The 131509-nt window shown below is 35.6% G+C and overlaps 14 protein-coding genes, 1 long non-coding RNA gene and 1 pseudogene across 19 annotated transcripts; 11 read left to right on the plus strand and 5 right to left on the minus strand.

The window, feature by feature from the left end:
* Positions 1-10049: 10049 nt before the first annotated feature.
* LOC125190840 (piezo-type mechanosensitive ion channel homolog) lies at positions 10050-20542 on the minus strand. 2 transcript variants are annotated; one of them, XM_048088247.1, is made up of 21 exons: positions 20459-20542; positions 20052-20132; positions 19672-19831; positions 19296-19474; positions 18943-19099; positions 18647-18833; positions 18275-18390; positions 18049-18133; positions 17724-17939; positions 17462-17570; positions 17238-17366; positions 16935-17108; positions 16596-16829; positions 14864-16402; positions 12327-14785; positions 11848-12243; positions 11607-11765; positions 10969-11475; positions 10762-10903; positions 10528-10672; positions 10050-10443 (listed from the first exon to the last, which is right to left on the minus strand). In XM_048088247.1, the coding sequence occupies exons 1-21, from the start codon at positions 20505-20507 to the stop codon at positions 10308-10310; spliced, it is 7359 nt and encodes a 2452-aa protein (XP_047944204.1). In that variant the 5' UTR covers positions 20508-20542; the 3' UTR covers positions 10050-10307. The 2 variants fall into 2 exon arrangements, with proteins under 2 accessions (XP_047944204.1, XP_047944203.1); XM_048088246.1 differs by having other exon boundaries at positions 17462-17639.
* A 1606-nt stretch (positions 20543-22148) lies between these two features.
* Positions 22149-23960, plus strand: LOC125187418 (protein RESISTANCE TO PHYTOPHTHORA 1, chloroplastic). The gene is made up of 4 exons (XM_048084007.1): positions 22149-22480; positions 23078-23288; positions 23381-23550; positions 23642-23960. The coding sequence occupies exons 1-4, from the start codon at positions 22160-22162 to the stop codon at positions 23666-23668; spliced, it is 729 nt and encodes a 242-aa protein (XP_047939964.1). The 5' UTR covers positions 22149-22159; the 3' UTR covers positions 23669-23960.
* Positions 23961-24969: 1009 nt separating this feature from the next.
* On the plus strand, positions 24970-26174 carry LOC125187497 (auxin-binding protein T85-like). The gene is made up of 5 exons (XM_048084095.1): positions 24970-25159; positions 25239-25345; positions 25451-25654; positions 25736-25803; positions 25888-26174. Exons 1-5 carry the CDS (start codon positions 25078-25080, stop codon positions 25994-25996), a joined length of 570 nt encoding a protein of 189 aa, XP_047940052.1. The 5' UTR covers positions 24970-25077; the 3' UTR covers positions 25997-26174.
* A 745-nt stretch (positions 26175-26919) lies between these two features.
* Positions 26920-28401, plus strand: LOC125187496 (BSD domain-containing protein 1-like). The gene has a single exon (XM_048084094.1). It carries the CDS (start codon positions 27052-27054, stop codon positions 28153-28155), a length of 1104 nt encoding a protein of 367 aa, XP_047940051.1. The 5' UTR covers positions 26920-27051; the 3' UTR covers positions 28156-28401.
* A 332-nt stretch (positions 28402-28733) lies between these two features.
* LOC125187495 (RNA demethylase ALKBH10B-like) lies at positions 28734-33196 on the minus strand. The gene is made up of 7 exons (XM_048084093.1): positions 32459-33196; positions 30643-30773; positions 30422-30539; positions 29972-30076; positions 29753-29868; positions 29527-29681; positions 28734-29447 (listed from the first exon to the last, which is right to left on the minus strand). Exons 1-7 carry the CDS (start codon positions 32991-32993, stop codon positions 29015-29017), a joined length of 1593 nt encoding a protein of 530 aa, XP_047940050.1. The 5' UTR covers positions 32994-33196; the 3' UTR covers positions 28734-29014.
* Positions 33197-50997: 17801 nt separating this feature from the next.
* LOC125186179 (serine carboxypeptidase-like) lies at positions 50998-53744 on the plus strand. The gene is made up of 8 exons (XM_048082521.1): positions 50998-51358; positions 51760-51928; positions 52025-52144; positions 52232-52375; positions 52470-52620; positions 52700-52788; positions 52875-53133; positions 53216-53744. The coding sequence occupies exons 1-8, from the start codon at positions 51027-51029 to the stop codon at positions 53464-53466; spliced, it is 1515 nt and encodes a 504-aa protein (XP_047938478.1). The 5' UTR covers positions 50998-51026; the 3' UTR covers positions 53467-53744.
* Positions 53745-54375: 631 nt separating this feature from the next.
* Positions 54376-57177, plus strand: LOC125186180 (protein N-lysine methyltransferase METTL21A). Of its 3 annotated transcripts, none has more exons than XM_048082522.1 (10): positions 54376-54510; positions 54880-54946; positions 55203-55269; positions 55550-55615; positions 55840-55933; positions 56013-56129; positions 56261-56361; positions 56448-56522; positions 56606-56698; positions 56787-57177. In XM_048082522.1, the coding sequence occupies exons 2-10, from the start codon at positions 54933-54935 to the stop codon at positions 57042-57044; spliced, it is 885 nt and encodes a 294-aa protein (XP_047938479.1). In that variant the 5' UTR covers positions 54376-54510; positions 54880-54932; the 3' UTR covers positions 57045-57177. The 3 variants fall into 3 exon arrangements, with proteins under 3 accessions (XP_047938479.1, XP_047938481.1, XP_047938480.1); XM_048082524.1 differs by having other exon boundaries at positions 54431-54510; positions 54885-54946; XM_048082523.1 differs by lacking the exon at positions 54376-54510 and adding an exon at positions 54643-54702.
* A 2170-nt stretch (positions 57178-59347) lies between these two features.
* On the plus strand, positions 59348-60481 carry LOC125186181 (transcription factor RAX3-like). Its single transcript, XM_048082525.1, has 3 exons — positions 59348-59558; positions 59648-59777; positions 59848-60481. The coding sequence occupies exons 1-3, from the start codon at positions 59423-59425 to the stop codon at positions 60380-60382; spliced, it is 801 nt and encodes a 266-aa protein (XP_047938482.1). The 5' UTR covers positions 59348-59422; the 3' UTR covers positions 60383-60481.
* A 2303-nt stretch (positions 60482-62784) lies between these two features.
* Positions 62785-66427, minus strand: LOC125186182 (lactoylglutathione lyase). Of its 2 annotated transcripts, none has more exons than XM_048082527.1 (9): positions 66279-66427; positions 65896-66018; positions 65608-65669; positions 64608-64668; positions 64423-64502; positions 64261-64331; positions 63800-63889; positions 63254-63375; positions 62785-63005 (listed from the first exon to the last, which is right to left on the minus strand). In XM_048082527.1, the coding sequence occupies exons 2-8, from the start codon at positions 65980-65982 to the stop codon at positions 63272-63274; spliced, it is 555 nt and encodes a 184-aa protein (XP_047938484.1). In that variant the 5' UTR covers positions 65983-66018; positions 66279-66427; the 3' UTR covers positions 62785-63005; positions 63254-63271. The 2 variants fall into 2 exon arrangements, with proteins under 2 accessions (XP_047938484.1, XP_047938483.1); XM_048082526.1 differs by lacking the exon at positions 66279-66427 and adding an exon at positions 66135-66272.
* Positions 66428-72785: 6358 nt separating this feature from the next.
* On the plus strand, positions 72786-75563 carry LOC125190709 (probable CoA ligase CCL7). The gene is made up of 6 exons (XM_048088079.1): positions 72786-73980; positions 74221-74410; positions 74604-74749; positions 74862-74929; positions 75034-75136; positions 75237-75563. The coding sequence occupies exons 1-6, from the start codon at positions 72964-72966 to the stop codon at positions 75372-75374; spliced, it is 1662 nt and encodes a 553-aa protein (XP_047944036.1). The 5' UTR covers positions 72786-72963; the 3' UTR covers positions 75375-75563.
* Positions 75564-77087: 1524 nt separating this feature from the next.
* On the plus strand, positions 77088-80738 carry LOC125187771 (ABC transporter F family member 1-like). Its single transcript, XM_048084403.1, has 6 exons — positions 77088-77239; positions 77345-77563; positions 78458-78531; positions 78617-78827; positions 78917-79151; positions 79398-80738. The coding sequence occupies exons 2-6, from the start codon at positions 77345-77347 to the stop codon at positions 80453-80455; spliced, it is 1797 nt and encodes a 598-aa protein (XP_047940360.1). The 5' UTR covers positions 77088-77239; the 3' UTR covers positions 80456-80738.
* Positions 80739-82856: 2118 nt separating this feature from the next.
* LOC125186636 (ABC transporter G family member 3) lies at positions 82857-87681 on the minus strand. Its single transcript, XM_048083042.1, has 12 exons — positions 87510-87681; positions 86435-87110; positions 86262-86341; positions 85690-85976; positions 85347-85518; positions 84998-85111; positions 84652-84780; positions 84112-84303; positions 83907-83993; positions 83521-83793; positions 83323-83430; positions 82857-83188 (listed from the first exon to the last, which is right to left on the minus strand). The coding sequence occupies exons 2-12, from the start codon at positions 86907-86909 to the stop codon at positions 82931-82933; spliced, it is 2175 nt and encodes a 724-aa protein (XP_047938999.1). The 5' UTR covers positions 86910-87110; positions 87510-87681; the 3' UTR covers positions 82857-82930.
* Positions 87682-94858: 7177 nt separating this feature from the next.
* LOC125188498 (cell division cycle protein 48 homolog) lies at positions 94859-99348 on the plus strand. The gene is made up of 9 exons (XM_048085358.1): positions 94859-95002; positions 95088-95253; positions 95715-95943; positions 96061-96827; positions 96921-97142; positions 97233-97304; positions 97396-97677; positions 97837-98196; positions 98668-99348. The coding sequence occupies exons 1-9, from the start codon at positions 94977-94979 to the stop codon at positions 98959-98961; spliced, it is 2418 nt and encodes an 805-aa protein (XP_047941315.1). The 5' UTR covers positions 94859-94976; the 3' UTR covers positions 98962-99348.
* A 13204-nt stretch (positions 99349-112552) lies between these two features.
* On the plus strand, positions 112553-113972 carry LOC125189673 (annotated as a pseudogene).
* Positions 113973-117391: 3419 nt separating this feature from the next.
* LOC125186793 lies at positions 117392-119238 on the plus strand. Its single transcript, XR_007170503.1, has 3 exons — positions 117392-117626; positions 118006-118061; positions 118958-119238. It is a non-coding gene; the product is annotated as an uncharacterized LOC125186793 (long non-coding RNA).
* A 4450-nt stretch (positions 119239-123688) lies between these two features.
* On the minus strand, positions 123689-125592 carry LOC125187128 (high affinity nitrate transporter 2.6-like). Its single transcript, XM_048083660.1, has 3 exons — positions 124782-125592; positions 124605-124720; positions 123689-124530 (listed from the first exon to the last, which is right to left on the minus strand). The coding sequence occupies exons 1-3, from the start codon at positions 125532-125534 to the stop codon at positions 123861-123863; spliced, it is 1539 nt and encodes a 512-aa protein (XP_047939617.1). The 5' UTR covers positions 125535-125592; the 3' UTR covers positions 123689-123860.
* Positions 125593-131509: the final 5917 nt, after the last annotated feature.

Here is a 131509-nt window from a genome sequence, read left to right on the forward strand (position 1 = left end):
TGCAATGCAATGCATGCAACGCCACGTCACCAAAAACACGGCGACTTAAACTCCCATGCATTCTCTTTCTATATCCTCTCTTTATCTTTTTAATCCATTTAAATCATAGTACTATATTAGTACCTAGTATTAATTATTTTATACTCCATTCAGTGTAATTGCAGTTAAATACATAAACTTACATATTAAACGTGAATTAAATACTAATAAAGTAGTATATATTTCAAATATGGAGTATATATTATTAGTAATTGCTCGAATTTCATATCTGAAATTTCTATATGACTTAAATAAACCACATAATTTGGATAATTGGATGTCTAGATACTACATTAATTAATCATGATTATATTAATTTGCATCTTAAACTAACCATGGTAACATTACTTTGAAAGCACAACTACACTTAATATTTAATATAGACTCTCTAGATCGTAAAAAAACAAGTAGAGAGAGAAGAAGATCCTCTTATATTTTGTAATTGTTTAAATGATGCTAATTATAGTATATTAGCACTCCATTCATTATTATATGCACTACATACTAACTTCTCTTTAATAAGCTCACTCATTGACTAAGCCTATAATGCATATAGTATACTTCATTGAGAACGCTATCTTTTTATTAAGACAAGTTGCCTTTAAAATATGTACTAGTATAAATGTATAATGGATTGATGCTGGCTAGATGTTCTTTTTAATTTTATTTTTATTTTTCATTTTTAAATTGATGGTATTTTTTTTTTCAAATATTGATCATGAAAAGGTCTAGATGGAGATATGATATCCATTTGCATGTGGAAAGTCTTTTTGTCGTATGAAATTTACAACAATACCTTTTATATATGAATTATTGAATGGAAATATAAATGAAGTACTACGATTAATAATTTGTGGAGCACAAACCTTCCTGTACCATACAAAATTGTAAGCTAACCCCACTCTTCTAATTCATTGCACCACTACTAAAAGTAAAAGGGCCCCACCTTTATTCGAAATTATATTATATATTTCAGGCTCGTTCCAATAATTTTATGAATAGCATGAAATTTAGATTTTGTTCTTGATCAGGTTCATGTATTCATTTAATTACATTTGTGAATAGACATAAATCTTGAAATTAATATCTAATTTGTCGTGGCATATATATTCCACATTTTCCACCTACTAATTAATTGGGAGCGACGTACGTTTTAATTTGGCGTTTTACTTTTGTCATTGTATCGGTATATATCTGTTTCAGTTCCACTTGCTAGCTACTTGGAAATCGACAATCTTCAAAGAAATATACTACTACAATTTTGTACACATATTGTTAAAAAAAATACAGAAAAATTATTAGATTCTTGCTTGGTTGGCCCTCCTTATTAAATCTAGTAAGATATGCCAGTTGGAAAAATGCTACTAGAGGGAATTAAATAGACACCAACACAAAAAATATAATATTAATTATATATTGACATAAATATATTTTGGAACTTTCATTTTTCAGAGGCTGTATTCGCAAACGGCAAACCCCAAAACTTGCATTAATAATACATGAGTAATAGTAAAAGTTAGTACTCTCTCCATTCCATGGTAATAGAAACATTTCATTTTGCGTATTCATTTTGAAAAAAATAATTATAAATAGTTAAAGTGAAGAAAAAGTAATTTAAGAGAGATAATATTATAGATAAAACTCTTCTCTACATTATTTTTTCTCTTACTTTATTTTTTCTCCACTTTAATTATTTATAATTTTTTTTTAGAAACAAGTGTGTAAAATGAAATGTCTCTGTTACTGTGGAACGGAGATGTTACTTTACTAGGTTTTTCGAATTTCACTTAACATTGATTTCCATCCCCATATTGTAGAACACACTATTTAGGTAGCAAAATTTATCACGAAAAAGAAATAGGGCCCACCTTTTATGGAAAAGGGATTTTAGTTTATATCATTGACACAATTACAAATAGGCAATAGCTCAACTCTTTACATATGAAATAAGTCACTGGCAAATTTAAATCAATAGAATTTTAGAAATTGAATAAAGTATGTGTGTGTCCTTGTCAATTTGATAAATTGGTGATGAGACTATGGAGAAAACTGGGTATTTCTGCCACTTTACAGATGTTGGTTACATAAATTACAAATATAAACATCACTAATCCAAGATTCATAGAAGCTTAATGTTTATTTTGACGAGATTGCTAATAACTCCTCCATTTGTGCGATGCACAAGAATTAAATGATAATTACTTCATTACGTTAGTAATAATCATTAATTTTATTTTATAGTATTAAAAGTTAACTTTTAATTTTCAATTATAACCACCATATTTTTTTTAAAAGTAGGAGTATGCGTAATTACAACAAAAAATTGGATAATGACAATATTTTTTAATGCTATTAAGGACGTTAATTTGTGTGTCTAATTATACCACCAACGGTGCATAAAGTGCTCTTATTGTTAGTGTCCCAAATAAAATTATGGGACACAATGAAAGCGTCCTAAAAAGCAAAAAATTAAGATAATTTGCCTTCATTTTAGACGCTTTCTTTAGCGTCCTAAATTATAATTATTTTTTAAATATTCAAACGCTAGTAATTGCGTCTCAATTTTTTATGTCTCAGTAGACAATAAGTTTTTTTTATTGCGTGGTGCATATAGATACAGCGTAACACTTATAAATATGATTAGGTAGGTTATAGTGAAAAAACACGTCATGCATTGATTAATATATGAACCCTTGACCTTGATTAGTTACTCCACGGTTTGAAAATTATATACGGCTTGAGAAGTATCGAATATGAAATTATTTACTGCATGCATGGATAGTAAATTAAGCTAGGTTTATAATTGGGTTTAATGCTTGAATTTAAGTGCTAGTATTTGTTGGATAACATATAAGTCTTCTAAATGCTTATGTATTATGCAGAAGCAAATTATTTTATCGTTAAGGACAATCTTTGCTAATTATGTGCTCGTACATAATTAAAGATTTAATACTTAAAATTCTTATTAAAAAATACCGATTTTTTATTTTTTTGGTTTTATTGGGTCTTGTGTATAGTATTATTTCTTTGGATTAATTTAAAATCATATAACTGAAAAGACTGTTCTGAAAATGAATTACTACTAATATACTAGGTGTTTCATTTGCAATTATAACGTACATATCTAATCGAATATTCATCATAATTCATAACTAAAATACGGAGTATAAAACATGCCTTGGCAGTTGGCACCCAAAATTAATTACAATATTTTATGTGATTGTGAGATTTATTTGTTGACCATTATGTGGGTGGAAGGATTAGGCGGTCTATCCCAGAAGGCCAGAAAGATGCCAAATGGATGTGTTTTAAGCCCTACTTAACATTTTTTTATTGTTCTCTTAAATATATAATTAATATAATCAATTACTTAAACTTCACCTTACAAACAATTTTATGGATTTCCTCCCGGTTCCCATCCGCATACTCGTTATATTAAATAAATTCGAGCATAAAGAAACCTAATCGTTGTAAATTGTAATTCCATATACATTCAATTCTAAAATTAAATCAACCATTTATACTACTCCTAATATGTACTCCCTCCGTCCACCAAAATTTATCCCATTTTTTCATTTCCATCCGTCCTCCAAAATTTGTCCCATTTCACTTTTATCATTTTTGGTAGTGGACCTCATATTCCACTAACTCATTCCTACTCACATTTTATTATAAAACTAATATATAAATAGGACCCACAATCTACTAACTTTTTCAACTCACTTTTCATTACATTTCTTAAAACCTGTGCCCGGTCCAACCGGGACGAATTTTCGTGGACGGAGGGAGTAATACGTAGTTGGGTTAATTATATCATTAATTAAAAGCTCAATAAAGTTCGAATTTCGAAATAAATCAGATATAAATTTTCCCTACACCAATAACTAGAATGTGTACCGGACTAATCTGATGAGATTAAGTAATCCATATTAAGAAAGAAATTAACTAGTACTAATTAAATTAGATGGAGCGGACATGGTTGATTTTGGAATAAAAAATTCAAAAGTAATTTGTAATGCATAAGGTATAACTTGTTTATGAGTACATTATATTCGTATAAGTTGAGTAATTATAAATAAGATGTTTATCAATTAGCTGAAATTTCCAATGAAAAAATTAACATTTAGTTATAAATTATAGCCATTAATTATCCTAAATGAATCAATAATGATTACTAAATGATACTGATAACTTAGGTCTTAGTTATCTCGATCGAGTGTATAGGGTCTGACCTCTTGAATCTTGATTAAGTATGAGGAAATATATTCATAATTAATAGTAATATTAATCAAATTGTTTATATTGTAGTATGAGTTAATCTAACGCGTATAACAGGTTGGAATAATAGCAATTAGGTGGACCCAAAATGGTCACTTCAGTGACACATAGCCGATTACTCCCTCCGTCCCATTGAAGATGACCCACTTTTCTTTTTGGTTTGTCCCAATCAAGATGACTCATTACTTAAAATGAAAACCCTTTTATCTCTACTTTATTCCATCTCTCTTACTTTACTCTCTCCACTTAACACACAAAATAAAGTTGCATAAAATCCCGTGTCGTCCAAGAAAGGGGTCATCTTCCTTGGGACGGAGGGAGTACTATATTAAATTCAATGAAATTAGTGGTACGAGAGTCTGGAAAATCTTTCATGATTTAGGAAAAAAACACATATGTAATTAGCTGGAGGATAGTCTGGACAAAAGAAGGCAACAAATTTATTGGACTCTTTTTCCACCTATTCAATAAATTCACATGTAGAAACTTGGATACATAATAGCGCGACTTTTAGTGCCCGTTCGGTTCCTATGATAATTTTTATCTTCTCCATTCACATTTTCAACCAAATATTAGCTAACAATTGTAGATTTGGGTCTGTTTCGGCCCATTTGAATGGACTCCTTTTCACCTAATCTCATGACTAACCATCTCACCTCACCCCCTCCTACTAATTTGTCCATCTCCCTCTCCTCATTATTCTCCTCCCCACCCTACTCAACAACCATGCATAAGACTAATTTAATCCTAACCAAGATCTATTTTAATGTATCTTACACTGCATCTCATGACAATTTTGTTTCATGAACCGAACAGCCACTTAGTTGATACGGCGATTCTCCTTCATCCAATAGTACGGACTTCAAGTCATCATAGAAGTAAACGAGAAATCATTATTATTAACCTTCTTAGCAATATACTATTTGAGATTACTACTAAAAATGTCTATGTATACAACAATACAACAATTATGTTTAATTTTTGAGATAATATATATATGGCGTAAAATTAGTATCATCCTTGCAAAGTTTGTGGCTGCCAGCTGCCAACTGGTTCTCATACTAGATTGTATGCCGAATGCGTTAGTTTCTTTTATAAGAGCATCTCCAATACCGGCTAGCCAATCGGCTAGTCGATTCGCGTCGCTAGCCGGTCGGCTAGTCGAACAATTGCGGCAGGCCAGTCCGAAATCAGCGAAAAAAGCAGCGTGGGTTAGCCAATCGCTTGGCGCTGGCCGCCATTGTGGCGTGCCGATCGGCCAGCGCCCTTTTTCGTTTTTTTTTTTAAAACCTATATAAACGCAATTTTAGTTTCATTTTCATTTGCACCACTTGTTTTAACGAGTTTTCTCTCTCTAAATTTCTGTAAAAGAGCATCATCAAGCGATGAGTAACGCGAGTGGTAGCAGTGGTGGTAGTGGTGGGGATGCTGAGGAGTACGAACGGAGGATGAACGAGGCTATGGAGGCCTACATGAACCACGAGATGGAGCGATACATGCGTAGGGTGGAACAGCAGGCGATACCTCGCCCTCCACGGGTTGTCCACCGCCGAGCAGTGATTGATCGGGATCACGTAGCTACACATCAGCGGCTATATGACGACTACTTTTCAGAGAACCCGCGGTTTCCCGCAAACATGTTCGGGCGGCGTTTTAGAATGCGCAGGGAGTTGTTTATGCGTATCGTTGACGCTTTGGAGCGTCGATATTCGTATTTCTGCTTCAGGCACGATGCGGTTGGCAAACCCGGCCACACCCCTATTCAAAAGTGCACGGCGGCAATCAAGCGGTTGGCCTACGGAGGCGCGGCAGACATGTGGGATGAGTACCTCCACATCGGTGAGACGATCATTTCTGCTGGAATGTCTGAAGTTTTTCTGTCGAGCGTGATAAACATTTTCGGTGAGGAGTACCTTCGAAGCCCTACTCCCCAAGATTGTCGAATTTGATGCGGATGCACGGGGAGCGGCAGATGGGTTCCCCGGGATGTTAGGCAACATAGATTGTATGCATTGGGAGTGGAAGAACTGTCCAACCGCCTGGAAGGGGGCCTACACGACCGGCTACAATGGAAAGAATCCCACGATGATCCTCGAAGCCGTAGCTGATTACCAACTGTGGATCTGGCATGCGTATTTTGGGGTAGCCGGGTCGAACAACGACATCAACGTCCTGAACTCGTCGCCCCTCTTCAACGAGAAGTGTCAGGGCATCGGTCCAGCCAGTGTTTTAAAAACCGGTTTGGACCGGCCGGTCGGACCGGTTCGGCCGCGAACCGGTGACCTCTCCGGTCCGATTCACCATATAAAACCAGTGGAGCATTGAACCGTTTTGGACCGGGTGAACCGGCCGGTTGCACCGGAATCCGGGAACTGGTCGAACCGGTTACCAAATTTTTTTATTTTTAAAAATGAATTAAAAATCAATTGAAAAAATTTTTACACTAAACTTTCATTTCATATTAACCGATACTTGTATTGGGCCTATGAATTTATAAAAACTAGCTTAAAAAATCATTTGTGTCTTTCTTTTATAGAAGTATTCCACAAGATTGTTCTTTCATTTTTCAATGTGGGATGAAAAGTTTGTTTTATAGTCATCTTTTACAATCTTTTGCCTTTACTTTTTCAATGTGGGATGTAGTTTGTTTTGTTAATATGTACTAGTACTTCATATTATATCAACTATCACTTATATACTAATTGTATATTTATAATTAAAAGCTATATACATATTTTATATCATAACTAAAATTAATAAATCTTAATTAACTTTCAAATAAAGTTTTAATTACTAATGCTTAGATTGAAAATAAAATAACAAGAATATATAATGGGAGAAGTGTTCATAACATGAAAATTAATACATAGTATAATAAACATATGAATATGTATTTTTACATTACTAATATTACTCATTAAGAATTGGTATATATATGCTTTATCTATACTTATATATCTCTATATTATTTAAAATTAAATTATATATTGCATTAATGCTTGTTTATTTACATGTTTTGAAACCAAGTGTTTTATAATAAATATGTATTTAATTATATACTCATATATATATAAATGCTACAGTAAAACGGTTCGACCGATGGTTCGACCGGTTAGACCAGTTGAACCGTGAACCAGTAGCCTTGCCGGTTCGCTCGCCGGTCCGGTTTTTAAAACATTGGGTCCAGCCGTCTCATTTGTGGCCAACGGCAACCGGCATGATATGGGCTACTACTTGGCGAGATGGGATATACCTTAGGTGGCCTGTCTTTGTGAAGACGATCAGACACGCAAGTGATGAAATGAAGGCCTACTTTGCGGACACGGCAGGAGTCGGCGCGCAAGGACGTGGAGCGCGCATTTGGTGTGCTCCAGTCTCGATGGGCGGCAATTAAGGGTCCAACGCGTTTGTGGGATGTCGAATGCGTTTCCCAAATAATGTACGCTTGCATTATCATGCACAACATGATCGTCGAAGACGAAGGCGTACAACTGACTAGTTGGGCCAATGACGATGAAGCCGGTCCAAGCTACGAAACGGCCACCCCTAGCGTACGACGTGGGGTACCTCTCGATGAAGTCGGCCGCCTCAAGGAATATGCCGACATGCGCCAAGTGGATGCTCATATTCAACTCCAAAAGGATATAATTGAAGAGTTGTGGGCACGGAGGACTGCACGCCGATTGTTTTTTTTTCTTTATTATGTAAATTTTTTTTATCTATGTACCTTTTTTTTTAATGCAATTAATGAATTTTCCCGTATATGTCTCGTAAATTTAATTTCGTAATTTAATCGTAATTTTAATTCCGTAAATGTAGTATTTTTTGAATTATTTTTATTGCGGCTGGTCTATGGCTGGCCTAAATCTGATGTGGCAGGTGGATTTTTAGTGCTGCTGACGTGGCAGGGAGAGAGAGTGGCTGGCCTATTTGCATCGGTAAGGGGGTGACATTTTGATTTTTTGTTAGTGTATTTTGAGTGACACAATTCGTAACAATTTACATTTATTTGGAAAATCTATTATGAATCTAAAGGCGGTGTGTATCATGAAATGGAGCATTTCAATACTAGTACTTAATACAGAAAATGAATTACTTTCATTGTGTAAGTCTTAGAATTCAACCTCCTATCGCTAAGATTCACTTTAATTCATAAAACTGAGGTATGAAAATATTTCAAGGGTCTTTGGTTCATTCCCACCAAAACGTGGATAGTTTTGTAATTATTTGAATAAAAGTATAATTACAATTAATTTGATAAGTGTGTTGATATGTGTTCATTTCACTTTTCATAACTTGATATCTCAGGTTAACTAATGTGATTGTGTTGCTTCGAGTTTTAATAAATGTTCGGTAAATGTGAGTTAAGTACTTAAGTGGATAAATGAGCTCACATTTAGTGTAGTGGTATTACTTCTTAGGACTATTGGTCATTAAAATAATAAAAAAAATTAATCCAAATTTGGTATTTTCTACTATAAATTTAAAATTTTGAATACCTGGAAAATTTACTAACAAGACTTACTCGTTCATGATTTTTGTGGCTAAATTTTAAGTTTGTGAACTTCGATCAAAATTTGTGATTAGTTTGGGGTTATAGTTATAGACTTATAGGATAGTGATAAAATGCAAACTTATATATTGTACAAACTTCAAATTTTTCAACACATTGTCAACACAACATCAACACAGTGTAAAATATCAAGATTTTGATGTCAACACAAATATCAACACAATGTCAACATAGTGTCAATAATTGATACTACTGTATTGATATTTTTTGTTGCTGTTACTTTGTAATCTGTTGATATTTTTTAACGGTCCAGATTATAGTTTGGAGTTTTTATAAATTTAGAGTTTTCATTTGATTACATTTCTATAGTTATATGTGTATAAGTTGATAAAGTAGAGTAAAAAAATATAAGTTGATAAAGTGGAATGAAAAAATATAATAGTTGGCTAGTTACTGAAAATGATAGGAGTAAATACTGAATAATAGTAGTATCTTGTATCTCAAAAAATATGCAATAGGAAATCGTGGGCAACTCATGCGGTCCATCAATTCTTGATTTTGTCCATCAACAAATTAAATGCTCATCTTAAATTCCTTATATTTGGGACTAAGAAATAATTAATGTGGTGGATGGGCACAATATTCCCACATTTTTCGATGTCCACAATTTCAACATATTCACAATGCCCACAATTTCAATATATTCACAATTACTTAATCGAATAGCCACTGCATAATTTATTCAGAGTGATGTAGACTAAGCCTATTATTATCACAATTGGACCACGATATTATTTTTGCATATTGCTACGTTTAGGCCACATTATTCTAGTTATTTAGAGGATTTATTAGATCAAAAGTACGAAATTAAATACGATAGTAGTATTTGTATATGCGACCTCACAACTCAAATTTAATGTTCTTTCACCACAAGGAATGTCCAAGTTAGAAACAATTACTCTTCTTTTTCTTTTAGATTCTATTTCTATACATTGGGAGACTTTTACATCTAAAAAATCAAATAATATCGTGTTTAAAATTTAAATTTCCATGCCCAACCAAGAAGTGGCATTTGCAATTGGAAGTTTAATTTATTAGATCGACCAGCCCATATAATAATGTTCAATAAAAAGAGCCCAAATACATGGGCATCAGGGCATCTACTCAATTTCTCAAGTCCTTTAATTTTCATCAAACACATTTTTCAACAAAGAAAATATACATTTATGATCTCATTTTATTTTATGGGCATCTCATTATAACATATCTGTCACAGATCTTCCACAATTTACACGAAAGAGATTAGTAATCAAGGCTGCTTGCAAATGACTCATTTTGGCATTACAAAAATAAGCAACAAGCCTTTGCAAACCTAAACCGGCACGAGAACTGGACTTCAGCTCAGCTCTGATGCATCTTCAGCTGTAAGTTAGTCGATCCTATCGTCACATTCTGTCAGCATGTACAAGGGCCGTTGCTAGTCGGGCTTCGTGTACTCAAGCAACATATGAGGTGACCTGTAAATCTTCACGAGCGTCCAATACAGAACCTCCTCGACTCCAAGCTCCCCCTCTGCTCTTGCAGCGTAAATATCCTCACATATCGCTATTAGCCTGCAAGCGCGAAGGAAGCAAAATGGTCATATATGATAAAAGTTTCCTCTTTTCGTACACAGAAATTTTATTTGTCTTGTTTACCTGTCGCAGGAAGGAAGGTTCTCGAAGGGTATTCTCATTCGTAGGTCGGAGCATTGTAACCGGATGAAGCGGCCAACTGCTAGCACAAATGTGATGTAGAGACCCCAAATGCTGAATTTGCTCAAGGTCTCACCGAGAATTCCCTCTGCAATCATATGATTTTTATAGCACAAGCATAAAGAAAAGGTGTTTGTTTGGACAGTGCTTTTACATTGTAGGAAGTTGACTACTTACGTGGGGTTTCCTCCGAAACAACGACAGCCATTGGCCCTGACAAGCTACCACAACCATACGCATCCAAAGAGTTGACATCGTGGAAGGACCACCACTGGGAACTGCCATGATGCAAGACGAGGTCTGCTGTAACATCGCTCACCTGTTGATATACATCATCAGTTAGCTACTACTCCCCAGTCATATAACCAAATATTGGAAGCATACCTCCTGCTCGAAAGGCCTGACTTCTCCAGAGCCCGTGACCCTGAAAAATCTCGGATAAATGTTGGAAATCCTAAAGCTGTTCAAGGAGCCATTGAAGACCCCCTCGACATCTGATGGCTTTGGAAGGTCAGATGAGTCGATACTTCTTTCGTATTTCACTCTTTCCTTTCCCTTTGGCCGGTCCCTTGAAAGAACCCAAGAAAACTTCATGTCCATGTCGCTACTATTGAGAGACCGGACAAACTGCTTCTGGACAACTTCAGGGACGAGCCACAGTGTGCTCGCATCACCTTTGCAACAAATGAATTGAATGTCATTTTGATTGTAAGAGTCCAAGTAATGCTGGGGATCGAAATTCGCATTTTTGTTGAGTTCATCCCATCCTAGTCTCTCACAAAGAGTTGTCTGATACAAGGTCAGTCTTCCAGCAGCTGTCTTGATGTCGAACTGGAAACTGGCGTCATTGATTGGATTTGCTATATTTGTTGGATTGCCACTGCTGTACATCTATAAGACAACGACAAATCTCCATAAGAAATTTTTTATTAAAATAATGATAAGATGTCCCTTTCTTAATGTCTTATTCATAAAAATTGGCACTTTTAAGCCAAAGCAGCATACTGAGGAGATTTACTTACCAGCATTGGAGCCCAAATGACACATATCAATATGAAGAACAAACAGATGCCATTGCAAAACTTAGTCATCTGTGGTTGTTTATCTCCTTGTTTATGAATAGCTCTGTTTAGAACATTGTCGCACTTGACAAGGTATAAACTTGCATTGATGTCCTCCAACTGAAAACGATCACAAAATATCAACTTTTCCCTTTACAGAGACACACACAAACATATACTAATGAATGCTAGAAGAACTCACCTTCAACCAGTCATACATTGTCAATGACGTAGTCGTGCACGACCAATCTAGGACACATCTCAGTTCATACAGAAAAGGCAAGGCGCGATACAGCCTGTATCCTAGAAAATTGACATGAGAAACTTCACTCGTGAGGAACTGGCGATACAACGTGCTTTTGTAAGGAACACCATCTCGAATTTGCATTGCTTGTAATGCCAGAGATATTGCTTTCATAAGGTAGATTGCCCGAAGAGCGAAACCAGCAGCATTATGCTGGGTCGTATCTATATTCCAAGCATAATCAGAGACTGAACGCGTAGAAAGAATGAAGTTGAACAGGTAGAAGATGACTTTCCCCGTTGCAAACGAACATAGGTATATGATGCGATCAACAACAATCAAGAAAAAAATTACCTGCACAAGAGATATCAAACCATTTAAGGAACCAAACAACGATAGTGGTGCATTATGAAGAGAAAGAAGAAGACATTGCTTACCATTAGAATAAATACAAATTCTTTTGGGAACTGATCCTCGAGTTGATAATACTCTAGAATTTCACTTTTATTTTTTATAACGGACTGATAGAACATAGCAACCAGGAAGAAGACGATCAAATCAGCCCCGAAGATATATGCATAAAGATCAACTTCTCTCTTTCCACCTCCAATTACTGAAATCATAGGATACGGGAATCCAACTTTTTCAGCAAGTCCCATGCGTTTAGCTTTGAGGATCTGCTTTGCTACATCGGCTGCTGGAGTGAGAGAATTGAACTGCTCTGCTGGTTTACATTCGGTAAGTGGAGAGGCATAGACCACCTCAAAAACAGCTAATGTCACGTTCGCATCCTCAGTACTTTTCTCAATGCTTTGGATCTGAACCTTGCTGGCACAGATGCAGTTACCAGGCTTCTCACTTTTACAGTATTCCTCATGTACGAGCTGCAGCAGCCTATTTATTCCGGATTCAATCCTTTCTGGTTGAATTCCATCCTTCGGCCATGATTTGACATCCATAGAGAGCTGAACGAAGTATGGAGGAGATTCTGCTTCTTGTGTCAAAGATTTCCAGTATTTGGAACATCCACCAATGACCATTTCAACCGCTCGTTTTATTGATTCAAAAACCTTCTCCAATTTATCACTCCAGTCGGAACTGAAATCAATGTCATTTTGGTTGCGTAATCCCCATCGGGAATTCTTATGTCCTACCGAAAACCACTCACCATCTTTTGCTGTTATAGAGCACTGTATCAGAGTAAACAGATACACCAAAAACAGAGGCAGTAAACTGATAACGAACGATGATTTTATCTTTTTTGTTGGAAAGCCCCATTCATGCAGGTGTTCTGACTGGATGGTGAAACCACAATGCTGGATCATTATCTGATACAGGTACTGAATCAGAATGTAGAACTCAGTATAGATTAGCATGATAATCCAGAACACGTAGTTTGGCCCTGTGTTCACGCAGAGCGCATATAGGAACAATCCAGCCAAGTATACCATGGAAAGCAGACTGAAATTCCAAAGGAAAACCAGAATGAAACAACAGTAACAAACGACGTCGTTATTAGATTGCATGCGCGACCAAATGTGAGAGATGATCAGTCCAATCTGCAGACTTGCAGACTCTGAAGTTCTACTCTTCTCAGACTGCAATGATGAAGAGCAGCTTGAGTTTCTGTGTTTTGCATCTTGTGTCTGCCTCTCTTCCATGTCCGAGGTTTCACATAGATCTTCCGATGAAATGTTCAAAAAAGTTATGAGATTGCTGACTGCTTGGTTTCCAATTGACTGCACTTGGCAAACACTGTCACCTAATAACTGCACAGCAGAAGCCAGAGGGTTCTCCACCGATTGGTTTTTACCTCTTCTCGAGTTGTCTAAACTATAAAGAATATTTTCATCTGTGAACTCATCCTGATCAGTATCCTCACTAAGAGAAGCATCGAGTAAGCTCTTTGAAACGTCTAAAGATAATGGGTTTTCCACTCGAACGGTCCTGGTAGATTCATGCACGTTTAGTGGGAAGCCTGGATCAGGAACAACATTGCTGTTCTGTTTCTCAAGATTAACAAAGTCCTGCACATTGAGGGAAGCAGTTTTCCTCCTTCTCACTCCTTCACTACCAGGTGAGACACTGCCACGAGCAATGATGGATTTTGTACCATGGAGCTGAATCTGCAGGTTCAGCATCTCGGATTTCATCTTCTCCACTTGCAAGTTCCGCTGGCGTTTGTTCTCCTCAGCTTTGCGTATATGCTGCAGCTGCTCGTTCTTCCAAGCAGCCTTCTTCTCTTGCTCCCTCACAATCGCGCCAATTTGCTCCGCCTCAAGATATCGGAACACATAATCAAACTCCGAGGAAGAAAACATGTATGATTGGCATGAGACCAGGATGAAAATGATGATCTCAACCAAAACAGACCTAGAGGTAATCCGAAAACCATAATCATACTTGTAAAATCCTATCACCTCATATATATAATCAACAGTTTGACACTTCCCCGATCTGAAACCACCGATAAATGGAGACTGATAAGCCAGAGAGAGGAAAATCACTGTGAAATTGTAGACACGCAGGAAATTGAAGATATTGTTTTTCTTTTTCAGTATAGTGAGCCTCATGCGGAAGAAAATGAGAGCGAATCCGAGATATCCGAGGTGCAGAATGTCGTACTCCAAGGTTCCCGTTATCAACATCAACGCGAGCACTAGATCTAAGAGATGACAGTAGCAGTAAACCCTCAGATAATCGAAGAACGTCCACATGCTCTTGGTCTCAAATGAGAGGTCTCGCCAAACAAAAGCATTCTTACGCTGTGCAACCATCTGCTCGTATGTGAATGACCAGGAGAAGTTAAATGAATGATCCGAACGGAGTTTGAAACATGCGAGCATGAAGACCACAAAATAACATATCAGCATCCGAGGATCATCAACAATTAACCCTGCCAAAGATCAATGCACTTATTTTACATGATCAGCAAGACTTAGCAAAACAATACAAAGAATGTACATGTACGTACCCAGCCAGCATTTTTCACAGTACTGGAAGTATACACGTGAGTTCTTCCAACATTCGTGGCAACGTGCATTGGTCTCGGTCAAGACACGTTGGCTAAGGGGCATCATATTCTTCCACATGGCCAAGTATTCTGCTAAAAGAATAGTGGCAGAGAGAAGGACGAATATAGGCCACAGCTTGCTAATGGTGGGACGTGGCAACAAAATGCAGATCGCTATACAGGCAATGTATAGCATAGATATGGAGTTTAACAGAGCAAAACTGGCGAGTAGCAGTGTAATCATATTGATCTCAAGACCAAACAGGTTGAACATATTCTCAATCCAAAACTTCAAATAAACTTTCAGTGTTGTCTTCTGCATTTCAAATCTCTCTTGCCTCAAGGCAACAATCCTTTTCTTTTTCCAAATATGGTTCTCTGTAAGGGTATCCCAGATATTATCAAGTGAGTATTTTCTGTAGCTTCCACTTAGAGTGCTTCTGAGGGTAGCAAAATTCGGAGAATAATTATCGGCAAAACGCCTAGGAGACGACCAAAAGCCCTCTCCAGTCCTTTGTTCGGGCAGCTCATTTTCAGGTATGGGCTGGCTCTCCCCATTCAAAGATGAAATGGCAGTGAAATCGTCTCTTGCTGAAACAAACAAAGGGCAAGGCTCCTCTGATTGACCTACATACAAATGCAAACTAGGCATGCTTTCAAGCCAATGGAAAACATTATATTGAAGCGTGCATGCAGCAATCACGAGCACTTTTGCCCTCAAACCTTCTTGTAGGCCCTGGAAATTCGGTTTATAAACCATTAAGCCGAAGAAAATGGACAAATCATGGTGTTTCTGCCCAGGAAACATATTAACTCTTTTACCCCATATCTGAAATATATATTCAACAGTCACCAAGAACCCTGTGTAAGCTAGGAATGATTTAGATGGGATTCTCGACTCTTTAGGCATTGCTGAGCAGAGAACTAGACCGAGAAGGTAAAGAAAGCCGGATGCGCTTATTGGAGATATTGATGCATAGAAGAGAGTAACAAACAATATCTTCTGACTGTGCCATATCAGAAACCGTTTGACCAACCCCAATATTCCGGGCTGCAAAGGAGCTATATCTTCCGATTTCATGTGTTTGCTTTTTCTTCTTTCATAGCTGTAAAGCTGCATGACGATCATAATTGCTAGAGACTCTTGAAGATTGTCTAAAAGAGAAGCTTCAATAGTGTAACCGAAACAAACAGAGAGATCAATCTTTGTCGACATCCATGATTCAAAAGTGGGGAAGATGCCTAGCAAGTAGATGAAGATAAAAACTCCAATAGCGTATATTTTGAGGGGAAACCAGAGGCGTCGTTTTGTCTTCTCCACCAGCTGTCTGCCTGTGATCCAGATAAGGAGAAGGAAGATATAACCAAATGATATGTAATTTGGCCTCACTAGGTGCACGGCTATAAGGATGGTGAGAAACGCAATGTATGTTCCAAATGATCTGTATACAGACAAGAACTTCCTTCCGATAGCACTGAGATACAATGCCACCTTTCTCTCTGAAGACAAAAATGAGCAAACGGATAAGATTATTCACAATAGACTTGGAAAGCTGCCATAACTATGTTGTAAGGTCTCTAAGGTCTTATCTTTAAGCAAATTTTCTGTAAATGCTAAATCTAGGTATAGTGTCACCAACACGAAAACTAAATGGGAAATGTCAACAATTAACCTTGGATAAGGGTATAGTACCGTGGTCATGACTCCCGTAACAATCTCTGATATCCGAGTTGGTATACACTGTTAAAAGAACTGATTTGTTTAAACCGGCTTTCAGGATGCTGAATCCGACAGGAAGACAAGGCGTGTGCTGAACAATAGCAGAAAACGAGAACAACATATCAAATCCATGGTTATGAATGGCACAAAAGCATGCAAGCAGAGCTATCTCCAGACGGTTCCAGGGGCTGTTGGTTTCAACAAGACCTAGAAGTGCAGCATAAACAAGTAAGAAAGTAAGATGATGCTTGAAAGAAAAGATTAAAAATACGGGAAAAAACTATTGAACGAAGAGATAAAGAAATCTCAAACCTAGCTGTGATAGCACTTCCAAACTTATGGAGCTTTCCTGGTACAGTTTTGTGGAAACCAGATTTAGCTGAAGAATGTATAAAATCGCAAAATGAGCCTCACACAAAAGAATAAGCGATTGACGCATCCTTTTATCAATCTTATGGCTCAAAAGATAGCCAACAAAGAACATCACTGAAAAAAAGAAAGATAAGAAAACTAATCAGAATATTAAGCATTACAATACAGCGTACATATTCCAGTTTCACTACTTCATTATGTTAAAAACTAAATCAGAAATTCATATGTCAGAACTGAACATACTATAAACCGCATGGATGAAACCAGGTTTGGTGGCGATTAGGAAAATAAGCAGTAGCATTATTGGCCTAGAAGCTTTGCGCGTCACCCAAGCAATTGTAGCCACCACTAAGACTTTTGCACCTTCTTTCACTGAAATTACAAAAAAAAAGAGATTATCCATTTGATGTTTACGATGAAAATTAATTTAGAGTTAATGAAGATGATGGCAGAATAAGCACATCTACCTTCCTCGGTCTCACTCTCAGCAGAGAATCGCCCTTCCTCATTTGATAGGCACAGAAATACTGAATTACTTACAAGATTACCAAGAGCTACAAGAACCCCAAGACAAAACTGTGCTAAAAGGAAGAAGCCCGGTATCGGATAGTGCCACAGCCCAACCATCTCCCAGATCTCCATATCCTGAATAGATACAAGAACTTTCATCAATGCCTTAAAACCATAGCTATAAAACTAAAATTGAAGATCTAAAATACAAGAAAATACCTTGCCAAGTTTCCAGTTCACATATGCAAATGCCACATTGAAAATATATGTGCTCACAGCCCACAAGAGAATGAAGACGAGAAGCAGCCCATTCAAATGGTGAAGATGGAACACGGAAGGAAAAGCATACATAACGTACCCAACATATGCAAGTAATCCAAATGCACAGATACTTGCAAAGTGGAAGCTCCAATATGAAAGAGCGAACAAGGATATCTGCCATATTCACTCTGAAATTTCATTACTTAAGCAAGGAAAATACACATCACTACTAACATTTAGTATATTTGGTTCTATCCATTTATCATATTTTACAACTACGTACAGGGTAGCCATAAGTAAACCAGTTGATGCTAAAAATCCTGAAAATGGGTCCCCGTAATAGTATATTGGTATGCCTTACACCAGACCTGCGTCAATAGAAAAACTAATTAATTAGTGAATGTGATGTGCCATAAGATTTGCTAAAAACCAGAATGTAGCAGATAGACAACATTGTGGAATAGGACAGCTATATGTAGATAAGAAAAAAAGTTTTATTATTAACGCACCTCAACTGGCGAACAAAAAAAGAATTTCTCGAGGGAAGAAGTTGTTCTGTCAAGCTCCCTTCTTCCATGGACATTATGAATTCCGTGTCTTCCAAATCATGCTTCACACAAGAGAGCTACATACATATTTGAAGTCAGTTACTCCTTCTGCAAAGTAGAAGGATCATTGCCTTCTTCATGATATGCAACAGAAACTGAAAGTAATTGCATAAATTTGAGATATGATATCATGTTAGCTAGGGATTATAAGTTTTTTCAGTAAATGTTTTGAAATGACATGCAATGCATAATGAAAGGCCAGACCCTGATATGTTGATCATAAGCAAAATGGCAAAGTTGGTCGAGTTGGTAACTAAGTTGACAAAAGCATACCATATAATAGAAGACCATCAGGGAAGTACCAGAACATATTTGCTGCCAGTCAGAATCCAGAGAAATTTTGTACAGACCAATAGAATCACAAATCACTTGAAACATATTTGGAAACCGGACAGGGAGCTGATATACATAAAGCAGGCTAATGACGAAACCAGCATATGACCAGAGCAGTTTCCACCACCTACAAGTCAAGTTTAAGAACATAAGCTCTGATGCAATTGAGTCCTTTCATTTATCCAATTATGTTTATAAACAGAGACTGCATCTGTAACTATGAAAGGATGAAATACCTGAACAGACCTAAAAAGTTGCTTGTTAAAGACCAATCAACAAGACCAACACAGCTGCAAATGAAAAACGGTAAAGATAGCCAAGAAGGATAGCTGATCCCGGAGACCAATTGAACAGCAGGCAGCGAGAAGCAAGAAGCTAACCTAACATGATAACCTTCATTTGTGGAAAAAGAATAGACAAAGAAACTATATGAGATGACTGTGTAAGTTTGAAATAGAATATTACTAGGAGTATTTCACTAATGAAATTGAAGATGCACAAAATGTACTATATAAATTGCATGGCTAGAATTTGTTTCTGTCAGACAAATACTGAACAGAAGGAAGAAAGCCCAGTCAACTTGACGAACCTATTTGATTAATAACTGAAGATATATAACCCCAGAAAGAATCCTGTAAGCCACAGAAAGAACCTCCATATTCTATAAAGCCGAATTTGTTTCTATTGATCTCAGTTAGAGCAACGAATCCAACTAATGATTCTACAACCAGGAAATAAACGACCTTTGGACATCTCCATGATTGAAACCTGAAAATGCATGACACATTAAAACGTTATCAACAATTTGCGTTGATATACTAGGGTATAATGAAGCAGTAAGGATATCGTCCTATATTTTGCTTGAAACCTTGTGATTGTACAATTTTACACCTTAGTTAATTGTTCGACATAACTACTTGCATTCACAAATTGTAGCAAAATTTTGAAATTTTAAGAAATCTTACTTCATTAAACCTAGTAGCTTTATCCACCAGGCATCTGCCATGCTCCATTCCGGATCCCGAGTAGCACATAGAGCAAGAAAAACCACTTGCAAAAATATAACAAATACCGCGAATATGAAAACAAACCATAAGGATAGAACCCTTCCTTTGAATCGAAACCCTGCACCAAAGAGAAAATGAATAGGAAGAACAGAGACATGATTGGTTGGTAATGCAATAAGACTATCATACAACAATGCAGAGTCATGCAATCACAGTAAATATGAGAGATGCAATCATTTTTGAGAGAAATGAAAAAGTACACATAAAATGTATTATGCCAACAAGTAAATTTATGACAAAGTGGGAGTAGTATTCAAGTCCAAAAGCCAAAGCTCTACCTCTTTTTGGGGCGGTAAATCGCAAAACAAGAGAAGTCGTCAAATTAATGAACGAAATCAAGCTCCAATTCAGTAACCCGGCTGCAAAAACCAGAAAGATGGTAATAAGAATAGGATCAAAACTAGAAAACTTTATAAATGCATATAAACATGAAATCATGCACACCAACTTACGTATATCCTAAGAGGCTAATCCCAATTTATATTAAATCCCAAATTTATCATAAAACGTTGAAAAAATCATAGGAAAATACGATGAGTTGAAACTATGATTATAATCCTTAAGCAATCTTGCAGCACAACAAACGAGCTACCAAAATATTGAATTTCGACATATATAATTCCTGGAATCATCACAATAATACATTTGGTATTGTGATGAACAAGAGAGAAAATTGATTGAGTACCTGTCAAAAGAAGAAATGGCAACACAAACCCACCCAAAATGCTTGCCATAATTGCGCCTTTTCACCATGCAATCTCATATTTTCTCCATATTCCGGAAAAAGCTACGATTTTTGCATTGCCATCATCATCATTATTATCATAAGAACTAGAAGGGGAAAATAAACCAAACCTATCTGATCAAGAAATAGGTATTTGAGCAAACAACAAGAGTTTTCGACCTAGGATTAAATATCGTTGCCGTTCATTCAATCAAAATGACAAGGGCACTAAATTCAGTTTATCGAAAATATTTACATAAAAATATGATGTAAATTGATAATTTTCCACTTATATATAGTGTCGTCATGATCATGAAAAGCCAAAAATAACATTGGACTCAAAGTTGCTACACTAAATAATTGCACCAAAAATTATGTGTGTAATACTACCATTAAATCGGTACAATGTTTGTTTGAGAAAATTAGATAAGTTAAGCAATTAATTTATGAATATTTCAATTTACATCATATTCCACCAAAATCTATGGAATATGATTGTTGCCTTGTTGGGAATACTAATGCTATCCTTGCCGCTTGAAGCTCGCAATTATTCAATTATTCAATCACCCACTAATGTCATATTTAAGTTATTTTGATGCTTTTAACTCAAAGTTTGACTATTTTAGACTTGAGTAATTATTATACATGTGTAACCTGTTTCATGCGAATATTAACAAGTGGAGTATTTTTCCCAGTTGATATAATTACAAATTAATACTCATTGTTTAAATACTTTATGAATCAACTTGGCCCTTGAATTTACTTGCACACTTTTATCTTATGAACTACTCCCTTGTCCCCGACTAAGAGTCACACTTTTTCATTTTGGTCCGTCCTCAATTAAGAGTCACACTTTATTTTTACCATAAATAGTAAGTAGATCTCACATTCCACTAACTCAATCCACTCACATTTTATTATAAAACTAATATAAAAAAATGGGTCTCACATTCCACTAATTTTTTCAACTAACTTTTCTTTACATTTCTTAAACTTTATCACAGTCGGACACGAATTTTAAGAAATACTCTCTCCGTCCTACATTTAGAGTCACTTATTGTTATGACTCGGATTTTAAGAAAGAGTTGAAGTGTGTAATAAATGAAGTGAGATGGTGGAGTGTGTAATAAATGAAGTGACATGGTAGAGTGCGAAATAAATGAAGTGAGATGGTGGAGTTGGTTGAAGGTGGGTCATTTTGACTTTTGTTTTGATTTATTTTAATGTAGATAATGACATTTTCATGTAATTTTGATGAAGAATGGGGTAAAATTGTATGACCAAATATGGAAAATTATAAAAGTGACTCTTAAACTGGGACGAATTTTTATGGCAAAAAGTGATTCTTAATCTGGGACGGAGGGAGTATAATGGAAATTGAGTTAGAAAAGATTGGTAGGGTATGGGTCCTATTTTTAAAATATTAGTTTTATAATAAAATGTGAGCAAGAATAAGTTAATGGAATGTGAGGTCTACTATTAAAAATGATAAAAATTGAAATGTGACAAATTTTATGGAAGGGGACGAAAATAGAAAAAATGTAACAAAAATAAGCCCTGGTGCCAACCGCCAAGAAAGAATAACAATAAGAATTACAACTAGAATTAATGAATAATTGTGCACCTAATACAAAGCAGCAAACGACGTCGTAGGAATGAAGAATGTTCGTTCGTTTCCAAGTAGAATCCTTGTCTCACCTCACAGGGATTATCATCAACATGAGCGCTCTAACCTCATCCTCTCTCTTCAACTCTCATATTTCAAGATTACCTTCATCATTTTCAAACCCAACAAGTTATTCCATCAGGATTGGGTTTCCCATCAAGATTCCCAGAATCCGAGCGAGTTCAAACGAGCTAGACATCAAAACAGACCAAAAATCTGAAGAAGATGTTCAAGAACCTGATAATGATCAAGGAATTGAAAATGGAAGCAACAATTCAAGTGGGACAACATCAGCATTAGATAAAGATCTCAAAAAGGCCAGTCATTTCTCTGTTTAATGATGCCTCTGCTGTTTTTTTATCTTAAAAATTGAGCTGAAGTAGTAACCTCATTCTTGTGTTTTTTGATGATTTCTGTGTTTACTTATCTCTAGAAGATGACTTATTTATGCACTAGAAAATACAAGGATGTTTGCTTTCTCGTGGTTTGGGCAAATGAATTCAATTTTGAGGGGGAGAAAGAATAAGAAAAAAACAATTGAAGCATAATTTGATTATTTATTATACTCCTATATTGTTACAGGATACAGGTTTCTTGTAGAAATTATATCACTGTAGTTTTGCTAAAGAAAATTCACACACAATCACAAAGATATGAGATATGGTAGATGATATTATTTCACAAGGCTGTTGCTTGGATAGAATAATCACATCTTTTGTCCTCTATGAGGGAAGAATTAGATGTATCCATTATGTTGCTATATATGATCATAAATTTGGGTATGGATTGCCACAACAAAATTGAACCAACATACAATCATAAGTGAACGATGTTTTATCTTGTCAGATCGAACGCTAGAGAGCTGCTGCATGCGTCTGTTTCTCATTTCGTTTGTGCATTACTACTATCTTCAGGTAGTCCAAAAAACTGCAGCGACTTTTGCACCGAGGGCTTCCACTGCATCCAAAAACCCTGCTGTGCCAGGCACGGTTTTATACACCGTGTTTGAGGTTCAAGGATACGCATCTCTGTTGCTAGGAGGAGCTCTCTCCTTCAACCTCATATTCCCATCAAACGAGCCAGATCTATGGCGCCTGATGGGCATGTGGTCCATATGGATGTTCAGTAAGTACTGCTGCTTCACATCTGATGAAAAATCTTCGTATATTCAGTCAGTTTCCGAGTTGATAAAGGTTGTTTTGTGTTGCTGTTTTTAGCTATTCCTTCCCTTCGTGCACGGGACTGTTCCAAGAACGAGAAAGAAGCTCTCAACTATCTTTTCCTCCTCGTTCCATTGCTCAATGTCACGATCCCATTTTTCTTGAAATCATTTGCAGTCGTCTGGTCTGCAGACGTTGTAGCCTTCTTTGGGATGTATGCTTGGAAGGTAGTATGTCATTATATTGCCAACATTTGCATCCCTGCCTTTCTAAGTCGTCCTTGTTAACGTATGTAAGTTTGGATATTTTGTTGTGCAGCTCGGATGGTTTTCGCAGAGAGAGTAGAGTAGGGCACCAATGTGGGATAAATACATTCTACAGCTTCTTGATTTGTTAAGCAACTTGGCTTTGGAGCACTCTGGGAATGCTTTGTACAGAGATTGAAGTATGGTGAGATGATTGATAATGATCGTTGTAAACTGGAGTACTCCTAAGATGTAAGAATATGGAGATTATATGTAGGCACTCGTGGTAGATATTCAACAAATTGAGGTGTTCAATTCTTGTTGCAAGAACATCTTTTTGTTCTTGGAGCAATCAAATTTTAATTACAAGTAAGCATCTGTTTTATGATTAATTACATCAAACCCTGCAATGCCATTCACCACATTTAACTGTCGTTGAATAATTTTGTTGTCAACGATGGCATAAATAGAAATTCGTTCTTTTTTAGTCTGTTTCCTAAAAATAGAAACTCTCTATTTTAAGAAATGGATCTCACAATTCACTAACACTAGTTCTACTACTTTTTTTTTTCTCTCCCTCTTAGTTTACATATTTTTTTCTTTCTAATTTATTTTATCATTTTTTATTAAAATATGTGTCATTCCCAAAGTTCCTATTTTTAGGAAATGGAGTGAGCTATAACTTTACAGATTTATGGGGCTGAATAATTTTTTGTTTTTGAATTACAAACATCATAATTTTGTTATCTTAAATTAACAATATTTAAATAAATTTACTAATTATGAAAAGATAACAAGAATTACACAAAACTATTAGTGTGAGCAAAATACAAATAATTAAAGCACAAATGAATAATTACTAGCTAATAATTTTAGCCATGACAAATCCACAAAATAATTGGAGAAAATCATTGAAAAAAATACAAATGAATTAATAGCCATGAGGAAGCACAAGTGAAATAACTAATTACTACTCCTACTAGCTAATAATTTAGCTATGACAAAATCCACAAAATAGTAGTAGTGACCCTGAGTAAAACACAAATGAATTTGAAGCTATGAAGAAAATCCATCAACAAAAGCAAAAAACATGTTTCTTGACCAATCGTACAAATTGATTATTAATTAGGAATATATGCATATACTAGTACTCCTACTATATAGTGGCATTTGAAATGGGTGGAATCCATGGAGAACTTGAGAAGGAAATGGCTTCATCGCATAATTTGTGGTCTATTTATGAAAGTTGTTGAATAGTGTGGAAAATAATTTTAATATGAGGGCCACATCCCAATACAATATCCATGGGCTTTTAATACACACCAACCACTATATTAGATATTTTTCTTAATGTAGGCCGCAAATGCAATAGAGGTTAGCCCACATTTCATTGACCAAGTATTGTTATCAATATTCTCAAAGTAAAAAAAGTACTAGTTCCTCTGCTTTTTACAGTGAGCTTGAAAAAAGAGGCAATTTCAGAGACACAGATCAACACTCTCAAAAATAATGGCCCGCCGCCGATGGTACATTTTATTCACTTCCCTTTTGTTCTCCGCCGCCGCCGAGGCTTCACGTGGTGCAACCGACGGCAAGTTTCTTTAATTAATCTATTTATTAGTTTTGACATTTATATTTCTTGGTGTTTGATTGTTGTTGGTGGAAATTAGGGTTACCTATTGTGAGAAATATGAGTGAGATGGCTGAGGATAGCTACGGTCTTCCTGGTTTATCTCACATCACCATTGCTGGTTCAATCATGCACGGTTTTAAGGAGGTGTCACATCATTATTTTCATAACTTTACTACATTTTTGGATAAGATAATACTACACTGCATAGCATTTAGAAGAAAAAGAAATGGTTTGTGATGTGTTGTATAGGTTGAAGTGTGGCATCAAACACTTGGTCCAGGAGCAGGAACACCAATTCACAGGCATTCATGTGAGGAAATCTTTGTGGTTTTAGAGGGCAGTGGCACTCTTTATCTTGCCTCTAATTCACATCTTAAACATCCTGGCACCCCTCAACACTTTCCCTTTTCCTCTAACTCTACGTTTCACATTCCCGTAGACAACGCTCATCAGGTACACCTACAAATCCATGTGTATTCATGAAATAATAAAATACGAGGTGAATGAAACCATCTTTTGTATTTTCCACCACAGGTTGTGAACACCAACCAAGATCAACATTTGAAGTTTCTAGTTGTCATAAGTAAGCCGCCCATGAAACTGTAAGCTACTCTCTCCCCTTTTCTCACTCTGTCTCCTGTTACAAGTTAAACAACAGTCTATAATTACTCGATTTTTGAGTTCAGGTTCGTATATGATGACTGGTTCATGCCGCACATTGCTGCCAAATTGCTATTCCCTATTTTTTGGGACAAAGAGAGTTATCAATCGCCTCAAGTGAACGATGAGCTCTAAAGCTCAAAGCTTCGGAATTTGATCCACTCTTGTTTCTGCAAATGTGTTTCAGTTGAGAAACTTTACATTTCCCTTATTTGGCACAAGTTCATCTGTAATAACCAGTTGAAAGTAGGTATTCCTGTCAACTCATATAAATTTGGGCTGTGTTTTACAAAAGTAATGTTTCCTTCTACCATTATCTTGTCTTCTATACTAAACACTATTCCTATTCATCAAGTGAAATTTACAGACTCTTCTACCTATATGCCTGATCTCCTTTTGGTTGACAAGCTTCGACGATCTGCTTGTTTCTCAGCAACGATGACATAGAATTCTGCACCAAGCATCTTCATGCACATCAAGATTCATAGATCTACTCAAATCAACAATTTTTGTATAATTTCTATCGTAATCATGAAGACAATCATTATTTATAAACGATGAGCTGAAGTCTTGATGCGATGCAGAATGATTTACTAATACTATTCTTTACATACTTCTGGCTTCTTGCTTGTAATTGCAAGCAACAATCATGTTGGAAGCCACGAACTTCAGCCAGAACCAAAGCATCTCTTGTTAGGAGAAATAGAAAGAGCAAAGTGTCAAACATAGCTCTCTTCTCAGCTTGGCAAGCATAGATACGATCTTACATAGATGACATCAATCTCTTAGAATATGCCCTGCATGTTAAGTTCATCGACTCTGGAAACAAAGAGCTGATATGCATTCTCAATTATTGACTTAATAGGCATTGATATTCTTAATCTTTAGATGCAAAGACATGTTTCAAAAAACTAGTAGAAAATCACTTTGTGAACATGTTTCATCCAAATGCATTGGAGCATTCACAGGCATAACTATAAACATCAGTAAATCAGTAAATAAATAAATTAGTGATTGCGCTTAGTTATTGTATATAACATTTTGATAACGTTGATTGATAATTTTCACCCACCTTTTTAAATTTTAAGAAATTTTATAGTAGGTTGATTTCAATTCAATTCGTCCTCTTCTATTTTAAATCATTTGTAATTATAACAGAATCATCAAATTCAATTGCTGGGTCTGACGCCATGAATTTCGTCAAATCCATAATCTCAGACGGTCAGGAAGCTCCCACTTCCGAATCCGACCCGGATTCTTCCGGCGGGACGAGCAACCCCAACGACGCCGCCGATGCCTGGAGTTTTGGGGGTTTTATCAGATCTGTCTCCATGCAATCCGAATCCGTGATCGAGTCGTACCGCAAAGATCTCCAGGAATTCGGGTCGGGCCTGAAGAAAGAGACGGAAATTCTCCGGGATACGGCCAGCCGCGCCGTCAAGGACCTGCCGTCTTCGCTCGACGTGGTGCTGAAATCCACGGTCAGTATAATCAACAAAGAAGCCCTAAGGCTGTCTTCCGACGGCGAGCCCGAGGCGCTGGGCGCCAACCGAGCCCTCAATTCGGGCCGGTACAGTCGTTTCGAGGCGCAGCTGAGTGCGATGCAGAGTGATTTGAATACTTTCTGCGTGGAGCCGGAGGATGCGGCGGATTACGGGAAGTGGAAGCTAGGGTTTGAATTGGGCGATTATGAGGATCCGATCGAGGGCTTGATTGGGGAAGATGGGATTCTGGAGGGTGCTTATTCGAAGGCCGTTCCTAATGTTGTTGATCGGGAAACGTTTTGGTGTAGGTACTTTTACAGAGTGGAGAAGCTCAAGCAGCAAGAGAAAATGAGGGCGAGTATCGTGAAGATGGCGGTTTCCAATGATGAGGAGGAGGATTTGTCCTGGGATGTCGATGGTGATGATAATGATGCCGATGATGGTGGTGGTGGTGTAGCTAGTGATGAGAAGTGCAAAGGCAAAACAGAGGCTGCTGTTGTTGATGGGGAAAAGGGCAATGTGATTGAGTTGAGTAAGAAGAGTGGTGTGGATGAGGGAGAAGGGGAGAGTGGAATAGTTGATGGAGATGAGAAAGTTGGGGTGGAGGAGGTGGTGGTATCGAATCATGATGATATGGGGTGGGATGAGCTCGGGGACGTTGGTAGTGGCGATGAGGGGAAAACCTCAGCCGCTGGTGGTGGTGGGAGCCCGAAGAAAGAGGACATCCGGAAGCGGTTGGTTGTGGAAGATGATGATGATGATGATTTGAATTGGGGTATTGAGGATGATGATGAGCCCTTGAAAGCTTGATCTTGATGCCAGATAACTGTTTAGCAATGTAATTATGAATTTGCAGATGGCTAGTGGAATTCAGTAAAGGCTTCTGCTTCAAGTATATATCATTAAACTGATTATTGATATCATCATTTCTCATTGTTTGCATTTCTTTGTGAATGAATGTAATGAACCTATTGGTTTCCATTTGTGGTGAAGTTTCACTCTTTTCAGTTCATGATCTATTAATGGATTACGCTCTGGTATCAGTGTTTCCATGGATGTTGAGAGCACTTGTGATTTTGTAACTTTTCTTGCAGGGTTGACCTTTCATTAGTGCTTACACAGTGGTTCCTATATACACTACGGTCGACACCCAACATGAATGAATGTAAACCAGACAATGAAATGTCCCACTTTTGGTGGATCTGAGATACATAAAAAAGACAGTGTAAAGTGGAAGTAAGGATTAAAGTTACATGAATCCTGACATTTTTCGAAAAGTAGTGCTACTTTTTAACACTAAATCTGGTACCCATGATTAATCTGGACAACATATTGTGTCTGATTTCAGATTGTATATTGAAGTTGAATAAAATGTGGATAATCTAAAAGACAAAAAAAGAAATACCTGCTTCCTCAATATATCATAATCCCCCAAAAGAAAGAAATTCGATACAATATATAACCCTATCAACAACATCCTCTTGGCTTCAGGTTCAACTCTTTCTGGAGCCTGTAGCCTTGACCATGGATATATATGATACCAACATTAACACCCTAGAGCTGTCTACAAGAAAGAAAGAAATAAAAAGAGAAAGCAGCCTCGTTTCTCACCAAATTACTCTAGAAAATGCAATACATAACTTACAACAAACATCTTTTAAGACTTGTCTCACTTCTCATTTTTTTTAGCATCGGTTGGGGGAGGTAGAGCCAGAAACCGGCCTCTCTGGGCACGCGGTGGGAGATGTTTTGCATGCTTCCGCGAACCAACATTCCATGGCAAGAATACCCCAGTACCGCCACGTTGGATCTTTCTGGGATTCACAATCACTGGGCGCATGGGGGCGGCTGCTAACATTACAACGGGAGAACGGACAAGACCCCATCTGGGCATCATATTCACCGGCCCATAGTTATTCGCCATAGGGACACCAGGTTGCCATACAGTCAGTGCTTTGGATGAAGTGGTCATCTCCGATGATGCATGGCTTTCTATCTCCGCTCGGACTCTGAAGAAAGTGATGCTCACCCTCTTGTTTGGAGAGGAGCACATGACGTGTCTTGCTGTATCCGAGCTATTTCCCCTCATCACTAAAAGAGACCTGAGGAACTTCTCAAGTAAAAATTCTGCTTCTTATTGTTTTAGATGGATGTTTTGAAATTTACAAAGCTCATACATACCCTTCTTTTGGAGAGAGCATTAGAGGCCCTCTGTAATTCCCTTCACCGTCGTTCACAAGCATGCGGCCAAAGGCCATTGTTGATTCAGAGAGGAGGAGGGTAGAAAGAGGCTGCTCCAGGTGGGGTGGTTTTAGAAAAGGCTGAGAAAATTCCCCCTACGAAAAAAATCAAATGAGATATTGATGACAATTTAATTCAAGAGCCAAAGACTAGGACACCTAAATACCTCATCAAAGAAGTTGATGATGCAACTGTTTGGTTTCCTATTATTTGGGAGCAAACGCCACTGAATCAAGTGATCAATTACACCTTCAAGAAGAGCTGGTATCGGCTCAATATAGTCTGCAGATAGATTTACCGGACAATCAAAACAAAAACATTAGTACTGGACCAGAAAGCAGCAAACAGCAGAGTTTTATAAATCTGAAAAGAATGCTAAGCATACTTCTTTGAAATGTATCTTTAACGTGCCCGAAAATGGGAACACCAAGCTGAATTAACTCTCTCTTGTTCCCTTTCGTCTGCTGATTATATAAGATGAAGGTTTCTCCTGAAACCAGTATGAAATATTAAATTAGACCGGGTTGAGAATAAAAGAATAAAAGAATAACTTCATTCTGACGAAATATGTGACTGTGCATAGCAAGCTGTGAGTAGGAAAGTTTATAGGGTTGTGCATATTCAGTATCTTCATTTATTGGCAAAAAAAAATTTGATTCAAAGGCAAACATACTATGCTATTCATATAAAAATAAATTTCATTCTGAAAGTAAAAACAGATTCCCAAACCTTTTCAAGCAAACCTATAGAAGATGCCCTTTACAATCTCATAACTTCCGGCCCAAAAGGAAACAACTAGTTTAACTATAAAAGCATCACGAATCACATGATCCACCTGAGAGTTCACCATTCTGACCAGCAACTCGGAGTTCATTAACAAAGTCATTCAATTTAGATAGTTCGGTATCAGTGAATATGTCTTCATATAACTTAAGACCTCTAACAACATTCACCTGCAATTTGTAAGAATCCATTAGTTATCCTGCTTGCCACCGAAGCATCTAGAACTTCCCAATGCAAGAAAAGAGATGGAAAAGCAATCAAGAAAAGACTTACCATGTGCCCTTTCACTGGTTCCTTTGCTACAAAACCTTTTGTCATCTTTATCTCAGCACGACGTGCCTCACACTGTTCATGGTTAGAACAGATATCAACAGACTCTGAGAAGGGTTGCACTTCTTGGGACCCTGGTTCATTTAAAACGTCATAAAAACTTATTTATCGTGCAATCCTCGTTAATGGTAGCTACTTTACTAGTAAAGTACAGTGCACAATAAGCATTAAATGGGGCCTGATAAATTAGTTAACCAGAGCCGCGTAAATGAAATGGGAAACCATTTATGCTTATTTCATCCATATTGCCATCTAATGTTGTTCCTACCTATTAAAATTATCTCGTATTCCAAAATTAACTAAAACTGACAGAATGGCACTTAAACTGGGCTGGCCCTTTGTTGAGAAAATTAAGCAAGGCACTGCAATGTGTGGAGCCAACAATATCCATCACTGGTGCCGTTCAATGTTCATAAAGAAGCATTCATTTCTCTTGGACTAACAAATAACAGAATAGTGCACTTCTAAATTCTACAGTTGTACTGCCACAGAGAAAAAAAATGTTTAATTTTTTATATGTCCTTTACCTCCTCAGGTATTCCCCTAGTCCTGGACTCTCTTCCCAATTCCCATGTATATTACTTGAAAAATAAGTAAATAAAGGGTGGAACAAAAATATAACATCATTTCCCTTTCACTACCATTTGCAACATTCTGATCTTTTTGGTAAGAACAAAAAGATACGATGGCGCATATTTGCTGTACTAAGAGGTCCACTATAACATGCCCAGACAAATTTTATAAAAGGAAAAAGTAAGGAGTGCCCTGCACCTTTTGAAGAGCACTGAATAGTGAATGGGCATAATTTTTTAGGACTTGAAATAAAAATTTTAATATTGGCACATGTTCCATCTTCCATGCCACAATTGGAATATATTTGACGCACCAAATAATATTCCAAGTTCGCTATCGCATTAAAAACCCCTATTTACAGGTGGCGAGTTGAGTGAGACGAGTTAACACAGCGAGTTCCCTAGAATCAAGGAAGAGTCAACATTGGGATCCGAATATCCCATGAGAGGGTGGGAGCGGACGAAGGAGCAGTGGGCCAAATAGAGGGCGACAAAACCAACTAGAGGCAGCCACGCCTTGCGTCAAAGATCGACGGCTGAAACCACGCCTCTCATCAAATAAGTCAAAAGAGTAGGCACCCCACGCATCTCCAGGTGGACCTTAATTAATTAATCTATTTCGGCTCCTCGAACCAGATTGCCATCCTTACTCTTCAACTAACTCTACATTTCCTCGATTTTCTAAACAATCACTCTAGAAAATAACAACAAATTTAAACCCGTTGAAAACGAGCGATATACACTCAACTTATGCCTGGATCTGGTTTTAATTTTTGAGGCGTAAGATTTCGCTGTAAACTAGTAAATGCTGACCAATTGTAATTACTATCTCATTGAATCAGTTTATAATTAAATTTGACAACTGCGGCGTAAGTGGTGAATGACAAATTTGGTATCCTATTCTGAATAATTGACAGCGAAATCAAGCCAAAATGTGGTACAGAGATAGCCACATCAACCTGGAAATTCTAGACTCTTTCTATTTCATACGGTCTAAAACACAATTAAACAGCAGGGAAAAAAATTCATAATTCGCTTTAATCATAAGAGTAATTGATAGTTTTAACGCAGTAATCGATGTTTGATTTAAGTGAAACCAAAATCAATGTTGAATTTGCAAAAAACAGAGACGAGAAGAATGGATTAGAATTTTAGAAATACAGGATCGAAGAATCGAGACAAGTTACCTGTATCTGTAATTTCTGAAGAGAAATCTTCATCAACTACTTCCCCTCCGCCATTTTCATTACTCGCCAATGAATTTTCCTGATTACTGTCTATCTGTTTCTCTTTCTCGTCGATCGCCTCTGCACAGTCACCGTTCACCACTTCCTGAGGCTTCTTCGCCTCCAGGTCATTCTCCGATCTCTTCTTCTCCACCACCTTCTTCAGCTCCGCCGTAACGTCGGCGATGGAAAAGTACTTCTGCATCTGAAGAATCGGAATCCAATTCAACCTCCGGCGGTGAATCGCGGCGAAAGCCGATTCGTATGCCGCAGCGGAGGCAGAGCCGTCCTCCAGCTGCGTCAGGTGGCTGCAGAGCGCATCAATAACCGCGTTCGCCGCAGCAAATTCCCCGCGGAACCAGGCAATAATGGCGTCCTTGGCGAACGCCTCGGACGCCGCCGTCATCATCGGCAACTGAGGCTGCTGAACCACCATGGGTTTCATGGCCGCCCGATCGCGCTGCACTGCTGCTGCTACGCCCGCTGCCGCCGGCATTCCGAATAACCTGGTCAGCGTATAACCAGAGATTCTCAGGACCGAAATCTGGATGGTCAGTATCGTATTTTGATCGTTGCGACTTTTCGCTGTGTTTTTGTATGCAATTTTGTTTATGGAAATATAACTGTGAAATGTATTCGTCTAGAATTTGTAGAGAGCGGAATAAAATTGAGAGGAAAAGGTGGTGATGAAAGCGAGGGTTTGGGGCGAGGGAGGTTTAGGTGTATATATATATATATATGCGCGGTGGAAATGCCCGTACCCGTGGGACCATCGGCCGATGTGTCACAACTGTATTAATTAACAATATTAGGTGGCAGTATTAATTAATAATTGAGGTCTAAACAAGGTTGATACTATCATACTACTACTAGATATAGTAAATCAAATGTCATATGGAAATGGTGTAGTATTATTTCATCCGTTGGAGTTATTTTGTCATTTTAATACGTTTTATAATAATAGAATTATTTTTCTTTTCATTAAAATTTAACATATTTTTCCATATTTACTTTGTTATTTTTTACTGTACTTTTTTCTTCTTCATCACACTATCTTTTTCATTTTCCACTTTATTCTCACTTTACTTAATTCACCTGACGCAATTTTTCTTAATCTCCGTGCCGAAAAGAAACGTCTTTATTACTATGGAACAGAGGAAGTACTAGTTTTATAAGAGTACGTCACATTTGGTGTGACACGAATTTTTAAGAAATACTCCCTCCGTCCTCGAATAGGAGTCTCATTTCTATCCGATACGGGTTTTAAGAAATGTTAAGATAAGTGGGTGGTAGCAAGTTAGTGGAATAGGGGTCTCACTTGTATATATTAGTTTTAAATAATACTCCATGTGAGTGGAATGAGTTAGTGAAACGTGGGGTCTCTTTACACCCATTTATGATAATTATGAACCGGGACTCCTATTCGAGGACGGACCAAAATTGAAAAATGGGACTCCTATTCGTGGACGGACGGAGTATAAAGAAGAGTGTTTGAAAAAGTTAGTAGAATATGAGGTTCACTTTTGAGTATAAAGAAGAGTGTTTGAAAAAGTTAGTAGAATATGAGGTTCACTTTTCTATATTAGTTTTATAAATAAAATATGAGTGAATTGAGCTAGTTGAATGTGGACCTACTTATTATTTATGGTAAAAGTAAAATGTGATTTTTATTATGAGACAAATCAAAATGCAAAATGAGACTCTCATGGTGAGAAGGAGGTAGTAAAAGAATGTGGGTATAATAAATTAGTAGAAAGTGAGCTCCATTTATTAAAAATAAAAAAATAAATAAGTGGACAATATTTTATGGACGGATCAAAATGACAAAAATGGACAACATTTCATGGACCGATAAGTACAATTATTTATGTAACTTTCACTCTAATCACGAAAATAAATTTGATATTTATTTCCGTATGCTGTTATTTACAAAAAATCAAGAATTGAGAACTATATGCTGTTAAATAAAAGACTGAACTACGTAAATGGTACCTGATCTTTCACTATCGCACATCAATGGTACCTGATTTTTATTTTATAACGTTTTTGGTACTCTGTGACAAAAATAACCCTAGATACCAAATATGTGATTTTTTTTCATGAAGGATATTTTTAGAAATTTCCATTAAATAGTACCAAATATGTGATTATTTTTCTTCCTTTCTTATTTCTCTTTTTCTTCTTCTTTCTTCTTTCTTTTTTTCTTCATTTTCTTCTTTCTTTTTAGTATTTTATCTTCCTTTCTTTTACTATCTTTTTTCTCCTTAGTTTATGTTTCTTCTTCTTTCTTTTTTCTTCTTTCTTTTTAGTGTTATATACATACATCAATTGCATTCATAATATAAATAAAAACAAAAATACCTAATTAAATTAATTATTTAAAGTAATTAGATCAATTGAATATTTTTTTTATTAAATTATTTTATATTTATTTTAAGGTTGAAAAACCTAACTAAAAATATTCAACTTTTTATATCATTATAAATACAATTCACAATTTTAAATTTTTATTAAGGCTATATTGGTTAGTTACTAATTTAATGTAAAATAATAATAATATTTATTACATAATATTATGTGATTCATAATTTATATAATTATACTATAATTATTTATTAATTACTATCAGTTTTTAGTATAATAACAATAATAATCTATATTGATTAGTTACTAATTTAATGTAAAATAATAATTATAACTATTACATAATATTATGTGATTCATAATTTATATAATTATACTACAATTATTTATTAATTACTGTCAATTTTTAGTATTATAACAATAATAATCAAATATAATTATAACTATAATTATATTTGGTTATAATTATATTTAAGTATATTTGAATGATATTAAAAATAAATTAATTATTAATTTATAACATCAAAATAATAATATTAATATTGATTAATAATAATAGTATAAAGAATTAGGAGAATGAGAGAAGATATTATAATATCAATTTTGGTACAAATTTTATGTATGCCCAAAATACCCTTTATGACATAAATGGGAAAATATATTTGTTTAAAGGGCATTTTAGGAATAAAATTGCATCAGGTACCAAAAATGTGATTTATAGGTACCAAAAGCGATATAAAATAAAGATCATGTACCATTTATGTGCGAAAGTGAAAGATTAGGTACCGTTTATGTAGTTCACTTTAAATAAAATAATGTATATAGAGAGAGATATTGTAATAATGAGGTTCTTTTATATTTTCAGAATTAAATATATAGAGAGAGATATTGTAATAATGTATATATAGGGAGATATTAAGAACTATATTGAAGATAAATAAGAACATGCAGTTCTAATCGATGTAACTAAATTTGAATTCGTTCGATTCTTTTTTATTTTCAGAATTAAATATCTATATTAATTTATTCAAAGATTAATTAATTTATATATTTAAAAACTAAAATTACTCCATCTCAGTTCTCATATATATTAATATTGGGTAGTGATAAAATGCAAACTCATATATTGTACTACAATCTCCAAACTTTTCAACACAAGGTCAGCACTGTATAAAATTTTAAGATTTTGATGTCAACACAATTTTAATATAATGTCAACACAATATCAACACGATGTCAACCATTGACACTGTATTGATATTTTCTGTTGATATTATTTTGTAATTTGTTTGATATTTTTTAACGGTCCATATTATAGTTTAGAGTTTGTGCAATATTTAGAGTTGTCCATTTGATTACATTCTTATTAATATTAGTGGAAACTGATATAAAGTTGAAAATTGATATTCATGAATCAACAAATTGAGTATTGAATTATTACAAACTGATGTGTTTAATATTAACTGATATTAATGTATTTATGAACTAATATAGTCTATGTTCCAACTTTAGAAATATTTATGTCATGATCCATCTCCATGTATTATGCATATCAATATCATGACGGTCCGTATGTATGTATACATTACATATTCAATATTCACTCAAGTAATATATTGGCGAGCATAATTTTCTTGAAAAAAGTAGATCTTGAAAGTCGACATACAATGTGGTGGTTTAACGCAATCTCATTTTCAATAATGCATTTGAACTTGTCCGAATTATACTTGGACATGTGGTTATTAATAAAAAGCTACTAGTACTATTTCAAAAAGAAATCATTGTAGCATAATTGGAAAAATATATGAATACGCGGGAGCGGAATCAGGTATTTGTAGACAAGGGAGGCAAATTTGTATATTAAGGAATCTTAAGAACGTCAGGAGTGACATGAGAAATTATAAGAAATAAAATTTAAAATAAAAAAATATACATGATGTAAAACATATGATGCCCAACCTAAGCTTAAGAGCATCCGCAACGGTAGGGAAAACCGCGTCCGTCCGTCCGTGCCGCTGGACAAAGCTCGTCCGTCCGCCGCTGGAGGTCGTCCGTCCGTGCCAGCGGCACGGCGCTGCTCTTAGCTAAGAGCACGTCCGTGCCGCTGAGCACAATTACGTGGCAGCTTCTGATTGGCCAACGGCATAGCCGTTGGCAATTTCATTTTTTTTATTTTATTTTTTTAAAAATTCAAAATTTATTTTAAAAAATGTTTTTAAATAATAAAAAAAATATTTTCCCACTTCCCAAAAAAATATATCCGTTTTCTATCCACTTTTAATTTTTTTTTCAATTTTTTTTCCCCAAAATCCACATTTTCATCTATAAATACCCCAACTCCAACACAAAAAAAATCACATTCTCATCTATTATCTATTCTATCACCATCTACACTCTCTCATCTTTTTTCCTCATACTCTCTCATCTAAATTCTCACCACACTACACAATGTCCGGCTCCGACGATCACCCTTCCGGCAATCGCGGTTGGAACCACGATTGGTTCGACTCCAAGGCCGGATATAGTCCGAAAACCCAATTTACGGCCCCTCCTCAAACCCAAGGTTCGCAAGCTCCGGGTGGCTACCGTCCTTACCCGTTGCACGACCTAAACGCCCCCGGGTTCGGGTGGGCACCCGAACCCGGATCGGAAGGGAGCAAAGCAGCTCTACTCCTACTCCTACTTCTCCTACTCCTACTCCTCCTGTTCGTGGCACCCGCACCCCGTACACTCCGGGTGAGATGATGGCGATGTTCAAAGCCTAATTATTTTAATTATGTAATTTTTATTTTTTAATGTATTTTTATAATGTAGAAATGTTTTTAATAATTGGAGTATTTAAATTGAATAATAGAATGGTGGGACCCTTGAGCTTGTCCTTAGCTAAGAGCACGGATGTGGGTATTGTGCTCTTAGCTAAGGACAAGGAGTAAAAGTGGGTCCGGGCCCACCTCCGTGCTCTTAGCTAAGAGCACGGATGGGGATGCTCTAAGGTAGTTCCGCTACTGTGAATATGTAACTAAAACTTGCACTTTGTACTTGCAATTAGGGATGTCAATTCAACCCGAAATTTGTGGCCCGAACAGCCCGGTAAAATGAACGGGTTAGGGCTGTAATTTAATTACCCGAATACAAAACGGGCTAAACGGGTTGGCCCGAATGGGTTGCCGGGTTAAACGGGTTGGGACGAACGGATTGCGGGTCGGTCCGATGGGTTGCGAGTTTTAATTCTAAAATATTAAGTTTTAAGAGTTATTTATATTTATGAATCCTCAATCTTCATTCTACACAATTATTAGTCTTATTCAATTTTCATTCTACATTTTTTCACTCGATCTCACAATATCAGCTTTCAAGTTCCACCTCAACTCATTATTACACCGTCTCATCATCTGCCAATAGTGTCTTACTACCACCAAAGCCAATCAAGACAAAATTAAGAACTAACCCATCAAAATCTCAATATATTTTATCATTTTAATAATGATTCTTGTAAGATATGATTTTTTATTTTCATAAAGAATTAGTTACGAACAATGTCATAATAATGACATGAACACAAGCTTTATTATATGTTGTAGTTGATCGAGATGAAAAGCTTCTTTTCAAGTATTATTGAAGAAAATTATAAAAATTTGAAGATTTTTATATGATTCCAAACTAAAAAGAAAAAAAGTATCTAAAATTTAAAATCATTTTATAGAAGAAAATTTTGACACAAGAGATTATTTTCGAAAGCTTTTAGGCCCGAATAGCCCGATGGGTTAGCCCAAAATCCGGCAGGTTAGGGTTAGGGTTAAAAATTTATGACCCGAAAAATCCAAACCCGAATGGCCCGCACCCAAATAGCCCGGCAACCCAAGTAGGTTGGCCCGATTGACATCCCTGCTTGCAATCGAATATTTTTATATCACACTCGTTGTGCAAAAATTAAAAACAAACTTTCCTCTCATTCATTTTGCACTGTTAAAAGAGTCACCACTCATTTAAAAATATATTCATTCTGTACCATAAAGAATATATATTTTTTTCTTTTTAGTTTGTCCTATAAAAATATGCACTTTTTAATTTTAGAAATTCTTATTTCTCTAATAAGGTGGGTCTATTTTAATTACTTTTTTTCTATATCTCTATCTTAATTTACTAATTTTACATTAAAACTCGTGACGAATCCTTAGTGCATATTCTTTTGGGACCGAGGGAGTATACAGTATATACCTTCCTTATTTTTTGTCTAGTCTTACTAATCTTAAGAGCATGGCGAATTTTCCCTTCTTATTGATCGTAATAATTGACATGATATTGAAACCGCCAATTTGCTTGAAGTATCAAAAAGAGATAAAATGAGAAAGATGTTACTGTCTAGGAGTATATTGCAATGTGGAATTATATGATAAAAAAAAAAGTAATATAATAGGTGTATTTTTATCCTGTTTTATTTATTTATTTTTACTATCAAACGTAGTAATGTTTGATTATTTGCAAAAATAAAAGCGGAGGGATAAGGGTCCCACATATGAACATTTGAAAGAGGTGGAGCCAAGTGCACATGTGTATCGTGAGCACCAAAGCAAAGAGGCGCATTACGCACATGAGCTAGATTCCATAGCTCGCCACCAACAGTGGCTACACCTCCTACTTGTCACCCACCCAGCTGCAGCTATACCATTTTGTGAATGGCTAATTCTCCCACTTCTCATATTATCATCATTTTCCTTAGTTTATATGGATTGATGATTTATGGTGAAGTATGAATAAATTCACGTAACACCCAAATAATACATTATGGTATGATTCGTGGTCCATTATTATGAATGATATTAAGTTATTATGAATATATTGCTAGCTAAAATGCAAACTCATACATCGTACAACTCCAAACTATGATCTGGACTATCAAAAACAATCATCAGATGACAAAACAGTAGCAACAGAAAATGTGAACACAATATTATCAACACATCATCTATTGTTAACACTGTATTGACATGTTCTGTTGCTACTGTGTTATAATCTATTGACATTTTCTAACGGTCCAGATTATAGTTCGGAGTTGTACAATATATGAGTTTGCATTTGAATAAATTCGTATGTATCAATGTTTACATATGATGTTCAGTTTTAAGGTTTTTACTAGAACCACTCCATGTGTGTGTTGGGTACCTATTAAGGTATTTGATTAATGTATCAATCAATATTCATACACATATTTTATTCAACTATATCCTACTCCATTATTTTCTCTCTTTTTTTGGTTTATAGAAGTAATTAAAATTTTCATGCCAGCAATTAGATTATTAATTTATCATTTGCTACTAAAAGAAGTGCGCTGTCTTGTTCCAAATACTTTCCATGAAAGTAAAAGTTGTTTTCTTTTGTTAAGATTGAGTAATTCATATTCTCTTTCTATGCATAATAATTTATTTAAAAGTAAGATGTTATTAAAGTAACTTTATTAGGAGAATTTATGCCAAACTACTGTACCCCAGCTAATTGGATTATATCAACGAATTGGGAATCAGGCTTCGCTAATTTTGGATTTTAAACGTTTTAAATCAATTATTTTGTCATATGACAACTCTAGTGTTAAACCTCATTTTTTGCTCCTTGTATATTAAACTCATTCTTGTACGTATAAAATGCTAGCAGATAAAAATTGTAGAAGACTAGCAGCAACATTAACTAGGAACTAGCAAGTGACTAATCTTTATTTTATTTTTCGTATGAATACATATAGTACTATAATGTTTTTCAGAAAATATTATTTGGAAAAGAGTCTTTCTTTGATGAACAATATATGTAAAGGATGCGGTGCACTGCTTGATTTTATTATAAAATGACATTGGTATGTAAAATAAAGCCAAGGATAGACTTTATTCTTACTTTTGGAGGCTGTGTTTCTTTTAACTTTAAAATAATTACTTCAAAAAGAATATAAACGTTTGCAATGTTCCAACAAAAGGATAGGAGTATTTATTTATCAATAATTTGATTCTATATTCCTATTCAAAACTTTGGATTCCTAACTTGAGGCCCATATAGAATTAAGCTGAAATGATAAAAACGGCTTGGCGCAGCCGAATGCCATGTCGAGCTCATTTTTAAGCTGTGTAATTAGGTTTCATTTTATAGGAATAAAATAAAAGAGACCAAATTACTAATTAGAAAGTTTAATTTTTGTTTTCTTTTAAAAAATAAATAAAAATCGAAGGTATCGCTAATATCGGTTACACTAATTTTTTAGTACTAACTGAGATTGTTATGCTCTTAGATCCATACTCTTTAGTCTTTACCATTGTCACACACACATAGACACTAGTAGTATATATGAATAGGAAAGCGGTCAATACAAAAAATGACCTCAGTACAAAACGCAAAGCAAATGCTAACCTTGGGATTTATCAATCTGATGGTCAATAATTAACTAAAAATACGGAAGATAATTGTTAATCAGTTTTAGGTTATTTTATAAAATCCAAGTTTGAAGTCATTTTTAGATCATTTTAGGCCATACTTACTAAAATAATCTAACAATAAACTAACAATGACGTAAAAATGACATTTGTATATTTGGTTCTGCATTTTGTATTAAGATTGAGTTTGCATAAAAACCTTGGGAAAGAGTATATACAAACTATTCTAATGTCATTTTATTTATTGGAATAGTAATCCATATTATAACGAAATATATAAAAATCAACAAATATATGTTTATAACTTAATTAAGAAAAAGTGAAAAAAAAATGTAAGATATTCGTAGAGTTCCCAAACCTAGAGGATGCTTTTTCTTTTCTTATGCTATAGTAGTTAGAACTTAGTTGCGTCAATCAATCACAAATATTTAAACACATGCTTTTGCAAATTTAAATAAAAATAACTAACATTAAAAAAATCAATGTACTCTAATTTCTATTTTAAGCGTCTTATTTACCATTTTGTCAATCAATGTACTATTTCCTCCGTCCTTTAAATTTTATTATATTTTTCTATTTTCGTCTGTCCCACATAATTTATCATATTTCACTTTTAACCATTTTTTGTAGTGAACCTCATATTTCTTTAACGTATTCCAACTCACATATTATTACTCCATAAAACTAATAATTATATAAAAGTTGGACTCACTGTCCACTAATTTTTTCAACTCACTTTTCATTATATTTTTTAAAACTCGCGTCCAATCAAAGTGTGATAGTAAAATTTATGGGAAGGGGGAATATGATTTAGGCCTTTTCTTCATAGTATTTGATTCTTGTTTTCTTTATGTGACGCAATCTCGAAGTCAACCTTTAATTATAATTAAGGTTGTATTCATCCCAAATAAATACAATCGCGGTTGTTTTTATCCCAAATTTAAGTGCAAACTAATTACAGACATGTTTTTTATACCAATTTATGTATTTTCATACATAAAATCAATTTATTGTCATTGTTGGTTCACTATTCCAATAGTGATTCTCCTTTATCCATGTAGTGTCTTTTACTAACTTTTCATATTCGCTTTTAGGCCACAAATCAACGGTGGATATTGGAGAATCATTTTAGCAAGCAATATGGACCATCCAATTTTATTTGATAGTTAGTTATCTTCATTATAATAGGCAATAAAAGCATGATATATTGAGGGGTACACGTGGTTTCAACGCCTATGCTGCCTACCTGAAAATATGATTAAAATCTATAATTTCATACTATTATTGGTGTTCATGTTTTCCCTTTTCCTTTAAAAACCACTATCATTGGTATTATTATTTTGCTTCTGACAATATTAACACTTACTAATATAGGCCATTGATGGAGGAAGAATTATAAAACTCATGTAATAACTAATCCAATCAACGTGCTCGAGCCTAACTTTCAAGTACCGTTTGATTTTATTATTTAGGGAAAATATGCTAAAGTATTTCATATTTGGATGCATGATTGATTTTATTTAATTGTACGAAAATATAAATACATAGTTACATCCATACCATCATTGATGTTAATAAATTTCCTATCAATAAAAATGCCATGATTCTCAAGGGTGTTAATTTTGACCGTTTCAATAAATAGTTCGCAAACTCAGACCATTATCATAGTCCTCTTGAATTGAATGATAAAAATCTCAAACAAATAGAAATAGTATTACTATTTAATTTGGCATTGAATTGACGTTGTGGAGTTTCGAAACATCAAATACATATAGTAAGTAATTAATTGGAAAAATGATTTAAGTATTTCCAGCTCAAGTCAAGAGGATTTGCGATGGTCTCAAATTCAATAATCGATTATCAGAGTAGCTGAAATTGATATTGAAAAAAAGGAAAGTTATGTTTTTTTTTTCATATAGTCCACAACCAATGCTGTTATTTTTTTAGTTTGTTGGCAAAATTAGTTCACTTTCGTTTATGACAAATTTATTCTTCATTAATAATACTCCAATTTATATTTTATCTTTCAATCTAATTTTTATTAATTTTGCATTAGAATATAAGTTATTTAATACAAAGACTATTGATAATTGGAGTATATATTTTGTTGGTTCAATAAATGACAACACATGAAGATTTGACCTACTTTTCAAATGAAGAAAGTGGCGAAGAAGAAGAAGATGATTCACATTTTTCCACCCATTGGCGGACCCAGAGGGTGAACAGGGAAGGGGGCGCTGGCCCCTGGATTTTCAAATAATTTAGCTATCTATATGTATTTAGATCTAATCACAATTTGTTTATGCATATTATTACTATAGTTTACTCTATACGTCTTTCTCCTGAATGATGTTTCATAAATTAGAAAAATTGTAATTATAGCTTATTCTAGCTTTTTTATATTTTTAGTATTATAATGTAAATTAGACAACGATAATATTGTAGTACTATGAAAATTGGTAGTATTTTTTTTTAATATATTCATAAAACTGTATTTAGTTGAAACCTCGAACAAAAAGTCCAGGTCTTGATCCACTTTTTTACCAATTTAATATAGATAAATGAATAAATATATAAAATTATTACAGATTTAGGAGTTCTAGTTATTTTATCTTTCTATATACCAATTAAACAGAACTTTCTCTGTATCATAAGAGGATTCACTATTTCTTTTTAGTCAATTCCACATTATTATGCATTTTTTTAAATTTTTAAAACTTTTTTCTTTCTATTGAAATGCGACTCATTCTAATTATCTTTTCATTTTACATCTTTTTATTTTATCAATTATATATTAAAATTTGTATTCTTTTGGATGTATGAGATATTAACTACTTAACTTGATTTAAAAATTTAAGATTAAGAAACAAACATGCACACCCGAGTGTTGTACATTTACAAATTGTACTTGCCCAAGATTGATATACGTGTACAGTCTATAGTCAAGAAAACTGCGGTCACATGTTGGTAGAGACTTTCTCAAGAATGTTCCTATAGAATTTAATTCGATGGCTATAAGTAACATCATCATCATTATAAAATACTACTCCTAATTCATTCTTTTAACTGGAATTGGTCTCTATATATATTCTAATTAATTAGTAGTAGTACTATATATATGAAGTGCACGAGATTTGAAAATTATAAGAGTGACATCTTACTTCATCACACAATAATTAGTATATTAGTACTAAATAGTGACAATTTTGGCATGTCACAAAAGAGTTGGTGACATCGAGGCATGGAAGGTCCGGATTGGCTTTTTATTAAACAAATATATTTATAACCTACGTTTTTTACTTTTCATGTTTTGAAGAACCAAAACTATGTTTGACAATCCTATTAATTAAAAAGAGGAATCCCATCTCGCATTATCTATCAAATAGGGAAACAACACGATGGGAAAATTGTGAGTGGACATCTACATATATATATAAATATACAAGGAGTAGAACATAAATTATCCTATCATGTGTTGTGATGTTTCGGGTATCAATCAAATTTTATATATAAACTTTATATGTAATGTAAATATAACCAAAAGAAACTACTCATTTATGTGAGCCAGGATGGAATTATTTCTTTGTTTTTAAACAAAAAAAAAAAGGTGATTCTTTCACTCAGAGCTTTCACATCTCGGTCCGATAAAACAGTAATGAGATAAATTACGACGAAGTTCAGTCTATTTCACATAAAAATATTAAGAATCACTACAATAAATGAAACTCTTACCTCCCATGTAAAAAAAAAAAAAAAACGTGGCCCACTTGATTCACTAGAATATACTTAACCAGCTCATTCACCCTATAATGCTTATTATTATTCAAATAGATTCTTATTATACGTGCAAAGCACCGCAAGCTAACATCAGCTCAAGATATTTAATTGGGATGATAAAGGACAAATTGCAAATTAATAGGTAATTCAATTGCAAATCAAATTATTTTTCGTCTTATATAATCAAATCCGAATATTCTTTGAAATAATTAATTCGATAAAATCCAGACGATATCTTCCGAGCTGAACAATCTCATGAATTTTGTTGGCATCTAGGGGTGTCAAAATGGATATTGGGTATTGGATACCCGATATCCAAATCCGAAATATCGGGTAATTGGATATCCGATATCCGATTTTTCGGGTTACCGATACCCGATCGGGTATATCCAAATTACCCGAATTACCCGATTTTTCTTATTTTATTTTAAAATTTAATAAATTATTTATTTATTCTATTATTTTAAAAATTAAATAATTAAATTTCAGTAGTTTTTTTTCCACTTAACTTCAAACTACTTCAAGTTTGTATCAAACTTCGAACTGCAAGTTGTATTTCTAAAAGTTTGTAGTTAGTTTTCTTTAAAATATAATTAAAAAAATAATATAAATTCCAAAATTGGGACTAGATACCCGTTTTTTTAGGATTGGATACCCGAGTCAGGTATCCGGGTACCCGAAATAATTTTCGGATCGGGTATCGGGTATTAGATTTTGGGAAATTCAGGATCGGGTATCCGCGGATATCCGATTTGACAGGCCTAAATGGCATCGTTCACGGAACTAATTTTACATAACTACTTCTCTTGAATTTCACGTGCAAACAAATCACTATTCTCTACTTTGTTCTTTCAAATATCAACTTTTTTATTGAATTATTTACTGTGTTAATAATATTGCTAGTAAAATTAAATTAAAAAGGGATGACCAGCATAATTGATATAGAATTTAGCACGTACGCATCAAACTTTGTGAAATTTTGATACGTGATTACAGTCCAAATATATTTATTCTGTCATCCTTTTTTTTTTAATTTAATTTCAAAATAAATAACCATAATCAATTTGTTAACCTGGAAATAAAAAATAATTACCAATAATTAAATACAAATCCTAATTGAGTGTAATCCACCCTATATCCTAATCAACCACTATGACTAAAGGTTAAAACATAGTATAGCCCTTAAAAAGATTCAAACACATCAAATTGAAATGAAGAGAAAATCGAATTTCATTTTTGTCATCTCAAACTAAATTCAACACCTCATAATTACCTGGAATATTAAGACCTCAAAAAACTTCCCCCATTTCCAAAAAAATGACTCCCGGTAGCTGGTACCAAGGAAAAGAAATAAATTGCAATCCAAAAGTTAATCAAAATCTTGTATGAAATTTAGTCACAAACATTATTCCCGTGATTAAGTTGACATTTTCAATAACTAAAGTATATCGAAATGTTGGAGTACAAAATCTTTGGTCCTCCACGTTTACCCGAAAAACATTTTATTCATAAATTGATTTACGATCCCATTTTGACTAAATTAGTAAGTTAATTATCATTCGAATTAATTAATTTTACAATAAGTGGTCAATTAGAACGATGTACTAGTTAACAGTTTCGTTAAATTAGGTTGAACGGTTAATTAGAAGGATAATTCACTTACTAATTTGGTCAAAATGTAATTGATCCTAAATTTTAGACAAATTGTTAGTCATGGCAAAAAAAAAATAATAGCACTATTCTTTGGGACTAGAGGTTTAACATATATACTTAGTAGTATGTACAATAAAAAAAAAATCGAATAAATATATAAAATCAAAAAGTTTTTTTGGAATCAAATTTTGACTTTGATTAAAAAACTATATATGTTCGTAAAATTGGAGAGGTTATTTTCCAACAAAACTAAAAAACAAATGAAACTCTATACAAAGGGTTAGCTATTGTGATAGATTGGTCAGAAGTCTATAAGTAAATGGAAAATAAAATCCTCCCATATTTCTTTAATAAAGTAATGTGACAATGTGTATAATGACATCAGTTTACATAAACATGAAAAAAAAATAGTTATAAAAGTGTCTCTTGCAAACCTCAAAAGGAAAAGAACATAAACATTGGAATAGGTGACTACACTAAACAAGCTGACAAGTCAAGTATTACACATTACTATAAAGTATAAACTAACTTGGACATGAGACAGCACAGAGTTACATGTACCAAATTAACATTAGGATCGTTGACCTCTAATTAACTTCATAAAATTTAACAAAGAAAAAAAACACCAGTACTGTCTAATAGATCTACAATATTTCGGTCTCTTAGTTTATTTCAACTATATATTTGTAGACAACATATATACTCAAATTTGTGTGATTTATCAAAGATTCATATTCAAATTTATAAGTTTATAATATATTTTTAGGTTTTGGTATTTTAGCCGTAAATTGGATATAAGTTGAATCTGGATTTTGAACTAATATTCATGTTTAGATCAATTGCATTACTTGATGTAGACCATAAAATCAATATTGTTGATACACCAAATTAAGAATAACATGTTGTCATTATATATTTTAATTATAAGTAGTCATGAAAGGTGCTGATCCTTTCAGGAACCCCTGAAGACACCAATTAATTGATATTTGTATTAAAAATGAAATAAAAATAATTGCAGAGGCAGAAGTCAACTATAACATGCATAATTGGATGTACGCATGATCGAAGACGAAGCTAAAAAAACATTACAAGTAGTAGAACTTTTACAAATGTACAATATTCTAACTAATTGTTGTATATCAGTTGACTTAATTATTCGCAAATATAGTTTGTCGCTTTCATATTATAATGATATGTCACTCACTCAACAAGATCTCCATCTTACCGTTCAGCTTAGCTCTATTAGGCTTAGAAACATTTAAATACAGTTCTAGTTAATTAATTATAATCTTAGAGTATTATTTTTAAATGTCACATAGAATATCTATAACGCCGACGAGAAGTTACTACCAGAAATGCGATTATGTAAGATATTTAATCCATACTTACCACAAAGAATCGAGAATGTTATGTTTGTGCTAAAATTTAAGTAGGCTTGTTCTGACAAATTTAGCCCATATTGGAAGTTTCTCTGGTTTTAAGCCCAAGCTCTAGACTTGTAAAATTATTCACATTCTCGTAATGCTTTTGGCTCGGGTTAATCTACGTGCGTGTCAATTATTTCATTTTAATCATTTATTTAGTATGACTTGAATCTTTTGGGATTGGGCTTGGCCCAAATTCATTATAGTGTTGGGCCTTCTCTTTATGGAAGATTACAGCAGTAGTAATATTTTTGCTGGGAAAGTAAACTACGAATATCAAAATTAAGAGAAACAAAAATTATAACTACTTATATAATACTATATGCGGTGAAGAAACTAAATAATGGAATGGTATCTAGAAATTTTTTGAGTTAGGAATAATATCTTAGTATTATTTGATTCTTACAAAAAATAATAAATTTAAACTCGAAGTTATGATAAAACAATATCCAGAATTCATGATATACACAAACCAAGAAACTCTCGAGGTGCTATTTTATTATATTTTGAGGAAAAGTGATCAATCACCAAAAAGAATTCATAACTAATTCCCATCAATAAGATGACCTCATCATTTGAGTCGAATGACATATAATCACATATTTTGGGCCCTTCAAATTTTATTGCATCTTAATTAGTCAAATCGATTACTAAAATTCCAACATTTGGGGTTGTTCTTTTGTGGCCTACGCTGATTAGCTATTACTAGTATATAATTTTAAAATAAAACGGGGAATATAATATCTATATATTTGGAGTATATTAAAAGAGATGTGAACGGACTAGACTATTGTACTAAAAAGATGAGCCCATTGCTTTACGGTTACAACTTTAATTATCGATGCCTTTGAAGCAACAGCTAAATATATTAGTCTCTTTCTCTAAAGTAGTAAAAATAGTGATGATTAATATTTTACTCATTTCGGTTTGATAAATCAGTATATTGTCTTCATCCACCTATATTTTTCGTGAAGAAAATCAAACATATAATGGTTATTTCTAATTAGACAAGTCACAAGCGGAACACTTGATCTCATGTGATTTCTATCAATTATAAACAAAAAAGTAATTGGACACGAAATAACTAAGGCATAAGAGAGCTGCCCAATTCATAAGATAAATGTAAATTGGTGATGGAAGAGTTTGAGAGAGAAGAATCATTATTGACATTGCGACAAAAGTTGACTACAAATTACTACTTACAACAAAAAGCCTTATATAAAGACTAGGAAAAGTGGTAAGCTAACTAATAAAATAGAATAACAATTTCTGTAGGAGTACATTTTTATTTTCAATTTTAACAAATAAAAAAAGTGGATTATAAAATACAAAAAGAACAACAACCTCTTGCGTGGTTGGTGTGCATGTGTGAACTTATTTTCTCAAAAATAATCATGAAAGCAACATCTGTTCCGAAATTTGCGGAATTATGCCCTTCGTTTAAGGTTAATCTTAGGCAAGCAGTTTATGACCTCCCTCTCAAAATAAAATAAATAATGTAAAACTATAATGCTCAAATCTCATCATAAATACAATGAATAAAGCTCTATAAATTTATTCAGTTTAAATTTTTTTGTCCGCCTTGGTTCTCCATATAGGTTTAAAATAGTTGTGTTAAATTGCTTATGATTTATGAATTATGTAGAATATCGTCTAGAATCCTAGATCTAGAGCCTAGAGGAGTTGGAATTTGGAAAGTTACAAATTAATAAACAATGGTTGTATACAAATCAATAACTAATCATATTTACACAATAATTTTTTTTATCATAAATATCTCGAATTCAATCTCAAATCCTTTTATTTCGTAATTGTAAAAATTGTTGACAAAGAATTACATGTCATAAATTCTTTATTTAAAAATGCATTGCATAGTACTATTGATATGCTTTTAATAGTACATTGTATAGACGTAATATTAATCATCGTCCCATTGATACAAGCAACGAATCCCAACACATTTTGTCTTTCAATAATGATCAATGAATTTCATCATATTAATTGTTGAATGCGATCAATATTTTTCCTTTAACTGTAGATTTCTTGGAGAAGCAATAAACATAAATTAATGTATGGCACAAAAGTCACATTTTTTGCAATAATTTAAACGTAAAAACTTCGCACTTTGTCTCCCCTTTTAAGAAATCTCTTCATCAAGCATTGATCCCTCTTCAGTTTTTGTTAAATACACAATATGATCATGATCATGATCATGATCAATGAAATTCAGCAATTAAATTGTACTTTACCATCTTACCAAATAAATTTCGCTTAACTATCTTTTTATCAGTCTATATGTCATCGTCTATCCACTTCCATAATTTATTATAACAACTTCCGGTTACGTCCCTTCTTTTTTATTACTGTAACATTTATTTTGAATTTTCTGAAATTTGTCACATATTTTGTAGGATTAGATAATAGCAAATTACACAAAATCATGAATGTTGGTTAAATTATAGCTCGTCACTAAGATTTAAAAATCTGTCATAAAAATCCAAAATTTTAATAGGAGTATCACTTTTTCTAAGGGGTCTAATTTGTAGTAATATTCTACAATGATGATTTAATATGCTGGCAACAATTTAAAACATGTGTGTCAAATCAACAACACATTACAAAAAAAATCAAAATATTTTATCATGAGAAAATTGAAAAAATATGTTAAACATAATTTTCAAACAATTTATCCTATTTTAAATTTATATCAGTATTTTTTTGGCTAAAATATGTTTGCAATTGGAAAAAAAATTGAATTACGTAAATAAAGAAAATGAAAAAAAGGAAGCAAAAGAAGAGAAACGCATAAAATGCAATGAACATATCTGCTTTCTCACTCAACCTCTCTTATATATACAAGTCACAGCAAAACTGTTTTTGTGCATTCCATCTACAAAAATGGCTTCTACCATATTTCTCCGTCCTCGCATTACGCATTTTCTATTCCTTTTTCTGCTTTCCAATTCCATGGCTGTTTCATCGGCCGACGCGTCTGCCTTTTCTTCTAATTTCCAGTTCCCCACCACTCAGGCGGACAAACTAATCCGATCACTCAACTTGTTCCCCAAGCGCGGCGCCAACCTTCACGCCGCCGCCGAGGACGTTCTCGCCGCTTCGCCGATCGTCGAGAAGCCGCTCAGGTTCCCTTTCATGGCGGATTCGGAGCCTTCCGTCAAGGATTTAGGCCATCATGCTGGCTATTATAAACTCCCACACACTAAGGATGCAAGGTATATGAATTCGCTCACGACTGTGTGCGTGATTTTGTGTGTATTTGTGTGTGAGAGAGAGAAGCGGATATTGAGCATGTGTGCAATTTGTGCATTGTGTGTGTAGGTTTACTCTGTTTTTGCAACTGATTGATGTGCGTGTTTGTGTGTGAGAGAGTGCTGACTGCTGCTGACTGTGATTCAAACAAATCTAATTGTTTGATTGCTAATAGATAGTATGATTGAATGAAGTCTGCAGCCATCCAATTGACTAAGAAGAAAGTGCTTTTAAGATTCCTAGCTTGATGATTATTCCTTAGAAGCAGAGTTGCTGCAAATGATGTTTAGATTCCTGAGAGCTATATTAGTTATGGCAGAATTGTGATATCTTGAAATTTGACAAGTTGAGATGATGCTTGCAGGATGTTCTATTTTTTCTTCGAGTCGAGGAGCAGCAAGGCGGATCCTGTAGTTATATGGCTTACAGGAGGGCCAGGATGCAGTAGTGAGTTGGCTTTGTTCTATGAAAATGGCCCCTTCCATATAACAAGCAACATGTCATTAGGATGGAATGATTTTGGATGGGATAAGGTATTTTTTTGGGGTTACTGTCCAAGATTCGATTGCTTGTGATCTGCTCAGTCTTGTCTTTGTAAGCATTACAGATTTGAATTCTTTCATTTTCAGGTATCAAATCTTATATACGTCGACCAGCCAACTGGAACTGGTTTCAGCTACAGCTCTGATGATGATGATATGAGGCACGACGAGGAGGGTGTAAGCAATGATCTGTACGACTTCTTGCAGGTTTGTCTCCTATTTATGCAGGCGCAGAAACTGACCACATTTGTGCATTTGTTTTCATTTTTCAATGATGAAACCTCTTCTCTATAGGCATTCTTCAAAGAGCATCCTCAGTTTCTGAAGAACGACTTTTATATTACTGGAGAGTCGTATGCTGGACACTATATTCCTGCCTTCGCTGCTCGTGTTCATCAAGGGAACAAAGACAAGCAAGGACTTCACATTAATCTTAAGGTTTAGTAGTGTACTATTATGTTTATGAGTTGCTGCCTTTTATCATATCTGTTTCCATATTTCCTGATGGACCCTTTGTTTTATCATTTGGCAGGGCTTTGCCATTGGAAACGGGCTTACTAACCCGGAGATACAGTACAAAGCGTATACTGACTATGCATTGGACATGAAACTGATCCAACAGTCGGATTACAACAGTATGACGAAGACAGTCTCGGATTGTGAACAGGCAATCAAGCTTTGTGGTGAGTTACTTTGGTTGATGCAAACTATGACTCTGCTTTGTTGCTTGAGGCAAAATATGACTCTACTTTGCTTCTTTAGGTGCTGATGGTGGATCTTCTTGCTTGGCGGCTTATATGGTCTGCAACCGCATCTTCAACCACATAGTGGACCTCTCCGGTGGTAAAAATGTACGATGCATTACTGTTTTCAGAATCTCCACTAGGCCTAATGAGCCAATACCAAAAGCATCATATTCTTCACCTTTCATATGCAGTACTACGACATAAGGAAGAAGTGTGAAGGCGACCTGTGCTATGACTTCTCCAACATGGAGGATTTCTTGAACCTCAGATCAGTGAGAGATGCTCTAGGTGTCGGAGACATAGACTTTGTGTCTTGTAGCTCATCCGTGTACGAGGCTATGGTGACAGACTGGATGAGAAATCTTGAAGTCGGAATCCCTGCAATGTTGGAGGATGGAATCAAGCTACTGGTGTATGCAGGAGAGTATGATCTCATCTGCAATTGGCTAGGTGAGGATTCTTACATTTTTCCTAAGAAACCATGTATTTGTAAACGCATAAAAAACTGACTCGTTTGATTTGAAATGGATAGGGAACTCGAGATGGGTGCATGCCATGGAATGGTCTGGACAGAAGAAGTTTGCAGCAGCTGCCACAAAACCTTTCTCAGTAGATGGGGCTGAGGCCGGGCAGCAGAAGGGCTACGGGCCTCTCACGTTCCTCAAGGTGCATGACGCAGGCCACATGGTTCCGATGGATCAACCAAAGGCATCGGTGGAAATGCTGAGGAGGTGGATGCAGGGGAAGCTAACGCAGGCAGATGATCATCTTGCTCCAATGTAAATACACTTCCTGGAGCAGGAGCTGTTCATATATACATATTTACAGAAGAAATATAGAGACTGTTTATCAATACATATCAAATGCAGCCCCAAATCATTGAAACATATGGTTTTTCTAAAAAAAAACATGATTTCTGACAATGTATTGCAAGTGATACAAGGCCTTCTATGATTTGTTGTAATGAAGGTGATTTTAATTTTCGAAAAGATCTGTTTATGGTTTTTTTGCACAAGAAAGTAAAAGGTAAATAATGGGAATAGTATATGTTATTTTGAGATGATCAAAATGCCATTATACAAGATCAGCATTATTGATATAGAAGATGGCATTTGTTTAATTAGTTCTCTTATCTAATAAAGGCAAACGAATTTAAATGAAACACTTGTTTAGTACTACTACTACTACTAGAATTTGAAATTCTGACAAAAGTCATGTATGGTATAAAAAAGATTTAATGTACTGTACGGTAATTGATGTTTACATCAAAATGAAATTTTTATGAGTGAGAGGAAAAAATGAATTTTAATTTTATTAGCATATACTAGTAGGATTAAAGTTTAAAAGAGTGGAGTGTCTGTATCTAGTTTGATCACGTAATTCTATACTCCCTATTTAGGAATGAAAAAATTGATGATTGATGATTGATGAGATGATGATTCATGGCTGCACATAGAGATGCCAACAAGAACAAGTTTCTGTTATGTTGTTGATCCTTGAACAGAACCAAAAAAGATACTCCGCTACTGTAACCATAAAACAAACTTATGTAAATCAGCACACTTGCCTGTAATTTATTTCCATGTGCTACTTCTTGCTTGATTGATTGAACCCATAATCAAATCTTTTGCCATGTTAAGTTCAGGTGACAAGGAATTAAGCGTAGAAAGATTTTTTTTTGTTTAACAAAAAAAAGAAATTACCAAATTCATTAGGGATTAAAGAGTCTTTTCGTGCGCAATGAGTCGGTTTTCACTTTCGATAGCTGACTAGGGATTTGCTAATCAACTGCGTGATAATCACATCGACTGGCACCTTGAATCCCAGGTTTGCTTTCACTTATGGTATTCAGTATTCTACAGATTCTCTTATACGAATGGAAACGACGTCGTCGAATGTTTCGTTTTCGTATCCTTCTTTGAAAATAGGAATTCCCTCCTCTTTGTAATTGTTGCCAATAAATCTTACTACTTGAATTATTCTAGTTAATCTGAGTATTTATCAAGCATATCCAACCAAGTACTGTATGTTTCTTTCTTTCTTGAATTGCAAATTCTTGTTTGGTTTGATTATTTGAACAGTAAGTGTAACTATCTGGAAGGCAAAAAAGGGGATTCTTGCTGTATTTTTCATTTTTGTGTACACTATTGAATTTGAAGACGAATTTCTTTATAATAACCAATTTCTGTTCTGTAGGGCAGTGAAGATTTTGGAATTCAAGAGTTAATTTGTACCTACCACATTTTCAAATGGAGGCAGACAGGTTAGTGGTGAATGACATATCTTCGGAAATGATTGTGTTTTGTGTTAAATTGAATTATTGTGAATGCAAGTCCAGTCCATTTAGTAACATCATTTATTCTTATCATACAAATTTGAATGAGTTCTGTGTGTTTATGTTCAATAAGTTCTACTTTTCTAAATTCATCAAGTTGAATGAATGACTGCTGAGAACTCATCCACATTATTCCCTGTGTTCTTATTTTTGGTTGAGTGATAAATTTATAATTGTATCTCAGGCTAAACTCACCTGACACATCGGCAGTGACATTTGAAGTTCTTGGCCATCAGCTGCATTTTGCGCAGGTATTTATTCTTACATGACATTAACACCCGACATCACCTACTTGAGAAATATACATGTACAATTGCTTTCACTGAAATTAGAACTTCATTTGCTAATGAGGTTGAGCAAAGGGAATTAAATACCTAGTAATTGCTTCTTCTCTAAACTCATCCAGGTTAATGAGAGTGATCTTTTGTCCTGAAGCTAATTGTTCACTTTTTTCCAAATTTAATCTTAAATTGTGAACCTTTTCCTCTTATTTTTGCTCATTTTGCAGTCACTTATATTGTGTTTTGGCAGGATCCAAATTCAAAGCATTTAGGAACTACCGTTTGGGATGCATCAATGGTGTTTGCCAAATTTCTGGTAAAAATCGTCCATTGCTCTCTTCTGTTTTGACTCTTCCATAAAAACTTTGTGATGCTTTAAACTAATGATGGAGGAGCTGCAGATTACTGTAATAATAATTGCATCTTCTGGTAACTTGAAGTCTTATAGCCTAGCAATCCCGATCGATAGCAGAGGGCTTTAGACACAAACTGAGTCATTCTCTTTTTTAATAAGCTAAACTGTAGTACCTCACTGTGTAGGAAAAGAATTGTAGGAAGGGGAGATTTTCACCATCTAAATTGAAAGGGAAGCGTGTAATTGAACTCGGAGCGGGCTGTGGCGTGGCTGGATTCGGTAATTTTAAAATGTTTTCATTTGCTGAAACATTCCAAATTTTTGACGACTATATGATGAAGCCCGCCTTATTCTTCAGGCATGGCATTGCTGGGATGCGACGTTGTTTCAACTGATCAAACTGAGGTCTTGCCTTTGCTTATGAGAAATGCTGAACGAAACACCTCTAGAATACTCCAGACGCTTTCTGATCCTGGTACTCACCATCATTTTCATCACCGATAATCCCTTTCTTGCTCCTTCTCAACAATCTGCAGTTGAAATTTTTATCATTATCATCATTGTTTTTGTGTGATACTCCATATAAGAAGGTTTCGTTCCTTGTAGAGTCTTTTGGATCCGTTCAAGTTGCAGAGCTCAACTGGGGAAATGCAGATCATATAAGGGCTGTTGAACCACCTTTCGATTATATTATTGGCACCGATGTAGTAAGTTTCTGTGTTTTTTTGTTACTCCTAGTTTTTCTATGCTTTGTCGAACATGATTACTGCAAGAACCTTACTTGCTTATCTAGGTCTATGCAGAGCACCTTTTAGAGCCTCTGCTGCAGACGATTCTTTCATTATCCGGTCCAAGGACTACCATCATGGTATTACTCGTAAAATTTGTTTATTTATCATTCTCTTGCGAACTGGAGATTGTTGTGCTGATTTTATAAACATGGTTTTGTAGTTGGGATATGAACTTCGCTCCACGAATGTCCACGATCAGATGCTCGAGTTGTGGAAGAGAAATTTTCTAGTTAAAAGTGTTCCTAAATCAAAGGTGTGTGCATACAAACATACATAAGTCTTCAGATGATAAAGGCAATCTTGAATGAATGAAGAAGTAAAGAATTTCTTGATCCTTGCAGATGCACAGTTTGTACCAACACCCAAGCATACAACTTTTCATGATGAGCCCCAAGCCTTCAGGCTGCACGGTTGATGAGACTGATTGCAGTGGCGAAGAGATTAAATCAGAGGAATCAAAGCAAACCTCAGACGACAATGATCTCACGATGGGGGATTTTGAAGGAAGCAGGCTGTTGAATAAAGATATCAGCGACTGGGAAGCGAGAAGGTGTGGAGCAATGGCTGCTAAACTTCTTCGAGATGTAAAGATAACATAGACAGACGATACCTTCACTACAGGTAACAGTGCATTTAGCTCTGAAATATTACAAATGTAGCACAATGATTTCATGTTATTTACCAAACAAAGCTGTATCAGATGCTCTGAGCAATGTATTCTGTTCTGTGTGATTTTGCGTCGCGGTTTTGAACGAAAGCGATGAACAGAATGAGCTCTTCTTACTGCATATATTGATTCCGAACTAACTAAGTAAAACAAATACAGATTACAGAAATCGAACAAGAACATACCAAATTTAATTAAAATTTAATAAGTTTGAGATGGAACATAAAGATAGCATGTTTTATTAATTAGATAATGTGATGAATCATGAATTTGTTTGTGGGCTAAAAAGCCCAAAATAGAGCGGGCCTCCGAAACCGAAAACCCGACCCATTGCAAAGTCAAAATGGATACCAACTCCACGTGAAATTCAAAAGCAAACCAGAAAGCCACCAACCCGATCTGAATAACCCATCATGAAAATAAAAATGGACTGATGTTGATGTTGATTTGATTTGATAATATTATTGTTTTTTAACGTTTCTAATTTTAATTAATAACCTTCGGTCTATTGGTTGGACCACCGCTCTTCATGAAATCGCAAAACTCAATAAGTGATTAATTAGTGTCAGTGCTGACACCACTTTTCTGTTAATTTTGTTGTACTAGTACTACTCCTATTTATTTATTTATTTATGCATTGTCCACGTATAGAGTTTTGGCAAAAAGAAATCCAAGAAAATTATGAAAATTCTTTAATTTTGCCTATATATAAGCAGATCTAGTTATTTTGAAAATAAAATTTTGTAACGACAGTTTGAAAACGATCATATTGAATTATTTCATTTTGTAAAACATTTTAACTATCAAATTATCGCCGGCTATAAACCATGGGAAAAAATGGAATGTATCATATGTAAGAGTATAAGACTGACTGCATATGATGTGCTGTCTTGCCGTCAAATTTATGACTTTTCAAAAAATTGGTTATAAACATAATTCTAAAATAATCAAACATTTATGGTTAAAAAATTTCAACCTTAGTTAGCCAACCATTGATTAACTTATTATTACGCAAATGTACCAAAGTCAATGGACATATGTAAGGACCCTTACTATACCCTTGATTCATATAGTAGTATAAGCTGTGTGTATAATAAAACAAAAGGTACAAAAATCTAGTCCAATTCTCATTCAACCCTAATTGAAGACCGGTAACTAATTTGATCAAATATATAGTACAGGTACAGGTTGGAATGTAATGGCTAGCTAGGTTATCTAGAATGTAGGTAGATCTCTGTATATGTACTGAATTAATATGATAATTAATTAATAAAAATGATGTTTAGTACAAAAGTAATACACTCAAGAATTAGCCGATGAATTATAGAGTTATTCATTGTGTAAAGAGCAAATGACTTTTGGTGGGCGTCTTAAAAGAGGGGTGTGTGTGTGACAATTCAAAAGAAGAAAAAGAATTGAAAAGCCAATTCAAAACTGAATATGGAGCCACCTGAATTGTACAAGATGGGTCATAATAATTAGAATCATTATTTCTCAGTTGTTAATTTTAATCCTATAAACAGTAGAGAACTAGGATCCTTCATCACTTATTCCTACACTGTTTTTACTATTTTCTGATCCATTTTCTGCAGCTTTATATCTCCAGCTACTGTGGATCTTAATTAGTGTAGCTATTTAGATTTTTTAAAAAGGATTTTGTGTAATAGTAATATTATACTAGTATTATTATAATGTCCGTGCGTATTTAGCTACAAAATATGACATGGTTAGTTAGACATTGACAAAAACAAAGATCTAAAAATGTAATTTGACAGTCATGTCAGTATTTCTAAATTAATGTTCTAGTATAATTGTTATACAAACAAATTTTCTGTTTTCCTATAAAAATATATATACCCACTTTTCTTCCTCATCAAGTTCCACAAAAACATACACCTTTTTTTCTTTCCTATTTTCACAAATGAGTATACTACAATAATACTGTTATCATCATAATTTATTTACGTTCACTTCAAACAACATACCCGCTACATATCAATAATACAAATAATATAATTAGTATTCATTTGTTAAAATTAATTTCATATATTTTTGACAGATTGGAGAGAGCATGCATCTGTATGTTAGCAAATACTCCTACTAAGTATTATATAGTCCATGAAATAGTCCATAATTATAAGTGAGTAGTACTAGTACTCCCATTTAAATTGTTTTATGGTACCTATATTATATGTAGTTAATTTAATTTAGAAATAGAGAAAGATTGGAGTTGGGGTTGGGAAAATGAGTGAATAAAAAGGGGAGCAGAGAAGAGAAGGAGTGGAAATAGAGAGAGAAAGTAGAATTGAGATGGGGAGGGCTCCTTGCTGCGATAAGGCGAACGTGAAGAAGGGCCCATGGTCTCCTGAAGAAGATGAAAAACTAAAGGACTTCATCAACAACTACGGCCCCGCCGGAAACTGGATTGCTCTCCCTCAAAAAGCGGGTAATCAATCTAATTACCTTCTCTCTATATATGTACTCTCTCTCTCTAAAACAAGTTGATATATATATATATATATATGATCAATTCAGGACTGAAGAGATGCGGCAAGAGCTGCCGGTTAAGATGGCTGAATTATCTGAGGCCTAACATCAAGCACGGCCAATTTTCAGATGACGAAGACAGAATCATCTGCACCCTTTATGGAACCATCGGAAGCAGGTAGTAGTAATTAAGCTCCCTTGTTTTTTCTTTTGTGACTAATTTAGTAGTAGTAAAACTAAAAATGTAGGTGGTCAATCATAGCATCTCAGCTTCCGGGAAGAACAGACAACGACATCAAGAACTACTGGAACACAAAGCTGAAGAAGAAAATCCTCCAAGCAAGATTCCAACCACCCTTTTCGTTTCCGCTTCAGACATCAACCCCACAATCGCATTTCTACATGACCTCGTTTGTTGATCAATCGAGGAAACCTCTCCCCGCCGAGTCCATCACTTTCTTAGCTCCACACAATAATAATACTCCTCCTCCTGTGTACTACTCCAGCAGCAACCAATTAAATGAGGAATTTCATGGCTACTATAATCCCATGCTTGTGAGTGGGAGCTGCAGCCAGATCAAAAGTGAAGAAGTTGGAAATTATAACTGGTTGGCGCTTCAAGATCATCAGAAGCAGCGGAATGGGGTTTTGGAGAATAATACTAGTGAGTTGCAGTATGATCTGGAGGAAGTCATTACCAGCGCCGGCGGTGGTGGGGGTTTGTTTTTCGGCGGCGACGAGAGCAAGGCTGGAGCCATGGGAATGCACTACTTTTCATATTAGGTTTTACTATTGGACGACAAAATGGAAATTAATAGCTTTGGCTACAGATGTGCATGTATGTGACTAATCAAAATATTAACCCATTTTTATTCATTACTACTTCTCTTCTAATTTTTTGCCTTGCGCTCTCGCTTCTACAAATCGCCTCTCTACGCTGGCTAATTAGTTTTACTATTTTTAATCTGATACACTATTATCTTTTGAATCTTGTACTACTACTATATACTACTCCATTAAAAACTCTACTCATTTATATGACTGCTACTGACAACTCATAGTTTATTTAAGTTTTTTTTGCATCAATATACTAGGAGTAATACATCTGTGATGTTTGTGTAATTTATTTTGAAGTTTAGATATATACATATAGAGTGTCCTGAACTCGTATGATGGATTTCCAGAGATTTGTTCAACCATAAAGAAACAAAACACACATCCAAATTATGGAACCGGGAAGATGATCTCGAGTCTAATCCCACAATGTTCCCTTTCCTCACTCAATAAATAACTAAATTATTTACTCCTCTTATTAATTAAAGACAAACAGCATCCACCTTACTTACATGGAACCTGCATTTGTTGTTCAAATTGTTCCTGCAACCACTTAATTAATTGTTTATATTGTGATAATAGGAATCTTTTTATTATTATTATTATTATTATTATTATTATTATTATTATTATTATTATTATTATTATTATCCTAAAATATTTGGAAAAGAAAAGGTCAGTGTACCTTGTTTTAGACATCAAAAAAAGTCGTTGCCTTGAATAATTGAATTATTAGTGGGATAGATTTAAAATTTGCATGGTTGCGAGGCAGAGAAAATGACAGAAAAATGGAAATCTCAGTGTTAAATGAAGAAGCAATATAATAAAGAGGGCTGCAATGCAAGGAAGTATATAAAAATGGGGAACAGCAGGCACAGTCACTGTAGGTGCCTGTTTATGGAGATGAATACACCAAAGCATCCAACGATGTCGTTTTCACGACGCCCATCACGCCTCCCCTCATTGCTTTCTTCCAATTATTGATTGCTTAACATTGACCAATCCTCTCCCTCTCCCTTTTTTGCAAGTCATATACTACTTCCTCGCTTCCTCTCCCTTTTTGCAAGTCATATACTACTTCCTCGCTTCCTCCCCTTTAAATTTTGTTACATTTCACTTTTTTATCATTTTTTTTATAGTGGAACTTATATTCCACTAACTCTTTTTTTATCATTTTTTTTATAATAGAACTTATATTCCACTAGCTCATTCCTACTCACATTTTATTATAAAATTAATGTATAAAGGTAGGACTCACTCATTATAAACTTTTTCAATTTGCTTTTTATTACATATTTTAAACTCGTACTCGATCAAAGTGTGACAAAATTTATAGGATGAAGGGAGCAATTCATAAAAACTAGCGAAATTTTTGGTAGTATAAAAATTAGATCTGATTATTGATTTAGCTGTGTCTGCGTGAATGGTAGAGAAAGATATGATGATTTCATCTTCACGGAAAATTTTATTGAAAAAATATCCTTATTGGAAATTGCAAGTGACATAAGCTCCAAAACTAATCAATGTGACTGATATGATGTCACCACATGCGCCATCTCCTCCTCTTTCTCCAAAATCGCCAAAAATCACATTTTTAGCTACTCACATAGTCAAGTCGCAACAAATCAACCAATTATTAGAGTTCTTTGTGTATTAACTCCAATCTTCTTAGTTCTTTTGGGAGTGAAGTAAAAGAGTTTATGAGTTTCATCTTTGATAAAAGAAAGTAAATTAACAATCATTGAATAATTGGACTTACAAAATGGTGTTTGTTTAGTTGCATGGCTGAAAACTCGTTAGGAAACAAGACATTTACTAACAATTAATTGAAAATTTTGGTGTTGACGACAACCATGCAAAAATTGCTGAAATTCAAGGAGATTGAGTGACTGGGTTGTGTTTATCCAAGAATGTCTCATCTAGTGAAGGTACAAAGGTCAAAAAAGAAAGTCAAGATTAGTGGAGCATTGAATATCACTTCTGACACATTCAAATTTTTTATTCACACAACAATCAGAAGAAGAAGAAGAGGTGTGTTCCATTTGGCTTCTGTTGTGACTTGTGAGTAATAAAAAAATTGAACCTCTTGTATTGTTTTGCCCAGACAAGCAAGCATAAAATCCTCTTCTCCCAACAATCACTACATTTATTGCATCTCTTTCCAATTATTTCACTCACATGACCCATCTATGTTCAATATTGGGTATCAGTCCAAGCACAGGCAAATGCAAAAAAAAAAAAAAAGGTTTGGATAGATAAAGTCGAACACAATATTAATCATAGGTTTTGAAAGAGAAAAAGCAGGTTTGTGCAAAAGTAGAAGGATGGATCACCATAAAACAAACAGCATATCTCAAAGAACTTCCAAGTTGCATCAATTCAGTAACCAAATAACGACTGGTGCAGTAGCATTCCTGGTCTAAGATCAACACTTATGCGACAAACAACATAGCTCATTCTCATCAAAACAGAGTACTGTGTAAATCAACTTATTGGGTTTTTTTCCAAGAGAAAAGATTCTAGCTATTTAAGATGGGAAGCATCCATTAACGCGATCATCTCGTGGAAGTACCTGATCAGAGAGGTAGTATATATCAACAAAAAGGTACTTTCAGGAAAGAATACAGCCAAAATCCGATATACCTAGGTGAACGTCGGAGTACAACATTTTTCATAACATATAATGGGAAAATTATGCATAGATTAACTTGTGGGTAGACACTAATCATATAATTGCTACATCAAAGGATTTGGTAGAAAATTCGTATACAATTATTCTGGCAAAATACAACTTAAGATGTCAAACAGTTGTGTAATTACCTGGATAGGCTCATAAGATCAAATAGCAGCCTTAGCAGTTGTTTTGGCAATTGTTTTAGTGTCAAAGATTTCAATCCAGTAGCCATCAGGATCCTTGATGAATGCTATGTCCTTTATTTTTCCTACAGTGAGAAAGTGCAGAGGAAAATTGAATTGGAATTTTATTTGAAGTTTTGAGAATGTCTCATGAAACGTCTCAGGAATGAAAATGAAATAACTGTCTTTAATTCTATGCTCTAAAATAATCCTTGTTTACATCAAAGAAACAATTCTAGAAAAAATAAATATAGTTCTTGAGTGAATTTTGTGTAGGGAAGCTTTCATAGTTCCAATTGTACAAGCAGGTGGAGTATGTTACCTGGACACTTGAGGATTCCCTAGAGGTTTTGATGCATGATAAGAATTACATAAAATAAAGTAAAGATTTTAATAGAGACATATTAATACAATGGTAATACCAGATACAGGAGGGATGTATGTTTGAGAAAAAGCAACTAAATATAGGGAGTAATACGTTATTTTCAGAAAAATGAAAGGATAATTTACCATCATCAGGTTTCTTTACAAACTCCACCCCCAAACTCTCAAATCTCTTGCATGCCTTGTGCACATCATCGACAGTAATACCTATGTGTCCTGAAAGTAGACCACATGTAAAATTGTTAGAGGTGACCGAACATCCTGTAAAATGGAACACCCCTGCAGATTACTCCATTCCATTAAAAAAAAAAAAAAAAAAGGAACGATTGTATGATGTATAGTAGCATCATTCAGAAAATGGATTAAACAATCAGATTTCACAAAATAAAAAATTGATAGTAAAGTTAACTTTAAATACTACTCCGTATGTCAGAACAAATTATAGAAGGCATGGATAGATGTCTAGTAACTTAATGTTATTACATTAGATGTGCACTCTCCAGATAATCAGTGATCAGAGAATCACATCATATTGAAGAAATAAATGAACAAAGAGTAGCAAGGGTCAGGTTCGGTATTTGACATACCAAAACCACGAGGGTCTGAGTTTCCATTATGATGACCCTTGAATTCTGGATCAGATTCAGTACCCCAGTTGCTGCGAAAAAGTTAAAGAGTTAGATCATTAGACATTACTATGTAAGAATGTATCTCTCAAAACATGTACACTGCGGGATTTGAGCTCTTACTGTGTAAGCTCGAGCGTAGCTTTCTGACTAAATGTCCAGGTTGTGCGTTCATGGGGATCACTGGGAGCTGACGATGTGTCCTAATGCCACCCATACACGAATTATGTTAGGTGCCCAGTAAGATAACAGCATGTATATAATGCGCGTACACAAAGCATAATGATTGTAATTTGTGATGATTTCACCTCATATCCCAAGAAGTACAAGGTGAACTTCAGTTCCTCAAAATCCAGCCTCTTAAGCAACCTGCATTGCATAAATAACAAAGACAATAAATAAAAAGTTTTAATTTATTGATCAATGATTCTGGAGATGAGGACGGCAAAGCTGCTGTCAACTGTATCGAGATACCAACTAATGATAAAAGGAATCTGGTGCTAGAGCTGTAATTCAGTAACTTAAATGCTATAACTCCATTTTAAATGCAATTAAAAATGGATTGTTTTCAAAACAATGTGCTTCTCCATCTTCTAAAAAATCCCTTAATACGAACTAAAATTTCAGCGAATGATTTTTCTGTTCCAGCTACTAGCTATAGTTCTTCTTCTAAAACTGTCAAATATTGTTTCAGTTTTGTTTTGAAAACAATGAAATGCAGCCAAAGCAGGTGGAGGCAAAAAGAGAAATGAGCTGGAGCATTACAACAGATGGAAAAGAAAAAATAGCCAAGGAGATGGAGTTTTGAAACTGGTACATTCTTTTTCAGCATTTGCAATAACAGAGCAAGGTCAAACAGAATAACTGAAGGCATGAGTCCATCATCGATATAGAAGAAGAGATTGTACACGTAAGATATATATATATATATATATATATATATATCTAATATTCCTGTATGATGTACCATATCATAAAAAGATCGAAAATCTTATTCATGAGCATGATAAGCTTATAGGATTGAAGTTACTAAGAAACGAGAACTCATAATATTCAAAAGTCAAAATCATGCATACTGGAGTAACCGGTAACAGTTACAATTAAACTTTTCCGGTCCAGAGATTTATTAAAACTTCCAAATAGCATTAACAAACAAAAGCATACAAGCTATACAGCATGTCGAAAAAGGATGGCCTAATTTCATTTTACATCTGCATATCCAGCATAATAATTGAATCCATATCACTCCATAAAATAGCAAACACAAATAGGTATGTGTGCATTTCAAAGAAAGTTTCGAAGACTCACGACATCCCCAATATCCGAGAGTAGAAATCAAGACTGACTTTAGGGTCCTTCACACGAAGCATCTGAATGCAGAAACACACACTTCTCAGCCAAACATTCCCACGGGTGAGTAACAAAAGTAGTACACATATACAATCTCTTGACAATAAAATCATGCTATAATAAGGCTCCACCAACTATAATTTCTTTAATACACATTCAGTAATACAGTAGCCATGTGATTATGTGAACACAGCCAACAAGAAGAAGAATTGAAAAACACATCTAAAATTGGGACTCAAAGCTCACAGTTTGCTGCAAGAAATAGCCTTTGGTGGCCTCATCCACAGAAGCTTGGAGTCCTGGATTGTTGTCAGCAGACTCTTTGGACGCCATAGTAGTTGATATAAATCTTCTGGGCTTATACAAAACCTGCGAATTAAACAAATAAGGGGTAAAACAACAAGGGTTGTAACTAGAGAAGGCAAACAAAATTGTTGAGGGAGAAGTTGGGTTGAGCAATTAAAGGTGGTATCTTTAATTTAGACCTTGGGTCTGAGAGCGAAGAGTGGGGTTAATTGAGATAAAAGGGGCGGAAGGAGATGCGCGGAGGGGAGGCGGCAGGCGGCGGCGGCGAGGGAAGAAGCCATCATGGCTTATGAATATGATTATTTGGGAGTGAGAGTACATACCTGTTAGTGAAGATATTGGACCCTCGCGATTTCAGTGAAGTGGAAATGGGGCAATTAATGTTCTTGATTTTACTCTCATTCCATTTCCAGGCATATAACCGCTTGCCGAATCCAATCATCCACTATTATTATTGCTTATTTAAATCACCAAATCGATGTTTATGTGGTAGTTCGGTAATAATCATCTGTTCCAATACTCTTGCTCCATTCATAATCTACACTCACAATAAAATAATCCATTCATAATCTACACTCACAATAAAATAAAATAATTTTATAGACATTAGCAATTTTAATAAGTGATCAATGGATTCATTTCATTTTGTTATAAATATAAATTAGGAATGAATTAGAATTAGTGGAGTAGGTGATCCTTACCGGTGGTAGTTGGAGTTTCTTAACATTGATTATAAAGCAACGTTGTTACTCCCTCCGTCCACGAATAGAAGTCCCATTTTTCCTTTTTAGTCCGTCCACGAATAGGAGTCCCGATTCACTTTTACCATAAATGGTAGTAATAAAGTCTCACCTTCCACTAACTCATTCCACTCATCTTTCATTTAAAACTAATATATACAAGTGGTACCCTTATTTCACTAACTTTTTTTCACCCACTTTTCTTAACATTTCTTAAAATCCGTGCCGCCTATGAATGAGACTCCTAATGGCGGACGGAGGGAGTACATAATAATAAGTTTTTTTTATTTTCTTTCAAATTTTCATTTTCATTTTCCTTTTAATTAATTTCATAACCCCATCTTACTCGCACTTCCCATCTTCCAAAACATCCGTGGCCACCAATGTTTTAAAAATCAGACCGGATCGGTCGGTTCGATGAACCGGTAGGTGGTCCGGTCTGGTTCGCCCTATAGAACCAGTCACATGTTCAACCACCATGAACCGTCGAAATCGACCGGCCGGACCGGTCTGGCCGGGAACCGAAAACCGGTTTAAATGCTTTTCAAAATTTAATTTTAAAATTTCAGCCTTGGTAGGGGTCAAACTCAAGACCTCATGGTGAACTTACCAACAATTCTACCACTAACCACAAGGACTTTTTGATAGAAATATGAGCATAAGTTAGTTTTATATATTAAACACGAAATATTTTATTTATATAAACTAATAATTCGTGTTAAATAGCAAAGTAATTAGTAGTGATATTTAATTATCATCCACTTTATATATGTATAACATTGTTTTATTATTATTTGTATAATACATATATTATGAATATGTGATTAACTATACTTAAAGTGTACTACTATTTGATTATATACTATTTACTCAACATATATTTTTAATTCATGTTTATTAATATATCTTTATGTATAATATTATTTTGCGCATTAATTTTTGAAAATAATACTATAAACTTATTTATTTTTATACATAAACTATTAAAAAAATTTATTTACAATAACTTACTAGTAGTATAATTTATATATTTAATCATATTTATTAATAAAATAATTAATAAAATTCTATCACTCACTAAACTTTTATAGGTGGAGGTGTAATGTTTTTGGGATATACTAAAAATATTTGGTATATTATTTAATTATATATATACACATTTATAATGAGTTGTGATCAATGTCGAACCAATTTTAAAGACCGAACTAGAGACCAAATCTGGGCCATTAGATCTAGTTTTTTTGATGAGATGTGCTGCTGTGAAAATTTTTTCTGCTTCATTACTAGCCCATTTTACTTCATTGTATAGGTTTATTACTTCATTCTGTACCTAATACCTTGAAACTACAACATGTTTTTACTTGCTTCCAGTAGGTTTTGAAATGATTCAACATATGTTTCATTCAAATTCATTGACGTGGGTTTTTGCTTGATTAACATTTAAAAATGCAATTTATTCAAGTGAGTTTATTACTTCATTCAGAAACGTTATTACTTCATTGGATAAGATTTTTACTTCATTCCAGTAGGACTTCAAATGTTTCTACACATACTTCATTCCAATAATTTATTACATTATTCCATGTGTTTATTAAACCAATATTAGCGTCATGGCGGTGGTGATAGATATTGTAGAGAGAAAGAACGGCACGCGACGGCGAAACCACATTTACGTACTGGAATGAAGTAAAAACCTACTGGAATGAAGTAAAAACCTACTAGAATGAAGTAATATATTCTGGAACGAAGTTAAATCTTCGTAACATGTTAGTATGACTTATTTACCTTCGGATGAATTAAAATAGGCTCGTGATGAAGACGAAAATAGTTTATAAATTTCTGTATCTTATCCATAAAAAACTAGATCTAAAAGCCCTAATTTGATAGGGTTCGGTGATTCGGTCTTTAAGAGTGGGTTTGTGGATAATGTGACTCCATTTATAATAGTATAACGATTCGACCAGTGATTAAATCGGTTGGACCGGTTGAACCATGAACCAGTAGCTTCACCGGTTCGCCGGCCGATCCGATTTTTAAAACATTGGTGGCCATAATTGATAAAACCAATTTATAAAATTAAAAAGCAATACCAACAACTATTACGGAGTATTTCAGGGATTTGGATCCCCTGCTGTGGCTCCAAGCACAGCAGGGGCTGCTGTTACACACAGCAAATATTTTAAAATAAAAAAATTTAATATTTTATATATTATTTTAATATTATATTTTAATATTAAAAAATTGGCTATACGTAACAGCAGCCCCTGCTGTGCTAAGCCACAGCAGGGGATCTAAACCCGTATTTCAGAAACCTGAATACAAATATATTGAAAAATCAATCAATAGATATTGCAAGATAGTGTAAACCAGTTTTTATCACGCTCTTTATTCCTCGCCAGCTCCCTCTCGTCTAATCTACTCGGAAATTGAATGAAAAATGTAAATAAAAATAATGCAGTAAATAAATGGATTATTCCACTAATAATAAAATAAATAAAAAACAATTTAACTTCAATAAGCTATAAACCGTCGGATTGGTATCTATAAACATCTATAAAAAGTACTTGTTCATATATTTTGATTTGTTTTTCATATAGAGTAAACTTTAAAAATAGTACGTACTCTATCTTTGCGTTTCGCACAAAAATGATTTTTAATCTTTTTGTTGTATTTTTTCCGTTCTAATGTAGGTAGTTGGGACATTTCTTTGGTGTACATGATTAAAGAAATTAATATGTTAAATGTGAGATTTTTTTTAATTGTATTTATTTATTTTGTTGGATGTTATATGTATAATGCTATAGGGGTATCAAAAATGATATTACAATAATGTACTAATCAAGATAATGTACTAAAGTCGATATTTACGCATACGTTGCGGGTATCTAAAATGATATTTGTAGTACGTAACTATATACATATGATATTATAATGGAATGTGGGTATGTCCATTGATATTTTTTTATGATATAATTCAATTCAATTCTAACTTTCAACAACCATTCAATATATTGAATCCACCTAACGACCAACCAACTCATTCACAAATTACATTAGATTGGTGATATAATTAACTAATTAAGTAATATTTACTATATTAATGAAGTCAAACCATATTTTATAAATTATTAGACGAATTTCATTTGGTTATAATCATAATTAAATTACAGTATTGATAGTGACAGTTTTACCGACAATAATTACAGAGTTTTATGAACAAGTACAATCTCAAAATCAAAAACAAATCAAACTCGAAAACTCATAATCCAAACCACAACCTCTTAATCTTCGCGCAAACTGCATACTCAATTGACATATGAGTTACAGTGGTCGTGGAAACCATTACCATCGTTGGAATCCATGGTAGCAGATGGGAGGGCGAAACGGAGTGTAGAAGTGAGAGATGAACCCAATGTGACATGCCATGGTCATTTCTCGAGCCTTTAACTTATAGACCAAACACCTAAAATTACACTGTTGACACATGATACAAAACTCTATCTTGTAAATATAGAATACATTGCTAAGAAAGAATAAAATTCAGAAGAAACAAGAAAAAAGAAAGAAAAATCCAAAATATTGAAAATAGACATCTCTGCTATGATGACAGTACCTCAAATTCTATCGGATATGGATCCTCTGAAATGCACAGCAGGGGCTGCTCCTCCTCACAAACTATTAAAATAATATTATATTTATTTAATTTATTTATTTAATTAATTTGATTATTTTATTTCTTTGTGAGAGACAATAGCCCCTGTTGTGCTGAAATTATTAAAATAATATTATATTTATTTAATCTATTTATTTAATTAATTTGATTATTTTATTTCTTTGTGAGAGACCGCAGCCTGTGCACTGAGGATCCATATCCAATTCTAAAATTACCCTCATAGGACTTGGAGGTCATTCAGAAATCATCAAGGTGAATTTTAGTGACTAGCTAGATACTAAAAATAATATAAAAAGCATTAGAAATCATTTTTGATAATGTATATTTTTTTAAGTTCGCTATATAACAAGGGCGGACTCTATACCAAAAATAAATCCATTTAAAAAAAAAAATCAAAAATTTATTGATATTTTGTACATGTTAGTATATAAAAGCCCCTAATAATAATTTAAATTAGCTGAAAATTTATTTTAAATAAAATTTTTAAAATTTAGCTCCTACTAATGTTCATTTCTACCATACTCTATTATACTCATATAACTATTGTAGTATTGTCCACAGGGGCGTAGCGCAGTTGGCAACGGAGGGACAGATCTTGCTGCAATATAACTATAGTATAGTATCATTTAATTCACAGAAAACGTTAATTAAAATTAATAGGTATTAATTATTATAGATAAAATATAAATATAAATATCACTCAATAACCAAACTCGACTGTATTTTAATCTATACTAATATAAAAGGCGAGTTTTGACGCGCTTTTGAATTTTCATAAGTTTCGGGTATGCATTTAGATAGTTATAAGTATTGGGCAAGAATGTAATAAATCTTCCATAAATAATTACATTCTCATGACACGTAACATATAAGTTTACTTGAATATTTTGAAAGATAATATGGCCAATCAACATTTTTCAACAGTTATAAACTAATTAAAATTATTTAATTCAGGCAACCATTAAAATGTAACGGCTATACAATAATTAAAATTGTTCACTCTAGGTCATCATTAAAAAAATATGACTGCCACAAAATAAAAATTGTGGAAACTGACTAATTACACTAAATAATATGGCAATTACTATTGATACAAATCGAACGCCAAAAGCAGGCATTTAGCATTTAAACTAGCATTTACCCGAATTCTTTCTATTGTTGCAAAATTTAATTTTGACTTTATTATAACATAATGACAAAAATAGTGGCAGCTGCCGTTATAAATCCATAATGACGGATGGTTACTACATGAACTAACCTCTATAAGCTCAAAAACTTACTCAACAAATCATTAGAGGATCAATATTAGTCTATTTATAATTTCGAAAGTTGTTTCATTTATATTTTTATAATAATACGTTTATTTTAAACATTATGATTTTAGGTTTCATATGATACTTTTTTCCATTTCATAAGATTATTTTACATAATGAAATAAGTAAGTATGAAGAAAAATGGATCGTGCATCGCAGGTGTGTGATACTAGTGGTTTTAAAAATCGACATTCTTCCACTAAAAATAACTTTATTTAATAATATAAAAAAAAATTGGAAATATATAATCCGAATTAACATAAATCGATTAGGACGCTATTAAGTATTTTATTTGACGTTTTACATTATCAAGGTTAGTAGAATTAAAAATGTTGTATGTATTCATATGTGCATTCAATTCATAATTAATGTAGGATAAACTAAAAAAAAGTCACTTTTTGCATTAAAATCATAATAAAATTTATGACATAGAGTATTTAACAATAATACTAATAGCATTCATGTTATTTTTCCAAAACCCTCCTTTTATGTGTATAAATAAATTTTATAAAAAGTTGATGATTGTATTAAAAATTTGTTATTTAAATCCAATCAAAGGTCAATAATCAGATTAAGATACATGGGCAGATAGCAAAATTTCAACATTTGGTGTCAATAAACTTGTTAATAATGTCTATTTTTATCTATCTCAACAATTTCAAACTTTTGTAATATAGTAAATAGGGATACATATTGTTAAAACTTAAAAGCGAGTTGTGATTCCCAAGCTACGTGTTTACATTTGAGCAGAAAAAAAGAGTTTACGATGGCAATAATATTCATAGCACGCAGTTTATTAGTATTTCAGTGGGAAAGATGAGGACGATGGCAATAAATAGAGCGACGAAAAGGACTTCACGAGAGTCAAACACCAATATTCTTCAGTCTTCACTATATTTAAGTGTTGCTAATTTTAATTCATCAATTTTCACTCATTTTTTTTTTCTCACTCCAACATAATGAGAGGATAACTGAATTATTAATTGAAAGATTCCGTTGACACACATGAATTTATGGGCACCAACTATGAATTAGTATAGTGCATTAAATGCAACGCCAGCTTCTGGAAATTGGCAGTGTAGAGCAAGAATGCATGCAAGGAAGAAAGAGAATCTCAGCGTGACCATGCCTTGAAGGAATATGCTAATAACTGACTGTATCACAGGAAGCGTGCTCTTTCTCTCTCTGTTTGTTGAGAAGTTGTGTCATCTAATGATTTCCAAATTTCTGTACTATTTCTATATATAGCCACATTCATTCATTCACTTGCATTTCAAAGAAGATGGAGAAATCCAAATCCGGCTATGGCAGCGACGGCGTGTTCCGATCGGTGCGGCCGCCGCTATCCCTCCCCACAAACCCCAACCTCTCCATCGTCTCCTTCCTCTTCCGAAACGCCTCCTCCTTCGCCCACAAGCCCGCCCTAATCGACGCCCACACCGCCCAAACCCTCACCTTCTCCCACTTCAAATCCATGGTCTCCAGAGTCGCCCAGGGCTTGCTCCACCTCGGCATCCACAAAAACGACGTCGTCCTCATCCTATCCCCCAATTCCATCCACTTCCCCCTCTGTTTCTTCGGAATCGCCGCCATCGGCGCCGTCGTCACCACCGCCAACCCCGCCTACACCGCCGCAGAGGTATCCAAGCAGCTCAAGGATTCAACGGCCAGGATGATCTTCACGGTCCAGGAATTGCTCCCCAAGGTCATACACTTCGGCCTCCCTATTGTTCTGCTCGGTGATTCCAACCATCATGTTTCACGGGGAATCCCTAAAATCACTCTGTTTTCGGAGCTCGTGGAAAATGAGGGGTCGGTGGATATCGACGGCGATTCGTTCGGAATCAAACAGGACGATGCAGCTGCGCTGCTCTACTCCTCGGGGACCACCGGCGCGAGCAAGGGCGTGCTTCTGACGCACCGGAACTTCATCGCTGCCACGCAGATGAGCACCGCCGATGTGGACAGGCTCGGGGTGGTGGACAGCGTGTTCCTGTGCGTGCTGCCGATGTATCACGTGTTCGGGCTGGCGGTGGTGCTGCTCGCGCAGCTGCAGCTCGGCAGCACCATCGTCTCGATGAGCAAGTTCGACTTTGAGTTGTTGCTGAGGTCGGTGGAGAAGTACAGAGTGACGCAGCTGTGGGTGGTGCCGCCGATCATACTGGCGCTGGCCAAGAACGCTTTGGTGGAAAAGTACGATATGTCGTCGTTGAAGCATGTTGGATCAGGCGCTGCTCCTCTCAGCAAGGAGCTCATGCAGGAATGTGCTAAAAAACTCCCTCTCGCTGATGTTATGCAAGTAATTTTTCCATCATTCTACTTTTATTTTCTTCTTTGCTGTTAAGTAGTACTCCACTAGCATTGTTATAAACCAGAATCATGTGAATCATGTGGTTCACAAGCAAGTTAAACTACTTCAAAGTGTTTAGATTGTAAAGGTTTGGTAATTTTTAGGCGGAGTTGGCAATAATAGTCTTAGTCTAGTTTGACATAAATTTACTGCTTGGTTTGTACTCTGATGAAAAAAACTGCTATTTAGGGGTATGGGATGACAGAAACCTGTGGAATTGTTTCTGTGGAGGATCCAAACGCAGGGTCTCGACATTCTGGTTCTACCGGCATGCTTGTTCCTGGAATGGAGTGTGTAATAGCTAGCGTCGAAACATTGAAGCCTCTTCCGCCCAATCAGTTGGGGGAAATTTGGTTGCGAGGACAGAATGTAATGCAAGGTATTCTTACTATTAGAAAACTACTTTACTTATATATGTTGTGTGTTTGTGTGCTTCATAACAAGCTAATGATTAGTTAAACAGAGCAGCAAATATTTGATAGTAGTATTATCAAGAAAAAGGCAGATGATGTTGTGCTTAATACAATGAATCTTCATTGTTAATGTTGTACTATTCTTTTGTACCTCATCAGGTTATTTCAGGAATCCGCAGGCCACAAAGGATACGATAGACGAACAAGGTTGGATGCATACGGGAGATCTTGGATACTTCGATGAGGATGGCCAGCTATATGTTGTTGACCGAATTAAAGAGCTCATCAAGTATAAGGGGTTTCAGGTATTTACTCTCTGTAGAAACATCATGATCAGAACTCATGTACCATTTTATGTATCAACTTTGAAATAAGGGAGTAGTACTCTTAAGTTTGTTAACCGTCCTCTCTTGCTAGGTTGCTCCAGCGGAGCTTGAAGGGCTGCTCGTTTCCCATCCCGAGATATCAGATGCTGTGGTCATCCCGTGAGTCATGTCATCTTTAGAGATGTTGTAATTGCAACCTTGTGTGAGAATTGCAAATTCGGGTAATGCTTGATTATATTAATAACATTTTGATGTTTGGATAGATATCCGGATAAAGAAGCTGGTGAAGTCCCAGCTGCTTATGTTGTTCGGGCCCTTAACAGCTCACTGTCTGAAGAAGACATCAAGAAATTCATTGCCGATCAGGTACATGTTTTTAGGTGTTGTAAGAAACAGGGAAGTCTTGTGCTGGACTATATATATATATATGACAACTAATAGTTCCTTAACTAATTTCATATATAAGGTTGCACCTTTCAAAAGATTGAGGAGAGTTACGTTCGTGGACAGTGTCCCGAAATCGGCTGCAGGGAAAATACTGAGGCGAGAACTGATCGACAGCGTCCGGCGTGAAGTCATTGGCAAACTCCGATCAAAGCTGTAATTTCTTTTATCATTATTTATATTCACAGTTTCCGAACTGGAATATTAGTATGCTCTGATCACCATATATTTCGGAATGTGAAAATTAAATTTTCATTGTAGTACTCTTTTCTAAACTTCTTTGAGTGAGAGTGACTACATAAATATGCTTATTGAGTTATGGTGAATAAATAGACTTTACATTGGAGTTTTTTTTTTTTTTTTTTTTTTTTTTTTTTTTAATTTGAGGTATTTTGAAGGGCAATTTTATTCTAGCTTTCGTTTAGTTTCTCTTTCCAATGCTTAATTTTTGTGATTCTGTCGTTCATGGAGTAATTTATATCCAGACTATAACACTATACTAAACTTTCAATTTCAACCATCGTCGAATTCTCTAAAATCAGTGCATAGATTAATTGCATTTGCCATTTGTATTTCCTCTAATTCCATCTCCGATCTTCAAATGTGATTGTCTGTCTCCGCTCTGCAAATGTGATCGTCGTCACCAGAGAATTTGTGCACTTCTTTCTCCCCATAACCGATTAACCGCTTCCAAAGCGCTTGAAATTGCGTGGGTTGATGGTAGCTAGTGTATGCACCGGGTGTAGCTCAAAGTTTCTCTATCCACAACAAGTTCATTTTTGCTAAAAGTGATTAGTTTATCCTACTTTTACTTATCTTATATTTTTACATAAAACTCCATTTTAAAGCATCTATAGTTGGTTTGGTGTGGGCAGTAGTAATACACATCATGATTCATTATTGCAATTTTTTTTAAAGTTGATTTTTTTAATAAAAGTAAATTTTATAAATATAAGTTATTAGTCTAATAAATAAGTTATCATTCGAATGTAAAAAAATTATTCTTCTAATATACGGATAAGAGTTACTAATGATTTTATGGTTAAAAATTAATCTAAAGAGTATAGTTATTTAAGTGACAATTGATATTTTTTTTAAAAAGCATGATAGGAGTAGTATAAAATAAACATGTCAGCAACTTCACGCGCAAGAACCTTATTCAAAAGTAAAAGGGACATCATAGTTGATTAAATAAAATGACTAAAATGTGAAATATTGGTGATTTTTAATTCTGGACTAAAAGTTGTATTAACACGTTATGAAACAATGAAGTTGCTAGGATTTGTCACAAGCAATTTTGTATCATCAAAAAATTAAATAAAATTGGAATGGGTCTATCAATGTCAAATCCGGATTTGAACGCGCAAACACGATACAGCCTCTAATAAAAATTCTTACATCACGTGAAATTAGTACTGTATTAATAAAAAAATATAATATCAATTAAATTTCATGGAATCAAGGGCTCCTAATTTATATGGTGCTAGAGTATTAGTAGAAGAAGGTACTAGTATTTTGTATTTTTATCATACTTAATTTGCTACTAAGTATTATTCTATCTGTTATACAAGAATATACACTATTTCCTTTTTAGTTTGTCTCACCGTACATTTTAATTTTAAAAACAATTAAATCCATTTTCAAGAATCAATATTTTAATTATATTTTTTATATTTCTCTTACTTTAATTAGCAATTATTTATTAAAATTCGTGTCTTCCTAGAAAATTATGAAGTGAGTACTAGTACATACTTCTCAGTAATTGCATAAAATTCCCCTAATGAAGAATTATAGCTATCTAAATGAAGCACGTAAGCTCACCGTCAAAGTAAATCCGCACCTTTCATTCGTTGCCACGTGGCGCACCTCCTCCCTCGCTCACCTCTATATAGTTACGACCACCAAACCCAAACCCTTATTCACGCATTTCTCTTCATTCCAAAGCTGCCGCACGAAGCTTTGGCCGAGACTAAAGGAAGCCTTGCCAAACCCTAGATCTCGCTGCACCTCTCTCCAAAATTCAAGGTAAATTTTCCAGGGCTGCTTCTTTTCACGCGATTTTGCGTTTCTATATATTCGATTTCGAATTTCTTCTCTTTTGTGGTCAGAGAATTGAGTTTTGCTTTGCAGATGGTGTCTGATGCGAGTAAGAAAAAGGCGGCTCAGAAGAAGGCCGCGGCCGCCGCTAAAAGAGGGGGTAAGGCCACAGCATCTAAGGCGGCTGCGGCTGCGCCTGAGAACGGTAGCAGCAATGTTGATAGTCTGGCCAGCGGAGTTGGGGATCTTGTCATTTCTGATCGGACGTGTACCGGTGTTCTCTGCTCCCATCCTTTGTCCCGAGATATTCGGGTGAGAACTCGATCCCCAATTTTCTATTGACTGCTTTTTTTCTTCTTCTAGGAATTTTTACTTTTTCAGTTTTTAAAACAAAGGGGTTGCTGTTTGTTGATAAATTTTCTTTGCGCGACCATCATGTTTGTATTTTCTCTGGATTTATGACAAATCCTTCACTGTTTGTGCATTATTTATAGTACATGTGAATTTATGTACACATAGACCAAAAACAGAAATATATCCATCCGTTTCTCTTATCTGCCTTTTCCCCACTCATTTTGAGGCTTAAATGAGGTTTTGAATGGTTTGTTACCGTGTCGAGTAGTTATAAAGTTAGATTTAGTTATTCAACTGTGATTTTGAGACTGTCATAGCCCCTCAAATATTGTATGAAACTTGGAAGCAGGCTGTAGCCGTCAAAATATAATCTACACCATCAGATTGCACTGTATAGTTTTATGGGTTTCTACATGTTGGAATACTTTTGATAATGCCAGTGGCATAACAAGTAGGTGAATTATGGCAATTTGACTTCCTGACATCGAGTTTGTGACATTAGTATCGTGTTAATTGGCACTTAGAGTATACAGAATATGTCATTAATTAGACTAGGCCTAAAAAGAAAATAATTAGCATCACATGATGCTCCAATAATATGGATTCTTTGTCTTTTTTATGTTTTCTGGTGAAGTCTCATGTTTAGTTTATTGTTGCTAGCTTGGTGCACCTAGATGAGCGCCTTGTCTATCCAATAAGTTCAACCTTGTAAGGAATGCTCTGTAGTAGGTAACTTGTGTACGAATTGTCATTTTTTTAACCGAACAACAATATTTATGTCCAAAATTTTTGTATAATATGTACCGTCTCTTGAATGCAATCTAATAGAGGGTTTTTTATTGTGTCATGCAGATAGAATCTCTTTCCCTGACTTTCCATGGCCATGATCTCATAGTTGACTCTGAACTAGAACTGAACTATGGCAGGTAATCAGTGTTCCTTGGATTATAAACTTTCTTATTTATATGATAATTTAACTTGAACATTATGTTTGCTACCTCATCTTTGCAGACGTTATGGTTTGCTTGGCTTGAATGGCTGTGGAAAGTCTACTCTTCTTGCTTCCATAGGTGCCCGTGAGCTTCCGATTCCAGAGCACATGGATATTTATCACCTTTCCAGAGAAATCGAAGCTTCTGATATGTCCTCGCTTCAGGCTGTTATAAGTTGTGATGAGGAGCGATTGAAATTGGAGAAAGAAGTTGAAATTTTGTCTACCCAGGTATATTTCATTGCTAAAGAATGGTTTTTATTTTCTTTCTCATAATAATTGCATTACTCCAATATATTTTCATGTCTTATATGTTGTAGGATGATGGTGGTGGAGAAGCCCTTGAACGCATTTATGAACGGTTGGATGCATTGGATGCAGCCACTGCTGAAAAACGAGCTGCTGAGATTTTATTTGGTCTTGGTTTTACAAAGCAAATGCAAGAGAAAAAGACACGCGACTTTTCTGGTGGCTGGAGGATGAGGATCGCTTTAGCAAGAGCTCTCTTCATGAATCCCACTATATTGTTGCTTGATGAACCAACTAATCATCTTGGTACGCTCAGTAGATAGTATGACCTTCAAAGTATTTATGTGGCCCCATAGACTCGTGACTTTTTGGTTTATGAATGTATCATATCAATGTCAGCGTTGCTCCTTTTTCTTTATATCATATCAATGTCAATGTTGCTCCTTTTTCTTGTTGTAGTTTTTAACTGATCGTGTCAATTACTTGGTTTCACTATTTTAGCTTTCTCTTCTAATTTTTTATCTTAATTTATTCACTTTTTTATGTGCACAGATTTGGAGGCATGCGTCTGGTTAGAAGAGATGTTGAAGAAGTTTGAGCGAATTCTTGTTGTGGTTTCACATTCCCAGGATTTCTTGAATGGAGTTTGCACGAACATCATACATATGCAGAGTAAGAAGATAAAGCTCTACTCTGGAAATTATGACCAGTATGTCCAAACCAGATCTGAACTTGAGGAGAACCAGATGAAACAATATAAGTGGGAACAGGAGCAGATAGCGTCAATGAAGGAATACATTGCACGGTTTGGTCATGGATCTGCTAAGCTTGCCCGTCAAGCCCAGAGTAAGGAGAAAACTTTGGCGAAGATGGAACGGGGTGGTCTTACGGAGAAGGTGGCCCGAGATAAAGTCCTTGTTTTCAATTTCACTGATGTTGGAAAGCTCCCACCTCCTGTTCTTCAGTTTGTGGAAGTGAAGTTTGGTTACACACCTGATAATCTCATCTACAAGAATCTTGATTTTGGTGTAGACCTCGATTCGAGAGTGGCATTGGTTGGACCTAATGGTGCTGGTAAGAGCACACTGCTAAAGCTGATGACAGGGGATCTGGTTCCTCAGGATGGCATGGTTCGCCGCCATAACCACTTGAGGATTGCACAGTTCCATCAGCATTTGGCTGAGAAACTTGATGTGGAAATGTCAGCTCTCCAATATATGATGATGGAGTATCCTGGACATGAAGAAGAGAAGATGAGAGCCATAGTTGGAAGGTTTGGGCTAACTGGCAAAGCACAAGTGATGCCTATGAAGAACTTGTCTGATGGGCAGAGGAGCCGCGTGATCTTTGCATGGCTAGCTTGGAGGCAGCCACACATGCTACTGCTGGATGAGCCAACCAACCATCTGGATATTGAGACAATCGACTCACTGGCCGAGGCACTTAATAACTGGGATGGTGGCTTGGTTCTTGTTAGCCACGATTTCAGACTGATAAACCAGGTTGCGAAAGAGATATGGGTGTGCGAGAATCAGGCAGTGACTCGGTGGGAGGGAGACATCATGGACTTCAAGCGGCACTTGAGGGCGAGAGCTGGTTTGTTCGACTAAGGTGAGATGGTGGCGCACGGGCTAGTTTTCCTCATCATAGCTTTGCGGCTCAGACGGGTATTCTAGTGGGCGATGATGCTTGTGTAAGTCGCGCACTAAGGAGATAGATGTGAAATGGGTGCTGGCTGCTGTATTCTCTTCCTGAGGCAATACCCTGGCGTCCAAGCGGCGGAGGTGTCTCCTCCCTCCCCACTAATATGTTGATGTATTGAGTTGTCATTGTCGTTCTTGAACCATTTAATGTTTGAATCTAGTATTTTAATAAACAATATAATGACTGCCATCTCATTTGTGTGCTTTTGGGTGATGTCCTGAAATTATACCACTTTAGCTTCATATTATTATATCGGGATTCACGTTGTAGGATGCATATTCTTGGTTTAAATTATGCGAATCAGTTATATTATTATAGTGACACGTTTCGATTCGAACCTTGTTTTGCAAAAATGATATTCTTATTTAGTACTTTCACGTTATTTTCTTACTTTACATTATCTCAATTTAAACTACTCCGTATTTATTACTACTTGAGATCATTAAGACTTAAACGTCAGGCATGAATCGCATGATTATGTTCAAATACGGGATGAAAGTATATATGAAAATACAATTAGTAGTTATGGAAAAAATGGTTGAGCATCGCACATAGCTAAGGGTGTCTCCACCGGCGGTGGTCTCGTTCGCCCGTCGGCGACGTCCGTTCGGACGTCCGCCGTAGTGAGCGGGACGTCCGCCCACGCCCGTCCCGAGTGCCCCTGCCATGGGCTCGCCCCTCGTGTCGACGTCCGACCGGACGTCCGCCACTGTGGCGAAGGTCGGACGTCCGACATTTTTAATTTTAATTTTTTTTAATAAACTCTATAAATAGGACTCCCCCAACTTCATTTCATTCAATTTATGTAATTTTTTTTAATTATGTAATTTTTTTAATGAAGTTTTCGAATTTTTCCGTATTTCGTTTTGACGTATTAATAATTTCGTAAATTAAATAATTGTGAGAAGGGCTAATAGAAGTCCTAGTGGGAAGTCCTAGTGCAGTGGGAAGGACTAGTGATGTGGCAGTGGAATGAGAAGGGCTAGTGCTGACGTGACAGACAATTTTTATGGGAAGGGATAGTGGAGGTCCTAGTGGGAGGGGCGCCACCGGAGACACCCTAAGACAATTTCATGAAAGGTCACTATAAATGGATTATTAAATTTAAAGGCAGACCAGACCCTATTATCGAACAAAAATACTGTTGTAGTTGAAAAGTGTCGAATTTTAGTGGGGTGAACTTTCATCAATCTCTTGTGTGGTCTAGAACTGAGGACCCTCATGTTACACATTCTTTAATCTCAAACCGTAATTCATGTTTTTGGCCGCCTAATTATTTGTTGGCAAATGCGTGTATATATCCACCAATATACTAGTCACAATTAGAATTTAGAGTGGATACATTGATTGTAGTGTAACTACTTATGATTAACTATTCCTATATCAAGGCCAAGTAAGTATACATTTTTTGCTTCCATTCTCAAACCTTTTTTTTTTTTTTTGTATTTTTCTTCGTTTCAATTTTAATTTCAATTCCTTATAAACCTCAAATTTCAAACAAGTATTCTTTATTGCATCAATTTAATAAGAGCTAAAGGTGACAGTGGTCAATTTAATTAAAATTAACAATATCTTAAATAATAATAAAAAAATAGTGGCAGGGTCTTAATCCTCTCTACCACCAATGGCTGTCTGGCCTCCAAAGAGCCTCATGATTCACTTCACACATGAGGTGGAAACGTGTAAATAGGAAAAAGTGGACATACGCAAAATTTTGGTAAGCTTTTGTTGCAAGAGATTACATTCATAGAATCTTACATCATGTGAATTAAACTAGTTATGGTATTGTTGAATTCTGTCTGCGTACCTTACATTTTTTCCATACCATCTATAATTTCAATGATCATCTCGCACAATTGTTTTAGGAAAAATTATAAAAAAATCATACTAAAATTAAGTTAATTTTCAGTTGATCACCCAACTTTCAACAATAGCCAATCATATAGGAGTAACAATTTTATCTATTGTCTCATAATTTGGCATCCTATGTGTCTTTATTTTTTATATGTACTCCGTATTAGGACAAATTTTCTATTGAGTGGCCAAAAAGTAGACAAAGTAAAAGAAAATTGCTTAAGACGACATGATGGATGCACAAATTTTTTGGCCATGTGACAATTGAAAAAGAGTGAGTTATAATCAGTTATTTTTAGAGTTGTATTAATCAGAAATTGAACATACGAAAGCTTTTGTGTGCAATTTGCCCAATTTTTAATGCAGAGAAAGAGGGGTTATAATTATTTGTCGTGTAAATGCACAAGTGGTATAGTTTTTACATGAGTAACAAAATTTTCTATTTTCAGAGAATTAAAAAAGAGATTCCATCTTTACCTCGTCAAAAAAAGGCAACAAAATGTGACTACATTCAGCGATGACTGGTTTTATCTGGGATTGTTGGTGCTTTTACTACAACGTGAAACGCAACGAGAAAACAAGGCCTTTCTAACACGAAATTGCAGCAAAACAAAAACAACAAGGCGATAACCAACCGCCATCACAAACAGAATCACCAAATTCTTCCACTTAGAGTCGCTGTCAACCGATACATCGTATACGTTTTGGAGGGCCTGATAACCTGATAACGACCTCACCTGCCCCACCGCGAACGACGTCCCACTGTACTCGTTCTCCAAGAGCCCCTGCATCACAATACACAAGCTCGTTCATCCTATCCGAACCAATACAGGGAAGGGTTTCTTCTAATTAAAGAGAGCATTGTACGAGTTGCACTGTTTAGTGTTTTCGGATCAAGAAAAACGGATCTCAACATTACCTGGATAGAATAAGTGTGGAAAGCGACGTATGATGTAGGATACATCCATACTGCCCGGGGCAACGCACTTCGAATCCTAAAGAGTCCGGCTGCAAGCATCATTACCATCTGAAAGATGAACATTGGCGTTTCTTAGATGGAAATGAAAAATGTGCAGTTAGACGAGCTCAATCCGCGTAGCTGGATGCACCAACTTACATGTATATTCACCAATATTATGATGCTCCTTAAAGTGTTTCGGCAGATAGTAGCAACGAGTAGCACCAGTCCATCGTTAACTAGAAGGCACATGAAGAAGTTGAGGACAAAGTACAGCAACAAGCTGAAATCGTTCCTCAGCCCGACTAGGAAATAGAAGACCAAACTCGATGAGATGGAGAGGAGAAACAAGAACGGGATACTTGAGAGTAATTGTCCGACTAGAAAAACTGATGTCCCAGAGTGCTGGTTTGCCTCTTCACAGATGAAGATCTGCGCGATATAGTTATTACATTAAGGAGGTGTTTACTTGGGTGATAGATTAGACAGATGAAAGTAATGCAGGCTCATAATCTACCACAGGAAAGTAAGGAAACTTCAATTACCTTGATGTCTTTGAGCTGTGCGGGGACACCAGCTATGCTCAGAAGCGATGTAAAAGATACGAATAAAAATATAGCTCCAACTCTCGTCTGCAATTAGAAAGAAGCATTAAAGAGAGTAGCATAAGTTAATAAGTAGAACTTCGCATCACACCTATTTCAATTAGGATTGCACAACTTGAATTGTTTGTTGGAATAGACAACTTACCCCGACTGAAGATAGCGAGTGCCCCAAACCAGAAAATACCGTACCAATACATAGTGCCAGAAATATGTATATAACTAAACGAAGCCAATAGTATTTCCATTCCCTAGACATGATCAACAAAGATCTCCAAGTCAGTATTGCAATTTTGGTGGCGCAGCTTGCCCTGCCTTTGCTTCTGAGACGCGGACCCTCCTGCAGATGTAGCAAAACATTAATTAGGAATGTAACTGAAGCTAAGATCACATTAACTATTTGCTCCGTGATATCAAAGATCGCTAGACAAACAGCAACTATCTCAAGAATTACATGTAAACTTCGTCTACGTATAGTTTTGCGTGCATGATCTGCCCATCTACAAACAATATCTAAAATAATTACACAAATATAGTATAAAGTAATTTTCTTTTCAATAATGAAGGGGCAAAGAATCCAGCTCCAGTGCTTAAAAATGGAAAACCCTATAAAAACAACTTAAAAGGAGACAAAATATTAATGTGAATCCTTATAAAGCAAGAATGTTCGTCCGAATAATTTCTCCACCTTGTCAGTGAGCTTCAAAATCATAGTCTCGACAGCAGCAGCATCTGCAGATGATTTATATGTTGCTTCAAGAGTGCGTATCGCCACAGCAGTGTCCATATTAACTGATGAAAGCTCCCCATGGTCGTCCTGTTATAACATCGGGCTTCATTATAAATACACCACATAGAACATGCTAGTCTGAAAAGACTCCCATGAATGATCTTTAAATCAACTTTATATAACGGTAGGCATAAGAAGACACCGATATTTAACAATATAGTGAAACGGATGAACAAGAAAATTTCACGAGAGATTTTATCCAGCTGTTAGATCATTCGTGCAGTGGAAGGCATGAGAAGAATACCTGCCAGTTTTTGCACATGGCAATAATCCTATCAAAATCTGTATTTATGGCTCTCAGAAAGTGATCGGAAGGACTTTGCATGATTGGGCAAGGGAATCCAGCATTCGAGAAATGCTACAGAAACAAGAAAATGAGTAATTATATCTTAATCCAATGCTAAAATGGAATGTTAATAAAAAAAACCTAATACCGCAAAAAGAAAGCCAGCAATATATTAACTTTACCAAATCTGACAGACTACTTATAAGGTAACATCCTTATTTGTGGGCAAGGTATCCAATTCTACTTTATCTGGAATATGTAAAAACACCGCAATAAGTTCTACTAAACTTATATTCAGGTTTGTTACCTGCAAACAAGCAAGGGTTTCCCCGAAGAACAATGTGTTTCCATTAGAGAGAAGACAAATTCTATCGAAAAGGCCAAACACTTCTGTACTGCTCTGGTAAATGGTGAATATTAGAGTGCATCCCGTGCTTGCAAGCTTCTTCAAGGTAACCATCATTAAAAGTGCCGATACACTGGACGTGCCAATGAATTTGTCAGTAGTTGAAAGACGAGTAGGATCTTTCAGTCAAACAAAGACAGAGATGTAGCAAATAAGCATGAGCAATATAGCATAGCTCTGACTGTGACACACATCACCAGTGCAAGGATAATTCACTAGATTTGGGATAAAAATTGAAATGAACCTGTCAAGGTGATACAGAGGCTCATCAATAAATAAGATATGTGGTCTCATCACGAGCTCCCGGGCGATTGTAACTCGTCTTCTCTCACCACTGCGTAGACCCTTCATATAACAGTGCCCCCCTATGAGCTTATTTGCATAATCCCCCAATGACATGGCATGGATGGCATCCTCCACCGCACTCCTCTTCTTATAAAGTAAGCCCGGAAGCTGAAGCAATGCTGAGTAGTAAAGGTACTCTCGCACAGTTAATGATCCAATAAGAGCGCTTTCTCTTTCAACAAATCCCTAATGCAAAGCAACAAAATTCTAAATCAACCTTCAATACCATGAAAGTAAAATAGGACCAACATGGCATGTATAATGGTTCCATCTTGGCAATTACTTTGACTTTTGCAACCAAGTGAGTCGCGTACATTATTAATATCAAAAAATTAATCTTTTTCAATATTCAGTTATACAATTATTTGTTTCCAGACAATAAGATGATCATGAACAATGAGTTACCCTATATAAGATGAAATAGGTTCCAAGAAACCATATCATGAGAATTATGGCTTAAAAACAACTCACATATGCTCCATATGGCAAGCGCGATTTGACACCATTAATAAATATCTCGCCAAAAGTTCTAGCAGAATCAGGCAGTCTCCCTGAATTTCAGGAAAAAGAGGAAAATCACATTTATTCGATAATACAACTAGTTCGTAAGGATAAACAAATGAAATGGCATTAAAGACACAAACCTGCAAGAGCCCTTAAGAGCGTTGACTTGCCCGATTTGGCGGGACCCATGATCACTGTCATTGTCCCCGGGAATGCATATCCATTTGAACTCTTAATGACCTTATCAGAGTACTTTCTTTTACCCTTTATAGTAACTGTCAAATCCTTCCATGCAATTGAGGCCCCTGCAGTCTTTCGTGCAACATTAGCCCCCTCGGGCAAAGGAGGTGATGGAAGCGAGCCACTATTGATCTTCGAAAGGGAAGGGGAGCCGGGAGAAGTAGCAGCATTAATTGAGTCAGCTCCCCCTTCGTCCACCTTCACTTCAATATCCGTGTCTTCCCAGTCAGGTGAGTCCTCAAATGAAATAGGTTGTCTAAATGCACCCAGTTTTCTTAAGTAGAAGAAATTGCTTGAAGGCACCCTACTTGCTGGGCTACTAGCTTCAGATGATGAGGACCTATAGTGATCTGATTGGGATTGTATTTCTTCCATCTTTTCAAATCCTAAGGTGCTTCTAAAGTTCTTTGTTTGTCATATACAAGCCTAACAAACTAAACACTTGCCATTAAACTTTCAAGAATTAATCTCTCCAACAAACTAGTCTTCAGCCTTTCATCCCAACCTCGAGTAACATCAGCTAGCTGAATCAGCCTCAGAAAGCAATCAGAGCCAATAATTGCATATGATGAAACACTGTTTCAAGCAGCCATTTATATATCATTAATAAAATCAAACTTGAGAACTATAGCATACAAAGCTTTACATATAATATACAGTTTGATTGGAGGAAATCATGCCCCCTTTGCTTGCCACAAAGTCCAGCTGAAATTCCAAGACATTTAAACATATTTTTAATATTGTGAGCACAAGAATTCAAGAGCTTCTCATAAACTCCTTAGCAGAATAATTAAAATGTATAATCCTCATAAAGCTCAAACCTTTTCCTAATGAAATTAACCAAGTTGTCACTTTAAACAAGTATCAGAACTTGGCACCCAATAACACAACGGTTCCCAAAAAAAATCACAAATGTGATGCGAGAAAAAAAGATAAAGCCCACAAAAATAACAAGCAGCAGCGTTTCTAGGATACCTCAAATGCTCTTAACGAGAAGACACCCTGCAATTGCAGCAAATACTTGCAGAGGAAGAGAGATCAGAAATGAGGTAAAGCGAGAAAATGCACAACGGTTGGATCTGGGTTCTGGATTTTTGCATATAAGTGAGGACTCCAGTGAGGAAATTATAATGGAGCCAAAACAAAAAGAAAGAGAAAAGAAGTCCAGCAATGAGAGAAGTTCACCGCTTATAAAAAGCATTGAAATTTTAAATATTTATACAAAAAATGTTCTCTTCATTATTTTTAATATTTTCTATATAAAAATATTTAAAACTTAAATACTTAATAGTACTATACTTTATTTATGTTTATTATTTTTTCTAAGCTGTATATTATAACTAAGATTTATAATGAAAGGCCGAACTTTCACCGGTAATTGAGAGTTTTCGGATCACCGACGTGCATTTTGCAATGTCGAGAGGCCTAGGTGACCAGTCTTGACCGACCTCTGTTGGAATTACTCTTTTCTCATTGCCACTGTGTTCGCAACGACGAAATATTCTAAGCCTCAATCGCGAATTTCAGGGTAAAACAATTCACCATCAAACTTCTATTTACTTCTTTTCTATCATGATTAAAACATTGGTTAAGTTAACGTTCATTTGTCCCAAGTCTCCATATTACGTGTCGTTGTTGCACACTCATTGCACGCCATGCTCAAAAACTCGTCACCACCAAATGGATCTACAAAAGGCGGAAAATATTGCTAGGGAAAATTTGAATTAAGAATATAAGTACTCTCTGTCTATAAAAAAAAATAGTTCTATTTTTTCAGCGTAGGAGTGTTGGGGGTAGTTAAATTTATAGATAAAAAAGCTAAAATATAGTATTTGAAAATTTGATACTATCTCCATTAAAAAAGTGGAAAAGATCATTAAAGATTGCAGTATTAATAGTAACACTTTTGACCCCCATTTATTCCGGGCAATGTGCCTTTTGTTCTATTTCACTTAGTTTTTGAGTGTTCATTTGTCTACCATTTCAAATCGTGAATATTGCAAATGGAGTACTACTATTCTATTTTTTAAATTTATATCTTGAACAAGCTATTTGCGCCAAATCATGCCTGTCAACAGAATATAACTACAAATAACACACAAGTCGTTGTCAACTTGATTTATTGGAATTTTCTTTGTCTTAAAAGAAGCATACATTAAGTCCTACACTATAATGATCTACTATAAATTTTTTAGTATATACTACTATTGTATTACTTTAAATTCTAAATTATTCTATTTGCTTTATCAAATATCTTATTAAACTTTAAACTTTGTATGATATTTTTATATTCTTAACTAATTTTTTGGCTCTCGAGAACTTGACATAGCTTTTGGATACCTCTATAAAAGTTTTATTTTTTAAATGGATGACACAAAATGAACTTGTTTTGCGCTCTAATACTGAAAAACGATGAGCTACAACAATATTCCAAGGCCAAAAAATGGACATGCTATAAAAGCAATAGTTTCATATCTAATTAAATATTTTTAGCGTTTGGTGCTCGAACATCGGCTCGAGGAATTTTCGCTACCCCGTCTTATCCTGAAAACACAGAGACACCTTACATTCTTGAACCGATAATTATCTTTGGGCTAACCTAACATGCTCCGTCTCTCGGGAGAAACAAGGGGTAGTACGTGAATATTCACCTATTGTCCATTGACTATGCCTTTAGGCCTGATCTTAGGCCTTGACTCTCCGTGGACGAATCTTGCAGAGGAACCCTTAGGTCTTCAGGGGAATTGGAGATTCTCATTGATGTTTATATATTCACGATATTTATATATATTGTTGTTGGTTTAAAAGTTATTTATATAAAAATGTTTGTCACCTAGGATTTATATAATGTTTAATACTACAACTGTGTATCTTAAAGTATGTGTTGTGACATTCTATAGTTTTCAAATAATTGTAAGAGGCGCGGTAGTGTGTAAATGAGTTCCCTCTTTCGTAGAAGTAGCTTTTTTAGTGGGGTCTGAACATGGTGCAAGCCAGTATAAGTGTGTAATTGAAGAATGGGAAAGGGTAATTAAGAGTAAAATAAATGGATAAATCATTAAATCGGTCATAGGTAATTAATGTGCAAGAATCTTATCTTTTAGTATATTAGTAAGTGTGTAATTGAAGAATGGGAAAGTGTAATTAAGAGTAAAATAAATGGATAAATTGGTTCTTCAATCCAATTAAATACACAAAAATGGGAAGCAAAATTATGAGGGGCATTAGTTTACAAGATTTGCTACTATTGATAACTATGATTGGTGCATGTAGCCAGAATGCCAGCACACAATGAGGATAAACTTCTCTTTCTCTCTCTATGCTTATATAATCAAATGTTTCCTTTCTCGAGGAATATACATGCAAGTGGTTGTTATGTTTGTTTTTTTAGGCAGAAGTTTGTTTTTGTAATTTTTTGGCGGTGGTGAACCGGAATTGAATCTATTTAGCATTAAAATTAAGTGTGCTAAATATATCAATAATTCGTAGGTTAATTTTTCTTGATTGTATGGCAAGTTTGAGCGATGTATGGTGATGAGTTGGAATAATATGGAAGATTGGTGAATGTTTCCAACCAATTACAAACTGTTAGCGATCATTGTTTCTTAATTAGGCTTCAAAATCATTGTTGTTTTATAATTGGATTAAAAATGAAAAATATGATGGATGATATCAATCGGGCTAACCCGTTCGGGTTCGGGCCTGCCCACTCGGGTCGTCGGCTATTTGGGTGCAGGCTATTCGGGTTATGGATTTTTCGGGTCATAAATTTTCAACCCTAACCCTAACCCTAACCCGTCGGGTTTTGAGCTAACCCATCGGGCTATTTGGGCCTAAAAGCTTTCAAAAATAATCTCTTGTATCAAAATTTTCTTCTATAAAATGATTTTAAATTTTAGATACTTTTTTCTTTTTAGTTTAGAATCATATAAAATCTTCAAATTTTCATAGTTTTCTTCAATAATACTTGAAAAGAATTGGAGGATGAGGTGAAGGAGGATTTTAAGAGGTTTTTATTTATTTATTTATTTATTATTTTTTTTTTATAGAGGATCGTCAATGTTTGAGTTTGAGTTATGGCTAGTTGCCGGCCAACTTCCAGAGCTGGGTAATGTCTAGTCAACTTGCCCAGCCAGTTGCCAGCCAACTTCCAAAGCTGGGTAATGGCTAGTCAACTTGCCAGGTCCACAGGGGAAATTAATCCCAGGTTGCGCCTCCCAGTGGTCGAACTCGTGACCTCCAGGATATGGACGCGGTATCCTTGCCCCTTTACCGCTAGGCCAAAGGGCTTGGATTAAGGAGGATTTTAAGAGGTTGGGCGGCGTTGAGGTGCTGGTGAGGATAATGGAGCAGGTTTTGGGGGAAAATTCGGATTTCGCGGTTTTTAGGGCTTGCGAAAATGAGGTGGCGGTGCTGCGTCACATTCCGGTTTCCGACGACGATGAGCAGATTCTGCAGGTGCTGATGAGCTCCAATTGTATGAATTCGATGGTGATTGTGCTCCAGCGCAGCGGCGCGGAGGAGTGCTTCCTCGAACCCCCTCACGAATTCGTAACCGTCGTCGCCGTTGTTCAGATTGGCTTCTTCTTTGACGATTGTGACGATCCTCGGCCTCAATTTCCTTTAATTGGAGATCAATTGATCCCGATTGTTGCTGCTCGTCGTCTCCGATCCGGCGAGGAACACCTCTTGCGGTAAATTGAATCTCAAATTCGCTGAATTTGGAGTTTAATTAATCGTTTTATTCGATCAGTTTCCATGATGATAATGTGGAGTTGATGATCTTCATGATTAGAAGTAACTAAACCATCTAAGATATGTCTAAGTTCACTGTTCCAAAAATATGTGATTGTTTTGTCAATTAAGATATTTTTAATTTGCTGCCAATTTCTTGTGTTTTTATATTCTTTGAGTAGCTGCATTATATCAGTTGGATATTGTGAAGAATTCATGAGCTTACTTTTTTTTAACGTTGTTGCTCATCTGTATGGAATCCAAAGCTCGCGCAGTCGTGGTCAGTTAATGCTTTATCATGTAAACATATCATGCGTGTTTCCGTTTTCGGTTTCGCAATATCCAGAAAGTGGAGAATTTATTTCGGTGAAACCTGTTGACATTTTGCTATAAGTTGTTGACATTTGATATTCTGGTTGTTGATATGTGAATTATAAGTGTTATTTGTTAGTTGTTGACATTTTAATACGAGTTGTTGACATTTGATATTCTCGCTATTGATATGTGAATTATAAGTGTTATTTTTTATCTTTTTTTGCCAAATTTTTTTGGTTTTAATCTAATCTAAGTATGTTGCCCCTCAATTTCTATATTTGGGTTTGGATAATGGGGGTTTTGGGAATTTTGTGGTTGTTCGATGGATTAGGCTTGGTTGTTTGAAGGGTTTGAAAAATGTGGTTGTGTGAAGGGTTTGGAGGTTGGGGTGTGGAGGGGTTTTGGGGGGTTTGGGTGGATCGTGGTTGTTGTTTGATCGGAGGGGGGGGTGTGGATGAGTATTGAGGTTGTGGGTTTGGATGTTGTGGTTCTTGTTTGATCTGGGTATGGGTTTGGTTGACTTGGTTTTTTTTTACCCGGATTCGTGGTTGTGATAATTCGATTTGGTTTTTCCCTTATGATGATAGTTATGTTTATTGATTTTCTGTCTTGATTTTGTATGGTTTGATGTGTTCCCTTGATGATTTTGTATGGTTTCCCTCTACGTGTTCCTTGATGAATTTGTTTGTGTTTCTTGTTTGAGTTTGATTAATGACCCCCCTTGTTCTTAGGTTAGGAGGCTTTTTGTCATGATTTAACCATCTATCGAGGGGTTTGGCTTTAAAAACCATACAAATTCATTATAGAAACAATTTCACATTACAAGTCCCCCTTTACAAGATTAGGAAGGGGGTTTTTTGAGATGGACCCCCCGGCCCACACAGGTTTGGGTTTTCCAATGATGAAAATTTTCGAGGGGTTTGGAAAAGCCCCTAAGGGTTTGGGGTTTACAAAATGACAAAAAAGGGTTTAATAGCATAAGCCCCAATTAAAACTTACAACCCTTTTACAAAAGTATGATTTCTCATCCCTTTTTTAAACACCCTTTCCGAAAAGATGTCTATTTTTGGTACTCATTTTTAAATTTTTGGGGGTATCCCCCGGGTTTCCAAAAAACCTTCCCCTCATAGCATCGGTGTCCCCTCTTTGTTAATTTTCTTTATTCATGTGTAGTTTTGCTTTCCCCCTTTCCCTTAAGTATCTCGGGTTTGCATAAAACCATTTTTCATCTATGTGTACTACATTGTGCATTGTGTGATATTTTAACATACCATTGACTATGAGTGGTTGAATATGGCTGAGACCCCATCTCATTCTTGCTAACTTGTTGGAGACAGTGAGTAGGGGCTTTATAGCATTTGTGTATGGCCTGATTTGCTCTTCTTTCACAAACCTAGCCACTGTGCTCTTGCTTACATCAAGTTTTGAAGCAATCTTACGGATGTTAGATCTCTCAAGGACGGAAAGATCTCTATACTTGACAGCATTAAGCTGGAATTTATCTTTGTGCTCATAGCCCTTAACTCTTTCACTTATGTGCACAGGTACACCACTCTGAATTTGAAGTTTTGCCTCTGCCCATATTCTGTGGACCGTCTTCCGGCTTACTCCAAACTGTTTTGCTGCCTTTTCAATAGCTCCATATGGTGCTTCTTCTGCCTGGCTCGATTGCAGCAGACTTTGAGCTAGCAGATTTTTGGTGGTGTTTGGTATTATGCGTGACTCTCTTCCAGCAGGCTCCTCCATAGCCCAATGATGAAATTTTTCTGAGGGCACTAGTTCTAAAAATCACCATTTGTAGTTGTAGCTATTCCTTTTATAGATAGGTGTAGCTTGAGTTTCCCTCAATTATTGTGTGTATGAAATGATGTTCCCTCCATTAGTTTGAATTACTTTCCCTCCTAAGTGTGGTAGGTTTTTGGGAAATTCCCTCTCAAAATGTATGGAATTAATTAGAATGTCAGCACCTATATTTTGAAATGCAGAGGCCAATTTGGAGTTATTTACTCATACATTGAGCAAGTTTTGTTGTTGTAAAATTGTCTGCAACTGTATTTAATCAATTTTCAGTAATTTTGCTAATCTCATTTTAATTACATAAAATTGGTTAAGTATAGATGTTAATTGTAAAAAAAAAATGGATGTAAAATTTGTTAGTTTTCCCTTTACACCTCAATTTAAAAGAAATGATTAAAAGAATAGCATCAATGTGGGACCCAAACTCCACTACACACCTTCATTTAATACAAAGTCAAGCCAATTCTTAAAACCCGTGCCCAGTTAAACTGGGACGAATTTTTATGGACGGAGGTAGTATTTGTTAGTTGTTGACATTTTAATACGAGTTGTTGACATTTGATATTCTCGCTATTGATATGTGAATTATAAGTGTTATTTTTTAGTTGTTGACATTTTAATACGAGTTGTTGACATTCGATATTCTCGATATTGATATGTGAACTATAAGTGTTATTTGTTAGTTGTTGACATTTTAATACGAGTTGTTGACATTCGATATTCTGGCTATTGATATGTGAATTATAAGTGTTATTTTTTAGTTGTTGACATTTTAATATGAGCTGTTGACATTTGATATTCTGCCTATTGAAATGAAATGACGATAATACCCCTAGTTGACATAATATACTTGCAGTTGACATTTCGAATGAAGTGGCTGAAAATTGATCTCATTTCTCAATTAAGCTAAATAATCTCAACCTAACAGAACCCTATGTTGATATTAGTATATCGGGATTCGGCCCGTAAACAACAAGGGAGTACCAGGCTGGTCTTCTTGTGAATGCCCACACCCTAATTAGATGGCCCGTAATGTAATCCAAAATGGCCCAAGTCCATACTTTGTAGTGGGCCGCAGATATACATATGTTGACATTGTAATTTTGTTTTAATTTGGGACGATCGAAATGCATAATCACAATTTACGAATAAACTAATCCGGTAAAGTTGTACTCTTATATGAAAGGGAACTAGTATATTTAAATTATAAGAATAAATTGATGTCATGTGTGTATATAAATCACAGCTTTACACGCTTTAACACTCAACGATGTGACGTGTATATTATTAATTGGATGTGAATTAGGAGAGTAAATTTATGTCACGTGTGTATATTAATCACAGCTTCACATGCTTTAACCATTAATTATGAGGAATTATTTGACTGCGAAGAATGGTTGTAGACTTGTAGGAGTATTAATTACGGAGTTGTGAATCGGCGGTAAAATTATTAGATACACGTTGAAATTCTAGTATAAATCTACACTAGATTCTGTCTCTCTTCACCGCCGTTAGTTCCTCCTTTTATTTTACCCCAATCCAAACAAACAAACATCATTGTGTTCTCCGATACTCGATTCTCAGCTAGCTCAAACCATGGCTCACCAACCCGACTCTGATTCGTGAGTCGGAAACCTAAATTCAATTCAGGATTCCCGCTAATTTTTGGTGAATTAATGCCGCTGATCTGACCTTTTTCCGGTACAGGAAAGCTGGGAAGAAGGACTTCTCGACGGCGATCTTGGAGAGGAAAAAAGCCCCCAATCGCCTGGTTGTTGATGAAGCGGTCAACGATGACAATTCCGTCGTCTCCCTCCACCCCGCCACCATGGAAAAGCTCCAGCTTTTCCGTGGAGATACTATTTTGCTCAAGGTTTCCTTTTACTCTCGGCTTTCTTCTTTCCTTGAATCGGGTTCCCCCTCTCCCAATTCTGAATGGCGCTGGGTTAGGGTTTATCTTTGTTATTCTTATAAGTTGAAATCATGTTGAATGGACTGATTGCGGTGAGTATGGTTCACGAATGGGATCATGCTCCTATAAGCTCATTTTATATATGGAGTAGTAAAATTGGGGAATTTAAAAAGGCCGAGCTGATTTTATATAGTAATATTGTGTTAATACCGATTTTGAACTAACCTATTATGGATGCCAATCTTGACTTCCAAGTCCAAACTCGGTGTTACTAAACTTTTGAGCATATTTCCAAGTGTATTATTTGTGCTTCTGTTTCACGGGGCATGGAGTAAATGCTTTTGGTTTAACAGAGTATTAGTACTTGGAACTACGATATTGGCCATCCTGTTTCTTATTTAGATGCATTTGATTGTTTTTAGGGAAAGAAAAGAAAGGATACTGTCTGCATTGCCCTTGCTGACGATACTTGCGAAGAGCCGAAAATTAGGATGAACAAAGTTGTGAGGACGAACCTGAGGGTTCGGCTTGGGGATGTTGTATCTGTGCACCAGTGCCCAGATGTGAAATACGGGAAGCGTGTCCACATTTTGCCGTTGGATGACACCATTGAAGGTCTCACTGGGGATCTTTTTGATGTTTACCTGAAACGTAAGCCCTTTAATGTAATAAACGTAATAGTTTGTACTACATGCTTCATGGAATATTAACTCCATCAGATTATCTCGTACTTCTAAGTCTAATGAGAAAATGATATTATCTGTGCAGCCTATTTTCTGGAAGCATATCGCCCAGTGAGGAAAGGTGACCATCTTCTGGTTAGAGGAGGAATGAGAAGCGTGGAATTTAAAGTCATTGAGACTGATCCTGGGGAGTATTGTGTTGTTGCCCCTGATACTGAGATTTTCTGTGAAGGGGAGCCTTTGAGGCGAGAGGATGAAGATAGGTTGGATGAGGTGGGATACGATGATGTAGGGGGTGTTAGGAAGCAAATGGCCCAGATTCGTGAATTAGTGGAATTGCCTCTGAGGCATCCTCAGCTCTTCAAGTCTATAGGTGTCAAACCACCTAAAGGAATTTTGCTTTTCGGACCTCCAGGTTCGGGAAAGACCTTGATAGCTAGAGCTGTTGCTAATGAAACTGGAGCGTTCTTCTTTTTGATTAATGGGCCTGAAATTATGTCCAAGTTGGCTGGAGAGAGTGAAAGCAACCTAAGAAAAGCATTTGAGGAGGCCGAAAAGAATGCCCCATCAATTATTTTTATTGATGAAATTGATTCCATAGCACCTAAGCGAGAGAAGACACATGGTGAAGTTGAAAGGAGGATCGTTTCTCAGCTTCTGACTCTCATGGATGGATTGAAATCTCGTGCCCATGTCATTGTTATGGGGGCAACTAACCGACCTAACAGCATTGACCCGGCTCTTAGAAGGTTTGGTAGATTTGATAGAGAAATAGATATTGGTGTTCCTGATGAAGTTGGACGGCTCGAGGTGCTGAGGATTCACACCAAGAATATGAAACTCTCCGAGGATGTATGGGCTGCACTTCTATAATGAAGAATTTCAACTTTTATAAATAACTAGATTGACATGAGCATCTTTTTGACGAAGTTAATGGTATTGCAGGTTGATTTAGAGAGGATTTCTAAAGACACCCATGGTTATGTTGGTGCTGACCTGGCAGCTCTCTGCACTGAAGCAGCGCTTCAGTGTATCAGAGAGAAAATGGATGTCATTGATTTGGAAGATGATACAATAGATGCTGAGATACTAAACTCCATGGCTGTTACAAATGAGCACTTCCACACTGCTCTTGGAACAAGCAACCCCTCTGCTTTACGAGAGACAGTAAGTGCATGTTCAGCTGAATGTTATGCCTATCATTTTATTCACTTGATAATAGTAAATTATGCTTGCTAATTGTCATAACTGATGCAGGTTGTTGAAGTGCCGAATTGCAGCTGGGAAGATATTGGAGGGCTCGAAAATGTTAAGAGAGAGCTTCAGGAGGTAATATAAGTTGCTAATGATGATCTGACTTTGCTTATTTGATATGCGATTGTTCATCTCAGTTAATCATAATCTGCTTATTATGTTGTAGACTGTTCAATATCCTGTGGAACATCCAGAAAAGTTTGAGAAATTCGGTATGTCCCCTTCAAAGGGTGTTCTTTTCTATGGTCCTCCTGGATGTGGAAAAACACTGCTAGCTAAGGCTATTGCAAATGAGTGCCAAGCCAATTTCATTAGTGTAAAAGGACCTGAATTGCTTACTATGTGGTTTGGAGAGAGTGAAGCCAATGTTCGTGAAATATTTGACAAGGCTAGACAGTCTGCTCCATGTGTCCTTTTCTTTGATGAACTTGACTCCATTGCTACACAGGTTATATACCTTCCCAATTTCTGAATAATTAGAATAGGCTGACTAATGTTTTACTTTCGATTATGTTACTGTAGTCTGGGCGGACTGCAAATTCAGTTTTCATATTTGTGAACAAATACAGTTACAGCTTACTGGCAAAGCTTTTTGGTATCCTTGCAGAGAGGAAGCAGTGTTGGAGATGCTGGTGGTGCCGCTGACCGAGTTCTCAATCAGCTTCTCACTGAGATGGATGGCATGAATGCCAAGAAGACTGTTTTCATAATTGGGGCTACTAACAGACCTGACATTATTGATCCAGCACTTTTACGGCCTGGTCGCCTTGACCAGTTAATATACATCCCCCTGCCAGATGAAGATTCACGCCATCAGATTTTCAAAGCATGTCTTCGGAAGTCACCACTATCGAAGGATGTTGATCTCCGAGCTCTTGCTAAATATACTCAAGGATTTAGTGGAGCAGATATCACCGAAATATGCCAGAGGGCTTGCAAATATGCCATAAGAGAGAATATTGAGAAAGTATGCTTTTCTTCCCACTCTTGTTAGCTTTCCCTTTTAACTTCTCTGGTTCAGGGTTACTGTATCCTACATGGACCACAATACTGGTTATCATTGAAGTAGAGTTATCCTTTCAGTTTTGAAAATTATGCATATTCCCATTACATATCAGTCAACATTAGGAAAAGTCCATCCACACTACTCTCTGCTGTGTTATTCATAATGTCAGTTGCTATTTGAATTGACTCAATTAAATTCCCTGATTTTAGGTGTTTGAGTAAGATTCTTAGCGGTGAGGTAGCTTATAACTAGAAAATATTGTGTATTCTGCTTCTTACGTTGGTATCGAGGACTTGATCCGAGTGATTTTGTGTTGGCGTTGATAATTTATGTTTAGTCTTTTGGCCTCTGGTATTTTGTGAGTTCAGCCAGAATGTTGCCCACTGGCATTATGCCGGCAAGCGACGTTATTGACGTTAATGTGTTTTTCAGGATATAGAGAGGGAGAGGAGAAGAGGAGCAAATCCCGATTCAATGGAAGAGGATGTTGAAGAAGAAGTATCAGAAATCAGGCCTTCACATTTCGAGGAGTCCATGAAATATGCTCGAAGAAGTGTGAGTGATGCTGACATACGGAAATACCAGGCATTTGCTCAGACCTTGCAGCAGTCACGTGGGTTTGGAACTGAATTCCGTTTTGCTGACCAACCAGCTGGGACTGCTGCTGCATCGGACCCCTTCGCATCATCTGCTGGTGGAGCTGATGAAGATGATTTGTACAGTTAGATGCTGCGAGCTATGCTTTTTTACTTTTGCTCGCCTCAGAAATTCAATTTCTGCACACAACGAGGTGATCACCACTTACGTTTATTTACAAAGAAAGCTGCCTAGACTCTCAGCAATAGTCAGGTGGCACTGTTCTCATATATTATGCACTCTAGATTCCCCTTCGCCTATGGATTTAGCTCCGTAGACCGAAGGTTGTCATTCTCGAGCAGATGAGTCTGTTGAATGTTTGGATGATATCAGAAATTGTTTTCGTTTCTACTCTGTTGCTGTGCCATTTCACGTTTTGTTTGTATTCAGGTTTGTTTTCTTAGGTATACACGATATTTGTTGATGTATATTCATTCGCTGGATTTTCTTTAAAATACTCCATATTTTTCATTTTCACATGATTTTCTCCAATTACAGCATTTCAAGTTTTTTTATTCAGTGATGTAGTTCTATCGTTTTCTCAAAATTGTTGTGATTGCATTAAAAGTTAAAGTGGTGGTGTATTAATTGCAATGTTTAAAATGGTGTGACAAAGTCAGATTAGCTTAGTGTTATTTTCAGCATTAATATTTTACTCAAATAGTCAAGACACCTTTGACGAAATACAAAATCGACATCGTGTTTTCGTTAAATCAAGTCAGCACTTAAATAACTGCTGGGGCCATTGTCTAATGTCTGTCTATGTACTGCTATTTCACCTGATCTTTTAGGTATAGAACAAATTGATAAAATTAATCTAATTTTACTGTCCCTGACTTTACTAATGGAGTGTTGTTGTAAATTGTAATGAAAGAAAAAGAGTGATGGAAATCACGTGTTCCCATTTACTTTCAGAATACTGTTTCCCGGGAAATTAAGTTTACATGAATATGAATATTTAATTTATCATCTATAAGTTATTATTGGTAATAAGTATAACGCGGCGCAACAATATTCAATTCGATGGACGCGTATAACTTTAATACTATCACTCCTCTTTCTACCTCTGCGATGCATCTAACATATTGTGATCACTCTTATTGTAATACTATAAATGAACCAACCCTATAATAGAATACCATCTAAAAAACATTTAATTATATATGGTATGGTACGATCGATGAAGCAAACGTGCCCCTACCAGAGTTAACACATAGTCAATAGGGCCCCCCTATTAGTTGAAAAATATTTTGATCAATAACAATCTCACATCATTTCTCCTTCATTACATCAAACCCAACAACTCCTCATTTCACAGCCACCCAAAAAAAAAAAAAAATTAAAATACAATTCTATAGACATACATGCATGCATACATATATAGTTTTCCAATGCGAAAACATTAGCACAAAATCTAATAAGCAGATAGAAATCATGCTTCGTTAATTCAAATCGATAAAAATGGCTATGGTGCTGTGGGCGGCGGCGTCAGCTGGCTGCCGGAGCAGTTGGACGACGAGCCTAAGATGTGGTAATTGACGTATCGGCTCGGGGCGGAGGAGCGGCGGGACCCTTTTGGCATGCAATTCTTGATCGCCTCGCGGTGAAAGGCTTGCTGTCTGTGGTTCCTGAATGGAGTGGTTATCTCATCTCGCGCTTCCACCGGCAGGGCTGTGGACGGCGCGCTTTGTAGAATCGGCAAGTGCCTTGACATTGCAGGAGAGAAGAGTAGGACAAGGACGAGGAATACTATGTAGATTATGTTTGTAGACATGATTCGATTAATCTCTCTATAAGAAGAGAAAAAGATGGAGAGAGATATGTATATGTTTGATGGTTTATATGGAAAATGAGATGAAATATGGTTGCTTATATAGGGGATTCAACAAAGGCATATATGTAGATATATGAGTGCGGTGAGGTGTGTATAGGTAGACGTCTCTTTCATAGTCACACCTCCAATGCGTGCTTATAATGTTTTTTTCTACTGAATTAAATAAATGCTATCTACTGTATAGTGATAATTTGATTGTGTTTGGGGTTGGGGGTTTTAAATTTCAATAAATGCATACATATCATATATGTAGCCTAATATTTAGGTGTGACCCCTAACTGAATTACAACTGAGAAGAGCACAAATTTGAGTAATTTCAATAGTATTGTAAAAATATAATAGAATTATACTCCTAGTTATCTATATTGAAATCACTCATGACCATTCATACATTATATGGCAAGATATGTTTTATTTTTATTTTCCTTGTATTACCAGCTGAAATCGAGATGTAGATAGGTGGTGTTGGAATGAAGATGTGTGACGAGAGGTGAGAATGCTCGTGAATTTCTGCCAAAGAAATAAAGTCAAATAATTAATAGTATGCATGGAGGCATGCCTACTTTCTACTTATTATTTGTAATAAATTTAAGGGAAATTGGTCTCTAAAACCATGAACTTTGCTTAAAATTTGGTATTTCCCATGAACTTTGAAATTGGTATATAATATCACGAACTTTGCATTTTGTTTGGTATTTCCCACGGCATGTTTATTACTATATTTGACTAACTTACGAGGCTTTTTTATCATACTTGACACAATTAAATCAACGTGGTTTTCAACGTGACTTTTTATGCTACATGTTATGAACTTAAAAAGTGGTTTCAAATATTATAAAACATATCAAGGTTGCCTATATTAAATAAGATTTTGATGAAAATATCTTATTTGAGTGAGTTTGGGAAATACCAAACAAAATGCAAAGTTCGTGATATTATATACCAATTTCAAAGTTCATGGGAAATACCAAATTTTAGGCAAAGTTCATGATTTTAGAGACCAATTTCCCTAAATTTAAATACAAGAAATGCATTTATAGTAGTACATGGTTAGATTTTGTAGACAAGAGGCCCCGTTTCTGCTTCTCTCTCCTCAGTCCTCACTTCATGAGTAACTCTATGTTTTTATGGTTTTCACCATGTGCTGCTCTTTACTGTCTCTACCTCTCCACCAACTTCATCCATATGTTTTGTGCTCACAGCCTCACACCATATTAATTTTGTTATAACAATTACAACTAATTATTTACTTTTTCTTCAGGTTTCTACCTTTCCATCATGTATAAATGCATCATTACAATACAGAATCCAACTTCATTTTTAAGGATATTATTGTCAATACTTGCATAGTGGCGATCACATTTAATCCATCAATTCGTTGGTAGGAATCCTGTGGCCGGTGATTAAAAGGGCTATCTATACCAAAATCTGTCTAACCTTAGATCCTTGAGCTAGCTCTCTCACCTTGATCTAACAACAAAAAAATTGGAGTTAGAAACACTTAACTACTAATGAAAAACTACTTAAAATTATGTGAATTAATAAACTTTACAAGAGTTACCAGCAAGAGCTAAAATTTATAAGAGGCCATTTTGCATTTTATCACTACATCTGCAGAACACTTTCTTGGACAATTATATGAGTGCATATATGCAACTAGGTAACAATTATATTGACTTTTGTACAATCTAGTGATCTACTGTTTTTTATCTTCTTTTTATTAATTTTTTTTTCTGTTAGAGATAGACTTACCGAGTTTTAATATTATTGCTCTCAAAATTCATAATAGTACATACGTGTATTAATTGCCGTAATAGTATGTCACATGTATACACATATTTTTAAAAAGGATATGTATACAGTATATTGTAATACTACTACATTTGAACCTTATAATGAAAAAGATCTAGGGGCTTCAAATTATTGTAAGCAATAGGACTAAAACGTGATCATGAGCGAAAATATATAAAAGGGGTGTGGCCCCGAGTAACTTAATAGTAAGATGTAAATTGTAAAGGAAATTTAAAGGTTTTTAATTTCATTAAATATGCATTACTTCATACAGAGTGCACTTAATTATCAGTTAAGTAGTATCTTTCAATTTGAATCACCCACATTTGCTCAGATATGAATCACATTTAATGAAAAACTGTATTTTCGGTTAGACTAGGTCCAAAATTAAAAATATTTCATTAAAGTTCTCAGAGAAACCTGCCCCCTTTTAAAACGATATTGCTAAATTATTTTTGTTTTGCATTATCAAACTAAGAACGGTTTAAATGTGAACCCCAATGCATTCAAGAATTTTAATTTCTTCGACTAAAGTATCCAGCGTACCCTGAGAATTTGAAGTGATAGTTTAAGAAAAGAAAAAGGGAAAATATATGTAATTACGGTACTAACATAGTAGATTAACATAACATCCAAACTTGCAGGTTACAAGTACAAATTACAAAGGCTGTTTCCTTCAATTATAATTTTTCTCAAAGCTTTAATTTGCAATCATATTAAATGCGTTGTGTTATTTCTTTAATGTAAGGTTAATTTTGTGGTGTTTCATGGAACTGCAGATTGATATGGTAGATTTATAGTTGTTGACAGATGGCATAAACATTGAATCTTTTTGCATTTACTTTCGTGATAATTCGAAAAGGGTTTTTTAGTAAGAAATCGGGCAACTGTAGTTAATGTGAATAAACACACGCTGTAATATGTTGTAGTAGCTATTAAAGTGTTTGGTTGTGTTTTGTTGATGGGTTTTTATGTAGCCATAATTGTGAATTTAATTCTTCAATTGTATATATCAATATCACCGTTTATAAGAATGAAAGAAACTGCAAATGCGCAGTTGTTTATAATGGAGAATGAGTTGGTGAGAGTTATTCTTGTTTGAGTTAATTGAAGGGTAGCTAATAAGGAGGGATTTGATATAATTGGTGAGGTGAAATCTGGAGTTGGTTTAAGATATTATTAGTGGCTTACCAAAAGCTTTCATGCTTTAAATTGTTTGATGGATGAGTCAGAAATGATCAATGTTCCAAGTTATTAATGAAGGGCTGGCATTTGCTAAAGGCTTTATTTTGGACGTTTTTATTCTTGTAGTTTGGTGTGTTGTGTAAATAATGTACTGTACCTAATTGTTCACAACTTGAAGTTTTGCAAGTGGCAAAACTTGTTGTAGATGTTGGGATGAAGCTTGAAAACCATTGCAAAATGAGTTTGTTTTGTTGCACTAATTAAGAGAGATAAGATGTTGCTTATGAAGAAGTTGATACACTACACCTGAGTTTTAGTATTGTGTATGTGTGTGGTAACAAGTGGCATTTGTTAAACGCATTAATGTCATTAGTAAAACATTTTTGCTAACTAGGTGGTGTTATTGATGGGTTTTTACAATTGTACTGTATTGTTTTAGTACTCTCTAATAATTTTGTTATCTGCAAAAACCAGTGTTCTTTTGTCACCCTTCTTCTTCTTGAGAGCCCACCGGCCCATAGAGCAAGCATTTTTTTTCACTAAATCAGTACAGGCCCATCGTCTGCCAAATATTCTTTTTTATATGTAACGGTTACAGTAGGGGGAGTATTATATTGCTAATTCAATACCTAATTGCTAACTACAACTAAATAATAACCATTAGATATTCAAATTAAAACCTAGATCATCAAGCTCGAAATGTCAATACGATCAACAAAAAACGTGAATAAGAGTATTAAGGTCAATTTACAACAAATTAGTTGTAACTAATTTTTGAAAAATATCTCATAACTTTAAAACACATATAACTTTCTCGATTTAAATTATTTTTTCGCACAACATATGTTAAATTAAGATAATTTTGTAAGGATTCTAATGAGATCTCACTTGCATATGTTCCAACATCAAAATTTGAAACTTTTTTTTTTAATTTTTTCGTATTGCAGAAATGTTAACATAGTATATAAAATATGTCAATATAATATATGTAGAATATCAATATAAGCAATGTGTTAACATTCTTAAAGCATTTTGTTGACATTCTCAAAGCATTGTGTTATATTTTTGAAACACTGTTGACATTTTCATCCAAAACCCTAATTTGATAGTTTTTTTTTTTATCTTTTTCGATTTAATTAATAAAAACAAAAATCACATATGGCAAATTGTAGACCACAAGTTTTCTAAAATCTCATGGTCTTAAATTAGTTGTAGTTAGCAATTAAATGATGGGTTAGCAATTGATCACTTCCCAAGTAACTTATAAGTTGTTACACATTGATATTCTTAATTTCTTGTTAAGTAAATTTTCCGGATGATTTGTAATTTACAAATATTTAGAATTTGTTTGTTTGATACCAGTACTCCCTTCGTTCCATAGTAGTGGAGTTATTTTGTCATTTTAATACGTTCTAGTGAAGTCATTTCTTTTTTCAGTATTTTAGTTTTGCACGGTTTAAAAGTAAACCTTTATCATCACTCTTTCCACACCAAGGCATTCAAGAACTCTAAATCACAATGCGAATGGCTGTTTCCTTCAATTATAATTATTTCTAAAAGAGAGCAAACCATATACCACATCGGAGAATGAACAAGACTTGCAAGTGTATAAATGGGCTACCCCTACTCCATTAGTATGAGGTCTTTTGGGGAGTACCCCAAGAGCAAAACTGTGAGGGCTTTGCCCAAAGCGAACAATATCATACTAATGTGGAGTTCGGGTATGCACCACCGAGACCCAACAATTTCCCGAAGCTTTAATTAACCAGTAGTATAATTTCTTTTAGTAGTACTTACTGTTTTGTTGAAAAAATGCTTGGTGCTAGATTTAGTTGTTGACAGATGGCATAAAAATTAAATATTTTTTAATGTACTCTCGTTCTTGCAATTCTGTCTCTCCAGAACCAACTACGCTTTCTCTACGGGCATTGAATTTACACTCTTGTAATAATTTAAAAAGGGATTTTAGTAAGAAATCGGGCCACTGTAGTTATTGTGAATAAACACACGCTGTAATATGTAGCTATTAAAGTGTTTGGTTGTGTTCTGTTGATGGGTTTTTATGTAGCCATAATTGTGAATTCAATTCGTTTATAAGAATGAAAAAAACTAGCTACAAATTCGCAGTTGTTCATAATGGTGTCAGTTATTCTTGTTTGAGTTAATTGAAGGGTAGCTAAGGAGGGGTTTGATATAATTGGTGAGGTGAAATCTGGGGTTGGTTTAAGATAGATTAATTATTGGCTTACGAAATTCGTTCATGCTTTGGATTGTTTGATGTATGAGTCAGAAATGATCAATGTTCCAAGTTATTAATGAAGGGGTGGCATTTGTTGAAGCCTGAAGTCTTTATTTTTGGAATTTTTTATTCTTGTAGTTTGGTGGGCAGTGTAATAATGTTGTAACTAACTAGTCACAACATGATGTTTTGGAAGTGGCAATACTTGTTTTAGATGTTGGGATGAAGTTGGAAAATCATAACAAAATGAGTTTGCTTTCTAGCACCAAGAGATTTCTGCCTTTGGAAACATTGCCTATGAGTTTGGAGATAAGATGAAGTTGCTAATGAAGAAGTTGATACACTACACCTGTGTCTTAAATCCTAGTTAGTACATGATGCTGAATCTTGTTTTCTTTCTGTTCACTGCAAATTTGCTAAACAAAGGTGATTGCTTATAATTCAATTCTCATTGAATAATTTGAATTAGACCACCTACTAGTCTACTACTGCTGAATATGGTTTATGTCATCCATTTTTCCACACAGTATTTGTTAGGATTTCCTTTTATCTTCATCCTTTTGCCATGGTTTCATCTCTTTCTTTTGTCCTTCTCTCTGTATGTATGTGGTAACAAGTGACATTTGTTAAATGCATTAATGTTATTAGTAAAACATTTTTGCTTACTATTGTAAACTTGGTGGTGCAAGAGTTATTGATAGTTTTTATATTGTTAACAAGTGTTTTTTTTGTAACCTTTCTTCTTCCTGAGAGCCCATCGGCCCGTAGAGCGGGCCTTTTGTTTTCTTAATTAGGTTAGGCCCATTGTCGGCCCAAACTTGATCTGTTAATGCTCATATGGTTATAAGATCTTACAAATAACATTCTTATTATCCTAGTAAACTTTTATGGATAATTTGTAATTTACAGATATTTAGAGTTTGTTTGTTTAATACTACTATAAGATTAAAATAATTTTATCTATGAAATTCTTCAAAATATTATTTATTTTTTGATATATATTATCTACATTCACAACATTTAAAAGTACCGACACTTATTTAGCTAGTTACCGATAAAATTAAAATTGGTATCCTTTGATAAACTCTCTCTTCCTAATCATTCCATTTTCATCATATATTAACAAATATTAACCTCTTTACATTTGTAGAGATTGCCTCACAATAATTTATCCTTGATATGTTAATTTATTAATTATTTTTACACATAATTCACCACTTTCTTTCACTTATAATTGAGTAATAATGATCACTAACATTATCTACTCTCCAATCTCTTTTCTTAGAGTTGATGTCACATATTTTTCCACGATTTAAAGAACAAAAGTTGTTAGTAAAAATCCAACTGTTGAATATATATATTTCAACGGACATATCTATCTATATCCAATAACAGAAGACACATGGAGTGGAATCAAATGAAAGATTAATCCTTTTTATCATTTACTTAAAAAATAAAGAAATAAATCTAACGTGTTAAGGAGTTGAGCATGCCGGACAATGGATCTAGATTTACAAATCACAATATTTTAAGTTGATAAATCTTAAAATTTCCAAGCAAATTAAAGCTGTGCAATATCATTGCATTTTCCAATTTCCATCTTCTACCCATCGATGGCGCGCGGCATTAATGAGACTACCGATAGATACGAGAAAGTCAAAAGCCGATGACGTGGAAATTAGATAAATTGCATGTGCAGCTGATTTAGAATTGACTGTATCGTTAATTTTAATTAAAATCATTATTCGAATAAGACATTTAAAAAACTTATATTTAAAATTGTAGTAGTAGTAGGTAGGAACACAAAATAAGTCATAAGTACGGATGCGAATTGAAAGGCTATCATAATTAGAATCATAAAATGTGCAACAACTCATAGTAGTTGTTTTTATATTAATCACCATTAATTGCAAGGAATGACATATACGTATACGTTCTGGTCTATTTGTTTGTTAAGGATTGAGATGCAGTCGAGCCACCATGAGTGCCATCGTAAAATTTTGTTAATTGGTCCGACGACTTAAGTTAGCTCTACCTTCCATAGAGCATGGCATATATATTGGTTGTATTCAATGAGATAAAATTCGATCCCACAAAAGTTTCATTTCATGGATTTTATCAAATTTCGTTTCATGGATATATATGCCATTTATGTCTTGATCTTGCAAGAAACATGACATTAATGAGATCTGTAAGTAGGCGGCTGAATTTTCAGTTCATGATAAACTAAGGGGGTGTTTGGTTGACAAAATTAAATCTCATGATTAAATATGTATCATGTTTGGTTCATAAGATTGAACCCTACAACTTTTAATCATAGATGGATAGTCTCATGATAATTAGTCATAGTCTCCCCCTCCAACTAAAATAATCCAACAACTTAATTCTAAATGGATAGTCTCATTATTATTAGTCATGACAATCGAACGCACCTAAGAAAGAGTAGTAATACGTATGCATACATTGCATCTGACACAAAAAAATGTTGATGGATAAATATCAGGTGCAATTGTTAATATTATCCTTTATAAAGTTCATTGAAATGCCAAAAACAAAATTTCATTCGGAGTTCGATTATTAATGTAAGTACATATTAACAATTGTTCATGTGCTTCATATCTATGCGTGTACAGGGTTCAGTAATTGCAAAAACAGTGTTTTAGTGATGAATTGATGCAAACATTCGAGTTTAAGTGTTTGATTCTGTGTACACAATTCAAGTTTTGAAAAACTTGTTGTATCTGTTTAAAATTAAAACGATGTTGGAATTGTTAATCACTTAAATTCGATATAAATTCTTTAGAATTCATAGTAGTACTACTAGTACGTAGTATTTTTTTTACCAAGGGTTCTTTATTTAATGAAATGCAGCTGGATCTGGAAGATTGAAAAAAGAAAGGTCAAATTTAATTAAGTTAATTATATAAGAAACTTCGCCATTATTTGTGGGTAGCTAATTTAATGGAGAGTTGACTTATGACTATACACGTACTGTACATTAAGTAAATGTTATTATTTTTATTATATTATTATTCTATTTTCTCGTTACTATGAATAATGAAATTATTACAGATACAATATAAATTATTACGAAGGCAAAATCGAATTTGAGCACGTCCTTCGTGAATCGAATTTGAGCACGTCCACACACGAGGATATGTGAAAACCACAGCCAGTTAATTAAGGTTTATTAATACACCAACCTTACACTATGAGAGAATATATACTGTATTAATTATAATTGGATGCAATCCTATGAGAGAACATATACTGTATTAATCATAATTGGATGCAATCCTATGAGAGAACATCTCACAAAGAGGAAAAGATGATACTACAATTATATAAATTTAACTATAGGAATGTGATCAAATGAAAACTCTAAATATTGTACAAATTCAAAACTATGATCTGGACCATTGAAAAATATCAACAGATTACAAAAAAAACATCAACAGAAAAATGTCAACAGAATTTCAACGGCAGTCAATGATTGATGCTGTGTTGATATTGTGTTGATACTGTGTTGACATTAAAATCTTGAAATTTTACACTGTGTTGATATTGTATTGAAACTGTGTTGAAGCTATGTTGAGGAGTTTTGAGTTTGTACAATATATAAGTTTGCATTTTATCACTACCCACTAACTATATATATACCATATGCAAATAGTAAAATGTTGTGTGGGAAGTACTACTTCTGATCTGGTCCTCAATCGATCTATGTTAAAAAAGGAAGGAACTACTAATATTGTTTTGTACGTAAATCACGACAACACGCAAAATTCTTTAATATTAATTTCTATAAGCGTAAGCTATTGTTAAACAAAGGTGTTTATAGTTTATAGTACTCTCTCCATTTTTCAAAGAGAAAAACTTTCGAAACAGTACAGATTTTAATGCACCATTGATAAAGTAAAAGAGAAATAGAAAAAATATGATAGTAAACAATGGGTTCTGCTTTATTAGAATTTTTTTTTTCTAAAATAGAAATTTTTTATTTTTAAAGGACAAAATGAAAATAATTTTCATATTTAAAATAACAGAGGAGTATAATTTATTAACATCGAGATCGAAATAATATATCAATGCCTCTTTCTGAAATCATATTATACAATAAACAGTAAATAATTTAAAAAACATAATTAATTTAAATAGCAGGCCTCAGGAACAACAACGTAGAAACAGAAGTGACATTGATACTTGAAAATCTAGAGATATTCAGATAAACAATGTAATAGACGATGAAGTGATCAAGGAATATTGATTCCTTAACAAAAAATGGAATATTGCTCTATGCTCATACATCTGAGCTGCGACATCGTGCCGTGCGCTTGAGACGACAAACGACCAATAATTACAATTTACAACAAAGTCAAGGCGTGTGACGAGGAGATTAGAGAGAGCATGTGCATCAAGTTTAGTTGACTCCATATTTATAATTATTGTATATTAATATTATATAGTATAGTACAGAAATATTATATACGTACGGATGTGAATTGAAAGGCTATCACATAGTACTATAATTCATGTGCAACAGCTGATAAGTATATACTCCACTATCTTATTAATTAGGCGTAACATGTCTATTGTATAGAGAGTATTAGTTTTGACTTTTGACGGCCACTTGCTGTTATACATAATTCTTGAATCTTGAACCAAACATGGCATCATACAAGTGGGCTCCTATACTAATCCTTGTTGATCATCTAATCATATAATCATATCTATAAGCATATATAATCATATGTATATGCATAGGCGATCTATCCTCAAATTAAAATTGCTTCTGATGTCAAATATGTGAGGAGTATTTTTTTTTGGGAACGCAACTGAATTGTTTATCATATAAACTGTCTGAACAAGATATAATACCAATATATACAATTAAGTCTAGTTTTAGTTTATGAGAAATCTTAGTATTATATTAGTTGTTATGCTATAATTCTTGATTTCCAACTAAATTAGGAGTATCTTCTATCTTTGTACTTTAATGTCCTTGGATCGTAACAAGAAGCTGCTCAGCACAACTTGATATATAGGTGTGTATATCATTAATTTATAGCTTAATTTCGAATATGCCAAAATAAATGTGGGCTACCATTGACCGCTGCAAATATCAAAATTTTATACTCTGTATTGCACTATTAAGAAATTTTGGTTGACTTATACCCAATTGATTGATAACTATGTTCTTATTACTTATCTTAGCTGGCTATAGTTTAAAATTGATATGCAGCTCTTTCTATTGCTGATATACATTGACTTCTTATCATTTCGTTTGATGCCCCTTATAAATGATTATGCGAAAAAACGGTATTATTATCATTAATGAGAAATTTTGATATGATGAAAAAACGTTTAATGTTTGATAGGATAGAAATGAATGAAGAAATTTAAGATTTAAATTATAATAAGGGGTGATTTAGTAAGTAAACAATATATTCTCCGTTCAACAATAAGAGTCACTTTTGCCATTACGGTCCGTCTCACAATAAGAGTAACATTTCATTTTTACTATAAATATTAAGCAGGTTTCACTTTCCACTAACTTACTTCACTCACGTTCTATTATAAAATCAATATAAAAAATTGACTTCATATTCCACTAACACTATCGTCTAACTTATCCAATCCACTATTTTTTACATTTTTTAAAACACGTGCCCTTACCAAATGTGACACATATTGTGCGATGAATGGAGTAATTAACAATAAAATCAGTTTTAATATAAAAAATTTGAACTGATAAAAAAATTAAGGACATTATGTATGTTGAATTTATGTACGTCTATATCTTTTCTCTTTATTTGTATTGGAAATCAACCGTTTGTCTATTTTTATGTATTTTATTCGGATGAAATTAGGGAAGCTGTTTTTATGTTTGGTTGTAGGGAGATGTACCTATCAATCAACAACTTTCAACATTTTTTTGTCAAATTGCAAATAGTCTGCGCAATGGGTTATTTATCAGACCACAACACGTTCATAAACGAATGTAAATATGTACATACAACTAATAATTTCGAATAACCAACCAAACTTTATTTGTCACTCATAATTTCGAATAACCAACCTCATATTTAACAGTAATATAATTAGATATATGTAATCAACAATTACTGAAAAACAAAAAATTAAATACTACTACTCCGGTACTCACTATACATTACAAAAGTTAATTACACCTAATAAGTAGAATATGTCGTACGGATCAATAGGTAGAGTAGCTGATTACTCGTTTGTAGTATGGAGTGTGAAATATTCTATGGAATATGTTCTGTGAGAGTCTAAAAACTATTCAAACTGAGATATGGTCATTACTCCTGAAATCCAGTATACTATAAAAAGTCAATTTATTTTCATTAAAATAGGAGTATACTTTTTATATATATATATATATATATATATATATATATATATATATATATATATGATCATGATCAATTGAGATTATTTAGGCTAATTGAGAAATGAGATGCAATATCAGCCACTCATTTTTATTAAATGAGTGGTCCAGATTTTACCACACAAAAAATATTTTTAGATTAATTTATTTTGAAAGGGCAGAATGGTAATTGCAGGGGCTTATTCATGATCCTTCCGTCAAAACTCTCACTCTGAACATCATGAATCGTCTTCCACCGCCGCTGACTTCAGATCCTGTGCGCGAGCTTTGGTCGTCTTCCACGGCGGATGTGTCGAAGCGCATCGCCGACATCGGTGTGAAGGAGCATGTATCCAGAATTTGATGCTATTCGACAGAGAGAGCTATTTGATGCTTTGCGAGCGACGTGATTCGATTGCTGGTCCAGAATTCGCTAGAAGCATCGATTACTAGGTTTAATTACCTCCTAGTCTAATTCGCTTGCAATTCTTCCTCTGTAAAACTTGTTGTTGCCGATTTTATGAATTTTAATTTTAATTAATGTGAAATTTTACTGATTTCTGTAAAATAGAGGCATTTTGATACGTCTCTGTTTTTTTTTTTGCCTTGTAGTGCTTGTTGTGATGACTGTAGACTAAGTAGTTGTTTTTCCTTGATCATGATTTGATGAGTTGCTATTAACTTGTGTTTTTGCTATCAACATTTTTATGAGATTTTTGCTTCTGTTGCAACCATATTACCATATTTTTGCAGTAGATGATTCAATTGTATTGGATGTGAACTCATTTGAGAGATTGATTTTCCAATATTTGCTTTTGTTATAGGATTTGAATTTTTTGCAAGCTTAATTGTTGATTTGTTTATAGAATTGGAAGTATTATCAGGAATTGGATGTCAACAAAACTTGGATTTGGATTGCAGAATTTACCCCAAGAGAAGATGCCTCAACTTGTACAGATAATCAGGAAGAGGGATGAGCATTTGGCACAGGATGTCAATGAAATTGAGCTTGATATTGAGGCTCTTGATACGGAAACGCTGTGGGAACTTGATCGGTTTGTGACCAATTCGAAGAAGATGGTGAGCAAGACAAAGCGGCAAGCGTTGATGATGAACAACAATCTAGCTGCTCTCCAGTCCTGTTACTGATGCTGATGTGGTAAGTTAAATTTGCATCAAGATTTTTGTCTTTTTTGTGGTGTTTTCACTGTTTATTCATGTTGTTGGTAATGTTGTGTAGGGCGCATTGAGCGACAAGAATGATGATTGTGGCAAGATGATGAAACAAAATGATGAAGAAGATGTAGATATTGATGACGATATGCCAGCAACGAGTTTCCCTGTTGTTGTGGAGATTGAGTTTGTGAAAGAAGGTGTTGTTGGGCAGGAGAATGATGGTGTTGTTGGACAGGAGAATGATGGTAGAGGCAATGGCAGCAGTAGCTCAAGCAGTTCTGGCAGCTCAAGCAGCGATTCGTCATCCTCGAGTGGTATTGATACTGATTCTTCTTGCGTTTCTACATTGTGTTGGGGTGAAAGTATGGAAAACGGAAACAGAAACAGATGTTCATTCGTTTGAGCTTGTTTTTTACAGATTCTGATTCAGGGAGTTCCTCTGGTAGTGAGTCCGACGCAGATGATTGACCAATTTGATGATTGAACTTTTATTTGATGATTGAATTGAATGTCTGGCAGTTTTATTGCTTTTTCTTGCCTGTTAACTGTGATATCTCAACTTTGTTTTAGTTCATTTGATATTTTGGCTATTGATATGTGAATTATAAGTGTTATTTTTTAGTTGTTGACATTCGATATTCTCGGTATTGATATGTCAATTGTAAGTGTTATTTTTTAGTTGTTGACATTTTAATACGAGTTGTTGACATTCGATATTTTCGGTATTGATATGTCAATTATAAGTGTTATTTGTTAGTTGTTGACATTTGATATTCTCGATATTGAAGAAATGTTAAATGTACAATTTTTTTATTGTTGTTGGATGATTTATCAAGTATGAAAGGAACGGAAAATACGTAAAGAATTCTGCTTTTGAGGCAAATGTTACGTGTCTCTCTCTTTTATTTCTCCAAATTAAAGCATGAAATATTTTGCACTCTATTGTTTGGTAATATTTCTCATTTGAAAATTAGTTGCTAAGATTTAGTTATCTCCCCTTTTTAATATCAACTATGCATGTCAACTACCTATATAATCTATGTCAACTACATATACAATTAATGTTAACTACACACATATAATGTCAACTACATTTACAATTCATGTCAAAACCTAGTATAGGGAAGTAGGGATCGATCCCACAGAGAAGGATGCGTAAGACTCGTAATCAAGGATTTGGGAGTATTTTTGGTGTTGGCTGCTGCCACGCATTTTCTTGGGTTGAGGAAAATTAAAATTTAACTTGACTTGGGAATATTAGAAAGAAACTTAACCTAACAGCTAGACCTAGGAGATAAATCTACGGTGGGACCACATCTAAAAAAAAACAGAGTACGAAAAAAAAAAAATTTATTTTTTTTAAAAAAAAATTTAATTTTTTTCAATTTTAATTTTTTTTTTATGTCAACTACACAGTTGTTGACATTTGATGTCAACTACATAGTTGTTGACATTTGATGTGTAGTTGACATGGATTGTACACATAGTTGACATTATATGTGTGTGCAGTTGATATGATATGGCTTGTACGTATAGTTGACATGGTTTGAAAGTGTAGTTGACATGGCTTATAATTATTGTTGACATAGCTTGTAGTGTAGTTGACATGGCTTGAAAGTGTAGTTGACATGACATATAATTGTTGACATGACTTTTACGTGTAGTTGACATGACTTGAAAGTGTAGCTGACATATTACTTACTTTCAGAAACATCGCAGAGCTTCCACCAACATACACAAAATCTATTAGTCAATTAAAAAATTTAACAATTTCGACACAAGGATTCAATATCTCACAAATCTTATTGTTCCAATTTTTAGATCTACAAATTCCAATTCAGGAAAAATGAGTAAAATTGCAGATCTCACTACAAAATCCAACAAAGAGTAGAAATCAATGTTGTCGGCGAGGAGCTCTCGGCATCCATCTCGAGATCGGGCAAAACGTCGCCGTCTTCGATTCCGAGGAAGAGATCGTTGAAATCAATGCTATCGAGCAGAATGACGCCTAAGAAATCGGGGAACTCGGCAGCGTCGATCGAGAAGCCTTCCATTTCGCCTTCCATATCGGAAGGCGAAATGTCAACATCTTGTCAACAACTTGTATATAGTGTCAACAACTAAAACAATTCTTGTAATTAAAAGATAACTACTATTTTATGGCTCTGCACATCATCATCGTCATCATCAATATTGAGAGTGCTGCTTTTCACTCTATTCCTTACAAGATCAAGATGTTTTCCTCTCTCTCTCTCTCTCACTCTTTCTCTCAAATAGATCAATATGTTTCTTTCAGGAACCAAGAAGCTATGGAAATCTTAGCTCAAGAGGCAAACAGAGAGAGAGATTAGATATGGTAAGATATCAAGACCAATAAAAAATCAGCAGAATTAAGTAAGACAGCAACTCCATCAAGAACAATTTCAGCTCAAGAATAAGAAAAACAATCCACCAAAAAAATCCCTCATTGAAAAGAAAGGAAACATTTGCTAGAAAAACAGAACACATTCAACCATCACTATAAACAAGAAAAAAGAACATTTTATTCTGGAAAAAAATCGAATCTTAATAATTAGATTAGAGAGACAATTCACTCTAAACTTTCACACGCATAAACGCACACACCTTCTGAATCAATTCATCAAACACCTGGAGAATCCGATCGAGCTCCACCACCTCTGCCGCCCCCTTGCGCTGCTGGTGGCTCCAAAACGGCACAAACGCTCTCTTCACCTACTGCAGCACGGAGAAGAGCTCCGGCGGCACGCCCTGCGGCGGCTGCTGCTGCTTCGTGATCCACCACGGCGACAACTCCTCCCTCGAAGCCTTCCTCCTCTCCAACGGCTTCACCGTCCCCCCTTAGCTCGATCCCCTCAAATTTGCCATGGAAATCCTCACCGACCTCCAACCACTGGAACAGCCGGAGCAGTAGCCGGAAAAATCAATCGAATCCATCTCTCCTCCTCCAATTGAACACAAAATCAGATCTGGAAGCTCGAGAATCCACGAAATCACACTCCTATCCTTCCGATTCTGGAAATTGATTTACAGAACGAACAATTGCTCGTCAGCAACACATTGCAAGCCATAGGAGTCGGAATCGTGCTCGGCACGATCTACATCAACATCGGATTAGACAAATCGGGGATCGAGAAGCGATTAGGTCTCTTCGTGTACAGACTCACCTTCCTCCTCTCCTCCACCACCGAAACCCTCCCGATCTTCATCAACGAGCGACTAATCCTCCTCCGAGAAGCCTCCAGCGGCGTCTACCGCCTCTCTTCCTACCAATCCGTCTTTCAGATTTTCCTCTTCATTCGTCATTTAGATCAGCGAGATTTTGAATGTTTACGTTTTGAATTTTGAAGATCAGCGAGATTTTGCAGATGAAGATTTGAAGATTTTGGAAGAGAGATTTTAGAGAAATTTTAGAAATTGGTTTGAAATCAGTTTGGATGTTTCACGCTTTTTTTATTAAAGAAATTACAATTTTACCCCCTTGTTGACATAATGTTGTATTTGTTGACATTTTGTTTAGCTTGTGGATTAGTGGCCCATATTGCATCTCATTTCTCAATTTAGCTAAATAATCTCAACCTAACAAGACCATATATATATATATATGGGAGCATTAGGGTCCTTTGCCCCCTTAGAGTCTATTTCTTTCTTAATATCAACCATTAGATTAGTATGATGGATGGATTAGATGAAGCCTCACAAAATCATCCCGTGTTGCATTATTAGATTGTTTCTGTGCATTATATGGGTAAAATTGTAAAACAACCATGAATTAAAACGGAAGGAGCGAGATTTCAGTGGGATTTTCATAGACCTTCCATCTACTCACTCTCTCTCTCTCATTCCAATCGTATCACTCCTCAAACCCACGACTCAATCTCGTCTCCCCCAATTCCCACCCATTTCCAAACCCTAGCCGCCACTTCCTCCCACCAAAATCAATCCAAAAGACGATTTTCACCGTTTATTCAACCCTTCGACGCCGTTTCACTGTCGAAAATGCACTCACCGTCGATTCTCGTTGTGAAGAGCACCGTGGATCGATGATTCACAACTACAAAGTTTCGATTTTGTTTTGAGCGTGCCGCCGGTCGTCGATTAAAGAGGAACTAACGAAAACGGTGTGCTTCAAAAATCCCTTTCTTGAGTTAGAAACACTCCTAATCGTCGATTGTCTACTTTTAGGAGACAACGTAGTAAGCGATTCACAGTTTTTAGCGTCCATTGAACTTCGATTCGAATAATGCACAAAAGTTGTGGTTGTTTTCTTTTGGAAAATATGAGATTGTGAGCATTTAATTTAGGGTTCTTCCCATTATTGAAGTGTGTAGTTGATTTCTGAGTTATTTTTTTGCTTCGTCGATTTTAGGGTTCAAACCTTTACTGATTTGGTCGGTTTTGTTTTCGATTCTGTAAAATTGCGTCGTTTTCGGTAGCTTTCTGGGTTTGTAGTGGATTTGGATTCAAGAATGAAACTGATGTCGATTTTGTGTCTTACAGAGAACAAATGACGAAGAGAGACAGAACATACACAAGCCAACCAACAGATGACGAAGGTTACATACTTGGTGCCCCTGTTTTGATGCATTATTTGTTGGTTTTGTGAATTATGTAGGCTAATCTGTGCATTATGATTGGTATTAATTTCAATTAGGCATTATTAGTTTGGTATGTTGCATTACACATTGGACATTACTGCATTAGTAGTCTGATTTAATGCAGTATAAAATGAGAAGCATGACTTACTGTTAGTTACATTATATGTCTGATTCATTGCATTATATTAGCATCGGTTGTGCATCGTGTGTTTCGTAGATTCTATGAGTTGGTTTGCATAACTGGAAAAGCTCAATGCTCCTGAGTTCATTCTTTGGTTAATTTTGAGAATCAATAAGCAATCGGTATTTGGTTCATTGAATGTTATATGATTGCATGAATTATTTGAAGGTTACATACTTGGTGCCCCTGTTTTGATGCATTATTTGTTGGTTTTGTGAATTATGTAGGCTAATCTGTGCATTATGATTGGTATTAATTTCAATTAGGCATTATTAGTTTGGTATGTTGCATTACACATTGGACATTACTGCATTAGTAGTCTAATTTATTGCATTATAAAATGAGAAGCATGACTTACTGTTAGTTACATTATATGTCTGATTCATTGCATTATATTAGCATCGGCTGTGCATCGTGTGATCTGTAGATTCTATGGGTTGGTTTGCATAACTGATGTTTGGTGTAGTGAATGTCATTTAATTCGTGCATTATGTGTTGGAATGTGAGCATTACTCTGTTAGGTTTTTGGCATTATGTTTTCACTGACCATTGGTTTATGCATTTACAAAACACAAACTTATACATCTCTGTTTGCTATTCTGTACTACAACATCTAAGCAACGACGAACTGCTTTTGACCAAGCGATTGACGATTTGATTCCTGTCGCCTTAGCCTAGAAAGTGCTAAGGCGACTTGGAAATGTTCAGAATTAAGGTTGCTACTGCGCTGCTGACTTCCGCACATAACTCCAAAGGTGCAAACCACCATAGATATGCCACCGAGTTTTGGAAGGAGAGGCCGCCTAAGTTCGTCTTCGAGAAGTGGGTCGAAGAGTACAGGCTGAATTGATTGGAGTAGTAGTCATTGAAATGCTATTTACATTTTTTGAACAATGTGGTTTTTTTTGGATAATGCATTTTAGAAGGTAGAAAAGACGACTTATTTGTTGGCCACTTTTGAACAATACATAGCTCTTGATAACTAAAGCATATATAATGTATGTAATGATCCAAGTAATGCCAATGTACTGATTAATAATGTGAAAAAGGCTAACAAGTTAACTGGATTTTGATGAACACTTGCTAGGCTTGTTAAGGATTAATTGGAGAAATAAATCGAATAATGAACAGAATGTGCTTATTGATGACCTGATCCAGAAATGGAATCTACAACAAGTTCATTCGTTGCTTGCAATAATGTACATATTCGTGAATGATAATGTACGGTAAAAGGTTAATAATGCAAGGCTAATACAATTTTTTGTAATATAAAGTTAAATGCTACAACTAAATAATGAAAACATCTGTTATTGTAATGCACATTAACGGTCTTAAAATGCAAATTTACTATGCATAAAACGTTTAAAGTGATAAGTTAATAGCTAGAACAAAATAATGAACAATTTCTTCACTTATAATGCACATTAACGTCCAAAAAATGCACATTTATTATGCATAAACTGTTGGTTTTAATAAGACTAGACCGAAAACGAAAACTAACAATGTTAGTAGGTACAAAAAACATCAAGATTTCCTCTTTCCCTTGCAAAGCTCTTTCTCCTTCGCCATCTCTTTAAGCATTGGACAGTTTCTAGAGTCGTGTTGGACCATCTCATAGCACGCCTTACACTGTCTAAGAGGTCTTTTCGCCTCCTTTCTAGCCTTTTCTCTCTTTGAAATCAGGCGGCTCGCATAGCTGCTAGCATGACCCTCGCTCGACTTCTTGCTGCCCTCCTATTGCATACGACAGAGTACCAAGTAGTAACACCGTATGTCTTCCTCATGCCTTGTTTGCGCGTATCAAAACCAACAGCGCGGGCATATACATCGTAGAACGCGAAACCAAAATCAAGCGATTGGAACTTCTGACCAACCACATGCTTCAAATCTGGAGAACATTTAGGTACAACCAACACTGTATAAAACGAGAGAAAAAACGACTCAACAAACATATGCATTTCGTATCATAAATCGTTCATTACAGAGTCTATTATACGCATTATATAATGCTACATGTCCAGTATATGTATATGTTAAAAGAACTCCCTAACCCAACCGAATTGAAAACCCTAGAGGATCCACTGAAACTCCCTAGCCCCTAGGATTGTTAAACCCTTGGGGAATAAATGAAACTTGCGCCAAACATACAACACTATATAAAACGAGAGAAAAAACGCCTCAGCAAACATATGCATTACATATCATAAATCGTTCATTACAGAGTCTATTATAGGCATTATATAATGCTACATGTCCATTACGTGTATAGGTATAAAGAACTACCTAAACCAGCGGAGTTGTAAACCCTAGAGGATTAACTGAAACTCGTTCACTTTGAAGAGAAGACGTGGTAATTACTACGTACTACACCCTAGCCCCCAAGCATTGCTAAACCCTTGGGGAATAAATGAAACTTGCGCCAAATATACAAACATGTACAGACTACGAAAACGATCATAAAAACTTATTGTATCGATCACAAAAAATTATTTGCAATGAACCATTACTCCAACTAATCGGTATTCAAGTGAGCCAATCGGTTTTATAATTGTACAATGGAGAAATTTAATTACCTTTTTCCATTTTGTAGAAAATGAAATCAATCAACGATTGCTCCCAAAAACGGTTTTCGACGACAAACCAAAAATAATAGTTTACGGAGAATGTTTCAACAACGCTTGTCTTCAACGTTGGAATGTCTTCAACAGAGAAAAAGGGAGAAAGATTCGAGAAAGAAAAAGAGTGTATCGTTTAATTCTGTAAAAAAAACCGCTGGGATCATGATATGGAGAAAATCAAGGAGTTACCATAACCAACTCCATTAAGTATTACTAATCAGCCCTTGTCGTGAATTTTAAGGATTAAAAGTAAATAAATCAGCCTTTATTTTGGGCCATTAGATCTCTAAAATGGAAGGCCAAGATTAAAAAGAACAATAGAACATAATATTAGAAAAGGATTTGAATACATCCTATATGGGATGTACTAAGATGACAACCCTCTTTATTGTAACACCATACCACCATTTTAGGCCATTGGATCTGAAAATCGTGTGCTTGTCATGCTGCCACGTGTAAAAACACGGAGGGGTAAAATAGGAAATTTCTAATTTTACGTTACCAGATTGCAGTGTTGTTCATTGAATATTGCAGTCTTACCACAACAATATTGCAGTTTACCACGACTGCAATATCTAATACAGTAGACTGCAAACCCGTGTTTTTTCACGAAACTTAATCCTAGGCGTCCATAGACGAGATCTAACGGACTATATTGGTGGTATGGTGTTATCCTATCTATGGTGGCACCATAGTGCACCCCATATATATATATATATATAGGGATGTATTCAGATCAGAACGCTAAATATTGTCAGAACGTCAAACCATGTACATTTTATGCACATATAATGTACCACCCCCATATGTAATAATGTACCACCCCAAAATAATGTACATCCTCATATAATGTACATTATTTTGGAGTGGTACATTATTACATATGGGTGTGGTACATTATATGTGCATAAAATGTACATGATTTGACGTTCTGACCGTAACACTGTTCTGACCGTAACACAACCCTATATATATATATATATTATATATATATATATAGGGTTGTGTTAGTTTGCTAACTAATTTACAGTAATAACTAATAACTTTCAATATTGTGCATTAAAATTATCAACACAAAGACATAATTATATCAATACAACATATAAATTTAAAATGTCAACACAAAGACATAATTTTATCAGCACAAGAAGATTGATAAATTTATGTCTTTGTGTTGATGTTTTTAACATACAAAATTGATGTTAGTTATTAGTTATTACCATAACATAGTTAGAATTTGATCACACACCTATATATATATACAATGACGGACCCAGGTGGGGTCGGGTGGGGTCGGCCGACCCCACCATCCGTCCATGAATACCGCCGGAATCTACCATTACCCAACCCTCCGACCTTCAAAATCCCTACCTCCGATCCCACGACATCGTCTCCACAACATCGAAAAGAACTGAAATTAGAGAACAAAGAAGGAAAGGGAAATACAGAAGCAAAGAAAGAGGAGAGATGGAGAATTATTCAGTACAGAAGTTTGGGGAAGAAGATGAATAGCGGGAAGAAAGAATGAGATTTGGTTCAATATTCATTTATTGAGATTTAGTATACTACGTATTTTGAGATTTGGGCTAAATGAGTTGGGTATTTGGGCTTATTAAATGCGTTTTTTTTAAATATTTTAATTCATTATTATTATCCATTTTTTTTGGAAATCATCATAATTCGTATTCTATTCTTTGTGTGTGATAGCATCACAGTTTTATAAGTTTCTTCTTATTTTGATAGTTACCAGTAGTATAATTTCAGTAGATACAAAACAATTTACTAAATTTGCTTATCATAATTTATTAGTAGTACCTTTTAAAAAATTAAAAATATAATTGCATGATAATATTGGTAAATCACATACCATATCAGAAATTAAAAAATATAAATACTTTGAAATATAACTATCCAAGAACACATCAAATATTTAAATTGTACTATAATACTATGTGATGTGTTCATTATAGATGTGGATATTAGTAGAAATCAATAATTTGCATAACAAAATATAATGTTACTTACACTATAATTCTTTCTAAAATATATAAAATATTAGTATTATTTAGAAAAAAAGTTTTAAAATCTTTTATACTCCCTCCGTCCACGAATAAATGTCCCGTTCACTTTTTTGCACTTGTTTTGTAAAAATGATAATAAATAGTTAAAGTGGAAAAATGATAAAGTAAGAGAGAGAATAATGTAGATAGGTGCGAAAAGTGAACGGGACATTTATTCGTGGATTCGTGGATGGAGGGAGTAAGTATTAACTTCAACCGAGTCCGACCCCACGGGTTTTATATCCTGGGTCCGTCATTGTGTATATACACACACACACACACACAAGGGTGCGTTAAAATAACAACACCTCTTAAAATAACACCATATCACTATTCCTAGCCAATCATTTGTACACGTGGACGAATAATCAATTGTCATGTGACAATCATAAAAAATGCTTAAGGGTAAATTTTCTCGGCCAGCAATATCTAATACACTAGACAACTAAAACCAATACACTAGTCAACAATTTACAGCAATTTTTTGTCAGCCAACAATATCTAATACGCTAGACAGCAATCTATAGATTGTTGTGTAGCGTTTATATTATTGTTGTGTAGCGTTTATAAAATTGCTGGTGTCACTTTAAGAAATGTTGTCATTTTAACACAAACTTATACACACGTACATAGAGAAAACGAATTTCAATAAATATTTTATCAATTTAGAAGCGAATTTGGTTTTTTTTGCTAGAACTGATAATTAATTTGATTTATGGTCCCCGAAACAACGAAGCAAGAAGCCAACATTTTGATCCATATCCAGTAAGTACAAAATACAATAGAGTGACAAGAATTAAAAAAGCGCCGGTCATGGTTGTACATTTACAACTAAATACGACCAATCATGATATACAACGCTTTTAGATTACACAAAATATAACAATAAAGGTTGTGGCTAAACATGAAGCGGAGTGGAGCCCGGCGGGGTTAAGGACGCTGCGATCTCGGCCCGGCTCCCACGCTCGGACCGGCTGTTCTCGGCGAACTTAAGGCTGCCGCCGTGCAAGCCCCTCTCCCTCTCCTCCTCACTCCACTCCGAAGCATAGTAGCTCTCCTCCGTGTGCTTCCCGCTCTTGGACGGCGGCAGGAACATGCTCCCCCACTGCGGGAAGTGGATCATCGCAACCGGAACCGTGCACGCCACAGCCATGGCTCCCATGTAGGTGAGGCCGTCCGCGGTGGAGAATCGCGTGCCGGAGAAGAACACGAGCTGCGTGAGTCCGCCGCCGAAGTTCCCTCCGGCGCCGGTGAGGCCGGAGATCAGCCCTAGCGATCTTCTGGAAACAAAGGGGATGATGCCGTACGTGGCTCCGCAGGCGGCTTGTGCGCCGATGGAGAAGAGGATCATGGAGGCGATGGCCATCACCAGTGAGTTGGAGCGCCCCAGCCACATGCAGAACACTCCTCCTAGTGTTTGGAATATCCATAGGATCCACAGCCTGCCCCTCATTCCGAACCTCTTGGCGGCTATGTCCGAGGCGTAGCCGCCCAAGGGCCGCGCGAAGAAGTTCGCCATTCCGAACGTGGCCGCGATTACTCCGGCTGTGTGTAGCTTCAGGTTGAACCTGAAACAAAACAATTTAATTTATCAGTTTAGTAAATTATTTGACTTTATAAAAGGATAGCGAAGTGAGCTGACCTGTCGTAGAAATATTCAGCAATGACATTGTTAATGCAAAGTTCAACTCCCATGGAGAAGCCATAGAGAAGGAAAAAAACCCATGTTCTGTAATTTGTGAGAGCGTGGCGGAATACCTGCAGTAGAATAATTAAATTAAATTTGAACAGATTTAATGACATTAATTAATTACTATACCTTGGAAAAGTTGTCCTTTGCAACATCGCCACTCTTCTGGAGAGTGCTAAGGTTGCCATCTGGCAGGTCTTGACCCATGGTCAGCACCATGACCCCGATGATGACATGGAGCCATCCCGGGATCATGAATGCGATGCGCCACGCCGTGTAGGGGGTGGCGCCGGAGATCTTGATGAGGTGGAAGAGGAAGGGCATGAGGAGCTGCGTGATGCCGCCGCCCATGTCGCCCCAGCCACCGGCGACGCCGTTGACGGTGCCGATGATGGAGCTGTTGAACATGACGCTGGTCCAGTACTGGCACGACACGAAGGTGGCGAGGGAGAAGCCCGTCATGAAGCGGACGGCCACGTAGCCCTGGGGCGAGGAGACGAAGACGGTGGAGAAGACGACGGGGGCGGCGAGGAGGTTGAGGACCGCGCAGCCGTAGCGGGGGCCAATGAGGTCGCAGACGACGCCCATCATGAGGCGGGAGAAGATGCTCCCGGAGACAGAGGCGACGCCGGCGTTGCCGATGTCGGAGCGGGTGAGGTTGATGTTGTCGCGGATGATGGGGACCAAGGGGGCGGCGGCGAAGGTGGAGATGAAGCAGGTGAAGAAGGAGATCCAGGCTAGGTGGAAGGATCGCATGTGGGGCTGAGCGAAGGAGGTGACTTTCAGGACTTTTGCCTTGTGCTCCGAATCTACCGGCAGAGAGAACTTAGTACTGTCGGCAGTGATGGACAAGGGTGGAAGAGGCACATTGATTTCGCCCATTTTCGGCTTTCTTTCAACACTAGGAAGTGAGGATTTGAAGTGAAGAGAAGAAGATTTAAGTTTTGTAGGTGTGCTCTCAAATGGAGAAGGTGGAGTGGTATTTATAGAGTTTGTGAGAGCATATTCTAATTTGATGCCAACAATTTAATCAATATTCTATTATTTGGATGTTGTCATTTCCTAACTTCAGGGGCCATTGGTATATAATGGAATGGAAGGGAAGTTATAAAATGAAAAATTGTACAATTTCAAATTTTTTAATATAGTGTCAAAACGTTAGCACCGTATAAAATTTTAAGATTTTGATGTCAATATAATTTCAATACAATGTTAACACAGTGTCAATGTTGACACTGTGTTGATATTTTCTGTTGCTATTATTTTATAATCTGTTGACATTTTTTAAAGGTCAAGATCATAGTTTGGAGTTTGTACAATATTTAGAGTTCGCATTTGATTATATTCCTAGAATGGAACGAGGGAATAGAATACTATTCCATTCCTTTGTTTAAATATAGAATACTATTCCATTCCTTTGTTTAAATGGTATTTTTTTTATCTCGAGAATCATCATTTTATTTGGAATTACCATTTCATTTTCTTTGGGAATGGTCATTCTTTCCATTTTGCTAAGAAATAGCTATTTCATTCCATCTTGTGTTCTTTTCTTCTTATTTTAAATTTTAATTATTATATTATATTTAAAATATCACTCAGTTTTATAGTTTTTAGATTTTATAATAAAACTAAAATTTTAGAATTTTTAATTATTAATTATTAAAAATCCACACTACACATACACTCCACACACACTACACTCTTTCCACACAGCACACACTACACATAAATTACACACACTACACACTACACAATTCCATTCCATTTGTATTCCTTGCATTCACCAAGCACAAGAATGGAATGACATTCAATTCTCATCCTCATCCTCATCTGCATTCCATTTCCTTCTTATTCTATTCCTTCATACCAAGAAGCTTCCAAGTGTTTATTGACATTTGGAGGTGGCAAAACGGGTTACCCGCGGGTACCCGCACCCAACAAGTAGGGTACCCATACCCGATTTTAGCCAAAAATTTTGTCCCAAAATCCGCCCCGCAAAATAACGGGATTACCCGATACCCGTGTCGGGTATCCCGTATCCGACATTGCGGATACCCGTACCTGACCTGAAATCCTAATAAATATTTTGAAAACCATTATAACCATCAATGTTCCCTAATTTACTTTATCAATGGTAAACTTTGAATAGATTGAAAATAAAAGTGAGGGGACACTCAATTGCTAGTTACGGTGAGTTTTCTATTGTATGTTCGTTATAATATAAAAATGTTTCAAAAGAACTCATAGGTTATATAAAGTACTCCCATTGTTCTGCCTTAATAGAGACATTTCATTTTCTTCTCTTATTTTGGCAAAATAATAATGTAAATAAGCTTCTCTACACTATTATCTCTCTTAGTTCATTTTTTCTCCATTCTAACTATTTATTTTTAATTTTTCAAAATGAGTGCGTATATGACTATTATTATTTAACTATTTACTTTTTTTCTCCACCTTAACTATTTGAAACGCCTCTATTAATATGGAACGGAGGGAATATTAAAAAATGATATATGGCTAATACTAATAATAACGAGTATTATCGGGACTAACGGGTATACCCGCGCGGGTAATGGGTATACCCGCTACCCGCAAAACTCTAAAACACACTACCCGATCCCTCCCCATTTCCCGTTATCGTCGGGTAGTGGGTACCCGATACCCGGTGGGTAGCGGGTCGAGATGGGAGTTACCCATTACCCGCTGCCCATCTTGCCACCCCTATAATGACATCCAATCTCTCAAATATTTTGACATTTTTTTGGTAGTAAAAAGTCCTAATGACTAACGAATATAGTAAAAAATATGTAATTCATTATGCACAAACTAGATATTAAGCACTGCGGATGAATTCTTCAGCCCATTATAGACTACATAAATCATAATAATCAAACACCAAAGTTCATTTCCTTATGCACATAGTAAAATGACGGAGTTAATCATTTTGATTTGCATTAACAGTGTTCATCTAATAAAATGTTACTGGAAATATATTTATACATGTGATGCACACAGCACCATTAATCAAACTCGCATTGATATTAAACTAGTATAGACATAGTTGAATAATAATAAGCTTGATTGTTTAAATGATTTTTTTATAATTGTCAACGATATATTATGTTATATAAATATTTTTGTAATTTAATAACGGTTGACAAAATGCTCCCAGTTAGGTGCTGGCAATTCCATCTCATGCCCTTTTATGCTGGAAATAGCAATAATATTCCTTTGATGCTTAATTCGGAGTAATATCTAATTGAAACGGTGTTCTTTCTTTAAGTAAGAATTTGGTGCAGTAACACAGTTGACTTATATGTATTGGATAGCACATTTTTATTTGTGAATGGTGATATCATATGTAACGAAAGCAGTAAAAATTGAGACGAGATGGTATTGGTAAACTCTCTAGCTAATCTTGTGGTCCACACAAAATAAATACTCCAGTCACAGAGAACATTATCAGCTACACCATTAATTATGGTACGTTCAACTAAAATTATAATTGCAGAAATATTATCTTTTTACTTTTCTCTCTTTTCTGTAATCATAATTGACTAGTGCACCACATGATAATAATATGTGAATTTTTACTCACAAGATAATGTCTTTGCTAGATCTTTAAAATATTACTATTAGGTAATTTATATTTGAAGTTTATCTACAGGTACACATTGTTGGATATTTTAGTATAATTGGATTAACTTGATTTGATCTGTTATTGTTATAATGATACATTATTTATGTATGGAGGTGCGGAGTGCACGCTTATTTGAATTCATTATGATGTTAGGGGCGAAGCCCCTAAACAGATGAACGGGGGTCCGGGGGCAGCGCCCCCGGGTAGCGGGGTCCAAGGGGCAGAGCCCCTGGCTGGGGTCGAGCTGTTTCTGAAAATCGAAGTACTAATTTGCAATTTCGGAAACCTTTGAAAATTAGTTATTTTCGGTTAATTTTTCCCAACGGATGCACTGTTTCGTCAACAGCTGCATCGTTTCATCTTCTTCAAAATCTGATCAATTCGTCTGGTTCATATCTCGAATAGAAATATGAATGTTCTGCATTCTCTGAATTTTATCCGATCAAATAACTTTGGTAGAACCACCGAAATTGATTTGATTTGAAAGTGTTTTGCACGACTTTCAGATATCCGTTTTTCTGTTCTCTATATCGAATCTCCCTAAAACACACATTAGCTGCATAAAAATTCTCTATACAAATATAAGTTGACTTGCATAAAACTAAATAATATGCCGATAAGAACACCCCCGTATTCATGAGGACATATGTACGGTGTGGTGTACCTATCACAAAACTTCGACCAATATCAATGATAAGATATGCATTACACGTCTTTAGGTGGTATGACTGGGTAATTACTCAATCAACATATCATATATAGTTAATACTCCGTACATCTAATTTGTTGATTTTGACAATGAGGCATTCTTCCAAAAATAATCAGCATAGCATACATATATAGTTAACACTCCATACAACTGTTTAATTGACTTTGACAATCAGACATTCTTCCAAAGATAATCAGCATAGCATATATGGTTAATACTCCGTACAACTGTTTAATTGAATTTGACGATGAGGCATTCTTCCAAAGATAATCAGCATAGTACATATAGTTAATACTCCGTACAACTATTTAATTGAGTTTGATAAGAGCATCCACTATAGGTATATAGTGGACAAGTTTTGGTAGACAACTTTTTTTTTGTCCATAGCCCCATTTTATTTGTCCACAGCTTCAAAAAAAAGTGTCCGCAGCAATAGTGGACACTTTTTGGTGGACAACTTTCACTTTTTTTTTCTTGTTGTATTTTTTAATTCAATTTTACAATTAAAATTATCGGACTAAAAATAATTAAAGAACGAGACAATAAATAATAAAATTAAAAAGTGCGATGAGACCAAATATTCGTTGTATTCATGGATACCGAAAAATTACACAACGAACATTTAAAAAAAAACATACAAAAACAAATAAAAACACCGCCACCATCTACTCGGTGGCGGAGTCGGAAACATCGGCCTCATCTTCGTCGCCCACTCCCCCCGTCGCCCCCGGTGTCGCCCCTGGACCAGTCAGCCCCAGCTCCTCTCTGATCCTACACATCAGCTCATAGTATATCGACTTGGTGATCGGGTCGGTGGCCGACTCGTAGAAACGGCAGTTATCTTGCAGTTGTTTCATCAACTGCACATTCAGGTTCCTGTTCAAGACCACATGGGCCCCATGGTCCACGGACTAAGCTCCAGAAGGCGCCTGCGCGCCCCGCGATCCAGACGCGGCCGCCGAGTAGCGGGAGGAACCTGCAGACATCCGGGCGCTGCGGATACTGGCCTTCTGCCCCGGAGGGCGTGAGCGCCTGGTGTGTGTATCAGAGGGCTCCTCCGCTTGGGCGTCGTTGAGGTCGATTGAGTGTCCGCCGCTGCTGCTGCTGTAGTTCCCGGCTCTGTTGCGTCTGTTGCGCTTCGCCGCGTGACCCTCGGTCTCCTTTGCACAGATGGCCTTGAATTTCGGGCAGTTCTCGAGAACGCGGAACTCCTCCCACTGGGTGAACTTAGGCTTGTATAGCGCGTTGTATTGGGACACGGAGAGAGCCTTCACGTCGGCTTCGTTGCGGCCACTCTCAGCATTTATAAGGTTGTTGCCGTAGATGCCCGCGAACTTCCTGGTGGGTGTCAGAATCCTCCCAAACTTTTTCCGGATCTGTTCCGCGTCACGCGGTTTGGCGCCTCTCGGCTTGAACTCATTGTAGGTCAACAAAACGCGCTTCCAAAAGCCAATCTCGGTCTGATCGGTGCCAACACAGGGGTCGGATGTGACGGCATCCCATGCCCTCGCTACAGCAATCGACTCGTCTTTGGTGTAGTGCACGGCCCGACTTGTTACCGGCGAATCGCTACCGCCGCTGCCATCCCCATCGCCGTCGCCGCCGGCCCGCCCCCCACCGCCGTCGCCACCGCCCCTCCCCCCACCGCCGTCGCCCACCGCCGTTGCCGCCGCCCCTCCCACCACCACCGTTGCCGCCGCCTCTCCCACCACCGCCGTCGCCGCCAGATCTCGTCGGCGGGGTCTCCGGAAGGCCCGGACTCATCATCCCCATCATCTGCTCCAGTGTGAACCTATCGAAATCAGACAAGGGAGTCTGGATGCGCTGGAAAGAGTGAGAAGGGGTATCCGGCCGCGGATGGTTGGGCGAGTCCATAGTGGGTCGATAATCTCCAAACGCCGAACGACCCAAATTCCTCTGATGAGAAGATTGAGCCCGATATTGGCTTTGTTGCCATGGCGGGGATGTCGGTGACCACGACTGGAATGGAGGGGGACTGGGACTCGATCCCCGGGGGGTGGGACTCGATCCCCACAGCTGAGATGGCTGGGAAGAAGGATAGTATCCATATCCCGATTCTTCCGTGCCGGGTGAATCTTCGTCTCTTCCGTGCATCTCGGTAAAATCTAGGGTTGTGAAATTGGGGGTGGAGTGAAAATGGGTGTGGAGTGGAAGACAAATTGGTGGATATTTATTTAAATAAGTCAATAAATTAAATAAAAATTCGAAATTAAAAAAAAAAAAAGGGAAACCGGCGGTCCGCCGCGGCGGTGTCGCCGCAATAGGTAGGCGCGGCGGCCGCTGCTTTTCTCTCTCCAGCGGCCCGTCCTCGCCGCAAAGCCGGCGATACCCCTTCCGCCCCAACAAATTCGTCCGCCCCCGGACGTCTTCCCCCCTATACACCGCCGCGGCGCCGCCGGGAAGGGGGCGGCCGGCGCGCCGCCCCTATAGTGGATGCCCTAATGAGACACTCTTCCAAAGATAATCAATATAGTTAATACTCCATAC

The sequence above is a fragment of the Salvia hispanica genome, chromosome 5 (genome assembly GCF_023119035.1).
Source record: "Salvia hispanica cultivar TCC Black 2014 chromosome 5, UniMelb_Shisp_WGS_1.0, whole genome shotgun sequence".
NCBI lineage: Eukaryota > Viridiplantae > Streptophyta > Magnoliopsida > Lamiales > Lamiaceae > Salvia > Salvia hispanica.

Coding starts and splice junctions, on each gene's coding strand:
- LOC125186180 (XM_048082522.1), top strand. Junction 55,616..55,839: donor TGGTGTTTGCCAAATTTCTG/GTAAAAATCGTC, acceptor CTCACTGTGTAG/GAAAAGAATTGTAGGAAGGG. Junction 56,130..56,260: donor CCAGACGCTTTCTGATCCTG/GTACTCACCATC, acceptor CGTTCCTTGTAG/AGTCTTTTGGATCCGTTCAA.
- LOC125187771 (XM_048084403.1), top strand. CDS start 77,345: ATGGTGTCTGATGCGAGTAAGAAAAAGGCGGCTCAGAAGAAGGCCGCG. Junction 77,564..78,457: donor CTTTGTCCCGAGATATTCGG/GTGAGAACTCGA, acceptor TGTGTCATGCAG/ATAGAATCTCTTTCCCTGAC. Junction 79,152..79,397: donor TGAACCAACTAATCATCTTG/GTACGCTCAGTA, acceptor TTATGTGCACAG/ATTTGGAGGCATGCGTCTGG.
- LOC125186636 (XM_048083042.1), bottom strand. CDS start 86,909: ATGGAAGAAATACAATCCCAATCAGATCACTATAGGTCCTCATCATCT. Junction 85,977..86,261: donor GCTTGCCATATGGAGCATAT/GTGAGTTGTTTT, acceptor GCTTTGCATTAG/GGATTTGTTGAAAGAGAAAG. Junction 84,304..84,651: donor TTTTGAAGCTCACTGACAAG/GTGGAGAAATTA, acceptor CTACATCTGCAG/GAGGGTCCGCGTCTCAGAAG.
- LOC125187418 (XM_048084007.1), top strand. CDS start 22,160: ATGTTCGTTCGTTTCCAAGTAGAATCCTTGTCTCACCTCACAGGGATT. Junction 23,289..23,380: donor GTGGTCCATATGGATGTTCA/GTAAGTACTGCT, acceptor TGCTGTTTTTAG/CTATTCCTTCCCTTCGTGCA. Junction 23,551..23,641: donor TTGGGATGTATGCTTGGAAG/GTAGTATGTCAT, acceptor TTTGTTGTGCAG/CTCGGATGGTTTTCGCAGAG.
- LOC125188498 (XM_048085358.1), top strand. CDS start 94,977: ATGGCTCACCAACCCGACTCTGATTC. Junction 95,254..95,714: donor GAGATACTATTTTGCTCAAG/GTTTCCTTTTAC, acceptor GATTGTTTTTAG/GGAAAGAAAAGAAAGGATAC. Junction 97,678..97,836: donor TTGACTCCATTGCTACACAG/GTTATATACCTT, acceptor GTATCCTTGCAG/AGAGGAAGCAGTGTTGGAGA.
- LOC125190840 (XM_048088246.1), bottom strand. CDS start 20,507: ATGGCAAGCATTTTGGGTGGGTTTGTGTTGCCATTTCTTCTTTTGACA. Junction 19,475..19,671: donor AAGCTACTAGGTTTAATGAA/GTAAGATTTCTT, acceptor ATGCATTTTCAG/GTTTCAATCATGGAGATGTC. Junction 19,100..19,295: donor TTCAGTTATTAATCAAATAG/GTTCGTCAAGTT, acceptor CCACAAATGAAG/GTTATCATGTTAGGTTAGCT.
- LOC125187495 (XM_048084093.1), bottom strand. CDS start 32,993: ATGCCGGCGGCAGCGGGCGTAGCAGCAGCAGTGCAGCGCGATCGGGCG. Junction 29,869..29,971: donor TAAAGATACATTTCAAAGAA/GTATGCTTAGCA, acceptor ATCTATCTGCAG/ACTATATTGAGCCGATACCA. Junction 29,448..29,526: donor ATGCTCTCTCCAAAAGAAGG/GTATGTATGAGC, acceptor GAAGTTCCTCAG/GTCTCTTTTAGTGATGAGGG.
- LOC125187497 (XM_048084095.1), top strand. CDS start 25,078: ATGGCCCGCCGCCGATGGTACATTTTATTCACTTCCCTTTTGTTCTCC. Junction 25,160..25,238: donor TTCACGTGGTGCAACCGACG/GCAAGTTTCTTT, acceptor GGTGGAAATTAG/GGTTACCTATTGTGAGAAAT. Junction 25,655..25,735: donor CCGTAGACAACGCTCATCAG/GTACACCTACAA, acceptor TTTCCACCACAG/GTTGTGAACACCAACCAAGA.
- LOC125187128 (XM_048083660.1), bottom strand. CDS start 125,534: ATGGGCGAAATCAATGTGCCTCTTCCACCCTTGTCCATCACTGCCGAC. Junction 124,721..124,781: donor CAAAGGACAACTTTTCCAAG/GTATAGTAATTA, acceptor ATTCTACTGCAG/GTATTCCGCCACGCTCTCAC. Junction 124,531..124,604: donor GCTGAATATTTCTACGACAG/GTCAGCTCACTT, acceptor GTTTTGTTTCAG/GTTCAACCTGAAGCTACACA.
- LOC125186181 (XM_048082525.1), top strand. CDS start 59,423: ATGGGGAGGGCTCCTTGCTGCGATAAGGCGAACGTGAAGAAGGGCCCA. Junction 59,559..59,647: donor TGCTCTCCCTCAAAAAGCGG/GTAATCAATCTA, acceptor TGATCAATTCAG/GACTGAAGAGATGCGGCAAG. Junction 59,778..59,847: donor TATGGAACCATCGGAAGCAG/GTAGTAGTAATT, acceptor CTAAAAATGTAG/GTGGTCAATCATAGCATCTC.
- LOC125190709 (XM_048088079.1), top strand. CDS start 72,964: ATGGAGAAATCCAAATCCGGCTATGGCAGCGACGGCGTGTTCCGATCG. Junction 74,930..75,033: donor TCAGATGCTGTGGTCATCCC/GTGAGTCATGTC, acceptor ATGTTTGGATAG/ATATCCGGATAAAGAAGCTG. Junction 75,137..75,236: donor AGAAATTCATTGCCGATCAG/GTACATGTTTTT, acceptor TTCATATATAAG/GTTGCACCTTTCAAAAGATT.
- LOC125187496 (XM_048084094.1), top strand. CDS start 27,052: ATGAATTTCGTCAAATCCATAATCTCAGACGGTCAGGAAGCTCCCACT.
- LOC125186182 (XM_048082526.1), bottom strand. CDS start 66,239: ATGATGGCTTCTTCCCTCGCCGCCGCCGCCTGCCGCCTCCCCTCCGCG. Junction 66,019..66,134: donor TCTTCGCTCTCAGACCCAAG/GTCTAAATTAAA, acceptor TTTAATTCGCAG/GTTTTGTATAAGCCCAGAAG. Junction 63,890..64,260: donor CTCAGACCCTCGTGGTTTTG/GTATGTCAAATA, acceptor GTCTACTTTCAG/GACACATAGGTATTACTGTC.
- LOC125186179 (XM_048082521.1), top strand. CDS start 51,027: ATGGCTTCTACCATATTTCTCCGTCCTCGCATTACGCATTTTCTATTC. Junction 52,789..52,874: donor ACCTCTCCGGTGGTAAAAAT/GTACGATGCATT, acceptor TTTCATATGCAG/TACTACGACATAAGGAAGAA. Junction 53,134..53,215: donor TCTCATCTGCAATTGGCTAG/GTGAGGATTCTT, acceptor TGAAATGGATAG/GGAACTCGAGATGGGTGCAT.